At 41.7% G+C, this 111,972-nt stretch overlaps 4 protein-coding genes across 7 annotated transcripts; 3 read left to right on the top strand and 1 right to left on the bottom strand.

Moving 5' to 3' along the window:
• Positions 1-7,165: 7,165 nt before the first annotated feature.
• Positions 7,166-21,548, bottom strand: AKIRIN1 (akirin 1). 2 transcript variants are annotated; one of them, XM_012779895.3, is made up of 5 exons: positions 21,192-21,548; positions 14,342-14,482; positions 10,563-10,697; positions 8,341-8,412; positions 7,166-7,403 (listed from the first exon to the last, which is right to left on the bottom strand). In XM_012779895.3, exons 1-5 carry the CDS (start codon positions 21,412-21,414, stop codon positions 7,393-7,395), a joined length of 582 nt encoding a protein of 193 aa, XP_012635349.1. In that variant the 5' UTR covers positions 21,415-21,548; the 3' UTR covers positions 7,166-7,392. The 2 variants fall into 2 exon arrangements, 1 of the variants encoding a protein (XP_012635349.1); XR_012914347.1 differs by lacking the exons at positions 7,166-7,403; positions 8,341-8,412 and adding an exon at positions 13,862-14,021 and having other exon boundaries at positions 10,610-10,697.
• Positions 21,549-52,930: 31,382 nt separating this feature from the next.
• On the top strand, positions 52,931-95,918 carry RHBDL2 (rhomboid like 2). 3 transcript variants are annotated; one of them, XM_075996846.1, is made up of 9 exons: positions 52,941-53,068; positions 63,915-64,004; positions 68,976-69,242; positions 72,568-72,716; positions 77,040-77,152; positions 86,464-86,564; positions 90,385-90,445; positions 94,842-94,903; positions 95,682-95,918. In XM_075996846.1, the coding sequence occupies exons 3-9, from the start codon at positions 68,997-68,999 to the stop codon at positions 95,859-95,861; spliced, it is 912 nt and encodes a 303-aa protein (XP_075852961.1). In that variant the 5' UTR covers positions 52,941-53,068; positions 63,915-64,004; positions 68,976-68,996; the 3' UTR covers positions 95,862-95,918. The 3 variants fall into 3 exon arrangements, with proteins under 3 accessions (XP_075852959.1, XP_075852961.1, XP_075852964.1); XM_075996844.1 differs by lacking the exon at positions 63,915-64,004 and having other exon boundaries at positions 52,931-53,068; XM_075996849.1 differs by lacking the exons at positions 52,941-53,068; positions 63,915-64,004 and adding an exon at positions 61,894-61,964.
• A 5,421-nt stretch (positions 95,919-101,339) lies between these two features.
• On the top strand, positions 101,340-102,884 carry GJA9 (gap junction protein alpha 9). The gene has a single exon (XM_012779897.3). The coding sequence runs from the start codon at positions 101,340-101,342 to the stop codon at positions 102,882-102,884; it is 1,545 nt and encodes a 514-aa protein (XP_012635351.1).
• Positions 102,885-104,085: 1,201 nt separating this feature from the next.
• MYCBP (MYC binding protein) lies at positions 104,086-111,002 on the top strand. The gene is made up of 5 exons (XM_012779900.3): positions 104,086-104,201; positions 104,396-104,468; positions 108,129-108,177; positions 108,425-108,554; positions 109,777-111,002. The coding sequence occupies exons 1-5, from the start codon at positions 104,118-104,120 to the stop codon at positions 109,819-109,821; spliced, it is 381 nt and encodes a 126-aa protein (XP_012635354.1). The 5' UTR covers positions 104,086-104,117; the 3' UTR covers positions 109,822-111,002.
• Positions 111,003-111,972: the final 970 nt, after the last annotated feature.

Here is a 111,972-nt window from a genome sequence, read left to right as displayed (position 1 = left end):
TCCTCCTGGCAGGCAACTTTGCCCTTGAATATTCCTCTGGCCCCGAGGGGGTCCATTCAGTCAGCCAGTAGGGGTTGAGGATTTTAGTTCACACAGCTGATTGGTGAGAGACTTGACCGAGGCCACACGAGAGAAAGAACATTAGCTGCTCCCTACCCCCAGTAGTGGTTAAGCACATGGACTGTGAACCCAAACCACGTGGGTTAAATGTGGGCTCCCCCACTTCTGTGTGACCCTGGGGAAGTTTCTTAACTTCCCTGTGCCTTAGTTTCCTCATTTTTTTTTGAGACAGACTCACACTTTGTTGCCTGGGCTAGAATGCCTGACGTCAGCCTAGCTCACAGCAACCTCAAAACTCCTGGGCTCAAAGGATCCTTTTGCCTCAGCCCCCTGAGTAGCTGGGACTATAGACATACGCCACTATGTCCGGCTTATTTTTTCTATCTATTTTTAGTTGGCCAATTAATTTGTTTCTATGTTTAGTAGAGATGGGGAGGGGTCTCACTCTTGCTGAGGCTGGTCTAGAATTCCTGACCTTGAGCGATCCGCCCGCCTTGGCCTCCCAGAATATTAGGATTACAGGCGTGAGCCACCATGCCCGGGCACCAGTTTCCTCATTTATTAAGAGAAGATAGGCCTGGCACGGTGGCTCACGCCAGGTCAGGAGTTCAAAACCAGCCTGAGCAAGAGTGAGCCCCTCCCCCCTTTACTATAAATAGAAATTAGTTGGCCAACTAATATATATAGAAAAAATCAACTGGGCATGGTGGCGCATGCCTGTAGTCCCAGCTACTTGGGAGAGTGAGGCAGGAGGATTGATTGAGCCCAGGAGTTTGAGGTTGCTGTGAGTTAGGCTGATGCCAAGGCACTCACTCTAGCCTGGGCAACAAAGCAAGACTGTCTCAAAAAAAAGAGAAGATAATAGTACCTATGGTGTAGGGTTGATAAAGGGATTAAATGACATATATATAAAGCACTGAAGGCAGGGGCTGGCACATGGAAAGCACTCCAAGGCAGTCGCAGTTCTTTGATGTCTCAGCTTATAAAGTTTGAGGATCCACTGCCTTCATGCCCGGCACCTGTTCCAGAACCTCCAGTGACTCCCTTTGACTACATCAAAGCCTCAGAAGTGCCCTGTGGAGGAGGGGAGTAGAAGGGGGGGGCGAGCAACAGGGTGTATGTAATAAGATTCACTGGGGATGTGGGAAGAAAATACTAGAATATTTACATCTTTTTGTCTAATCCTTTAAAATTTCTCTGTTGTGTAATTTTTTCTTAAATGAATAACATTGCAGTTATACACATAAATAACTTATAAATAAATACTTGTTTGGGCTGAACATTTTTTTTTAAGTGATGTACTATCAAAAAATGTTTAGAGTCTGGCACTGTGGCTCACTCCTGCAATCCTAGCACTTTGGGAGGATGAGGCGGAAGGATTGCTGGAGCCCAGGAGTTTGAGGTTGCAGTGAACTATGATTATGCCATTGCACTCTAACCTGGGTGACAAAGTGAAAATAATGTTTATAAGTCGGGCCCTTCTCGCTTTTCCAGCCTCATTGCCCAAAATCCCCTGCCTAATGGCTGGCTGTTCCAATATATTCCAGGAAAAGTCTTGCAGTCTGGTCTCTTTGCCCTTTGATTCATTTCCCCAGAAATGACACTACCTTTACCCCCATTTTGCATGCCCAATTTCTGCTGTGCCTCAGGACTTTTGCATACGGTTTCACCCCAAATAGATTAACTGTCTCAAAGCCGAGGACCACACACTCTAGAGAAAACTGCTAAGGTCTCACAACTTAATGGTTTTATTCAAGCATTCCAATTTTCCCCTGCCCCGACCCCAGCAGATATATACTCCACCTGAAATCAGAGTTTCAATTCAATTAGAATTTCCTGAACACCTGTCTGCCTTGGCCTCCTAATGTATGCCCAGCAGAATACTGGAGGATTATGAAATTGGCAAGTCATGACCCTTGCCCACAAAACACCAGTGGCAAGGTATCATCACCCTTTCCAAACCTGCAGGCCAGGAGCAGTGGCTCACACCTGTAATCCTAGCACTCTGGGAGGCCGAGGCAGGAGGATCCCTTGAGGTCAGGAGTTTGAGACCGATCCCTCCTCACCCCCTTTCTTATTTGTGGGTAGTATCATCTTCCAAGCGGCTTAGGAAACTGGAGTAGTATATCACCTTTGCTCCTTCTTTCATCTAATATTTAATTATGGTCCAAATTCTGTCAAATATTCTGATTTATCCCTTCCTGTCTGCCAGGTCCTCAAGTCAATATCTTGCATGACTGGTCATCCTAAAACACAGATTTCATTGTATCACTTAGAGATACTATGCAGGATTAGTACAAAGATGGGCAACTCAAATGCCTCCAGAGCCAAACACAGCCTACTATCAGGAAATGACAACAAAATACTATGATAAATGGGGACTGATATTTGCCCTCAGTTTGAGGGATGGAAGGAGTGGTAGGAAACATGACAAGCTGGAGAGCATATGTTCGGTCTAAAGGCAGCAGCTCAGCCCCATCTTACGAGAGAAACGGGGGCCCAAATTGTCAAATCTTCAGATTTTTCAAGGAAGAGAAATCTGTTATCGTTTAAATGTGAAACCTCCCACTTTAAAATGTGGGGCAACTGATTTTTAAAAATTGCTGGCCAAACAAAACCCAGATAGGAAATTGCCTTTGGGCTTCCAGATCCCAAAACTTAGATTTGGGTAAAATGGAGGCAGGCAAAGGAATTTACTTTTGTCTCTGATGGCTTTTTTGCATCCAGTCTTGTTCCTTTCTCATTCACTCTTGTATTGTTGCCAGTTTTCTATACTCAAATCTGATCATTCAAAAAACACTTCCATGGCCCTTGTTGGGCTCTTGACATGAAGACACAATGAGAATGTTGTGGCAAGTGACCTGTTATAGAAAGATGAACAAAACACAAGCCATCCATTCTGCCTGGGCTGTGTTTGAGGTATCAATGTTTCAAGAAAAGGTAAAATTTTGGGGGTTTGGCATTGAAGACCCCTCATCCATTTCTAAATCCTCAGATTCCCCTGCTTACCACTCCCACTCAAACTTGTGTTCTCAGCCATCCAGAATTGCTCTCAGGCTTCCAAGCTTTGTAAGGAACAGTTTCTTCTGATTACAGTGATCCCACCCACTGGCTGCCAACCTCCCACTGTCTCCCAGGCAAATGCCTAATCCGTCCAGATCCAGTTTATTGTGTGTAAAAGAAAATAAAAATCTTAGGATCACCCCTCCAACTCCTTATTCAAAAGGGAAGGAAACGACTCAGGCAACTATGAAGGATTGGCCCTACAGATCATTCATAAAGGAATTCCTTGTTGGCCTCTCATAAGCAAGGACATGCAAATTCTAACTTTAGGTCTGTTGGCTAAGTCTCGTTCCTAAAACTAGTCTGTTTTAGATTCCACACTAATAATGAATTGTAGGTTTATCTTCTTAGGTGCAGAAGAGAGGTAAGACAGGATCAAACATTCTTCCACCTACCCAACGACATCTATATAACTGATGCTCTCTTCACTTTTTTATTCTAACATTCACCCTATGTCAAATATAGATTTTCCTGGCAACACAAGAATGTAACCATTTTGTCTCACTACCCACCCACCCGCTGCTTTTTTCCCCCCATATGGTCTATCCTCCTCTACTGAAGCTCCCAAATTCCCCCTAAGAAAAACAGCTACAGATTTGTCTGTGGTTTGTTTTTTCCAGGCCATGTCCTCAACTTTGGCTTCATAAACCTGTTGATTATTTGCCTCACCTCACTTATTTTAGGTTGTCACACATCGTTTTCTGTTGAGGAATTTCTAGGCCTTTCTTTAAGTCCTGCCAGCCCTGTAAGTCTATTATAGAACTTGTTAAATATTGATATGCCACCCCCCTCCACTGGAGCATGCACACAGCCATGTCAGCTTGGGTGTGCTAGGATGTCGGCAGTATGTCTTCCTCTATGGCAAAGACTGGAAAATGACAACTACCAAAATGTCCATGCTAGAACTGAGCTTGTGCGTTGCTATGGTGCCCACAGGAAGCTGACTAGATTTGGATGCTCCTTAGCCACCAGGGACCTAAACTTCTACTGAGCCCTTCCCACTCTCCCCTCCTTTACCTTTTCTTTGCCTTGCTCTGCGTATCCTTTGCTTTGTGGGAGTTATGTTCTTATAACAAAATCAAGGGGCTTTATGTGTAGAGAGGCAAGCCTCAGCTGTCACCTATTTCCAAGCCTCCATATCCTGGTGAAACATAACTAGGCATTCACTGCCAGGGTCAGAGCGATCTGTCTTCCCCAACCTAGCCTTGCTCCTATTTTCAAAGCATGACAGAGCAAGGATCCAACTCCTAATCAAAGGCCCTCTGTACCACCCCTTGAGCAAGCCTCAGCTGCTGCATGAGCACAGGGTGTCTGGACAGTCACTAGTGGGGCTATCTAAAGTCCCCCTGGGTCTCCATTCACAGGATTTCTGTCCTCAACTCACAGGGTGTTCTCATGTTTACACACCTCTTAGTCATAACTTGAGAAAAGTTCTAACGTTACCCTTCTGTAGATAGACCATCTATAAAATTTAGCACATTGGGACTTTATTTAGGTCTGTATCCTGGTACCAGTATCACACAGATTTGAATAAACTGGGTAGCATATCTGGGAAAGACACTTTGGAAATTCTCCCTACCACCTATCCAGTAATTCGGCTGTAGGACAGACACAACAGAGCACAGAAGCAAAGTAATCTGAAAGATAAATGGGTCCCAACGCCTGGAATACAATGGAAACAAAAGTAGATGAAGTGATATTAAGAATGTGCAATTTGGAGGTGGGAGAGATAGCAAATTGAAGAGGTGAAACAATCAGGAAGCACTGAATTGGAGAGGAATTGTGCCAGGCTCATGGCAGTAGGGGTAACCTGATGTTCGTAAACATTCCATCCCTAGAACTCCCCTTATTTTGATTTACAGAGCTGTTTAACTTTAATTAGGCTTCTCAAATGGTATAACTACATGAAGTAAACACACAGAGTAGGGCCAAATAGCCAGTGTACTGTACCTAACATACAGTTTCATTATAAATTAATGTAATACACTAAAGTCTGATTTTATAGACCAATGTAGCTTTATTAGTGAGTCAGCATTCCTGAACACATTAGGGTAAACTTGGCAAACAGTAGGTGCTCAATAAACATTTACTGAATGAATACTGCCTTGAAGAAGGAAGCAGAAAGACAGTTGTCATTTGAGTAGGCATTTGTCAAGTGAAAAGGGCATTAATTCCAGGCAGAAGTGCAACAGGAGCACCATGAAAAATGATGGGATGAGTCAGTGCTAGGGACAGAGTCTTGAGAGGAAAATTTTTCAATAGCGCTTGCAAGAGCTAATGCCTTGAGTAGGTAGATTTAAGAGTATCAATATCACCCTACACCTCCCCCCCCCATGAAAGGAATTAGCAGCAGTTACAGACTTGGGGCTGACACTTGACAATATGCGAATCACACGGTAAAAAGACTTCAGTGAGGTAGTATTCCCCAATACTGGCCCAGCCCCAAGACTTCTGGTGGCCCCCCCAGTTGCCCTCGCCTTGTTTTGGTATAACTATCCCACAGCAGGGCCTCTCCCATTATAGCCACTGCTGTGCTCCTCTTCCAGGAACAAGTGACTACCCTAGAAAAAGAAGAGATGAAACAAATTGCCCTTCAAATATGAAATAAAATCATTCTTTAAAAAAAATCACTGCTGAACTTTTTAAAAAAAATCTATAAATCTTCAATGTATTGGGGAAATGGTTATAGTAGTCTCACATAAGTTATATGAATAAACATTATCACAGTATTAAGAAGGCAAGGTAAACAAATAGCTTAAGTATTTTATTTGTTTGCAACTAAGCTTGTTAACACTATATAATGAAAATGTACAAAGAATAATGTTGCAGTTTTTGGTTAGATTTAAGTCAAAGACATTCATTAATAAGGAATCTTCGAATGTGAATATTCCAGAAATTTCTCTAAGCCATCTGATCAGAACAACTGTCTCTGAATATTACCTTACTTTGGAAGGTACTGGTGTACATTTGAATTACACTCAGAATTTTTCAAAATAAGCCCTAATTAAAAAAACTATTCTATATTCAAACTAAAACAATATTAATAGAACTTTCCTTTCCAGAAACAATAATAAGGGAAACAAGGCATTTTGTAAAATGTGGTCCTGAACAAGTCACAGTAAAAAATAAATGTATACTTAACTTCCACCTCCTCAAAACAGAGGCTACTTTCTGTTCTTCAGCCTTGGAAAAAAGGTGAAGAGCAGCCCATAAGCAACTTTGGGCAGGGGGTTGCCAAAACAAAGCTCAAGCAGTTGAACATGGACACATCAAAAGAATTTGGGGGAACCTGACCGAAGGATCCAAATTCTATTTTTAATAACTGATACAAAGGCGAAATGGCTCCTCCCAAGTAGTAACGCTACCTGGGCCTGGCCTAGCCTCAGGCCCATGCTCACCTAAGTTATGCTCCCGAGCAAACCCTGATTGCTCCTGCTGCAGGGGAGACTTTCTCCCTTTAGAAGTTCAGTGTCCAGGGAGCTGATTGTGTAAATGAGGTGAGCACTGACTCCATGTGGGTATTTTAAGGCTTGGAGTCAAAGTATTTTTCTAACACAGCTAGGCAGAGTCCATGTGTCAATGGCCTGTCTCCAGTTTGTTCTAACTTCTCGCTGCACATTTGTAGATCTAGGACCGCAGACCTTCGCTATATCATCATAATCACATCTAATGTCCATCCTAACTTATGATTCATATTCTGTGCCTGGAAACAGTCCCTGTATTTAACAATAATACCTACACATAAAACAATCCACTGTTACAACTTATATGGTCACAAAACATTAATGATCTTCTTTCTGTAGACCAAGCAAATGTTTTAAACCATAATTGTCGTGCATCAAATTCACAGCCAGAATCCCCAAGACCAAAAAAAAAATTTGCACAATACAAATAATAACTTAAAATACACATACACACATATACACACACTCTCACACACACTTCTTACAGAACTGTGCTTGGGGAAACTCCATTTGTTGAGTGCCACTAAAGGCATATTTTGCTAAACTGCTGCTCCAGGTATTTTTGTTTGGAAAATCTATCACAGTAGGGCACAGCTGTTTATTGGATGAGCAGAAAAGAAAGATATGCTTGTGGCAACCAGAAAGTTTTAAGGTCTTTCAAGTTGTATAAAATGGACCTGCAGAAACAGTTAAGTGTTCTCAGGATGAAAAGTTGGAGCTGAAATGTGATATCAAACCAGTTGCAAAAAGTGTACAGCAGCCATCTCTTGAGGTCAAACCTGGTACCCAGTTATGCAACAAAGCTTCAGGACACATCTATAAATTAGGAATAAAAAAACAAGCTTCAGAATACAAAAAATGTAGTGTCATGCTTTTTAAAATAACAGTAAATGTGATAAACAGCATGAGCTGCCACTTAAAAAGAATTAAACCTCAAGAATTTAAGAAACCTGACTCAAATTCAGCTGTTTACAAATCATGTCTTGCGTTAACTGGTAGTTGCAAGATGTTTAGAATAAGAATTCCTGACCATGCACTTGATAAATTAGTTTAAGCAATCAATTTTCATATATAACAACTGGGGCCAGGTGTGGTGGCTCACACCTGAAATCCTAGCACTCTTCGAGGCCAAGGTGGGAGGGAGAATCGCTTTAGCTCAAGAGTTCAAGATCAGCCTGAGCAATGGTGAGACCCGGTCTTTGCTAAAAATAGAAAAATTAGCCAGGCTTTGAGGCATGTGCCTGTAGTCCCAGCTACTTGGGAGGCTAAGGCAGGAGGATCGCTTGAGCCCAGGAATTTGAGGTTGCTGTGAGCTAGGCTGACGCCATGGCACTCACTCTAGCCTGGGCAACAAAGCGAGACTCTGTCTCAAAAAAAGAAGAAAAAAACAATTGGAACTATCATTCTGGAGAAAATATAGGTAACAAACAAATTGGTGCTAGAGTTAGACCACCTAAGTTCAACCCTGCCTGAACTACTAGGATATGAGCTTGAACAAATTATACAACCTCTTTAAATGCTATTCTTGTCTGTAAAATGGAGATAATAATAGTCCCTGCCTCAAAGGATGACAACGAGGATTACAGAAGCTTTGGTGAGGATTTAAAGGGTTTGGCACAGTGCTGGGCACTTAAGTATTCTTAGCTATTATTTTACTTCACTGGAGCTTTTTGCTCTCAAGAGACAAGATATTCAGTGTCAAAATCTTGTTCTTAAACTTGGAAAATTCAAAGAAAAACTAGACAATACTTACAGCTTGTTGGCCTTGTCCCATACCGTCGCATAATCTGATCATGTGTGAATTTCACAAAAGATTCATATTGTTCTGTGAAGAGAAAGACAGTATATATTTATCCCCAGAAGCTTCCCCAACTTTTTTAAGAATCAACTGTCAGGATCACATCTAGCTTCCCAGTTTGAATTCTTCACCCTCTTAGCCCTCTTTGTATAAATCACTCTGAGGTCTGACCCTTCCTCTTAGATCCCAGAGCCAGGTATCTGGCTTCTAGATTTGGACACCAATTATCTATAATAATGTTTTCATAATTCCCCCCCCCACATAACTCCACCCCCTACTAACCACCTCCCAAAACAGAGAGATATGCTCACTACTATAGGCCAGCAAATTTCAGAAAATCTCCTATGGGACTTGAAGCTTTTTCCTTCCTATAAATTTTAACATATACATTGAGTGAAAAACATGAGTGGAAGCGGTGTGGAATGTCAGGAAAGCTAAGAGAAAATTTTATGCCATGTAATTGCAGACAGTTCTACAGAAGCATCACCTTCTGAAGGGAAACTCAGTAGAAGGCAGCTTCACATCTGTGAACAAAGAAGTGACTTAGAGCCAGCTGATCTGAACAATATTGAAGTAGAAGAGGGAATGATATACTAGAAGTTCTTATTTTTATTTTTTTAAGAAACAGGGTCTTGGCCGGGCGCGGTGGCTCACGCCTGTAATCCTAGCACTTTGGGAGGCCGAGGCGGGCGGATTGCTCAAGGTCAGGAGTTCGAAACCAGCCTGAGCGAGACCCCGTCTCTACCAAAAATAGAAAGAAATTAATTGACCAACTAAAAATATATATACAAAAAATTAGCCGGGCATGGTGGCGCATGCCTGTAGTCCCAGCTACTCGGGAGGCTGAGGCGGAAGGATCACTGAGCCCCGGAGATTGAGGTTGCTGTGAGCCAGACGCTACGGCACTCACTCTAGCCTGGGCAACAAAGTGAGACTCTGTCTCAAAAAAAAAAAAAAAAAAAAAGAAACAGGGTCTCACTCTGTTGCCAGGGTGTCTCAGGTGATCCTCCTGCTTCAGCCTCCCAAAATACTAGGATTAAAGGATTAATGGCCTACAGCTGCTTCTTATAATACATGTTATAGCATATTAAAGGCTCAAAGAAGTTCTACTAAAAGGAACCCACTTAACTTGGCTTAACCCATCAGTTGCCAATATAAAGCAGATCAATTAACATTCTGCAGAACCATGTTCTGTGGGTCACCAGACTGGGAAACAATATTGTTACAGGAAGAAGTAGTGCTTCTTCACTTCTCCCTGGTAAGTACACAGCAGCATTGCATGAAAGCTGCCCATAAATTTCTTAATTACACTGTCACCCTAAGCAACAGATCTTGAACTGTATCCCATCAGTGATAGGGTATAGTTAAGGACTTTGATCAGAAGAGGAATATGATGAGATCTGTGCTTAATATATAGCATTGTGTGTTTAATGTGGAACATCATCCACTTTCACTCAACAGGTACTACTTTCTATTCCTGATTCAGATCCCTTCCTTTCACAGAAGGCTCTATTTGTTGCCATCACTGATCATTACCTTTGTTATCTAGCCTGAGCTAGCCTTGCTTTACCCTATTATATCTCTCAAATAACAGGATGTCCAATACCCCTCTCATCTACAAAGTGACTCCCAATAGGAAGTCTGAATATACTGACAACACTACACCCAAACACTAGTTGAAAGGTTAGTACCATATCCCAACCAATAGTTTACCTGCCAGCTAGCCTAAATGGCCTACTCAGTGCCTTTATTCATATGGAAAATCCTTGTAAGAGCTTGTTTAATCTCCTCTCAAAAATACAAATGGAAAGTCTTTCCATATAAGGTATAAATGACAAATTCACAATCAACAAACAGTAACCTCAATACTCACAATTCAAAAAACCCTCTTATGAGATACTTCTTATAGAAGAACAAAAGCTTATGCTAAAAATAACAACACCCACATGTGGTGAACTCTTAAGGATTTTTCCCTTCAAGTGTGAAGGAATGTGTACTGTATGCTGTGGAGTGGCATCTGGAACAGAATTTCAAATTAAAGCCTGGACATTGAATGTAAAATAAAATAAAATAAACCCTCTTATATGAAAGCCCTAGTCTATTTTTCAAATTTAACTGGGGTTAATTCTTACTGAACCCTATTTAACAACAATGGCATAGTCACTGCCTCAGTCTACCTGCTAGTTTGGTATTGAGGATTTGCTCATACTCCTCCCGAATCTTATCTTCATAGTCTTTTAAGAGACGCTCACATATTATTCCAACTTGTCGGAGGGTAAAGGTGGGCTGGTCCTTCTTCATCCAGGAGGTACCTGGGCAAAAGATAAATCTAGTTTACACAATATAACCTAGCAATAGTTCTAAGATTTAGAATTAACAGCTTCATATAAACAGCTCTCACGATACATAAAAACTGTTTAGAAAAACTTCAATTTTCATTACTTTATGTGTAATATTTTTGCAAAATACTTTCAGTTTCTGCCACTTGTTTTACAAAGCCAAAGGTAAATTGAGAAGTAGGAACAACATGTATTTAGTTGTGTTAGCTGATCTATAGACAAAAACAGCTCTGATGCCGTAACAATCTGAGCCCATAGTCAATGATCATAAGTGACAAGAACAAAGAGTTTAAAGCTGATATAAAACCTCTAGTATGGATTAGAGAAAGTAGATTCATAGCATGAGAATTACCAAGATCTTTGGAGGTAACCTAGACCTATGTTTAAACAAGAAGGTGCATAATAATTATCTGTAACATTAACAACAACAAAAAAGGATACATGTCCTGATTTAATTCCTGGTCAGGGCTTGGGTGTCTTTTATTTTAAACCCTACAGGCGATTCTGATAAAAATGGGAAGTTTAAGGCTCAGGAGAAAAACTGTTAGCAAAGTCATTAATCTTTAAGGTCATCAAATCAAGTTCTTAATAAGTTCAAACATTCACAAAGAATTTGTTTTCTCTTTCTTTTTTTTTTGGCAGAGTCTTCTTACTCTGTTGCCTGGGCTAGAGTGCAGTGGTGCCATAGCTCACTGCAACCTCAAACTCCTGGGGCTCAAGTGATCTTCATACCTCAGTCCCCCAAGTAGCTGGGACTACAGGGGTGTACCACTATGACCAGCAAAAAATTTTTAAAAAGTTTTGTACTAGCACTCTGGGAAGCCGAGGCAGGTGGATCACTCAAGGTCAGAAGTTCAAAACCAGCCTAAGCAAGAGCAAAACCCCGCCTCTACTAAAAATAGAAAGAAATTAATTGGCCAACTAAACATATTTAGAAAAAATTAGCCGGGCATAGTGGCGCATGCCTGTAATCCCAGCTACTTGGGAGGCTGAGGCAGGAGGATTGCTTGAGCCCAGGAGTTTGAGGTGCTGTGAGCTAGGCTGATGCCACAACACTCTAGCCCGTAATCCTAGCATTCTGGGAGGCAAGAGGCGAGCAGATCATTTGAGCTCAGGAGTTTGAGACCAGCCTGAGCAAAAGCAAGACCCCATCTCTACTAAAAATAGAAAGAAATTAGCTGGACACCTAAAAAAAAATTTTATATATATATATATATTAACCGGGCATGGTGGCACATACCTGTAATCCCAGCTATTCAGGAGGCTGAGGCAGGAAGATTGATTGCCTAAGCCCAGGAGTTTGAGGTTGATGTGAGCTAGGCTGATGCCACAGCACTTTAGCTTGGGCAACAGAGTGAGACTCTGTTTCAAAAAAACAAAAAAATTTTTGTAGTGATAGTCTTGCTGTGTTGCTCAGGCTGGTCTTGAACACCTGGACTCAAGCAATCCTCTTGCCTTGGCCTCCCAAAGTGCTAGGATGATAGGCATGAGCCACTGTACCCAGACAAGAATCTCTTTTTGAAGCATGAATGGAGACAATTAGGTACTACACAGCTCATCCTAGATCCCTTCTGAATTCAGGTTGAGAAGAGTGAAATGTTCCTAAAATAGTAAAGTTAGAAACCAAAATATCCATTGGAATGCTAGAAAACATAGAAACCTAACATTATAAGAACCAGAACGTTTGTGGTAGACACTATGGATTCCTTTGCCTAAACACTTATTGTAACTTCCTTCTAGTTTCTCCTCAGTCTTTTTCCCAGTAGAGGCTCTGAAATTCAAACAACATTTTTCAGACTCCTTGGTAGCTAAAATTTCTGATGTGGTTAGGTTCTGCCAATCAGATTCACTCACAAAAGCTTTGAATTCAGTACTAAGATAAGTGGAGGGATAAGCTTGCACTAGGCATCTATTCTGGCGGTGAGGCTAAAACAGAAGCAGCCTGACTCTAGAGCTGGCAACTGGAAAAAGAGATTCCATGGGTGGCCTTCTGATCATGATTAAAAAAAAAAAAAGCAGCCCCGGTGGTAGGTAGCCCAGTTCTGAGGCGTTCCTGAAAGCTTAGACTACAATCTTTTTCTTCAGCCTTCTTAGTTAGCTTGTAAGCTATTGAACAACTTGAAACAAATATTTTTTTTGCTTAAACTAATTAGAGTGTATCTTTTCCCCTACAAATAAAACCTGACCCAACCATCTAGCCAGTCATACCCATAACATATTCTTTTTTTTTTTTTTTTTTTTTTTTTTTTCTTTTTTTTTTTTTTTTGAGACAGAGTCTCGCTTTGTTGTCCAGGCTAGAGTGAGTGCCGTGGCGTCAGCCTAGCTCACAGCAACCTCAAACTCCTGGGCTCCAGTGATCCTTCTGCCTCAGCCTCCCGAGTAGCTGGGACTACAGGCATGCGCCACTATGCCCGGCTAATTTTTTATATATATATATCAGTTGGCCAATTAATTTCTTTCTATTTATAGTAGAGACGGGGTCTCGCTCTTGCTCAGGCTGGTTTTGAACTCCTGACCTTGAGCAATCCGCCCGCCTCGGCCTCCCAAGAGCTAGGATTACAGGCGTGAGCCACAGCGCCCGGCCCCATAACATATTCTATTACTTCAAAACTATATTACTAAAATCTCAAGATTGCTAGTTGTAACCACTGAAAGATCTATCATTTATGTATGTACAAGAGCAATCAGAAATGGTGTTGTTCCAGAGCTACAAGCTTTGGATTATAGGGAAACAATTTTTTTTTTTAAAAACATATTGATGTTAAATTAACATAAAATAGAATTAACCATTTTAAAGCAAACAATGGTATTTAGTGCCAAAACATTCCCATCACTACAGAAAGTATAACTCCTCACCTATTAAGCCCTTATCTTCCCATTCTCCCCTCCCCCTAGCTCCTGGCAAACACCAATTTACATTCTGTAAAGAGACAATTTTTAAATCAAGGTAACTTTTAATAACCCTTAGAACTGTTAAAAAATAAAGTACGTTGTGAGGAAACATTCTCCCCTACTGTTAAAGGAGACAGAGTTCACCATCACTGGAGATGTTCTAACACTGGGCTGTTGAACCCCAACAGCAAGCAATATGGCAGGCAAGATTGGTTTCCTACATGACCATGAAGATTCTCTCCAACCTTGAGATTCTACTTTTGAGCACATCCTCTCTGACCTCCTGGCAATGATGTTACAGAGCAGCACTGTCCAACAGAATGTTCTGCAATGATGGAAGTGTCCTATAGATCCAATAAAACAGCCATATGTGGCTACTGAGCACTTGAAATGCGACTGCTGCATCTGAGAAAATGAATTTTTACATTTTATTTAATTTTAATTAATTTTAAATTGAACAGCCACACATGGCTAATGGCCACAGTATTACACATTGCAGTTATAGATGAGGATGCTCTTGTATTGGTTAGATGGAAGCACAATCAAATCAATCTAAGGTCTTTTCCAGTTTTATGACTTTATGGTTTTAAAAGTATTTATAAGTAGTAATATAATGTATCCACTTTACCAATTGTGTTACATTAGAGAAGATCAATTCTGGATTGGGAAACCATCATAAATACGATTTACAAACTCTTAAATGGATTTTACACAAGCAGGCTTACCTGGAGAACTAGGTGCTGTGAGTGCTGAGGAGTGAGGTTGACTTTCCGAAGCACAAGCTTCACTCTGATTAAGAACAACTTCTAAATGTCTCCACCTCTGATAACGACTATATTCTTGTTTTATGTTCTGAAAAATTTGCTCTAATGAAAAAGAAATAAACTTGAGCTTTCACTTTATTGTGTCATTTCTTCAAACTCTTAACAAGTGGGAAGAGACAAGGTCTTTTGATTAGACTTTAGATAGTCCCTTTAGCATGTAGGCCTCAATCTCTTCCTTCCCCCCATATAAACATTCCCCCTCTAGCCCCAGAGACAGTGTACTCTTATCGCCACTATTTCAACAATGCACAGAATAGTGGGGCTATTTTGGCATAAGTCATCCAGAGTTTCCTTCATTCCTGTGGCAATGAAGACTAGATCTGCCCTTTGATGGGTGATTAGCACAATTTACAGTAAAAGAAACCTCCCATTACCTAATAGCGTACTATTTTTGACCTCCTTTAAGTTTTATAATTTCTCAAACTAGGGTATTAAAAGGAAGTCTCTTACCACCCAAGGCCTTCTAATAACAAAGCTCTTGTCCCATACAGTACTCTTAAGATCTTTGGAAAAGAGGACAGCAGAAACCATTATGTTCACAGCCTGGACACTAACCAACCAGGGGAAGAGCTGAGGTTTACTGCTTGGGACTGATGGTCAGGGCTTAGAAAAGAATTCTGATCCTTCAAGAGGCAATATTTGGTGGACTTCAGATTACTATTCTGAGTCAAGGTAATCACAAACCAAATTTGCTAACTCTATTAAAGGGAGTCCAGGAAACACAAATTACTAACCACTTTGAAGTACACTCCTAAAGACAATAAAAGAATTTGAAAGGATGTGGTTTTCAAGTTCTTCATTTTTGTAGTATTATACTGTATTCATTCTCTAGGTAATAAAGTCTCCTAAGAAAAAAAAGAATTCCAGAAAATTGTATCCACCCCAACTCTTATTATTCTAGTGTATACTCTCAATATTTTTTTAATGGTGGGAGGTGTTAATAATCCCACTTTGCTTCTTCCTAGCTGTGTGTCTATAACCTTGGGAAGTCATTTAGGACCTTTAGTCTAGTTCTTCAATATAAATTTCAAATGCCTATCTGATAAGGTAGTGAAAATCAAAATTAGAGATAATAATAACACCATAACAAGTGATGATCCAGTCCAGGAACGGATAGGAACTCTAAATGGCTCCATACATAGTTAAATTCCATAACTGTCAGCCTAAAACTGGAAAAATGTAGGATTAGCAATGCACAATGGTTGCCTTTAAGAGTGCTATGAAGTTCATATTTGAGATCTCTCAATTTATGAAGTTTTTTTCATTTCATTTTTATAATGCATTATTCCTCAACTGCATACTTGCCAAATTCAAGACAGGGATGTAAGAAACTGCAAAGACTTGAAACAAGAAAGGAAAAGTATGAGGACAATACCCATGGGAACAGAAGGTCTTTGATAAACCTCTAACTGCCTCCTGTATGGTAAAGTGAACAAATGGAAAGGTACAACTTTGAGGCTGGTAGAAAGACTAGCAAGCTCAAGTAGATACGATTTTCTTCCAAAGAAGGCCACATAAAACAGGAAAGTTTTAAAAAAGAAAAATGTAAATCTTTTTAACAGTGGACAATAATTTTAATCCTTGTCTCCCACTATTATTTGAAGTTGTGTTTCTAGATTATATCAGGCTAGGCCAGCCCTTAAAACTCTTACAGTGGCTGGGCATGGTGGCTCATGCCTATAATCCTAGCACTCTGGGAGGCCGAGGTGAGCGGATCGCTCAAGGAGTTCCAAACTCAGTGGGAACTTGGTCAGGAGTTCGAAACCAGCCTGAGTAAGAGTGAGACCCCGTCTTTACTAAAAATAGAAAGAAATTAATTGGCCAACTAAAAATATTTAAAAACAAAAACAAAAAACAACCCTCTACAGTGGTTCCAAGCTGCTGCAGACCAAAATCCAACCTCTTGAACATGGCATTCAATGCCTTCCAAGACTCGACCCCTATTTATTTTCCCAGTTCCATATCCTACAACAATGCAGTTAACATTAAATTATTCTTTCCTTATTTTGTGGGTTTTCTGGCCTTTGTTCTAGTAATTTCCCTGTGCTTCAAATGAGGCTGGCCCCCAAACATTACTCAAGACTCAGCTAATATGCTATCTCAATGCAGAAGTTATTCCCCAACTCTCATGTCATGATCAATTAATTGCTTTGCATCTAGACTTACTCTATGTCTACAAACATCTCCTTGAGGTCAGCAACTCCCATTCATGCCTGTCGTCCACCCAGCACTCAATAAAAATTTAAGCAATGAAAGACTTAATTTTATAGGACCCTTCCACAAAAAGTGCTAAACAGGTCAAATATCCCTAATCCAAAACGTTTGAGACAGAATTGTTTCACATTTTGGAATATTTGCATCATCCTTACCAGTTGAGCATCCCTAACCTGAAATCTGAAATGACCCAATGAGTATTTCCTTTGAGTGTCATGTTGGCAGCATTTTGGAGCATTTTGGATTTCAGATTCTTGGATTAGAAATGCTCAACCTGTGTTACACATATCTTTTTATAGAGTGAGGTAAAAACAATTTCTTGACCACTTCTGAGAGTTTACAACCCTTGAGATAACAACTGTGATGTTAGAAAATGAAGTCACTGATTTTTAAACTCTATTTTCCATTAGTTGGTTTATTCTATTTGTATAGCATCATTCCCGCTCCCATTCTTCCTTTTTTTTTTTTTTTTTTTGAGACAGAGTCTCACTTTGTTGTCCAGGCTAGAGTGAGTGCCGTGGCGTCAGCCTGGCTCACAGCAACCTCAATCTCCGGGGCTCAGCGATCCTACTGCCTCAGCATCCCGAGTAGCTGGGACTACAGGCATGCGCCACCACGCCTGGCTAATTTTTTGTACATGTATTTTTAGTTGGTCAATTAATTTATTTCTATTTTTTTTTTGGTAGAGACGGGGTCTCGGCTCAGGCTGGTTTCGAACTCCTGACCTTGAGCAATCCGCCCGCCTCGGCCTTCCAAAGTGCTAGGATTACAGGCGTGAGCCACCACGCCCGGCCCATTCTTCCTTTTTAATCAAAAAGATATCCTTCACTTAAGCCAAAGCACCAAATAATGATTAATATTTGTATTTCTATCATAATAGAACCATATTCCAATAAGCATTAAGAAACATAACTGATGTGTTCACAATGTCAGGTTAAAAAAAAAGAAACATAACTGATCTTTACAAATGAATATTTTAGATAAAACATTTTAACACAAATAACCAGGAAACTAGTTTGCATGATCTTTGCAAAAATTAGATTTTTTTTTTTTTTTGAGACAGAGTCTCGCTTTGTTGCCTAGGCTAGAATGAGTGCCGTGGCGTCAGCCTAGCTCACAGCAACCTCAAACTCCCGGGCTCAAGCAATCCTTCTGCCTCAGCCTCCCAAGTGGCTGGGACTACAGGCATGTGCCACCATGCCCGGCTAATTTTTTCTATATATATTATTTGGCCAATTAATTTCTTTCTATTTATACTAGAGACGGGGTCTCGCTCTTGCTCAGGCTGGTTTCGAACTCCTGACCTCGAGCAATCCGCCCGCCTCGGCCTCCCAGAGAACTAGGATTACAGGCGTGAGCCACCGCGCCCGGCCCAAAAATTATATTTTAAGATTTAAAAAAACAGTGCCCTGGCTGGGTGAAGTAGGTCATGCCTATAATCCTAGCACTCTGGGAGGCTGAGGCAGGAGGATCGTTTGAGCTCAGGAGTTCGAGACCAGCCTGAGCAAGAGCGAGACCCTATCTCTACTAAAATAGAAAGAAATTAACTGGCCAACTAAAATATATAGAAAAAATTGGCCGGGCATGGTGGCACATGCCTGTGGTCCCAGCTACTCGGGAGGCTGAGGCAGCAGGATTGCTTGAGCCCAGAGAGTTTGAAGTGGCTGTGAGCTAGGCTGACGCCATAGCACTCACTCTAGCCTGGGCAACAAAGCAAGACTCTGTTTATAAATAAATAAATAAATAAAATAGGCTGGGCACGGTGGCTCACGCCTGTAATCCTAGCACTCTGGGAGGCCGAGGTGGGCGGATTGCTCAAGGTCAGGAGATTGAGACCAGCCTGAGCAAGAGTGAGTCCCTGTCTCTACTATAAATAGAAAGAAATTAATTGGCCAACTAATATATATAGAAAAAATTAGCCGGGCATGGTGGTGCATGCCTGTAGTCCCAGCTATTTGGGAGGCTGAGGCAGCAGGATTGCCTGAGCCCAGGAGTTTGAGGTTGCTGTGAGCTAGGCTGATGCCACGGCACTCACTCTAGCCTGGGCAACAAAGCAAGACTCTGTCTCAAAAATAAATAAATAAATAAAATAAAATACAATAAAATAAAATAAATAAAATATATAGAAAAAAATTAGCCAGGCATGGTGACACATGCCTATAGTCTCAGCTACTCAGGAAGCTGAGGCAGAAGGATCGCTTGAGCCCAGGAGTTTGAGGTTGCTGTGAGCTAGGCTGGTGCCACAGCACTCTAGCCAAGGCAACAGAGTAAGACTGTCTCAAAAAAAAAAAAAAAAAAAAAAAAAAAAAAAAAAACAGTGCCCCATTATAGCACTCTGCCATATTCAGACAAATACATTCAATGATCATCACCAGGGGAGGTGGCTCACACCTGTAATCCTAGCACTCTGGGAGGCCGAGTGGGGAGGATTGCTCAAGGTCAGGAGACCCTGTCTCTACTATAAATAGAAAGAAATTAATTGGCCAACTAATAGATATAGAAAAAATCAGCTGGGCATGGTGGCACATGCCTGTAGTCCCAGCTATTTGGGAGGCTGAGGCAGTTGGATCGCTTGAGCCCAGGAGTTTGAGGTTGCTGTGAGCTAGGCTGACGCCAGGGAACTCAGTCTAGCCTAGGCAACAAAGCGAGACTGTCTCAAAAAAAAGGAGTTGGGAGACCAGCCTGAGCAAGAGCAAGAGCCCATCTCTACCAAAAACAGAAAAAATGAGCCAGACCTGGTGGCATGTGCCTGTAGTCTCAGCTACTTGGGAAGCTGAGACAGGAGGATTGCTTGAGCCCAGGAGTTTCAGATTGCTGTGAGCTAGGCTGACAATCACAGCACCCTAGTCCCCAGTGACAAAGTGAGATAGAGAAAAAAAAAAAGAAAAAAAATCCCACAATCAATAATTATTAAAATGTGAACTATAACAGAATTAATGTAGACGGCAGTATTGAAGAAAACATTTACATAAAACCCATCACTTTGTATTTTCCAAAATACTTTTTGCAGTTATCTCGATGGATCCTCAACAAAAGATAGGACAAGTGTAACGTTCACTTCATAGGAGTGAGACCCCAAAAGATTATGTGACTATCTCTGGGAATCTTCAGGAGTCCTGGAAGAAAAAAATATCACTGCAAGTAGAGACATCTATGCCTTCCCCACCTCCACTTTTGAGGGCTCTTTAAAAAGAACTTTTGAAAATATTATCTCATTCTGTACATAAGGTTATACAACATTAGGTGGCCAGGGAATTTAAAGTAGAACAGAGTTCTTTAACAGCAGGTTAGTCAGGTATGGATGAGAAACTTGAAGAAATGACTCCATTGGGCTTAGCAAATAGGGGAAAATATGATACAGGCACAGAAGGGTGGGTCTGGAGGAAAGAAGAGAGGTACAGTTTGAAGAAAATATATAAAAAACTGACTAGGTGAGATATCTTTGAATGCCAGGATAAAGTGGAGAGGAACACCAGTAAGGATATAAACTCTGGGAGGGCTCAGAGAGCGGCAGGAATCTTGCTGTGAGGATGAGGGCCTGAAATCTGCCTGTGGATATGCAAAGTAAGGAGGAAATGAAACCTAATGGCAACTGGTAAGTGAAAAGGGGTGAGGAAAGAATGATTATAAAGTAATTTCAAGGTTTTTCTTAAGCTTGAGCAATAGAAAAACACCCAAAGAAATGACTGGCCAAAGTCCATTTCTGAGCCCCCCTCATTTCTGGGAGCCCTTAAAAACTGCTGAATATTAATGCTGATGCACTTTCTCCTCTACTCCTGAACTATGATTTGGTATCTTTACTGTAAGACCAGCCCTTCCTTTTCCTTGGCCAAAGTGGAATGCCTTATTGAAGGAGAATCCCTGTATTACGGTGGGTTGACTTCTTGCTTTCAGAACCTCGGTACGGTGAAGGATTCTCAAATTCTAGCTAACGACCTACCGATTTCAAGCCATATATGGTACAAGACAATAGCCATACAATAAAAGAACACGGCCAGTCCCTCTGAAATGGTCAGGTTGAAATCGGATTCCCTGATTCTTCCGGCAGCCACCGGTCCCTGAAGACTTCTGGAAATAGGTCTTCTTACAGGCTACAGTACAGTGCAGAACAACACACACTCACGCCCCTTCCCATTAACCCGCCCCCACTCCCATCCTCAAGGCCGGGTTCGTGAGTAGAATCCAATTTTCCATGGCCCACTGGATCTGCAGAGCGGCTCAGTGCAGGCCCGGGCAGCGGAGGCAGGAGGGGCTTCAGGGACGGGGAGGGCCCTGAACGGCCAGGGGTATTCCCACATTCCTCTTGGTGCCCACCCCTCCGGAATCTCCAGTTCCAGGAAAACCGAAAACCGACAGTGGCTCCACTACCTCTCCCGGATATCTCCCATCCCCAGAAGCAACCAGGCTCTGCGGCACCCCAGTTCTCTTTTCTCAAGGCAAAGATGGGGTCGTGGGTGAATTGGCCTGGCATTCATAACCCCCCCCCCCAATATGCCTGGGCCTGGCTTCCTGCCAAGCCCGCAACAGCATAGGTTACCCGGAGTTGGAAGGCGCCGCTCGCTGCCGGGCGGGGCGGGCTGCTGCAGAGTCGGCTGTAGGGTCTGTGTCTGAAGCGGCGGTGGTGGCGGCTCGGCGTCCGGGGGCCTGAGGCCCGGAGTGGGGCCGGGGAGAGGGGCACAGCGCCGCCGCTTCGGCGAACCGGGGCTCAGCAGCGCCGCCTCGAACTCCATGGGCCGCTTCAGCGTCGCCCCGCACGCCATGCCGCTGAAGGGCCAAAGACCAGGAGCAGACGAGGCGGTAACTGCGGCCCAACCTCCGGCTCCTCAGCGGGGTTCACAAGCCAAGCCGGCTCCAATGGCGCCTCTAGCACCCGGCAGCGGCACTGGCCCCGCCTTCTGTGGCGTCACGGGCGTGCGCCACCGCCCGGCAGAGGGGGGGAAACCGGAAGAGGGCCGCTCTGGGAGTTTGGTCAGCCATGGCCGGGCCCGCGGTGCCCCCTGCTGAGGAAATGGAACGGTCTGGGCGGAGAGCGTGGTCACCAAGCAACATCGGGAAGGTCCCCACCCCCGCCTCCGCCCCTCCCAGGTTCCCATCCCCCCGCGCTCCTACCGTCGCGCCTGGGTGGCCTCTTAGGTTTTCGCACCTGCGCGGCACGGAAGGAGGGAGGGGCGAACTTGGAGGGGACTGTTGAGGGGCCACCGGGGGTTGGTAACTCTCGGTCCCATAACCTGTTAGGCCTCTCTTGTCCCCATGATAAAGAGAGGACGATTCTTAAAGGTCATCAAGGGCATTCCGCTGAGTCCACGGAAGTCTTGCACTTAAAAATAACCAAATTATCTGAGGATGAGCTTTAGGAAGTCCAAGAACCTCATGAAATTATGTGCAAAGTTGTGGTGTGGTGGTGGGGTGTTTTGTGGTATTTTTGCAATAACTTTCCCATACCTTAATCAGCTCATCAAAAAGGTCTGTTACTTAAAAAAGTTAAAAACAAACAGAAAACACCCACTGGCTTAAACCATCTGAGAATGGTGTCAGCGTTAAGAACTTCAGCTGATAGCCAATTTGCCAGTTTCCACATCTGACTTGGCAGCTCAGGTTCTTCCTCAGGTCTATCTGAATTCTTTACAGCAGTAACAGCTGTAGAGAGCTTTTGATACTCTGGAACTATAAATAGATAACAGGAGGGTTCTGCTTTCAGAAACTGTGTGTCCCTGTGTTTTACTGGGGAGCAGTTCCATTGCTTTCAGCAGATCATTAAAGGGATCTGTGATCCAATAAAATGTTCTCTAACTATTCATATATATTAATAATGACCATGCCTTCTGAGATCTGTCTTCAACATATCTCTGGGATTTTTCAGAGCAGTCCAAATTTCAGATAATCTTTTCTAATAGCTCATTGCCAGAGCAATGTGCCCCAATATTTGAGTTCGAGAATATGGGGTTACCATCTCAATTCCCATTCTTTTCTGTTCCCAGTCTCTTCTCTGTTGCTTTTCTCTGGGTCCTCTTCAGTTTCTCCAAATTCTTTAAAGAGCATAACATAGGTCATGTATTTTTGCATTTATCTTTGTAAAATAGCAGAAATAATTCTAAAAGGACTGAGCATACCAAATATTAATTTTATTTTATTCCATCTCTTGTCCATAAGAATATAAAGGAGGTTTACAATAGATTAGAAAATAAGAAATGAAATATTAGGGCCAGAGAAAAAGATCACAGTTATCCTGGGGTTAAACATGACTGTAACCGAATACAAAATTTAGTTCTGAACTTCCTAGATGCCAGGGCAAAAATGAAAACACAGTGCATGTTGAATAGATTTTGTCATCTGAAGGGAATGAGTTCATTCCATAGGAGACAGACCATAGGAAATTTTTTTCCTGTATCACTAAATTCTAAAGGTAGTTTCTCATGTGACTTTATTGGGAAACAGTGAATGATGTAATAAACCAATCATGAGGATTTGAACAACAAATGCAAAAGCAAAATTCATATGGATATTTCTTGTTATGGCTGACAAAAGCTAAGGACATAAAAAGCAACCTAGTGATGGTTATTTTATAAGGGTCTAATGTGGTCCAAGTAAATTGCTTTCTTATGATATAAACATATATAAACAGATCCAAAGTTAGAGCTTAGATTTGAAAAATATGTCCTTTGACATAAATAGCACTTCTTTGAGCTAGGGTTTTGCTAAGTGCTTTGACTGTCATTCTCTTCTCTGTGATCCTTTAAAACATTGAGTGTGAGGCCAAGTGTGGTGGCTCATGTCTGTAATCCTAGCACTCTGAGAGGCCTACGTGGCAGGATCGCTCAACGTCAGGAGTTCAAAACCAGCCTGAGCAAGAGCGAGACCCTATCTCTACTAAAATAGAAAGAAATTAATTGGCCAACTAAAATATATAGAAAAAATTAGCTGGGCATAGTGGCTCATGTCTGTAGTCCCAGCTACTCGGGAGGCTGAGGGAGGAGGATCTCCTGAGCCCAGGAGTTTGAGGTTGTTGTGAGCTAGGCAGACACCACGGCACTTTAGCCTGGGCAACAGAGTGAAACTCTGTCTCAAAAAAAAAAAAAAAACCCCAAAAACTTTGAGTGTGCCTCGTTTTCAAAAAGGAAGTTATAATTTGTTTATATATCTGACTATGCTTCAAAATTGTAAATTCCTTGAGAATAATAACCAGGCCTCATTCATCTGTTTCCCCATTCCCAGCACAGTGTTTGAATACAGTAGGGGTAGGCACAGAATAAATGCTGGTCAAATGAATAATGGCAATTATTTCAAGGTGGTTCACTCTGTCTCAGAAAACTTATAGTCCACATTGCTGAATGAGAGTAGATTCAGGTGATTCAGAAACAAACAGGCAGATGGTATATCATATTATATGTTACAGATGACAGTGGCCCAGTCAGAGAGCTGTCCTTAAAGGAGGCAGATGGGCTTCTCTGAAAGGGCCATTAAGTCTGGTTTCTCCTTATGAGGTAACCACAGTCCTGGTCTGCTTTGCTTTGCATATCTAGACCCTTGACCAGTCATACACATGTATACACATGATACACATGATACACATGTGTATACATAATACACACACATTATTAGGTATTATATTATCATATGATATGATGGTATGTAAAAAAGACTAGGCCAGACATGGTGGGTCACTCCTATAATCCCAGGAGGTTGAAGTGGGAGGATCTCTTGAGGCCAGGAGTTCGAAACCAGCCTGGACAACATAGCAAGATCTGGTATCTACAAAAATTTAAATATTAGCCAGGTGTAGTGGCACACATCTGTAGTCCTAGCTACTCAGGAGGCTGAAGCAGGAGGACTGCTTGAACCCAGAAGTCGGTGGTTGCAGTGAGCTATGATTGTGCCACTGCACTCCAGCTTGGACAACAGAGTGAGAGCCTGTCTTAAAAAAAGAAAAGAGGCCTGCTTCCTGGCCTCCTAAGGCTTCCTGTCTGTTAGAAATGACAAATGTTAATCAAATAATCACAACAATAAATATATAACTGCAACAAGTACTTTGAGAGGCAAGGCCAGGATGTGATGAGAGTTTACAACTAGGAGTCTCTTTTTAGGCACATTTCTCAGAATGTAGCAACTGGGAGTCTTAACCTGTCTGGGAGAGCAATGAAGGCTTCCCTGAAGAAGTGACATTTGAGCTAAGAGCTGATGAATCAGCAGGAGTTAACCAAGCAAAGAGAGTGTGGGAACAGCAGAGGGGACAGCATACACGAAGGCCTGTGGTAAGAGATCATAGTGTGTTTGAGGAATCGAAAGAAGTCTCAAGTGGCTGTAGTACAGATCATGAATATGGAGAGTTGGGGAGAAAAAATTGGCAAGGAAGACAGAAGGAGGAGTTTAAATGTGATCAGGTCTACCATTGGAAAGATTCCTGGCTGTGGTATGGAGAACAGTTTGGAGGAGAGCAGGAATGAATGAAGATCAATGAAGAGGTTGTTCTCTCAGTCTGGATGTATGCCTTATAGTATTAGTTTTACTAATAAAGTATTACAAGGAACCTCCTACCTCCCAGCACACACATTTTCTGTCATGTCTCCACTGGGGGCGGGTGTGTTTTTAGGTTAGTTTACCTTATGAAAGCTCAGCAAGAAGTCTGAAGCTCTATTTACTGGTACCAGCAACTGTCTGACCCAGAGGTATAGTTGGGCTAAAAGGTGGTGTTGGGAATAAAAGGAAAGCAGAATACCATCCTCCAAAATCTTCCAGGATTGTTTGCCCAAAGTTTCCGGAGGAGTTGTCTGTATTGAATATCTCCCTTTATGTACTTCCCACCCACTACCTATTAACCCTCACCCATCTGACCTGTACCTCTCCCATTCCACTAAAACATGTAAAGTCACCACTAACTCCAACAGCTCCAAGCTATAGAGCAAAGTAGACAGATATAAGCAAAATTTAGGAGATGAGGCCGGGCGCGGTGGCTCACGCCTGTAATCCTAGCACTCTGGGAGGCCGAGGCGGGCGGATTGCTCGAGGTCAGGAGTTCGAAACCAGCCTGAGCAAGAGCAAGACCCCGTCTCTACTATAAATAGAAAGAAATTAATTGGCCAACTAATATATATATATAAAAAAATTAGCCGGGCATGGTGGCGCATGCCTGTAGTCCCAGCTATTCGGGAGGCTGAGGCAGAAGGATTGCTTGAGCCCAGGAGTTTGAGGTTGCTGTGAGCTAGGCTGACGCCACGGCACTCACTCTAGCCTGTGCAACAAAGTGAGACTGTCTCAAAAAAAAAAAAAAAAATTTAGGAGATGAAATCAGCAGATCTTGGTGAGAATTAGGAGATGAAGGACTAGGCTTTTGGCTTTCTCAGCATCATATTCTGAGAAAGTTTTGGGTTTTTTTAGAGACAGGGTCTGGCTCTGTTGCCTGTGATGGAATGCAGTGGTGCCATCATAGTTCCTGTAACCTTGAACTCCTGAGTTCCTCCTACTTCAGTATCTGGAATAGCTAGGACTACAGGTGTACACTAATTTTCAAAACATTTTTTATAGAGATGGGATCTCACTATGTTACTCAGGCTGGTCTTGAACTCCTCATATCAAGTGATCTCCTGCTTCAGCCTTCCAAACTGCTGGGACTACAGGTGTTAGCCACTGTGCCAAGCCTTTGAGAAAGTTTTCATTGGCAAAGGACCAGACTAGGGAGGAAGGTGACTTTGGTTTTGCACTTGTTGAGTTAGAGGTTTCTTTAAAGCATCTCTTGGGATTCTCAAGTGGGGTTTTGTGTATATAAATACATGATCCGGAATTTGAGAGGTCTGAATTGGAGGAAAAAAACTGGCTGAGAAATTAGTAGAGAATTGGTAATTGAAGTTGCAGGAGTAGCTGGGATTGTCTAAAGTAGGAATTCTTAGCTTTTTCTTGTGTGCCATAAACACTTTCTCTGAATGTTTTGAAGTGCAAGAAATAAAATACATATGATTACAGAGGAACACATTACGATTAAATATAGGTTTATATATTCATATTACATATTTTATGTTTACATAACTTTATATATTTATTAATATATAATATGTTTCCCCATAGTCTATTAATATCCATTGGATTTATATTGGATATTGACAGACTATGGAAGTATTAAAATATATGCACACACACATAAACACACCCATTGGATGTTGATAGACTACCTAGAAATATGTAAGATAAAGGCTAAAAAAATAATTATCAAAATGGAAGAAAGATACTGCAAAAGAAATTCCAATAGTAGCCTGAAACAAAAAGCACCAAATTGTCTGCACATAACCTAAAAATTAGGGTGGCAGTGGAGAGAGAAAGTATAAAACCTATCCAAATGTTTCATGTGAGTGGAAGGTGTGAAGAGGCTGGAGGAGAATGGAAACATAAAAATATTCTAGGTCAGGTGCAGTGGCTCATGCCTGTAATCCTAGCACTTTGGGAGGCTGAGGCAGGAAGATTGCTTGAGGCCAGGAGTTCAAGACTAGCCTGAGCAATGTAGTGAGACCCTGTCTTTATAAGAAAGAAAGAAAGGAAGGAAGAAAGATCTTATTGGGGGAAGGGAAGGAGGAAGTAAGAGAACACAGCATCTCTATAGGATAAATAGTTGTTTTTTGTTTTGTTTTTTGAGACAGGGTCTCACTCTGTTGTGCTCAGGCCAGAGTGCAGTGGCATCATCCTGGCTCACTGCAGCCTCCAACTCCTGGGCTCAAGTGATCCTCCTGCCTCAGCCTCCCAAGTAGCTGGGACTACTGGTATGTACTACCACACCTGGCTAATTTTTAAAAATTTTTTGGAGAGACCAGATCTCACTATTGTCCAGGCTGTATTTTTTTTTTAAATATATACAACAGAAAAATATGTATGCAGCAATAAGCATAGGGAGAGAAAAGATGTCATAAACATAAAGTGGAAAAATATAGAACTCAAAAATTAACAAGATAAAAGGGAACAGATGGTAATTTGATCAAACCAGCAAAAGCAAGGAAAATGAAAAAAGCAGCATCAGCAAAGTAAAATAGTCAACATAGAATAAGTTGGCAGAACTAAAGTGTTATCAATTGCCACTAAATGTAAATAAACAGAATTATCCCACTGAAAGATAGGGACTGTCAGACTGAGTTAAAAGCAAACCCAACTATGTACTCTCTATAAGAAACATATTTAAAATACAATTATAAAGAAAAATTGAAAATAAAGGGGTGGGCAAGAAATGCCTTACAAATGCATCTCCTTACAAATAAAGGAGAAGTAGCAGAGGCAACATAAATCTCAGGAGGAATCTACAATGAAAGCACTAAATGGGATAAATGATGTAATAAAAAAGGCATAATTTAAGAAGTTTTAATAATCATAAGCTAAACAACCTGGCAGCTAATATATAAAGCAAAAACTATTACAAATGCAAGGAGAACTTGATAGAAATACAATCATATTGTGATTAAACAGATTTGGTACTAAAGGAAACTGAAGAATTGAATAAGTGAATTTGATTTAATAGTCATTTATGGTGGCTCATACCTGTAATCCTAGCACTCTGGGAGGCCGAGGCAGAAGGATCCTTTGAGCACAGGAGTTCAAGACCAGCCTGAGCAAGAGTAAGACCCCATCTCTACTAAAAATAGAATAAAATTAGCTAGACAACTAAAAAAAATTATTATTATATTATAAGGAGTAATATAATACTACCTCCAATTTTCTGGTAACACATTTGAAGTCAACAGAAGTGGTAATTACCAATTAAATTATAAATTATCAAAATTTATTTTAAAAAGGAAAACTAAAATAGAGCAATCATCACAAAAGAGATTTGAAAAGTGATTAAAGATCAGCTATTTAATAAAAAGAAGAGAACCTGAAGGCTTTCCAAGTTCAATTTAACCTTTAAAGAACACACAGTTTAGGCTGGGTGCGGTGCCTCACGCCTGTAATCCTAGCTCTCTGGGAGGCTGAGGCGGGTGGATTGCTCAAGGTTAGGAATTCAAAACCAGCCGGAGCGAGACCCCATCTCTACTATAAATAGAAAGAAATTAATTGGCCAACTAATATATATACAAAAAATAGCTGGGCATGGTGGCAATGCCTGTAGTCCCAGCTACTCGGGAGGCTGAGGCAGAAGGATTGCTTGAGCCCAGGAGTTTGAGGTTGCTGTGAGCTAGGCTGATGATGCCATGGCACTCACTCTAGCCTGAGCAACAAAGCGAGACTCTGTCTCAAAAAAAAACCAAAAAACCAAACTCTGACAAGGATAGTACCAAAAAAGAACTATAATCCAACTTTTCTCATGAATAGAGACAAAAATTGCAAATAAAATATTAGCAAATGGAATCCAACACACAAGAGTAACACACTGTGACCAAACTGGCTTATTCCAAATGAATGAGGATGGCTAGATTATCAGGAAGCATATCAATATAATTCATAAATTCCATGAGTTAAGTAAAGCCTTAGGATTAAATCAGTAGATGATGAAAAAGCTTTAATAAAATTCAATAGCTATTCTTAATAAGAATGTGCAGTATGCTTTAATTATACGCCAAAAATGAGCTTGCCCTATGATTTAGGAGCATAGGAAAATTCAAGTCCTCTAATATACTTGAGAACCATGTTCATGAGAAAAAATAATAAAAAGAAAAAAAATTTTTTCATGTAAAGAAATGAAGAAAAAGAAATGATCATACTTACACTTGAAAAGGACTATCTATAATCAACAGAGAGTAGTATGGCAAAACTCAAAAACTATTTCAATTAAATCCAGACAGGATGACCACAATCACCATCATTATTTAATATTGCCTTGGAGTTATTACCATATAATTAAAACAAGGTAAGATATTGGTATAAATATTGGTAAAAAAGAGATCTAATTTTACTGCTAACAACAATAACAAGCTACCAGAATTAATAAGAAAACAGGAGGCCGGGTGAGGTGGCTCACGCCTGTAATCCTAGCTCTCTGGGAGGCTGAGGCAGGCGGATTGCTCAAGGTCAGGAATTCAAAACCAGCCGGAGCGAGACCCCATCTGAGCGAGATCCCATCTCTACTATAAATAGAAAGAAATTAATTGGCCAACTAATATATATGGAAAAAAAAATTAGTCGGACATGGTGGCGCATGCCTGTAGTCCCAGCTACTCAGGAGGCTGAGGCAGCAGGATTGCTTGAGCCCAGGAGTTTGAGGTTGCTGTGAGCTAGACGGACGCCACAGCACTATAGCCCAGGCAACAGAGTGAGACTCTGTCTCAAAAAAAAAAAAAAAAAAAAAAAAGTAAAGTAAACTTGGTAAGGCAAGTAGATACAAGGTAAATGTAAAAAAAAAATCAATAACTTGGCCAGGTGTGGTGGCTCACACCTGTATTCCTAGCACTTTGGGAGGCTGATGTGGGAGAATTGCTTGAGGTCAGGAGTTCTAGACCAGCCTGAGCAAGAGCAAGACCACCCCCACCCCACTATCTCTACAAAAAATAGAAAAATTAGCTGGGCATGGTGGCATGCACCTGTAGTCCCTGCTACTCAAGAGGCTGAGGTAGGAGGATCCCTTGAGCCCAGGAGTTTGAAGTTGCAGTGAGCTACCAGTGTGACAGAGCGAGATCCTTTCTCCAAAAAAGAAGAAGAAAAAAAAAACCTAATAACTTTTTTCTATAGCTACCAGCAAACACCTAAAAATGAAAATGGAAAAAAAAAAATTCACTCTTGGTAACATTATAAAATACATAAGGCCGGGCGCTGTGGCTCACGCCTGTAATCCTAGCTCTTGGGAGGCCGAGGCGGGCGGATGGCTCCAGGTCAGGAGTTCAAAACCAGCCTGAGCAAGAGCAAGACCCCGTCTCTACTATAAATAGAAAGAAATTAATTGGCCAACTGATATATATATATATATATAAAAAATTAGCCAGGCATGGTGGCGCATGCCTGTAGTCCCAGCTACTCGGGAGGCTGAGGCAGAAGGATCACTCGAGCCCAGGAGTTTGAGGTTGCTGTGAGCTAGGCTGACGCCACGGCACTCACTCTAGCCTGGACAACAAAGCGAGACTCTGTCTCAAAAAAAATAAAATAAAATAAAATAAAATAAAATAAAATAAAATAAAATAAAATACATAGGAATAAGTTGAGTAAAGTCTCAGGGCATACGTGAAGCATATAAAAATCTTATTGAACAACATAAAGTTAGAGCTAGACAAATAGAAATTTACTTGTTTGGGGTAAGAAAACTCATTGTAAAAACAAAAAATGTGTTTAAAAAATATTTAAAATTTAATGCAATTTCAATTAGAATTCTAGTGGGCAGTTTTTAAAGAAATCATTAAAGTGAGCTTAAATCCATATGGAAGAATTTCGCCTACAATAAACCAAAGTAGGTATGAAAATGAAGTACAACGAAGGGAAACTATTTGACTAGATATAAAAACATTCCTAAAACTACTATAATCAAGTTAATATAACATTGGCATAGGCCAGGCGTGGTGGCTCACACCTGTAATCCTAGCACTCTGGGAGGCCGAGGCGGGCGGATGGCTCCAGGTCAGGAGTTCAAAACCAGCCTGAGCAAGAGCGAGACCCTGTCTCTACCATAAATAGAAAGAAATTAATTGGCCAACTAATATATATAGAAAAAAATTAGCCAGGCATGGTGGTGCATGCCTGTAGTCCCAGCTATTCGGGAGGCTGAGGCAGCAGGATTGCTTGAGCCCAGGAGTTTGAGGTTGCTGTGAGCTAGGCTGACGCCACAGCACTCACTCTAGCCTGGGCAACAAAGCGAGACTCTGTCTGAAAAAAAAAAAAAAAAAAAGAGGTTTGTTTTTTAAAATGTCAATATAGCAGTAGAAGCAGCTTCTGTCCACCAAGTTCCCAGATGCCATTGAGAAAATCATTGAGGAAAAAGGATATCTGCTCTAATAGATTTTGAATACAGATGAAAGTGTCTTATTCTGGAAAAAAATGCCAGAAAGGACATTTATTAGTAAGGAAGATAAGCAAGCGCCAGGATTTAAGGTAGGAAGGGATAGGCTAAGATCTACTGTTTTGTGCAAATGCAGCAAACTCCTCCTCAGTCTACTTTATGTGACGATGAGAAGGATGAAAACCTTCATGATGATCCACTTCCACTTTATTTACTGTAAATATATTATTCCTTCTCTTCCTTATGATTTTCTTAATACCATTTTCTTTTCTCTGGCTTACTTCATTGTAAGAATACAGTATATAATATATATAACATCCAAAATATATGTTAAGCAATTGTTTATGTTATCAGTAAAGCTTTTCAGTCAATAGTAGGCCTTTTTTTTTTTTTTTTTTGAGATGAGGTCTTGCTATATTACCCAGGCTTGCCTCGAATTCCTGGCCTCAGGCAATCTTTCTGCCTCAGCCTCCAGGGTAGCTGAGACTACAGGTACACACCATCATGCCTGGCTCTGTAGGCTATTGGTAGTTAAGTTTTGGGGAGTCAAAAGTTATAAATGAATTTTCAACTACATGGGGGGGTCTATGCTCCTAACCCTCATATTGTTAAAGAGTCAAATGTATTTAACTAAATAAAACCTTTTAAGTCAGTTTATAAATAAGCAACATATTTAAGGTAAAGATGCAGTAGAGAGTACAGGGAGTTAATATTTGTCACAGAAGGAATTCCTACAAATTGACATGGGGACTAAATGCAAATTAAAGTAACAATGAGACATCTCTGGCCAGGCGAGGTGGCTCACGCCTGTTATCCTAGCAATTTGGGAGGCCGAGGCAGGAGGATTGCTTGAGCTCAGGAGTTAGAGACCAGCCTGAGAAGATGGTATAAATAGAAAGCATAAATAGAAAGTATAAATAGAAAGAAATTAGCCAAACAACTAAAAAAATAGAAAAAATTAGTTGGGTGTGGTGGCGTGTGCCTGTAGTCCCAGCTACTCGGGAGGCCAAGGCAGGAGGATTGCTCAAGGTCAGGAGTTCAAAACCAACCTCAGCAAGAGTGAGGGCCCCCCCATCTCTATTAAAAATAGAAAGAAATTAATTGGCCAACTAAAAATATATAGAAAAATTAGCCAGGCATGGTGGCACATGCCTATAGTCCAGCTACTCAGGAGGCTGAGGCAGAAGGATTGCTTGAGCCCAGGAGTTTGAGGTTGCTGTGAGCTAGGCTGACGCCACGGCACTCACTCTAGCCTGGGCAACAGAGTGAGACTCTGTCTCAAAAAAAAAAAAAAAAAAAAAGACATCTCTTTTACTTATCAGACTATGAAAGTTTAAAAATTCAAATAACATTTGTTGTTGATGGGATTGCTGACAAAGAGAACTTATCATATATTGCTATAAATTGTTACAGCCTTTTGGGAAAGCATTCCAGCAACAGCTATTAAAAATAAAAATATGCCAGGTGCAGTGGCTCACACCTATAATCCTAGCACTTTGGGAGGCTGAGGAGGGAAGATTGCTTGAGGTCAGGAGTTCAATACCAGTCTGGACAACACAGGAAGACCCCATCTTTACAAAAAATTTAAAAATTAGTCAGGCACAGTACATGCCTGTAGTCTCAGCTACTCAAGGGATTGAAGCAGGAAGATCACTTGAACCCAGAAGTTTGAGGTTTCAGTGAGCTAAGATCACGTGACTGCATTCCAGCCTGGATGATAGAGCAAGACTCTGTCTCTAAATAAATAAATGAATAAATAAATATTAAATAAAATAAAAATATATCCTTGCATCTACAAATCCTACTTTAGGGTAGGCATCCTATAAAAGAAAGGCTCCGGAATACATTTAGAAGCATGTTTATTTGTTTTTTTTTTTTTTGAGACAGAGTCTTGCTTTGTTGCCCAGGCTAGAGTGAGTGCTGTGGTGTCAGCCTAGCTCACAGCAACCTCAAACTCCTGGGCTCAAGCAATCCTTCTGCCTCAGCCTCCTGAGTAGCTGGGACTATAGGCATGTGCCACCATGCACGGCTAATTTTCTCTATATATATTAGTTGGTCAATTAATTTCTTTCTATTTGTAGTAGAGACGGGGTCTCACTCTTGCTCATGCTGGTTTCGAACTCCTGACCTCAAGCAATCCGCCCGCCTTGGCCTCCCAAAGTGCTAGGATTATAGGCCTAAGCCACCCCGCCCGGCCTAGAAGCATGTTTATTGTGGCATGGTTTGCAGTGGCTAAACAGTGAGACTAAAGAGAATGTTCATCATTCAAGTAGTGATTGAGTGAATTAGGGTATATTTAATGCAGCTATTAAAAAGAATGAATTGGAGTTATGCAAATTTACGTGGTAGGATTTTAAAGAGGAAACTGAGGTATGGGGAATTTATGTAATTCATCCAAGATCACACAGTATTAAGGAGTAGGGCCAGGATTCAAAAAGTCTGAGTCCAGAGTCCACGAACTTGGCCACTATACTGTTACTTTTGAAGAGGAGTGAGTAGAAAGTTGGTAGAGGATGACAAATAAAGGGGAGGGAAAGAGAGGTATAGTTAAATTCCATGAATGCCAAAGGAGCATGGAGCAAAGGGGGAATAATGATGTAATAGCACCTGCTCCCCCATCCCCTGCCCCTTCTTTATAAATCACAATTGTACTTACTAAGGACAATTGTACTTAACGGGACAAGACTGCAGAGGCCTCCCTTCCCTTTCTAGCTCTCAACCTGGTATGGAAATGGTGGCTTCTCTTAGGCCACCAGAGGTCACTCCGTCTTCCTTTGACACAGGTTACAGAATCTGGGGATTGGCCACAGGTACTGCAGTGCCTTGGATCTTCCTGCCACCACTCCCTAAACTGCTCCTGAGCCTCCTCTCTGCTGGTGTGGCTCTGACTGTCACTGCAGCTGGTGTAGCTACTACTACTCCCAGAGAGGGTAGACAACGGAAGCCTCTCTTCTGGCTGCCAACTAGCAGGGTGATATGGTTAAAACAGACGTGGGGATCAGGACGATAAAGGTTCACATCTCAGCTCTGTTATGGACTACTTTGTGTAAGCCTAGGCTGGTCACAGCATTTCTGAGCCTCAGTTTCTTCATCTGTCAAAGAAGTGTGCATCACAAGTTAGTTGTCACAATTAACTGAGATAAAGTATCTCACATGCTTATCACAGCTCTTATTATTAGTAAAGCCAGAGTGGTTCTGCCAATGCTAAGGCTTATATTCAGTTTTCCTTTACTTTTCAGCTGACAGTTTTTCTTTGCAGTATTTGCTATGGGACTCCAACAGAGAAAAAAGTTGGGCAAAGAGCCAAATGTTTTATGTGTATATCCTCTAAAACAATTTTGAAAAAATTTTGTATCCCCTTGCATATTTTTAAGTTGACATTTACATTTTTTCATCCTAAGATTAAATATTGCAAAGAATAGGAGTTCTAGTATATTGCAGACATCAACATTTTAAAATAAATATTATGTAGCTCTTTTGTATTCATTGAGTGGGCTCTAAATACCATGAGGTGGCCCAGAATGAGAGTCCTGACAAACAAGGGCACGATATCCGACAGTGGTTGATCCACTTACACATATCCTTTTTGAGGTATTTGACTATGAGTGAAACAGAAGTAGACACAGAGGGAGAAAAGGCAGGAAGCAGAGGTAGGTGCATCTGGGAGAAAGAAAAGATCTAGAGGGATTTAGAAGAAGAACAGAGAGAAGCCATCAGTAGATGCTGCAGGAAGAAGTAGGGGCAAGGACAGGGACGAGCTGTGTCAGAGCAAGGGAGGAGTGGCTTTGGCAGGAACCTGTGGCTGGGGGTGAGGAATGATGATAGCAGTTGCTATTCAGAGCTGTTGCTGTACCCTGTACCCTGTAACCCTGCTGTACCCAAGGAAAAAGCATTTAGTTCCGCAAAACATCTCTTCAGGCAGAGATGGTTGTTAGGTTTCTTTTCTACCAATCTTTGCAAACATGAAGCCCATTTCCTGAGGTAAGTTGGGGATGCCTTTGTTTCCTTTAGCCTGAAAGAGCTTATAATGGGGAAATCAGCACCAGGAGTGGGGTCGCCGGGAACAGACCTTCCGAAGTTGTCAGGAAGTGAATGTGGCCGCCACAGCAAGATGGTGAGCAGTGAGAATCTTTTTTCCATTTTTTACAGGGTAGCGTGGCCATTAGGAGCACAGGCTCTGAAGCCAGATAGCCTGGATGTGAATCTTGGCTTTATTGCAGGACTTTGGGAAAGTTTATTCACCTCTTTAGGGCTCAGTTTCATCTATAAATTGGACGTATTCATTTCTTATGGCTGCTGTAATGTAACAAACTTGGTGGCTTGAAACAATGCAAATTTATTTGTTCACAGTTCCCGGGGCCGGATGTCTGACATCAGTTTCACTGGGACAAAATCAAGAGGTTGGCAGGGCTATGCTCCATTTGAAGGCTCTAGGGTAGAATCTGTTCCTTGTTTTTTCCAGCTTTTGGTGGCTGCCAGCATTCCTTAGCTTGTGGCTGCATGATCCCAGTCTCTGCTTTCGTTGTCACAGTGCCTTTTCCTATTCTGTCTGTGTTAAATCTCCTTCTGCCTCCCTTTTATAAGGGTACATGTGATTGTATTTAGGGCCCACCTGGATAATCCGGGATGAACTGCCCATCTCAAGACCCTTAACTTACTTACATCTTTTGCCACATAAGGTAAGATTCTGACACCAACTTGTGGGCTGCAATAAAATTCTGGCACTAACTACATAAAGTTAGCACAGGACCCGCAAATTATAGGGCATGGTTTGCAACATGTAAGACTGCCCTACATCAGACACCAGTCACATTTCAGGCATCCTAGACCATCCACATTTCTAAACAACTGGCTACAAATTTGGGGGTTCCCATACCTCCTCAGGTTTGATAATTCACTAGAATAACTCACAGAACTCAAGAAAGTGATGTACTTACAATTACAGTTTTATTATAAAGGACACAAGTCAGGACTAGTCAAATGAGGAGACATACAGTGTGAGATCTGGGAGGGTTACAAATGCAGAGCTTCAAGAAGTGCCCTCTCTCTGTGGAATCGGGGCATATCAACCTCACGCCACCTCAATGCATTCACCAATCAGGATGTTACACCAGGCTTTAGTGTTCAGAGATCGTATTGGAGCATCATTATGTAAACATGATTGATTGAAGCATTGGCCATTGGTTGGCTATCAGTCATTGGTTGAACTCAATGTCCTTTTCCCCCTTACGTCTCCAGAGGTCAGGCTGATTTCACATGGGTGTGGTTTTGATTTGCATTTCTCTAGTAACCAGTGATAAATGATGTTGAGCGTCTTTTCATGTGCCTATTGGCCATTTGTATATCTTCTCTGAACAAGTATCTATTCAAATCCTTTGCCCAATTTTTAATTGATATATATGTCTTTTATTACTGAGTTATTGTTCTTTACATACTCTGAACAAGTCCCTTATGATTTTGTAAATATTTTCTCCCATTTTGTGGGTTGTCTTTTTGCTTTCTTGGTGGTATCATTTACAGCACAAAATTTTTACTTTTGTAAAATGTATCTATTTTTTTCATAAAAATGATGTTTTTTAGTTTTCTAACATCTTTTTTTTCTTTTGTCACTTGTGCTTTTGATCTTGAATCTAAAAAAAAAAAACATTCTTAACCCAAGTTCATGAAAATATACTCCTATGTTTTTTTCTAGGAGTTTTATAGTTTTAATTCTTACATTTAAGTCAGTGATCCATTTTGAGTTAATTTTTATGTATGGCGTGAGGTAGTGGTCCAACGTCTTCTTTTGCGTGTGGATAGCCAGTTGTCCCTGCACCACTGGTTAAAATTAATTACATTTTGAATCAGATATACAATAGTCCCACAGTGTTGGATACAGGCAGAAGGGCTTTCTGCCACATTTCACAATGGTTCTAAATTTTAAATTTTTCTTTGAATTGGGAAATCTAAACCAGAAATTTTCATTTCTTGCTGTAGGTGACATAAGGTAACCAATTAACTCAATCTTTCTTACATTTTTCAATGCCATGAAATTGTTCTATCAAGTCCTCAAATTCTCTCGTTCAGGGCCCCATCATCCAGAAGTCAAACAAGTATGGTTAATTAACTGCTACGAACATCAGGCCACTAGAATTCCAACAGAATGCCAATCAAGGTTGTTGGTTACAATAGAAATCAAAAGTAGATAACTTAGGCAGAAGAGGATTTATCAGAAGGAAATTATATAGCTCATGGAAAGGAAGGAAAAACAGGAGAAGCAGCAGTGGAAAATGAACAGAAAGCCATTTGTCTGGCCAAAAGAAGCTAGACAGCCCTGATCACACCTCACCATGAGAAAAGTATGACCACAACACCCCGACTGAACACTAGTTGCTGTCAGACTCTTGACGTCAGACACTCCAGTGTTCCAGGCATGAGCATCTTATTAGCCAAGCCTTGGTTATTAGCCATGGCCTAGATGACAGGGGACAGGGAAGGGGAATGTTTGTCTCCTTCTAACTTCTGTAATACTAACTGGGCTTCTGCATCCCACTGAGATCCACAAAAATAGAACTTCTCTCAAAATAAGAAGGATGTTCAGACATGAGATGGCCAAAACACAAGGCACATTATAGAAACGAATAATAAAAGCAATAGCTAACATTTATTGAAGGCTATCTACATACAAATTTTACATGTGCTAACTCACATAATGCTCACAACAGCCATATGAGGTATGTCCCATTATTATCCTAAGTGTTAGGTTAGATAATGGCAGCGGAAGATAATCTACTTTCTAATCCCTGAAACTTGTGAATATTACCTTTTATGGCTAAAGGGGGAATATTACCTGTTGAATAATAAAGAATTCAACTAGCTTTAGCCCCTAGTATGTGAATTATGTGTCAACAAGCTGTTAGAAAAATTTATGTATTTATTTATTTTTCTTTTGCAGCAGAGTCTAACTCTATCGTCCCAGCTAGAGTGCAGTGGCATCATCTTAGCTCACAGCAACCTTAAACTCCTGGGCTCAAAGGATTCTCCTGCTTTAGCTACACCTGGACAGAACAATTTATTAATACTTAAGACCCTAATCTTCCTTATGAGAATAAATAAATAATTTAAAAAAAAAAGAAAATTTTGGCTGGGTGTGGTGGCTCATGCCTGTTATCCCAGCACTCTGGGAGGCCGAGGTGGAAGGATTGATTGAGGCCAGGAGTTTGAGACCAGTCTCAAACTGGAGGAAGAGCAAGACCCCGTCTCTACAAAAAAATAGACAAAATTGTAGCTAAGTATGGTGGCTGGCACCCGTAGTCCTAGCTACTCTGGAGGCTGAGGCAGGAGGATCTCTTGAGCCCAGGACTTTGAGTTCGCAGTGAGCTATAATGACACTGCCACTGCACTCCAGCCCAAGTGACACAGAGAGACCCTGTCTCAAAACAAAAGAAAGAAAGAAAGAAAGAAAAAACCAAAAATTTATTAGTACACAGTGGAATTGCTACAAAGGATAAATCTGACTTCACTGTGAAGATAGATCCGTAGCCACCAGTAACTCTGAACTCACTCAGTAATCACAATTTTTTAATCAGAAAGGAAAGAAGCAGCTTTCTCTCAACTCAGCTTTGAAAAGTCTCAGGGCAAATGCTGATTAATCACCCATGATCGTGATCGTAGCACTCTGGGAGGCCGAGGCAGGAGGATCCTTTGAGCTCAGGAGTTCAAGACCAGCCTGAGCAAGAGCGAGACCCCATCTCCACTAAAAATAGAGATAAATTAATTGGCCAACTAAAAATATATAGAAAAAATTAGCCAGACATGGTGGTGCATGCCTGTAGTCCCAGCTACTCTGGAAGCTGAGGTAGAAGGATTGCTTGAGCCCAGGAGTTTGAGGTTGCTGTGAGCTAGGCTCATGCCATGGCACTCTAGCTCGGGTAACAGAGTGAAACTCTGTCTGAAAAAAAAAGCCTGCCTTGGCTTATACTCTCATTCCTGTGGTCCAGGGAGGTCACAGGTCTGTGAACAGAAAAGAGGGAGGAGTTTGGGAGGACAGAAACAAAGGATCCAACTGCATTAGGGAATACATGCAGAGTAAATTGCAGAAATTGCCTAGAGAATTTTGGCAGAATCCAAGAGGGAATATAGGAGCTTGTATTTCAAGAGTCCACTACCAAGAAGCAGCAATTTTCAGATCAGGCATGTTTATTTGCTTTGAGTAGTCTCAGTAGAGACACAAGATTTAAGGGATTAATTAGGGCTGTGGCTTTAGCTTTAATAGCTTACAGGGATACAAGACAAATTCAAACCCAACACTCTGGCCAACAAATAACTTGGAATGATGTAGAGGAAGAAATTCAAAGCCGTAAAAACTATATATGCATATATACTCATGGTGATAGATGGATAATAGAGGAATATGCAAACTATTTACAGTAGATACTTTTCAGAAATGGACTTGAGGGACGCTTTCATTTTTTACTTTCTATGTGTTTGTGCTGTTTAAATATTTGGTGATATTTTGCAGCTAAAGAAAATAAATATTTTCTAAAAACAAAGATTCTGTGAAAAAGAAATGGATTTCTCATTGCCGTAGGACTGTCCTGGTGTTAAGTTCTCTAGGACTCTTCTCTATCGCTGGTTATTGAAAGTAGATTGGGGCTGGGTGCAGTGGATTACTCCTATAAACCCAGCACTTTGGGAGGTGGGAGGATTGCTTGAGCCCAGGAGTTTGAGGTTGCTGTGAACTAGGCTGATGCCATGGCATTCTAGCCCGGGAAACAGAGCAAGACTCTGTTTCAAAACAAAAAACAAAAAACTCTGCAGGATGTCATTCACGTGATAGTCTATTATGTAAATGGTGCCTCCTGTACTTGTGAACTAAACAACCTGTGCAGCCCCATGTAGCAGTCAGTTCCTTCCAGTGGGTGAGTGAATTCCTTGATTAGAGGATCTGGTCATCCTCGGTCATGACCAGTAGGAGATAGATTCTCCTTGTTCAGGGTCCCTTACAGCTACTCCTTGAGAGGAGGATTGGAGAGAATTTCTCTTTGGGGAACTGTCCTACCATAGCATCATTCCTTCTGCTGGGAAGGCATTAATATTTGCAACTCAGAAGATTGCCCGAGGATTTGCACAGTCAATAGCCCTTGTGTTTTTCTTCCTGGCAGCACAATTCCCTTAAGCCTTAGTTGGCTGCTTTCCAACTTCATTTTCAGGAATTCTGTTATCAACGATTGTTCTGGTTAGCTGTTGCTGCATAATGAATGCTTCTAAAACTCAGTGACTTAAAATAACCACTACAGCTATTTCCTATCTCTCACAGTTCTGTGAGTTAACTGCTTAGCCGGGCAGTTCTCCTGTTCATGGCATTGGCTGGGGCTTCAGGAATCCCAGGCTGGGATGGGCTGAAACATCCAAAGACTCACTTACCTCACTGGCAGTTGGTGCTGGCAGTTGGCTGGGAGCTCAGCTGGGGCTGTTGACCAGAGTGCCTGAGTGATCCCTCCCATGTCTTTTCCACGTGGCATGGTCTTCTCTCAGCAGGACAGCTGGGTTCCAAGAGGAAGCGTTCCAAGAGCACAAAAGCAGACACTGCAGCTCTCATAAAGTCCAGCATCAAAAGTTACACAACATCAATCCCCTCACATTCTTGTAGTCAAAGCAAGTGACAGGGCCAGCCCAGATTCAAGGGGAGGGGAAATACATTCATCTCTCAGAGGGAAGAGTTGCAAAGAAGTTGTACCGTGTTTCCCTAAAAATAAGACAGGGTCTTATATTTATTTTTCCTCAAGAAGACACCCTAGGGCTTATTTTCAAGGGATGTGTTATTTTCTTTAAGTATGGTACAGCAATCTACATTTATTCAAATATAGTTAAGTCGTCTTTTTCTGGAACATCATCATAACTCTCCTAACCCTGAATTCCATCCTGAATTTCTTGCGACTCTATTTCCTTTAAAAGCATTGGCCCCAATCTCTCATGTTGAGCAATAGAGCTCTCATTGGGCAGATGGGAAGGGCTGCTCATCTTCTTTACCTCTCCGCAACGAAATGCATGGGTTGTGCAGATACGCTGCGTAGCCACGCCCATCACTAGGTCTTATTTTCAGGTCTTATATTGTGCAAATGCTTAGAAATCCTACTAGGGCTTATTTTATGGGTAGGTCTTATTTTCGGGGAAACACGGTGGCCATCTTTAATCCATCATAGCAACCAATGCTTCTTATGCAAAACATGATCTGGAAATCCTAACCAACACTTTGCTAAGGAGAGGCAGGATCTGGTACCAGATTACCTGACTTCAAAGCGAAGCTCTACCACCCACCAGCTAGAATTACTTAATTTCTCTATCCTCAAGATTAATGAATTAATATATATGTAAAGCACTTGGTAGAGTGTCAAGTATGCTATATGGATAATTGCTGTTGTTAAGGAGGAAACTATATGAACTTTAGTTAGAATAAGCATCAGATAAATAGGTCTATGGTCTGGAGAAAGAAGTTGTGCCTCTTTTTGAAGGTGAGATAGATTAAATTCCATGTCCATTCAGACAAAAATCTATCAAATTAAAGTAAATAGATGGGTGAGGACACATCAGTGAGAAGAGTCTGAATGTTCTGCAGCCGAATGGTCCTTAGTTCTTTACTTAAAATGTTTAAACAAAAGAAAAAATATTAGCAGGTCTCTTCCTGAGAGAATATAGAATTAAAAATCATTGCAATTGAATTTGACCTACACTAACTTTTTAAATTTTTATTTTTATTTATTTATTTATTTTGAGACAGAGTCTCATTCTGTGGCCTGGGCTAGAGTGCCATGGCATCAGCCTCGCTCACAGTAACCTTAAACTCCTGGGCTCAAGCGATCCTCCTGCCTCAGCCTCCTGAGTAGCTAGGACTACAAGCGTGTGCCACCACATCCAGCTAATTTCTTTATATTTTTAGTAGAGTTGTGTTCTCACTCTTGCTAAGGTTGGTCTTGAACTTCTGATCTCAAGCCACTCTCCTGCCTCGGCCTCCCAGAGTGCCAGGATTACAGGTGTGAGCCACCAAGACCGGCCTAGGCCTACACTCAGTTTTTTAAAACACACAAGCCCAGAGCCTCCGGGAAGGATAGATTAATTAGGCTTAGTTTATTTGAGAACATTAAGATGCTGATAAGTTTTAAGTTCCTGGATAGCTTCTTCTGTGTTCTCATTTGCATGTAACTTGCATGCAGGGACTCTAGCAGAGTTCTTTTTCATCTTATTTGGTTTGGTTTTTGCTTCTGCAACCACAAGCTTGAAAGACACAGTTCATATTTGCCCAAATGTAGAATACACAGAACCTGGCTGGGCGAAGTGGCTCGCGCCTGTAATCCTAGCACTTTGGGAGGCCAAGGTGGGAGAATCACTTGAGGTCAGGAATTCGAGACCAACCTGAGCAAGAGCAAGACCTCGTCTCTACAAAAAATAGAAAAATTATCTGTGCATGGTAGTGGGCACCTGTAGTCCCAGCTACTCAGGAGGCTGAGGCAGGAGGATCACTTGAGCCCAAAAGTTTGTGGTTGCAGGGAGCTATGATGATGTCATTGTACTCTAGCTCAGATGACAGAGTGAGATCTTATCTCAAAAAAAAATCACTAGAGAAATTCAGGAACATTTAAACTACCAGAAAACCAACATCAGGGTAAACTGAGGAATTATTATAAGCAGTGGGGGTGCTGCCTGACTGAGATCACAATATTGAAGCTTCTTATGCCACAAGATACAAAGAGAACTAAAGTTTGAACTTAGGACTGCTGACCTGTGTACATTTTCCATAACTTTGTGTGTGTGTGCATGTGTGTGATAAAATATACATAACATGAAATTTATCATTTTAACAATTTTTTTTTTTTGAGGCAGAGTCTCACTTTGTTGCCCAGGCTAGAGTGAGTGTTGTGGTGTCAGCCTAGCTCACAGCAACCTCAAATTCCTGGGCTCAAGCAATTCTTCTGCCTCAGCCTCCTGAGTGGCTGGGACTACCGGCATGCGCCACCATGCCTGGCTAATTTTTCCTATATGTATTAGTTGGCCAATTAATTTCTTTCTATTTATAGTAGAGATGGGGTCTTGCTCTTGCTCAGGCTGGTTTCGAACTCCTGACCTTGAGCAATCCATCCGCCTTGGCCTCCCAGAGTGAATTTTAACAATTTTTAAGTGTACAATTCGGTGGACTCTGCTTTTAAAGTCTTTGTTTTTGGTATTTTATTTTATTTTATTATTATTATTATTTTTTGAGACAGAGTCTCACTTTGTTGCCCAGGCTAGAGTGAGTGCTGTGGTATCAGCCTAGCTCACAGCAACCTCAAACTCCTGGGCTCAAGCGATCCTTCTGCCTCAGCCTCCCAAGTAGCTGGGACTATAGGCATGCGCCACCATGCCCGGCTAATTTTTTTCTATATATATTAGTTGGCCAATTAATTTATTTCTATTTGTAGTAGAGACGGGGTTTTGCTCTTGCTCAGGCTGGTTTCGAACTCCTGAACTCGAGCAATCCTCCTGCCTCGGCCTCCCAGAGTGCTAGGATTACAGGCGTGAGCCACCGCGCCCGGCTGTTTTTGGTATTTTAAAGTTTCACTGTTATGATTTTATTTTTACTTATCCTACTTTTCTTCATTCGGATTCCTGATTATTGATGTCATTTATCAGTTCTGAAATTTTTTTTTTTTTTTTTTTTTTTTGAGACAGAGTCTTACTTTGTTGCCCAGGCTAGAGTGAGTGCCGTGGCATCAGCCTAGCTCACAGCAACCTCAAACTCCTGGGCTCAAGCAATCCTGCTGCCTCAGCCTCCTGATTAGCTGGGACTACAGGCATGTGTCACCATGCTCGGCTAATTTTTTCTGTATATATTAGTTGGCCAATTAATTTCTTTCTATTTATAGTAGAGGTGGGGTCTCGCCCTTGCTCAGGCTGTTTCGAACTCCTGACATTGAGCGATCCACCCCCTTGGCCTCCCAGAGTGCTAGGATTACAGGCGTGAGCCACTGCGCCTGGCCTGGTTCTCAAATATTATTTTTATAATTATCTCTTTAAATATCTCTTAAATATTGTGTCTCTCCTATTCTTTCCTTTTTTTTTTTTGGGACAGTGTCTCCCTCTGTCACCCGGGCTAGAGGGCAGTGGCTTCATCATACCTTACTGCAGCCAACTAGTGAAACTTTTAAATGCCAACTAGTGAAACTTTCAAAACCAAGCCTATATGTTTTAAACAAATAAACATTTTTTAGAGCAGTTTTAGGTTTACAGAAAAATTGGGAGAAAAGTGATCCTCCTTGCCTCAGCCTCCCAAGTAGCCTGGATCCAAGTGTGCACCACCACACCAGGCTAATCCCTGTTCTTTCTGTTATCTCCTTCTGGAACTCTGATTAGATGTACATTGCACTTACTATCTCTTCTGTGTCTTGTTTGTTTGTTCATTTTTGAGATGGGGTTTTATTAGGTTGCCTAGGCAGGAGTACAGTGGCTATTCACAGGCGTGAGCATAGCACTCTACAGCCTTGAATTCCTAGACTTAGTCATCCTCCCGCCTCAGGCCTCTGCCTCCTCCTCCCCCAGTAGCTGGGACTACAGGTGTGAACCACCACACTTAGCTTCTGTGTCTTTTAGATCTCTGTTTCGCGTTTTCCATCTCTTTCTTTCTGTTTTTTTTAAATTTTTATTTTCTTCTTATTTTGTGTCTGTCTAGGTATCTATGACTTTCTGACATCTCTTTCTTTCTGTGTTATACTCTATGTAACTTCTTCATACCATGCTTCTAACACTAATTTTTTTCTCTCACTTTTAATCTGTGATTTAACCCATCAAATGGGTTTTTAATGCCAATTATTATTTTTATCAATTTTGTTTGATGCTTTGTGAAATCTGCTTGACTAACTTTGATAGCTTTTTCTTGGTTGTGTTTTTCATTTCCTCTGATTTATTTCAACATACTAAACATATTTAAATTATATTCAACATATGACAATAACAGTATCTCTGACCTTTATAAGTGTGGTTCAATGGTTGGTAGTTTCTGCTTTAGGGGTTTATTTCCTTGTGTGGTGAGATATTTTACTTTTTAATTTTTTAATTGAAATGTCATAGCTCTTATATATGAGATACTTTTTTTTCTTATTATGAGCCATGCTACTTGAAACTTTGTAGGAAATCATTGAGGTCTGGGTTTAGTGGCATCCTTCCAGAGTGTTTAGGCTGCTTCTGCCGGGTGCCTAGAGGCACTACCAATCCAGAAACACTTTGACTTTTCATCTTGGAGTGTTTTGAACTACACAGACAATGTGATTATGTCTCTACCTAAATACATGTGAGTGGTAGTATGGAGTAGAAAATTCTCAGCAGAGTCCACTTTTTGTTTGTTTTTTTGCTCTACTCTGAACCAAGGCTGAGACACATCCCTATTTCTATTTTGAGACACATTAGTATGTCCCCTTAGTATTTTGTTTTTGCTTTTTAGTTTACCCACTGAAGGTATTAGTTAGGGGTATGGGGCTGAGGAGGCTCAGGTTTGTGCTCCAATTCTACTTCCTGCTTTGTTAAGGCCTAGAATTTACCTTTGTCCCTGCTCACAGTCAGGGCCCTGACATCACAGGCTTGAGACCACTAGGCATCCTAATATGCCCCCAGAGAAAATCTGACTCTCACAATTGCTTAGTTTTCTCTGGGGATGATTTACATTCCAGCCAAGGTCAGTCATGCATTAAAAATATTTTCTTCTCTGGGAGGCCTAGGTGGGAGGATTGCTCAGGATTAGGAGTTCGAAGCCAGCCTGAGCAAGAGCGAGACCCCTTCTCTACTAAAAATAGAAAGAAATTAATTGGCCAACTAAAAACATAAAGAAAAATAATTAGCCAGGCATGGTGGCGCGTGCCTGTAGTCCCAGCTACTCAGGAGGCTGAGGAAGGAGGATCACTTGAGCCCAGGAGTTTGAGGTTGCTATGAGCTAGGCTGACGCCATGGCACTCCAGCCCAGGCAACAGAGTGAGATTCTGACTCAAAAAAAAAAAAAGATTTTCTTGGTGGGGGGTGGGGATGAAGAGAGGTTGATTTCTGGGTGCAAACATACAGTTAGATAGAAGATACACATTCTAATGTTTGATAGCACGGTAGGATGGCTATAGTTAGCAACAATAAATTGTATATTTCAAAGTAGCCAGAAGAACAACAGACACAAACGAGAACTGTCTAAAAAAAAAAAAGAAATGTAATTATTTTTATTATTAAAAAAAATTTTTTTTAAAATTAAAAAAAAAAAACAAAGTAGCCAGAAGAGAGGATTTGCAATGTTTCTAACACATAGAAATGACAAATACTCAAGGTGATGGATAACTCAAATACACTGACTTGATCACTACACATTCTATCCCTGTAACAAATACTCACACATACTCCATAAATATATAAAATATTATGTATCCATAAAAGGTAAATCTAAGCAAAAAAAATTTTTTTTCTTTATATTTTATCTAGTTTTGTTGTTGTTGTTGTTTTGTTTATAAGTTCTACTGTACTGGGTTTTCTTTTTCTTTTTTTCTTTTCCAGGGGAATTCTGTGTACTGTATTGGGTTTTCTGTGAACTGTTAGTATATCATATTTAATAAACAGAATACATTTTTAAAAACTCATAATTTCTTTAAATTAGATATCTATATAATGCTAAAATCCAGAAGGAAAGCTAATTTATTGGAATACGTGCATTTGCACATCACTTAACACATGTAGGAGGGAACCCAGCCTTTGAGAAACAAGCTCCAGGGACTCTGGGCTAAGGCAGTGACTTCCTGCAGCCTAGGAGTTTATATTGCTTCCCATTGAGTGTCCTGACTCCCTGGAGCCTTGGAGCTCTCCCAAGGTCACTTTTCGCATTTCCAGTGACTCACCTATAGTTTCGCTATCCACTGTGGATAAGGATTCAAACAGGGACGTTGGTGGCTAGAAGCCAGAGAGACGTGCCCTAACACCTGCTGGTGCCCGGGCGAGACTTCACTCTGCTGAAGGTGGGAACCTTGGAATTACAACCATTTTATGCTCCCCAGTTGGAAAATTCAACAAACATTTATTGTTTTATACTTTGTGTCAGATTTTATGTGCAATTGCATGAATACAAAGATGAAACAGAGAAGTATGCTGTTCTTGAGGAACTCACAATCTCAGGGCCTGTCCTTCACCAGGGAAAGAGAAAGGCACAGACACTGATAACTTATATACATTGTGGTAGGTGTTGTGATGGTGGCAAACTCAGAGTGCCATGAAGATTAGCTGACTTTGCATCTCCACACAAAGAACTCTCTGTCACTCCCAGATTTACTACTTTTAGTTTCAGCTACAAGAAAAGACAGAGTAGGGTCTATCTGCAGAGGTTGCAAATTTTTAGGGAGGGGAAACTAATTGGCCCGGCCTGGGTCAATGTCCTCCTTCTTGGTCCAATCACTGAGCAACGCTGGTCGCAGAATACACATATGGCAGCTGAAGCCCTGAGGAATGGTGTGGGTAAGGGCAGTTTTCACAGAAAGGGAGTTGTGGGGACCTGGCACTTGTATTTCTATAGCTCCCAAATCTGAATCAATCTTACCACCCTCCTTCTCTGTTCTTTTCCTGAGCAGCTAGAGCTACTGGAGGAAAAAAACAAAAACAAAAACAAAAAGCTGCACAACCATATGCAGAAATTTTTTTTTGAAACAGAGTCTTGCTCTGTTGCTCCAGCTAGAGTGCTGTGGCATCAGCCTAACTCACAGCAACCTCCAATTCCTGGGCTCAAGCAATCTTCCTGCCTCAGCCTCCCAAGTAGCTGGGATTACAAGCACATGCCACCACACCCGGCTAATTTTTTCTATTTTCAGTAGAGATGGGGTCTCACTCTTGCTCTGGCTAGTCTTGAACTCCTGACTTCAAGGGATCCTCCCACCTCAGCCTTTGCAGAAATTTCAAATGAAGATTTCCAATGGGCCCTCTGAGCCTTGTGATGTTGGTTGGATGGACAGGGCTGGTGCTTGGTGGGGCAGCATTGCAAATGAGAAGACTGTTCACTGGCTCCAAAGAAAAATGATCTTGGTGAATTCACCCACATTCAGGGTCAAGCTCTGAATTTTGCAAACTTAGAAATGTGAGCTTGTCAGTGTCTCAGAACTGATTCACATTCATGAGGTTCACAAGAATCCGATGTACAAATTCTTTTTTTTTTTTCTTAAGACAGAGTCTCACTCTGTTGCCCCGGCTAGTGATGTACAAGTTATAAATGAGAATTTATTAATTTATAAATATTTAAGGGCATATCAGCCTCCTCTGGATCTGCTTTGCAAATATCTTTTTTTTTTTTTTTTTTCAGACAAGGTCGTGCTCTGTTGTCCAGGCTAGAGTGCAGTGGCATCATCATAGCACACAGCAACCTCAAACTCCTGGGCCCCAGCCATCCAATGCTGGCCACAAACACCTTTTAGAGCCAAATTTGATGCCAAACCCTGTTCTGGGTGCTGGGGATACAGAGATAAATAAGACAGGCTTTGCCCTCTAAGAGCTCCCTAAGTTGTGCGTGCATTAGGTGTGGGCAGACACCCTGTCTCCCTGAGATCACACAGCTTAGGAAGCTGAATCACAATTAGGAAGCAGCTTGTTGAGCATGAAATCATGACAAGGAAGGTCAGCTGGAGGGGTGGACTAGTGAGTGGTACCTCTGACAGCCGGGGATAACTGGACACTAGAGATGACCTGGCACTGCCGCCTTCCCCTGTACAGTTCTGTGACCCAGCACCACTGGTGTTTGCGTCCTGACGCTCTCTGCACTTGCCTGCCGCTGACAGCTCTTTTGAGTGGTACCTTCTTTCTGTAGACATTTTCCATCTTATGTGAAAGCCATTGCCAGTGCGGCAGCTGAACCGCTGTTGGTGGCATTCACGTTGCACTGATCTTACTAACATATCACTCTGGACAGGACCTGATTTCCCTAGTCTCTCTCTCCTTGAGGGCCCCTCATTCTTGCCTCCTTGTTGGTCTGTGCCATCCTGATTAGCTTCTTGGCATCCCTCCGTGAGCCTCTAGCTTGCTTTGTCACTTTTCTTTCCTCTCACCGGTTCCCCCCCCAGCAGTTGACAGTTTTCTTAAATCTTTCACCCAAATTCTCTCCTCTAACTCCTAGCAGGTAACCTTGACACCTACCTTAGCTAGAAAATGGGGGTGGGGTGCAGCTCCCTACACCAGAGGGAGGTATGAGCTCCCTATAAAAAGCCTCCCCTGCCTGTCTCTGGTGTCTCAGGGTGTCCCCCGGCCTCCCCCTTCAACCAGACACTCTGTCCCCAGCAGTAGTCATCTGAGTCCTGCCTCCCTGCCCTATCTCTGTGGGCACAGTGTGCCTGGCTCTCAGTTCTGGCCTTTCTTTTCCCTTTCCCTTGCTCCTTACTCTCTGCCCTCATTGGTGTTCAAGGAAACCAAAAATATTTCACCCTAAAATATACTTCTTTGACATATTTTGAGATGGCTATTCAGATGGCGAGCAGACAGGAATAGCCCTGGAAAGCTGCCTTTTGTGGAGGAGATTTACATCTGCAGAGAAAAATTTACACTGGGGAAATAAACAGCCAGGCTCCCTTGGAGGCCACTCTCCTGTCCAGTCTAGGAAGGATTAACTCCAGCCCAGGCTCCCTCGGTTCTTCCTGAGGGCAGCTCAGGGGATTTCCTGAGATGTTTTCATCTGCATGACCAGACAGCCTTAGCTGGGCATGCTTTCCTCCCTGGGCTGCCCCATACCCTGTCTCACCACCTCCCCCAGAGTCCAGAGAAACTTAGTTCCAGTCCTTAGTTCTTTGGAATCATTCATTTCCCTTGAAAATCATTAACTCCTACAATCTCCGTCTCCCCTCTCCCCAGTGAAGAAGATATTTCAGGATCAACCATCTGCCCTCCTTTGAGTTCCTATTTTCCGTGACTCCGGTGCACGTGTACACATGTAATAAACCTGTTATGCTTTCCTCTTGTTAACCTGCCTTTTGTTGTAGGGGTGTCAGCTGTGACCCTTTAGAACAGGGACAGGAAGGGCTCACTCCCTAGAGTGCTGTCTTAGATCCTCCTTTTTTCTTTCTCTAATTTCTCTCCCTAGGTGACCTCATCCACTCCCTCAGCTTCAGTGGCCATTGTGACTCTTAAATCTCTTTTTTCCGGCTGTCTGTGCCTTGAGGCACTGACCCCTGTGGACTGCACTGACTTTGCCCTCTGGCTACTGGAGGGGGTAGAAAGTGCTGGGGTGTTTGTCCTCCAGCTCCCTTTCTGCTCCAACTACAGCTCTGTCAGCTCTGAGAGCTCTCACCGTTGTCAGTGAATAGTGCTTCTTCTCCTTGCCCCTTCAGACTGTGAACCAAAATAAAATCTTAAGATCTCCCACCCCCCCAGCTGACTCAATGGACCCCCTCTTGGCCAAGGGGACCCCAGCAATGCCCGAAAGCTGAGGTGCTGGCCATGAGAAGGTAGATCAGACATGCCTCCCGGGGTGTGTCTCTGATTACCAGACTTCCTTACCTTAACTCAGAATGTTCCAAGCCTTTAGACAAAGCTTCATTTCTTTAACCAATCACAAATCAAATAATCCTTAGACCCACCTATCACCTGTAGGGCCATGCTTTGAGATGTCCTGCCTTTTGGGCCAAACCAACGGCTTCCTTTACCCTCCTCAGATCTTTATAAATAGTCCCGTCATGAAATTTTCTTCCAGTCAAGTTGAATATGCTGGTACATCACTCACATCTCTCCCTGGAGCAGCGCTCCTGAACATCTCCACAACTGCCCCAGACTCAACAAGTCCAGAACAGAATTCATTTTCCCCCAAGTTGCTTTTCCTCCTGATTTCCCCCATCCTGCTTGTGCCCACCACGATCAAGCTAGCTACTCAGCTTGGAAACCTCAGGTTCATTGTAGACTCCTCCTTTACTCATTAAGTCTTATCAGTGCTACCCACTTAAACATCTCTCTCTCTTTTTTTTTTTTTGAAACAGAGTCTCACTTTGTTGCCCAGGTTAGAGTGAGTGCCGTGGCATCAGCGTAGCTCACAGCAACCTCAAACTCTTGGGCTCAAGCAATCCTGCTGCCTCAGCCCCCCGAGTAGCTGGGACTACAGGCACGCGCCACCATGCCCGGCTAATTTTTTCTATATATATTAGTTGGCCAATTAATTTCTTTCTACTTATAGTAGAGACGGGGTCTCGCTCTTGCTCAGGCTGGTTTTGAACTACTGACCTCGAGCAATCCACCCTCCTGGGTCTCTCAGAGTGCTAGGATTACAGGCGTGAGCCACCACGCCCGGCTTTTAAACATCTCTTGAATGTGTCCCTTCCTCTCTGCTCCTGCACACCGGCCAGTGCCCTGGGAAAGCCATTACAGACTGCCTGCCTCCAGCGGTAGCCTGGCTGGGCTTCTTGCCTCTAATCTTGCTCCCTTCAACCCTTTTGTACATTGCAGCCCTCAGCGATCTATTTTAAATGCAACCTGAGACTTTGTGTCCCTTGTTTAAAACCTTTCTGTGACTCTCCAATCCCAAACCTGAACCCACAGGATAAAGTTCAAGTCCTTTAGCAAAATACACAAGGCCTTTCCTGATCTGACACTCCTCACTTACAAGTCTGCACTTTTAGTGGTTCTTGCCAGAGCCTGTTCCTTTGCGGCCTCTTCCGTCAGCTTGTGCTCCCTCCCCCTTTACAGTTTTGGAGAACTCCTGTTCATCTTGTAAAAGTCCTTCTCGTATGTCATTTCCTCTGGAGCTTTTCCAGAACCCTCCCACACAGGGAGAGTCTTCCCTGGCTCCTGCTGCCCCCAATCTTGGGCAATCATCTACTGCAGTCCTTCATTATTTGCGGTCCTAGGAGAGTGGGAGGGCAGGGACCATGTTAATCCACCTCTTCATTCTCAGGGCCTAGCACAAGGCTACTTATTGCACTGAATGAATAATCAGAACTGGCGAACCTATTTCACCAGGGGCCAAGGTATAACGAGTTTGATGGACAGAGCCCACAGGGCTTGTGACTAAGCCTGAGGGTCATCGAGTCACCCCACCCTGGTGCCAAGTACCAGGCCTGGCTCCCCACCAGAGGACAACCAAATTCAGAGTGATAGACACCACCCTGGTGAGGCCTACCCCCAGAGAGCTGAGAGTGGAAGGCAGGGGACCCAGACATGGAGCAGGAGGGGAGGACTTGGAGGAGGAATGGAGTTCAGTGCCCTGGAGAAAGAGAAGAGAGGTTGTCACAGGCTCCCTGGCTCAGACCCAAGCAGTGGAGGAGGAGGACTCATTCATCCAGGGCCAGCCCAAGAGCAAGGCTGCCAAGCAGGCTGGCCCGGCCAGGCCCGGCCTCCGGCTGGGAGGGAATTTCCTCAGGCTTCCTCCCCCAGGGGTGGGCGTGTTGGGAACCTGTCGGGACAATTGTAGATTGGGGAGGAGCGCCTGGCAGGGCGGGAGCTTCACAGCAGCAGGCAGCCCCTTGGCCCAGGACGCCTGGAACACGGGGACCAGCCCGTGCTGCCTGGGACGCCCCTGCCTTGGCCTCCCGAGTTAAGAGGTAAGATGTGGGTGCTGGGCGTGGGTGGGAGGGTGCTGGGGTCAGCAGGGAGCGCCTGGTAACAGATGCTGGAGGTCTTGGGATGGAGGCAGGGATCATGGGGTGCTCCTTCGGAACTTCCTGGAGTGTCTGTGTGGATCCTGCAACTTTCATTTTAAAAGTTGATGGCATGTTGGGGCAGGAGTCAGGCGCTGTCTCCCACAGCTTCCTGCCCTGTTCAATCACTGGCTTTCTTTCCCTCCATCACATTCTCCCCGGCACCCCCCCCCCAAACGCTCCCCCGCCAATATTTTCTACCTCCAGCTCAGTCAGTTCCTAGCCCTCCTGCTTTGCCCACCTGGGCACTGGAGGAGACAGTTTCTGCTGCCTCCCGAAAGGCAGCTCCCCTGGGGTTATTGCTTCCTCCTTCCTGGTGTGACTATCAGAGGGATGGTCACTCATTCATCCAGTTGTGATTATTCATTTATTTAAGTATGTGCCTGGATTCTCTGGGTGGCAGGCAGGTCTGCACAATTTCTGCCCCTCTTGGGAATAAGAAAACTGAAATTTATTCCATAAGCATTTAATATCATATACAAGCTGGTGGGCAGCATGGCATAGCGGAAAATTATTTTGGAGTCACAGAGAAGCTTGGATTCATATCCCATGTCTCCTGTTTACTTCCTGAGCCTCAGTTCCCTCATCTGTAAAATGGGGTCTCACTATGTTGCCCAAGCTGGCTGTTTGCAGGCGTACTACAGTGTCAAACTCCTGATCCTCCTGCTTTGGCCTCCTGAGGGACTACAGGTGCCTACAGGTGTGTGCTGTCTCACCTGGCTTAAAATGACAGGAAACAATGCAAGCAAGTCAAGCACCAAGCTGGGCTCCAGGCTCACAGTGGGACCTCACTAAACACCTGTGCTCTCCCCTTCCTCTTTACTCCCCTTCTTGCCAAGCCTGTCCCTAGCTGGCACTTCCTTCACTTTAGGCTTGTAAAGATATATAAGGCAATCCCTAGCTTTGAAAGCCCTTAAGCAGACTTGTAAACATAGAACTGAGCAGTGAAGGAGACATGATGACCAGAGAGGGAGGCCAGGGAAGAGCGGGGACAGGGCTGAATAGGAAAGGCCCAGCTGCTGGTGTGAGGTTAAAAACCCTGGACCAGGGCTGGGTCCAGACGCCTGCTATGTTTCTCAATTTGGACACTCAACACTGAGCAAGTGGTGAGAACTACCAGTTTCTAAAACCATGGCCTCAGGTTAAGGGTTTTTAAATGCATTATCTCATTTAATCAAAAATCCTGTTCATATTACTATTGTCATCCCTATTTTTACAGATGAGGAAATGATGATACAAACAGGTTAAGGGATTTGTGTAAGGTAACATGGCTAATAAGTAATGGACCCAGATTCAAATCTAGCATACTACTTCTCTGATTTCTTCATTCATTCATCTTTTCATTCAATCCAAGGCTCTGTTTGTCCCATGAGAGGGAAAGGTTTCAAGAAGGCAGGGATGATGGCTGTTAGTTCATAGTTGTATAACCAGCACCTTGTACATCCCTGTACAACACCTGGTACAGCACCTGGTACAAAAATGTTTGATGAATCCTTCGTGAGTAAATGAATCTGACAAATATTTTTTTTTTTTTTTTTTTTTTTTGAGACAGAGCCTCGCTTTGTTGCCCAGGCTAGAGTGAGTGCCGTGGCGTCAGCCTAGCTCACAGCAACCTCAAACTCCTGGGCTCAAGCGATCCTTCTGCCTCAGCCTCCCGAGTAGCTGGGACTACAGGCATGCGCCACCATGCCCGGCTGATTTTTTATATATATATCAGTTGGCCAATTAATTTCTTTCTATTTATAGTAGAGACGGGGTCTCGCTCTTGCTCAGGCTGGTTTTGAACTCCTGACCTTGAGCAATCCGCCCGCCTCGGCCTCCCAAGAGCTAGGATTACAGGCGTGAGCCACAGCGCCCGGCCGAATCTGACAAATATTAATTGATGTATTCCATTGACTGGTAATAGGGATTCAAAGATGAATAAAACAGAAGTCCTGGCCTGGGGATGCTCATAGCCTTGTAGGGGAGATAGTTATAATACGAAGAAGACAATGATTCCCTAGACATAAGCAGAGGTTGCTGATGGGACCAAGAGAGGCATTTAATTCCACCACATCTGCTTTGCTCTCTCCACTGTATTCTCAGTGCCCAGCACGATGCCAGGCACCAGGTGGATTCTTGATAAGGCTTTGCAGAGGAGACATAAAGGACAGAGTCTTAAAGGGGGTGTTAGACTTCCCTGGGACGACGATTTGGGAGGAAAGGAGTTTTAGCGGAGGGAGGAGCTCATGAAAAGCTGGGGAGTGGGAGCTGGAACTGAAGGCATGCCTAGAGTATAGGGTGTACTTGGGGGAATGGAAAGAAAGGAGTGTGGATAAATAGGCAGGGCTCAGGTCATGAGGCCCTTGCATGCCTTGTGCCTTGTTAAGGAACCTAGACTTTATACCAAGGGTATCCGCTGAAGACATTTAGCAATGGGAGAGATCCCACCTGATTTCAGAAGTGTGGCCGATGCACAGGAGTCTAGGGGAACGACACCAAGGTTTTCAGGCCTGATGAGGTCTCCACCCAGCTGAAGAAATGAGCCTTCCTTTTTAGGACTTCTTGATGGATTGATTGTTCGTGAAGGGCCTCTTGAGTTGTCCTGTGTCCTGATCACTGGGACTTTGCCCTTAGCTGTACACTGGGTGGCAACTAGTTGTCCTGCCTAATAAAAGTTTTGAAATGTTGAGTGAATGGGAGAGTGCACGGAGGGGTGGGCACGGCAGCATGAGCCGCATTAAGAAAGGTTCTGAAATTTACGAATGTTTTACATTTGTGTAATTTGGAACAAATTTAAGCATATGCTGCTTGCTAACTTGCAATCTCTTGTGATTTATTATGTCGGAGAGATAGAGATGGAGTGCCAGGAATTATACCTAGCTCCGGACATGCCCATCAAGGGTGTGTCCAATCCACCAGTGGGCCTAGAACTGGGGTGCATGGGCATGGACAGCATTAAAGGAATCAGTTTCCAGATCCTCAGCTTCTGCAGGTACTCCCTCTTGCCTAAATTGTTTCCCTTTTTCACACCTCTGTCCATCCTGAATCTTTCTAGGGTGTGTTGTCCAAAAGGACAACTGGAGAATGCTCTGATCTTAAGAGAGAGCAGGCAAAGAGAGATTGAGTAAGATAAACAGAAGGGAGCTGTGACTCAATACAGATTCATAATATTTATTTTATTTAAAAATACTTGTTTAGGACCCAGTGTGGTGGCTCATGCCTGTAATTCCAGCATGTTAGGAGGCCGAAGTGGGAGGGTCACTTGAGGCCAAGAGTTTGAGACCAGCCTGGGCAACACATTGAGATTCTGTCACTACAAAAACTAAAAAAAAAAATTGGCCAGCTGTGGTGGTGAGCTCCTGTAATCCTAGCTACTTGGGAGGCCGAGGTGGGAGGATTGCTTGAGCCCTGGAGTTCTAGGTTACAGTCAGCAACGATTATGCCACTGCATTACGGTTTGCGCGACAGAGTGAAATTTGTCTCTAAAAAAATTTTTTTAAATACTTGTTTAATGCTAATTATGTGCCAGATAGTGTTGTAAGGGTTTTATAGATCATAAATTAATGTAATACTCATACTGAATTTATAAAGTAATACCATCTTCCTTTTACAGAAGAGGTTCCCAAAGCACCAAGAGGTTTAATAAGTTGCCCAAGGTCCCAGAGGCATGAAGTGGTGAAATCTGAATTTGAACTCAAGCACCTTTGAATTCCTCTAGAACTCGTGCTCTTAGCCATTATGCTACTCTACATTAAACTTAGGTGCTTTAGCTCTTTATCTAAGTATTGTAAAATTAGAATTGAGACATGAGCCAGTTGTCATGGGGATGCAAAGTAACACATGTATAGAACTTTTAAAAGATGAAGCTGGATTTTCTCACAGACAGAAAATCAGTCTGATTTGGCTGATTGGTTTGACAGTGAGGACTGGCTTTGCTAACAGGATTATATGGTAGACATTTTCCATAAACTGAACAAGCTAAATCTGTAGCTCCAAGGTTTGGGTGGAAATATATATAAAGCATATCTCTATCAAAGACTATGCCAGAAAATTTGGTCTTGGAACCGATTTTAACTTGTAAAAATAGTTTTAGTTATTAACTTAAAAATGTGTGAGAGGGGACGTAGCTTCTTCAAAATTCTTTTAGGGGTTCAATAAAAAAAAATGTGAAGACTTCTGGTATATGGTACACGCAAACATCACCAGCCATGTGCTTACTGGGGATGAGATTCCTGATTAGGTGAGGTGAAGTGACTGGTCCATAGGCAAGCAGGGGCAGAATTGGAGCAAGAGCCAGGGCTTTCTGACTCCTGTAATGCCAGAGCTCTTTTCATTATTTCATACTTCCTCCTTGCTTCCTTCCTTCCTTCTTCGTTCATTTGATGGTTCATTCAGCAAACACTTACTGGGCCCCTATTCTCTGCTAGGCACTATGGTGGACGCTGGGGTGCAGATGGAACATAAACTAAACATTTCCTACTTTTCTGGAGCTTATAGTCTAGTAGGAAGAGACAGAGAATATGTAAACTAGATATTTTTAGATAGTGATAAGTGCTGGGAGCAAATAAGCAAGGAAGTGTGATAGAGTATCCGGGCGTGGAAGAAGGCGTGGGCAGGGAAGACTTCCCAGGGTGGTGCTGTGGGTGACGAAGGAGCCAGTCTTGTGTGTGTGTATGTGTTAGAGTTGGGGCTGGGAAGACCAGGTAGAAGGAACAAGTGCAAAGACCTGGAGGCAGGACAGAGTTTGGTGTGTTCCAGGAATAGAAAGAAGTCCTTGTGGCTGTAGCAGGGAGATGTTGGGGGTGAGTGGTAGAAGCTGAATTCCATAAAGAAGGCAGGAGCTAGTTCATGCAGGATCTTATCAGCTATGATAAGGATCTTGTATTTATCTAAAAGACTGTCGGAAACCGTTGTAGGATTGTAAAAAGAGAGTTGATACATTCTGACTTGCAGTTTTGTTTTGTTTTGTTTTGGAGGGAGAGGCAGGAGTAAAAACAGAGGTGGAGGCTGATGTAGGAGGCTATTTCGGGTGAGACATTTGCAATCTATGGAAGGATACAAAGGTGAACACTATTAATGGAAAGTCAGAATGGTATGAGATGTCATTCTGTCTTCTGGTTCTGATGAGGTGTGTTGGTAGCTATTGCTGTATAACAAATCCCTCCAAAATTTAGTGACTTAAAACCACCACCATCTTATTTTGTCATGATTCTGTGGGTCAGGAATTTGGGAAGGGCTCAGCTGAGCAGTTCTCCTGCTCCAAGTAGTATCAGCTGGGGTCATTTACTTGGCTATATTCAGCTGGTGGATGAGGTAGGCTGGAAGGCCAAGAAAGTTTCATTCACAGGTCTGGCCCCTTGGTGCTCTTCTACATGGCTTCTCTGTCCATGTGGGTAGCCTGGACTTCCTCATAGCATGGTGGCCTCCAGATAGTCAACCTTCTTATACAAAGTCAGGCTTCAAAGAGGGAGCATTCCCAAAGGAGCAAAAGGGAGGGCTGCATATCTCTACAGTCTGGCCTTGGCAAGTACTCAGCACTACTTCTGCCACGTCATGTAGGTCAAAACCAGTCACAGGGCTGGCCTAGATTTAAGGAGAGGGGAAACAAACCCTATCTCTCAGTGGAAGGAATGGCAAATTATATGTTCCATCTTTAGTCTACCACACCAGCCTTCTGGAAACTGAATAGCCATAACCACCCTGATGGTGCTGACCCACTTTTAAATCTAAATCACAGTATACTATGTTGGGACAATTTATAGGTCTTTATTCCCCACTGAATAGGGAGGGTCTGGAACAGGAGGTGGTTTCTTCTCCTTCTTCTTCTTTTTTTTTTTCTGTGTGTTCCCAGAGCCTAACACATACAAGGCATTCAGGGAATGCTTACCCATGAATGCACAGATCACATAAGCATTCATTGGTTATCAAAACATGGTGTGCATAAGAATCCCCTGGGAGCTGTTAAAAATTCATGTGAATTCCTGGGCAAAACCTGAGCCCAGATTCTTTGCATTCAAATCTCTATGGCAGAAAGTTTTAGTCGTGGCTGCATTATTACAAGATATCAGTGCCAGGCCCAAGCCCCAGAGACCCTGATTCCATGGATCTGGGATGAGCTTGGATGATTCTGATGTATGGCTGGGGTTAAGAACCACTGCCTTAGGATTAGAACCAGCCTTCATTGTCTAACATATCACATGATTGTGATATAGGTGGTCCATGATAGGGTGACCAACTATCCTTGATTTGCCCTGATTTTAGCACTGAAAGTCCTATATCCCAAGAAACTCCTAGTCCTGTGCAAGCTAGAACAGTTGGTCATTATCAATGGATCACTATTGAAAAAATATTCTAGATGAGGCAGTGAAAGACTTTTTGGAAAAATACCTACAAGTATTGAATGAAAGCAATGATTTTGTCTCTTTACTTAGGGGACTGAGCCAATCTTCCTTGAATTGAGGAGGAGGCGGCTCAGGGTCGTGTTTTCCTTCAGCTCTGTGCTCTGGTGTGCTGGGTCTGTTAACTTACCTCAGCCCTGTGTTTGTCTTTGGGAATTCTTTCAGACTGCATCCCTTAGGGCACAGGACACAGCTCCAAAAGCTCAATCACAATCAACAAGGATGAGGTGTTGAGAATAGTACAAGATCCAGGATGTGCCAGGTGCGGTGGCTGATGCCTATGATCCCAGTGCTTTGGGAGGCTGAGGTAGGAGGATCACTTGAGCCCAGGAGTTTGAGACCAGCCTGGGCAACATAGCAAGAGCTCATCTCTACAAAAACTAAGAAAAATTAGCAGGGTATGGTGGTATGTGCCTGTAGTCCCAGCTACTAGGAAGGATGAGGCAGGAGGATCACTTGAACCCAGGAGTTTTAGAGGCTGCAGTGAGGTATGATCAGGCCACTGCACTCTAGCCTTTTTTTTTTTTTTTTTTTTTTGAGACAGAGTCTCACTTTGTTGTCCAGGCTAGAGTGAGTGCCGTGGCGTCAGCCTAGCTCACAGCAACCTCAAACTCCTGGGCTCAAGCAATCCTGCTGCCTCAGCCTCCCGAGTAGCTGGGACTACAGGCATGCGCCACCATGCCCGGCTAATTTTTTTTTTTTTTTTGAGACAGAGTCTCACTTTGTTGCCCAGGCTAGAGTGAGTGCCGTGGCGTCAGCCTGGCTCACAGCAACCTCAAACTCCTGGGTTCAAGCGATCCTGCTGCCTCAGCCTCCCGAGTAGCTGGGACTACAGGCATGCGCCACTATGCCCGGCTAATTTTTTTTTTCTATATATATTAGTTGGCCAATTAATTTTCTTTCTATTTATAGGAGAGACGGGGTCTCACTCTTGCTCAGGCTGGTTTCGAACTCCTGACCATGAGCAATCCGCCCACTTCGGCCTCCCAGAGTGCTAGGATTACAGGCGTGAGCCACCACGCCCGGCCTAATTTTTTGTATATATATTTTTGGTTGGTCAATTAATTTCTTTCTATTTATAATAGAGACGGGGTCTCGCTCTTGCTCAGGCTAGTTTCGAACTCCTGACCTTGAGCAATCCTCCCGCCTCAGCCTCCCAGAGTGCTAGGATTACAGGGGTGAGCCACCGTGTCCGGCCTTGCACTCTAGCTTGAGTGACAGAGTGAAACTCTGTCTCACCAAAGGGGGAAAAAAAATGGAAAACAGAAAGAGACCTAGGATGTAATTTCTTTGTCTTCTACCCCAGTGCACATTATCATTACTATTATTACTATTATACAAGGGTACATAAATATATGTCATATGTTAAATAGCTCTGTGGGCAGGTCATGTGGCATGGTGGAGAGCCCAGGTTCTAGTCTCAGATTACTGGGTTTTACCCTGGCTCTGCGGTCACTAGGTATGTGATCATGGATGCCCTTTTTGCCTCAGTTGTTCCTCTGTAAAATGGGAACAATAATGATGTCTTCTTCACAGGGCAGATAGAAGGATCCACCAAGATCAAATAAGTGAGAGTGGTTCTATAGAATGGAAAGGGGAGGTATGGTGATTGTCTTTGGATGGGAAGGTCCCAAAGAAACTCTCCTGCTGAGAGGCCCCCTACCCTGAACCACAGCCCATCGGTGAGGTTCCAAGGAAGAAGCTTTTACTTCAGAGCGGGCCATGGCGAGACCACAGGAGACACAGTGTCCCTACCTTAGTTGTCCTCGATATTGAGGGCAAATGTGCTTTGCTTCAGAGAAAAGGAAAACTTTTGGGGATGAGGGTCTGTGAAGGCATTTTTTGTTTTTAAATCTTTGCCTTTTTATTCCAAGTGTATCCGCAGAGATGTAGCAAAAAGAAAACAACCACAACCACAAACCCATAATATTGAAAAGCCAGTTCTTAATTTCTGTAGCTAAAAAAGCATCCTTTCAGGCTATAACCACAAAGAGGTTGCTGCAGGCCTCTGGACCGGGCATAATGACGGTCTGCAGCGAGATGAAGGAGGCTGTTAATCTCTGTGGCCCAGCAGCCCAATCCGGCCTCTCCAATTACCCAGGTTGCCTAGCAACACCACCAAAAGCCTCCCCACCAGGCCAGCTGTGGGCAATTGGCCCCACCCAGCACAGCCTGCTGCCCAGCCTCCCCGGCTCCTCCGCCACATCAAGGCTGGACTTGGCCCTGCAGGGGCCCGCCTGGTACCGATGAATGGGTGGGGCCAGCTGTTTAAAAAAAACATTCAGATATTCAGAACTTACTTGTCTGGATGCAGCTAGGAAAGCAGCGCAACCTAATGACGAAAAGTTTCTACCAAAGAGGAGTTGTCCCAAGGGTGTTGGCCTTGTCAGTGCCCTCCTGGGTGAGGTGAAGAAGGGAAGGTGAGCCTGACTCAGTCCTCCGGGTTCTCAGGAGGCAAGTCCTTTCCTATCCCGGACACTTGTCTCCATCTGGACTCCCTTCGGGAGAGATGGAGACGGTGGGAATTCCCAGCCCCGTCCTTCCTTCCCCAGGGGTAATGACCTGCCAATTCTTCTATGGCTTCCTTTTGGGAATTCCCAGGGTCTAGTCTGGGTCTCTCTGGGCAGCTGGAGGAAGAAGAGGGAGATAAGGGGGGAAAAAAGGATGGGATGAAAATAACCAAAGAGAAGACAAGCATTTCCATAACACTTGGTGCTTAGAAATCGCAGGGGCAGCAGAACACGCAGGGGCTTTGGAGTCAGCGCCTTGGTCTCTTCTCCCAGCCCTCACTTTGCGGGCCACGGGAACTTGAGCAAGTTATTCTGGGAGCCTGAGTGTCTTTGTTCATAAAATAGGAATGTTATTGGCCTACCTTGCAAAGTTGTGAAAATTAATGAAGAGAATGTGCACGAAGGGTTCAAGCATGGAGTACACATAGTAAGTGTGGTGTGCTTATTATGGTAGCCCTTATGATTTCTTTTGATTCTTAGAACAATTCTGTAAGATACTTAGGGTAGGAGTGAGTTATATTTTACAGCTGAGAAAACTGAGGCCCAATGAAACCAAATGTGGATGCTAGGAGCAAACTCAGGTCTTTACAGTGCCAAACACAAGGAATGGTGCTCCTCATGGGCAGGTGACAAGCCCTTTTTGGTAGCCATTACAACATGGTGGCTCCATAGGTCTCTGACAACTCACTGATGGTGGAATGACAACAGATCGGTACAGATGTGCAGAGGAAAAAGTTGGTAGGAGGTGCTTTTCAACATGAAGTGATATGAAGACTTAGTCAACGTGGTGTGGTTAGAATCCTTCCCTCCTTCCCTTTTCCTCTCTTCCTCCCTCCCTCCCTCCCTTCCTTCCTTCTTTCCAGTATTTTTTAAAATAACTTTTTATTTTGGAAGAATTTTAGATTTATAGAAAAGTTGCAAAGGTAGTGCAGAGGGTTTCCATAAACCCTTTATGCAGATACAAGTATTTTTTTGAACAGTTACTATGTGCTGGGAACGGTTCTGGGCGCAAAGAATATAGCAGTCTCTGCCCTCCATGGGAGGATCACAGAGCTCGTGAACTGGAGCGAGCCTTGGAGATCCCTAGATTGTGGTTCTCAAAGGTGCTGCTGCCTCTGCTTCTTCTGGTCTACTTGTCAGAGATTTACTAACCCTGCTCAATTAGTATCTTTGGGAATAGGGCCTGGAAATCTATCTCAATACAAATGTTGACAAACAGATGCCTCAGGGGGTTCTAAGGCATAGCCAGTTAGGACAATTCCTGGTGTGGCCAAGATGCTCACTGTGCAGGTGAGAGAACTGTGGCTCAGGGGCAGGAGGGAACTTGCCCCTGGTCACACAGCCAGGAAGTGGCAGTCTAGACCAGAGGACAGACCTGGTTCTGTGCTCTTTCACTGTGTCTCCCAAATGCACCATGAGAAGTGAGTTTGACTCACAACAGGAAGAGTTTGGAGAGAGTTTAGAAGAGTTTCTTGGCAATTTAGGTCTATCAAGTCAGGTTCCTGGTCACAAGGTATGGAAAATGATTCTGGCTTATTAAATCAGGAAGTGAATTTTATTGCAACCATATTGGATAGGTTACAGAGTTACTGGGAGGTTGCCCAAACCAGGTGTGGGAAATAAGCAGAAACGGGGAGACTGGGCACCTAGAACTACACCAAAATCCCATCGCAGGGCCCGGTGCATGAGGGCAGCCCCATCACTGCCGCTGCGTGCTCAGTGCTGTGGCCTTTGTCACAGACACAGCTGGTGTCAGACGCTGGATGCCACACTGACCCCAATGGCGAGGCTGTGTGGACATCAGATACTGCTGCCAACACTGCAACCACTGTAAATAATTTTTTTTTTCTCCATCCCCAGCTGTGGCCTCAAAAATCCTAAGCAAATGTAGCTGATTGGCCAAGCACAGGTCACATCCCTGGAGCCCTAGTGTCCTAGGGACCCGGAAATGTGAGTTTTGGGCATTTTTAGCATCTGTAGTTGGAAGTGTTCCCTGCTGCCCACCAACAGCAGACAAGGAATTCCCTAAGAAAACTGACAAATGATCACAACATAAATGTTAAAAGAATACCCCAGAAGTCATTGACATTTGCAGATTCAACACTTACCATTTTGATATTTTATTAGCTACCCTCAAAGGCCCACTGTGAATGAATGAGAGTTGAATGATTGGCTTTGCCAGGGCTACTGGTCCACCTGTGCATCTCACATGACTTTATTATCCTCTGCGAGTTCTAGCCTTTATGTCATTTGTCAGCAGTGATTACAACCTTTGTTTCTTATTTGAGGAATAGAAAAGACTCATAAAATAAATCACTTGACAGTGCCAGTGACAGAAATGAAAAGAAAATGAAGAGGCCTGAGAAAGTGACTTTTTTGTGTGTGTGCCATAAGTAGAAGTTTTTGATAAATTGGCACCGAATGTCAAGTTCAGTGGTGTCTGGGATCTCTGATATCAATAGATCCATGATGTCTTTCACATGGATACAGGAAAAGAGCTCTGGGAAGTTGTTTTAGCGAGAGTCAGCCAGGTCAGAGGCTGCTGTTCGAGAGTGAGATTAAATGTTACTAAAAGATGAGTAGAGACACAACTAACCAAATTTTCTTTCCTTCTTTGGGACCTTAGGTGCAAACTGTTGATTATGGTTAATACTTCTCAAATAACTAATTTTATAAGTAACTTCACTTCTGCATTTATAGAATCATTTAAGGATTGAAGTGGAATCACTTAAAATTTTCTGGCTATAGTTTACAACATAATTTTGGGAGACACTACAGAATATAGTGGATTATGGCATCTGAAAGGTCTTTAGAAAAATCCCTTGCCAATGTCAAAGGTCTCCTATGTAAATCTCTTTTTCTACAGATTTTTTTTTTTAAAGGTAGTCAACTGTTCTGGCTAAATGGCCACAGTCCTGCTCTTGCCAATCTTTGGCCAACACACTGGCTCCGTGATTCATAACACAAGCAGTGCTTCTTCCAGGCAAGGCCAGGAAGTAGGGAAGTTCTTTGTATGTTTTCTCTTCTTAAGAAAACTTGCCAAACATGAAGGGAAGGGTTTTGGTTATTGCTGTGCAGGAGGAACTTCTCTATTTTTAGCCAGCATTCTAATAATCTCCCCCAGTTGTTCCCTACCTGTAGGATAAGAACATTGCAGGGCAGTGCCACTCAGTTTTGATCTGTGTATGTTGTGGCCTTTCAACAGAGCTGGCAGCAACTTGCTGCAGATAAGAGGTAGGCTTGCTTAGTGAGTAAGAAAGCAGTCAGTGCAGTAAATACCCACTCCATGAGTGTAACCAAGAGTGACCAAGTAAATAATCGAATAGCTGTGGATGCCTTTATACCTCAATGAGACTAGACTGTGTTGTAATCATTGCCATTTGTTTTGAGACTCTTGCTCTATTTAATTGGCCCTCAAAAAATTCTAATGAAAAAAAAATTCTAATGTGTGCTTCCAGACATTGTGTCCCAACACTGACCTACAGAGCCCATAGAGTTTATATACAGGCCATGCCCAAGCAAGCACAAAATTAATGACAATGTAACCTTAGCTTAGACTTGCTTTGTGAAGCCCTAGGGAGTGAATCCTTGGACCCAGAAGCAGAAGTGCTGGTGAGCAGATTTCAGCACGGCATAAAGAAGAACTGCTTAAGAATTAGAACTGTCAGAAAATGCAACAACCCCATTGAAGTACACTTTAGGCTGTTTATAATTTTTCACTGCTATAAATAGTTCTGCATGAACATCTTTGTAATAAAGCTTTGTGTACTTGCTCAAATACATTTTTAGGATAGATTTCTAGAAGCAGGATGGTTCTGTTGAGGGGTGCATGCTTTTTATATTTTATAGATGCTGCCCAATTGCCTTCCAGAAGGCTGCATCAGTTTACACCTCAAACATTGCCCTCATTTCCACACAGCTGCATAAGTATGGGATGTTATCAGTCTTTTTCACTGTTGCTAATCTGATCAGTAATATCCAAGGTGGTAAACTGTGCTCAGAAATTCGGGAGTGGGGCGGAAGATGAACAGGAGTGGGAGAGATGGGGTGGCAGTGTCAGAGACTGGAAGGAGGTCTGTGGGCAGCACAGCACCAGGGGCTGGAGATGAGTCAGAGCCAGGCCTCTGTCCTCAGGAGTCAGGGCAAACAGACAGGTATGAAAGTTGGAGTGTGGCTGGGCGCAGTGGCTCACGCCTGTAATCCTAGCACTCTGGGAGGCCGAGGCAGGGGGATTGCTCGAGGTCAGGAGTTCAAAACCAGCTCTGAGCAAGAGCGAGAACCCGTTTCTACTATAAATAGAAAGAAATTAATTGACCAAGTAATATATATGGAAAAAATTAGCCGGGCATGGTGACGCATGCCTGTAGTCCCAGCTACTCGGGAGGCTGAGGCAGGAGGATTGCTTGAGCCCAGGAGTTTGAGGTTGCTGTGAGCTAGGCTGACGCCACGACACTCACTCTAGCCTGGGCAACAAAGCGAGACTCTGTCTCATAAAAAAATAAAGAAAAAAAAGAAAGAAAGTCGGAGTGTGATAGTGAAGGACTGAGAAGAGAGGGAAGAACAAAATGCTGCAAATCGATACCAATGTGCTCATGTGTTAGAGCCTAGAGTAGCTAGAGCTATGTGTCTACTTTATTGCATAAGCCGAGACAGAATGCAGACACACAGCCTTCAGAAGGAAAGGAGAGTATTTTGTGGACCATTTTGGTCTTTTTTTTGGTGTGGCAGTTTTAACTTACTAATTTTTAAAATCAGTACTTTTTTTTTTTTTTTTTTTTGAGACAGAGTCTTGCTCTGTTGCCTGGGCTAGAGTACAGTGGCATCGTCATAGCTCACCGCAGCCTCCAACTCCTGGGCTCAAGTGATCCTCCTTCTTCAGTCCCCCAAGTAGCTGAGACTACAGGGGTGCACCACTATGACTGGCTAAATTTAAAAAAAAATTTTTCTAGAGACAGGGTCTTGCTGTGTTGCCCAGGCTGGTCTTTAACTCCTGGGCTCAAGAGATCCTCTGGCCTTGGCTTCCTAAAGTGCTAGGATTACCTGGTTTATACATTGTTAATTGTCCCTAATTGAACTTATTTTTTAAATGCTTTAATATTTGCCGTTAATAGCTGCTGATCTTAAATCCACACTCTAGTTTTATCAATTTTGAAAAGTGGCAAAAACTAGAAAAATATCAGTATTCAAGGACAATTAATAGCTATGTCTATGGACTTAATTTCTGACCCTGGGGGTTGGCTGAGTGGGGGTGGAAGATGCAGGGGAGGGGAGAAGCTTTTATTTTCAGAATAGTTTCTGGGGAAAAGAAAAGAAAAATAAGAGAAGTCTTTTATTCAACTTATTGAACATAACCTATTATAATGTGAAAACTTGCCTAATGCATTTCATTTGAAACTAAATTGAATTTGATCTGATTCCTAGTAACTTGCAGTGTGAAAGTAGGCCCAGACTCAGCTCCGTCCCTTCCATCTACCCATCCATCCAGCTATACACCCACCCGTCTTTCCATCATAGCCAAGAACAATAATTACGGAGTATTTACTATATGCCACATACTGTTCTAAATGCTTTACATTCATTATCGCAAATTATCTTCCCAAGCATGCTATGAGGTAAGTGGAATCATTATCCCTACGTTAAAATGGAATCTGAGGGTTTCTCAATGAGTTAAACATAGAGTTACTATATATCCCAGCAATTCCACTCATAGGTATATGCCCCAAAGAACTGAAAACAGATATTCAAACAAAAACTTGTACAGGGATGTTCATTGAAGCACATTCACAATGGCCATAAGGTAGAACCAACCCAAATGTCCATCAACAGATGAATGGATAAACAAAATGTAGAATATCTATGCAACCCAGTATTACTGAGCCATGAAAAGGAAGGAAATTGTCACCCTTGTTATAACATGGATGAACCTTGAAAACACTGCATGAAACATGCCAGGCACAAAAGGCCACATGTTGTATGACACACACATATATATATATTGTATGATTCCATTTCTATGAAATATCCAGAACAGGTAAATCCACAGAGACAGAAACCAGACTGGTGGTTGCCAGGGGATGGGGTGAAGGGGAATGGGGATTTTTTTTTTTTTTTTTTTAGATGGAGTCTCACTTTGTTGCCCAGGCTAGAGTGAGTGCTGTGGCATCAGCCTAGCTCACAGCAACCTTAACCTCCTGGGCTCAAGCGATCCTTCTACCTCAGCCTCCCGAGTAGCTGGGACGACAGGCATGTGCCACCATGCCTGGCTAATGTGTTTTTTTTTGTATATATATTTTTAGTTGGTCAATTAATTTCTTTCTATTTTTAGTAGAGACAGAGTCTCACTCAGGCTGGTTTCGAACTCCTGACCTCGAGCAATCCGCCCGCCTCAGCCTCCTAGAGTGCTAGGATTACAGGCGTGAGCCACCATGCCTGGCAGGGAATGGGGATTAACTGCTTAATGGGTATAGGGTTTTGTTTGTGGTGACAAAAAACCTTTTGGAACTAGATAGTGGTGTTGGTTGCACAACATTGTAAATGTACTCAATGCCACTAAATTGTACACTTTAAATGGTTTAAATGGTAAATTTTATGTGTATTTGACCACAATTTAGGAAATACATAATTTGAGGCTTGGAAAACTTAAGTGACTTACCTGAGGTTGCCTTACAGCTGCTATGTGGTAGAGCTATGTTCTTATCCCAGTCATCTGGCCCCACGGCTCATGCTTTTTAAAAGAGTTACAGTGAAAACTTTATTTGGGGCCGTTTAGGAGGTTTAGACCATTTTGATCATCTTCAGCTGCATTCCATTAACACACAGGAAAGAGCTTGGAAACCAACAGTTGTGCCAGACATCGCAGGGAAGAGCCATGGCCTGGAGACCATAGAGTCACCTGTTCCCTGGCATTCCTGTCCCTCTCAGGTGGAGGGAGGACCCAGGACAATGGCTGCTGCTCATGATTTGGAGATGGAGGGTGTGAATCTGAATATGGGGAGAGAGATGAAAGAAGAGCTGGAGGAAGAGGAGAAAACGAGAGAGGACGGGGGAGGTAGAGGCCCTGCCAAGAATAAAAAGGTCCACAGGATTGTCTCAAAATGGATGCTTCCTGAAAAGAGCCGAGTAACATACTTGGAAAGAGCTAACTGCTTCCCCCCGCCGGTGTTCATCATCTCCATCAGCCTGGCCGAGGTGAGTATGGGTGGTGGTGACACTGGTGTGTGTAGCACCGGGGGGTTGCAAATAAACAGGGGGGTAGAGCCAGGTCTAGAGAAGAGACTGGGAGCATGTAAGAAGACAGCTCGGTAGGGTCGGGGCGGCCACACCAACTACCACCTCAGCCCTCTCCAGCGCTGCCTTCACAGGCCTTTCTCGTGCCCCTGGTCACTCTCAACGAGGGGATGAGTTTCATTTGTCAGACAAATCCCCTGCCCAGCACTGGCTGCAATTTCAGTGGCTTCCTTTCATTTTAGCTGCTGGGGTCTTTAGAAGCCAAATAATCTTGAGGTTGCAAATGGGCTTTTTCTCAGGAAACAACTTAGATTGGTTCGTAAGGTCTGTTTGGGGCCATATGTTGAGAAAAGTTAAAGGCTGCCTCAGAATTTCAGTATGAAAAAAGGGGATCCACTAACGATGCCTGCTTTGAGCAGCATGTGTGTGTTCTCAGACTTTTATCTCCTCAGCTCTCCCGAAAAGAATGCAGGGCTCTGAGAGGTGGGGTCACTTGCCCAAGGTCACATCTTGGTGACTGGGCCAGGCCTAGGCTTTGCCTGACCTTCATGACACCCAGCCTTTTCTCTCACACCCGGTATCTCACAAAGCGACTGGCCGTATCTCACAAAACGACTGGCCGAGCATGGCTGCCTGTGCGGTGTGACTCCGGGACACTGGGAAGTCCCTAATGTAACCCTCTTAATTCCCACTGATGCCTCAGCTTCCTTATCAGGGACTGAGTTAGTCAGGGTTCTCCAGAAAAACAGAACAATAGGGTGTTTGTGTGTGTGTGGGGGGGGAAGAGATATATATAGAGAGAGATAGAAAGAGAGAGATAGAGAGAGACAGAGAGAGATTGGGATTTATTTTGAGGAACTGGTTCAAACAATCATGGAGGCTTGGCAAGTTCAAGATCTGTAGGGCAGAGGCTGGAGGCCCAGGGCAGAGTTGCAGTTTGAGCCTGAAAGTGTTCTGCTGGCAGAATTCCCTTTTCCTTTTTTTCCTTCTTTTTTGGCTATGTCTGTGGAACAGAATTCCCTTTTCCTAATGGAGGACAGTCTTTTTTCTAGTCAGGCCTCCAACTGATTAGATGAGGCTCACCCATATTATGGAGGAAATCTTCTTTACTCAAGTCTGCTGATTTAAATATCAATCTCATGTAAAAAACGCCCTCACAGAAACATCTGGAATAATGTTTGAGCAAGTATCTGGGTACCACAGCCTAGCTAAGTCGACATATAACATTAACCGTCGTGAGGAATGAGCCTCTTATGGCTCAGGTAAGAGGTGTGAGCCTCCCAGGAGACACTTTTGTCAAGGCTATTTTGGGAGAAGAAACATAGTTCTAAGTTTTCTCAAGGGATTTTGTTGTGGGACTGTCTGCAACTGAGAAGTCATCAGGATCTTTCTTCTTCTCCCTCATATCCTTCCAGCCTGTGGCTTGTCTGGTGTGCTTGTGTTCCAGTCAACAGTGTGTGTGGCAGTGGTGGGGGTGCGTTGGAGAAGAACAGGATAAGGTCCCCTGGTACAAACCACAACTGCCCAGACACTGTGTACTATGGAGAGGACAGTTTTTCATAGAAAGGGTCATGGCGCAGGTGCTGAGATATGTGCCTCTCACAGAAAGACCAATTTATTTATTACATTTTTCTTTCTTTTTTTATTGAGACAGAGTCACACTCTGTTGCCCTGGCTAGAGTGAGTGCTGTGGCATCAGCCTAGCTCACAGCAACCTCAAACTCCTGGGCTCAAGTAATCCTTCTGCCTCAGCCTCCCAAGTAGCTGGGGCTACAGGCATGTGCCACCACACCTGGCTAATTTTTTCTATATATTTTTAGTTGGCCAATTAATTTCTTTCTATTTTTAGTAGAGACGGGGTCTCGCTCTTGCTCAGGCTGGTTTTGAACTCCTGACCTCGAGCAATCTGCCCGCCTCGGCCTCCCAGAGTGCTAGGATTACAGGCGTGAGCCACCGTGCCTGGCTTAGCCCATTTTTCTTAAGTAAACTTTTTATTTTGGAATAATTTTAGCATCGTAGAAAAGTTGTAAAGATAATATAGCGAATTCCTGTACACCGCTCACCCAATTTCTCCCATTGTTTGTATTGTACATTTCCACAGTTGGCATATTAGTACTAAGTAAACTCCAGACTTTATCTGGAGTTTACCAGTTTCTCCATTCATGTCCTCTGCTGCCCTCCACTGCAGGGTATTACACTGCACTTAGCTGTCAAGTTGCCCAGGCTCCTCTGATCTGTGACAGTTTCTCAGGCTTCCTTTTCCATGACTCTGATAGTCTTGAGGAGGACTGGCCAGGTATCCCTTAGACTGTCCGCCTGGTCTGGGTTTGTCTGATGCTTTTCTCATGACCAGACTGGAGTTATGGGTTTGGAGGAAAAATAGCACAGAGGTGCAGTGCCCTTCCCATCACGCTATTTCAGGGAGTAGAGGACATCGCATGACATCACTGGGGCATTCCCCTTCATCACTTGGTCAAGGCAGTGTTTGCCAGGTCTGTCCACTGTCAAGTTGCTACTTTTCCCTTTTCCTATGCACTTTTTGTTTTTGGAGACAGAGTCTCGCTCTGTTGCCCGGGCTAGAGTGCTGAGGCGTCAGCCTAGCTCACAGCAACCTCAAACTCCTGGGCTCAAGCGATCCTTCTGCCTCAGCCTCCCGAGTAGCTGGGACTACAGGCATGTGCCACCATGCCCAGCTAATTGTTTTCTATATATTTTTAGTTCTGCTAATTTCTTTCAATTTTTAGTAGAGATGGGGGGGGGTCTCACTCTTGCTCAGGCTGGTCTCGAACTCCTGACCTTAAATGATCTTCCTGCCTCGGCCTTCCAGAGTGCTAGGATTACAGGTGTGAACAACCACGCCTGGCCTCCTACACACTCTTTAGAAGCAGCACTGACTTCCTTTCATACTAAGTTGTAAATGAAAGATCATACAGTGGGGGTGGGCAGGCGAGGGCAGCGGGTGTTTAAGAGGGTGGTAGAGAAAGAACACGGTGTCAGAGAGTAGGGTGCCTAAGAGCAGGGGAGAGGCTTCAGAGAGAGTCTTCTTTACACTGGGGCCAGCACTGCTCTTCACCACTGGGCGAAGTAGGACATGACCACAGTGGGGGACAGGACCACAGCAGGGATGGCAGAGAAATTTCATTCTTGTCATCTTCTTAGCCCATGCTATGGTGGGAGCCACTTGAGAGTGTGAGCATTTGGAATGAAGTTACTGCCCTGGGGGGTTTAATGGGGCCACTCTCTGGAGAAGGCGAGGCTAACACTTACATGTGCCCCTCTGTGTCAGCTGGCCGTGTTTATTTACTATGCGGTGTGGAAGCCTCAGAAGCAGTGGATCACCTTGGACACGGGCATCTTGGAGAGTCCCTTCATCTACTGTCCCGAGAAGCGGGAGGAAGTCTGGAGGTTCATCTCGTACATGCTGGTACATGCTGGGTAAGGAATGACAGTCAAGTCGCTGATGTCAGAGGTGATTATAAGTCATTGTAACCTCTAACTTGGTCAGTGCTTTATTATTCATCAGGCACTTTCATGCCCATAATCATGTTTGAGACTCGCAGCAACTCTACGAGGCTGGTATTACTCCTGCTGTTTTATGTCTGAGGCTTAGAGGATGTGGTCACTTGCCCCAAGTCACACAGCAAAGTTGCAGAGCTAGGACCTCAATCCATTAGTGCAAACTCTAAGGCCAGTGCACTTTATATTGCATTATAACTGCCTAATGTTGGTATTTATATAGAAATATTAATGAGAAGAGACCAAATCATCGCCAAAACAAAAGTATGTTTCACTAATTACCTGATGTTGTTAAATGTTCCCTTTAGGGTATGAAATGGTGGAGCTGAATCACCAGTTCCCTTCCCCTCCACCACACACTTAAAACAAATTAATTCATGGACATATTGATGAGTAGGTAATACTGTTATCCATCTGGAACAATACTGCCAATAGCAGATGCAGTGCCTGCGTTTTAATTGTGCTTATAGTTTTTAAAATGCTGATAATAGCCTGCCTGCCTGCCTTCCTTCCTTCCTTCCTTCCTTCCTTCCTTCCTTCCTTCCTTCCTTCCTGCCTTCCTGCCTTCCTGCCTTCCTGCCTTCCTGCCTTCCTGCCTTCCTGCCTTCCTGCCTGCCTGCCTTCCTGCCTGCCTGCCTGCCTGCCTGCCTGCCTGCCTGCCTGCCTGCCTGCCTGCCTGCCTGACAGGGTCTTGCTCTGTTGCCCAGGCTGGTGTACAGTGGCGTCGTCATATCTCACTGTAACCTCCAGCTCCTGGGCTCAAGCGACCCTCCTGCCTCAGCCTTCTGGGTATCTGGGAACACAGGTCCCCTTCTCCCTCAGACTTCTGAGTATCTGGGACTATGCGCCACCTTGCCTGGCTAATTTTTCTGTTTTGCTTTTTTTTTGTAGAGATGGGGTCTCGCTCTTGCTCAGGCTGGTCTCAAACTCCTGACCTCAAGCGATCCTCCCACCTTGGCCTCCCAGAGTGCTAAGATTACAGGTGTGAGCTACTGCCCCCAGCCTAAAATGCTGATGGCCTTTCATAACTTCACTTAGCATCTGTGATCCATCATGCCTACTGCAGGTAGTGAGAAGCTTACTGCTGGCACCACCTCTCTGGTGGACTCCTGTGCTTTCAGGTGAGGCCAATCTTGTCTGCATAATGTACTCAGCTGTAGACTTGAAAGGATGACTCTTTTGGCCAATGGCTAAACAGCATCCACAGCAGGACACATGGCTCAGAGGCTTGACAAGTCAGGGACAAAATCACCAAGTAATTGTTCAGTTTCTATAGAAACTTCCACACTTTGGTTTTCCACTTATGTTCTGAGCAAACATGGCTCCTGCATACAAAGACTTTAAAATTATAAGGAGGAATAGTCAGTTAAACAGTAATGTAAGGCAATATAGTATTATAGTATACATTAGTTACTTAACCTCTTTGTGCCTCAGTTTCCTCATCTATAAAATGGAGTAATAAAACCCATCTCGTAAAGTTGTTGTGATTAAATTAGACTATGATTTTTCACGGTGCCTGACACATAGTAAGGCACTGAAAAAGAATTTGCTAGGCTGTGTATGACATGTTACCTCTGGGGTATTATGTAAGTTAGAAATGCTCTTGGATGCAAGAAACAAAAACATCTAACAAGGGTTTAAATGAATGGAGGTTATTTATTTTCCCATATAGCAATCCCAGAAGTAGGTGGTTGGTGCATTAGTTTAATGAATCCAGAGCTCTTGGTCCTGTGCTGGCACCTCTGCTGTTCCCATGGCCTTTCTCTCATGGCTGCAAGGTGGCTGCTGTAACTCCGCATTCAAAGCAAAAAGAAGGGGAAGGGTTGTCCTGGGTACTGGTACATCCATCCCTTTGTCAAGACAGAAGCTCTTTTATAAGACTCCTAACAGTGTTTGTTCTTACTTGCATCTCATTGGCCAGAACCTTGTGCCATGGCTACCCCTGGCTCAGAGAGGTCAGGAAAGCCAACATTAGCCCTTCCAGCCTCACTAGAGGATGGAGACAAGGGATAAGAGAAACAGGTGCTGGAGAAGCTACAGTGATATAGACAGAAGGAGGGAAAGAGCAGAGTGTGGATAGAGTCATGGACGACATAGATTCAAGTTGGACCTTGAAGGGTGGATAAAATTTAGATGCAAACAATTAGTATTTCTATTTTCGGTATATGACAGGATGTCATTTTTGTGCCACTTCTAGTCTTGCTCTTGCACAGCAGGAAGGATGTGTGGGGTGATTCTTTGGGTTTTTGTAGTACTGGTCACCTAGTCCTCAAAGTGTTCTCAGAGAACAGAACGGCTTTCTTGGTCCTTCTCATTTAAATTCAGGAGCAGGTATTTTTTCTTCTTTTCTTTTTTTTTTTGAGACAGAGTCTCGCTTTGTTGCCCAGGCTAGAGTGAGTGCCGTGGCGTCGGCCTAGCTCACAGCAACCTCAATCTCCTGGGCTCAGGCAATCCTCCTGCCTCAGCCTCCCGAGTAGCTGGGACTACAGGCATGCGCTACCATGCCCGGCTAATTTTTCTCTCTATATATATTAGTTGGTGAATTAAATTCTTTCTAGTTATAGTAGAGATGGGGTCTTGCTCTTTTGCTCAGGCTGGTTTCGAACTCCTGACCTTGAGCAATCCGCCCGCCTCAGCCTCCCAGAGTGCTAGGATTACAGGCGTGAGCCAAGGAGCAGGTATTTCTAATACCCTTTATGTCTGAGGTCTCAAAAAAACTAGTGTAACTGTCCTTACTAGACTACTCTGTGCTGAATTACATATTACCTCTTATATGTCTTTGAAGCTGGCTTGGACAGCGATAGTCATGGATGGGTGTGCACATGACCTTAAAGGCAAGGAATCTGTTCTGCAGGCTATGCCCAGAGACCTCTTCCAGGATCTGCTGGATATTTGTTAAGTCAATGATAATGCAAAAACACAGTCCCTAAAACTAATACGAAAGCTGCGGCATTGTGGAAGATCCAAAACCTATTTTGTTTTTGAACTTTCTGGTTTAAAAAACTGAAATCTTCTTTTTTAAAAAAATAAAGCATTATGCTACATAGCAATTAAATTATGGATTACTCTAATGTGGGAATTTTTCAAATTATGTTCAAAGATTCTCCAGAGATGCTTGTGGAGTTTGACAAGCAAGATAATATGAATTTCATTTAAAATTTAAAATTTAAGGCTAGGTGTGGCGGCTCACGCCTGTAATCCTAGCACTCTGGAAGGCCAAGGTGGGAGGATCGCTTGAGCTCAGGAGTTAAAGACCAGCCTGAGCAAGAGGGAAACCCCATCTCTACTGTTCTGCACACTATGTCCAGAGGACCTCTTCCAGGATCTGCTGGATATTTGTTAAATAAATGATAATGCAAAAACATAATCCCTAAGACTGATACGAAAGCTGCGGCACTGTACAGTGCCAGGTACAGTGGCGTGCACCTGTAGTCCCAGCTACTCGGGAGGCTGAGGCAGGAGGATTGCTTGAGCCCAGGAGTTTGAGGTTGCTGCGAGCTAGGCTGATGCCATGGCACTCTAGCCCGGGTGACAGAGCAAGACTCCATCTCAAAAGAAAAAAGAAATTTTAAAGTTAAAAACTGTAATTAAAAACACTTTTACTCAAATATGTTATATGCCAAATTGTAGTTCATGGGAGATACCAACTTTAGTTGGTGTTACTAGGTACACTTTTTAACATAGAACTGGGAATTAAGTTTCTCTTGTTATCTCTGTTTTATTAAAGAACATCCTGAGTTTTGCATGGCAGGATGTTGAGAAACCTATTGAAATTTAAATTCAATATCAGTGAATTAGAATTTTTTCAAAATTGTGCAATGGAAACAAAATCAGATGCTGAAGCTGACATAAGATGGTAATTTTCCTCCAAACTCCCTAATTTCAAGTTGATGTTCCTTAAACCTGCCTCATTGATCTGTTTGATGTTATAAGCAATTGTTATATTCTTTGTAGAATAAAATAAGTTAAATAAATTTATACTTTTATTTCATTTTTTTTCATGAGTCAAGGAGTAAAATTTATACTTCTAAATTGCCCTTTTATCTGTTTTAAATATTGAAGCCTCAGGCAAGATTTTATTTAAAAAAAGAAAAAAGAGTTCCTTGCTACAAGACTTTGGAAAAGGGAATTCTAGTTAAGCAAGTCCTTAACTAGAAACAACACATCGGAACTTGTTAGTCGACCAAGGAAATAACTGCTTGGTTTAGTCATAATGTTTGACAACTGTGTTTGTCTCTGCAGAGTTCAGCACATCGTGGGGAATCTTGCTATGCAGCTCGTTTTGGGTATTCCCTTGGAAATGGTCCACAAAGGCCTCCGAGTGGGGCTGGTGTATCTGGCAGGAGTGATTGCAGGTTAGTGTTCCAAAGGCAACACAGAATCAATACTTCTGGGCTCTTAGAATAAAAAGTAAAGGTAACAAACATTTATAATGGGCTTCAAGTCGAGATTTATTGCAATCTCTTTTTTTTTCAGAGACAGGGTCTCACTCTGTCACCCAGGCTGGATGGAGTGCAGTGGTGTCATCACAGCTCACTTGAACTCCTGGGCTCAAGTGAACTTCCTGCCTTAGCTTCTCTGGTAGCTAGGACTACAGGTGCACACCACCGTACCTGGCTAATTTTTGGGAACAGATCTTTTATTTTTTTGAGACAGAGTCTCACTTTGTTGCCCAGGCTAGAGTGAGTGCCATGGCATCAGCCTAGCTCACAGCAACCTCAATCTCCTGGGCTCAAGCGATCCTACTGCCTCAGCCTCCCGAGTAGCTGGGACTACAGGCATGCGCCACCATGCCTGGCTAATTTTTTGTATATATATTTTTAGTTGATCAATTAATTTATTTCTATTTTTAGTAGAGACAGGGTCTCGCTCAGGCTGGTTTCAAACTCCTGACCTTGAGTAATCCGCCCGTCTCAGCCTCCCAGAGTGCTAGGATTACAGACGTGAGCCACCACGCCCAGCCGGGATGCCTGGCTAATTTTTTAAAAAAGTATTTTGTAGAGATGAGGTCTTGCTACATTGGCCAGGCTGGTCTTGAACTTGTGACCTCAAGTGATCATCCTGCCTCGGCCTCCCAAAGTGCTGGGAATATAGGCATGAGCCACCATTCCTGGCCTTTTGCACTCCTACTATGTGCTTGGGAACACGCTAAGCATTAGACATAATTTAATTAGAGATAACATAAGCACATGAAGACAAGACATTATGCCTATTCTCAGGTATGTTACACTCAGACAGGATTTTGCACAGAAACTGTAAGTAGTTCAATGTACAGATACATATATTGGGTAAAGGACTAAAGCTAGATCATGAAAGCCCTTATGTGTGAGACTAATAATTTTGAGAAGTAGCATGATCAGATTTGCATGTAAGGAAGACAACTTTAAATGAATGTAGAGAATAAAGAGGCTCAAAGACTGAGTGGGGATTAGCATCATATGGCAATGATCTCTAAAACTGGGTGTGCCTAAAATGATCCATTATGATGTGGGAAGAAAACATTAGAACTCCCATCCATCTGTTTGTTCATTTATTGGAAAATTTTTTTTTTTTTTTTTGAGACAGAGTCTCGCTTGTTGCCCAGGCTATAGTGAGTGCCATGGCGTCAGCCTAGCTCACATCAACCTCAAACTCCTGGGCTCAAGTAATCCTTCTGCCTCAGCCTCCCGAGTAGCTGGGACTACAGGCATGTGCCACCATGCCCGGCTAATTTATATATATATATATTAGTTGGCCAATTAATTTCTTTCTATTTATAGTAGAGACGGGGTCTCGCTCTTGTTCAGGCTGGTTTCGAACTCCTGACCTCGAGCAATCCGCCCGCCTCGGCCTCCCAGAGTGCTAGGATTACAGGCGTGAGCCACCGTGCCCGGCATATTGGAAATTTTTTTTTTTAAATTAAACTTTTTGGCCGGGAGAGATGGCTCACACCTGTAATCCCAGCACTTTGGGAGGCAGGAGGATTGTTTGAGGCCAGGAGTTTGAGACCAGCCTGGGCAATAGCAAGATCCCGTCTCTACAAAAAATAAAAAATTAGCTGGGCGTGGGGGCATGTGTTTGTAGTCTCAGCTACACGGGAGGCTGAGGCAAGAGGATTGCTTGAACCCAGGAGTTTGAGGTTGCAGTGATCTATGGTGATGCTGCTGCACTCTAGCCCAGGCAATAGAGTGAGACCGTGTCTCAGAAAAAATTTAAACTTTTTGTTTTGAGATAATTGTAGATTTACATGCAGTTATTAGAAATAATGGCTATACATTCCATGTGCTTTTTAACCAGTTTCCCCTAGTGGGTAACATCTTGCAAAACTTTAGTACAGTAGTACAACTAGGATATCCACATTGATACAGTCAAGGTACAAAAACATTTTCAACACTACAAGGATCTCTCATGTTGCCTTGTTATAGCTATAACCTCTTCTCTCCCACTCTCCCACTCTCCTTTACTCCTGGCAACAACTAATCTGCTCTCCATTTCTATAATGTTGCCATTTCAAGAATATTATATCAGTGGAATAATCTAGTATACAGCCTTGTGAGATTGATTTTCTTCACTCAGTATGTTTCTAGAGATTCATCGAGGTTGTTGCATGTATCAATAGTTCATTTCTTTTTATTGCTGAGTAGTATTCCATAAAATGGATGTACCATTGCTTGTTTAATCATTCACTCATTGAAGGACATCTTCAGTTATTTCCAGTTTTGGCTATTAGGAATAATGCTGCTATAAACATTTGTGTATATATTTTTATGAACATAAGTATAGGGTTTTGTGAACACAAGTTTTCATTTCTCTAGGATCAATGCCCAAGGGCCCAGTTGCAGGGTCATAGGATAGTGGCATATTTCATTTTTAAAGAAAATTTCAGAATGTTTTCTAGAATGTCTGTTTCATTTTACATGCCTCCTAGCAATGTATAAGATTCAGATTCAGGCCGGGCGTGGTGGCTCACGCCTGTAATCCTAGCTCTCTGGGAGGCCAAGGCGGGCGGATTGCTCGAGGTCAGGAGTTCGAAACCAGCCTGAGCAAGAGCCAGACCCCATCTCTACTATAAATAGAAAGAAATTAATTGGCCAACTAATATATACAAAAAATTAGCTGGGCATGGTGGCGAATGCCTGTAGTCCAAGCTACTTGGGAGGCTGAGGCAGGAGGATTGCTTGAGCCAGGAGTTTGAGGTTACTGTGAGCTAGGCTGATGCCACGGCACTCACTCTAGCCTGGGCAACAAAGCGAGACTCTGTCTCAAAAAAAAAAAAGATTCAGATTCAGTTTCTCCACATCTTTACCAGCATTTGGTGTTGTCACTATTTTTTATTCTACCTGTGCTCATTAGTGGGTAGTGATATCTCATCCTGGTCTTGTTATAATTTTCATTTCCCATGGCTAATGATGTTGAGCATCTTTTTTTGGGGGGGGGCATGGAGGGACATTCTGAGATGCAATGTTGATATCTTTTTATGTGTTTATTTGCCATTTATCTTCTTTAGTGAAATGTCTGTTCATGTTTTTTGCTCATTTTCTAACTGGATGGTTTTTTTTTTTTTTTGCTATTGATTTTTGAGAGCTATTTATATGTTTTAGACACTATCCTTTAATTGAATATGTAGTTTATAAATATTTTCACCTAGTCTATATAGCTTGTCTTTTCATCCTCTTAACAGGGACTTTCACAGAGCACAAAATTTCAGTTTTGATGAAGTCCTTTTATCAATTTTTTTCTTTTATGAATTATGCTCTTGGGGTTATGTCTAAAAACAAGTCCTGACGATTTTCTCCTATATTATGTTCTAAAAGTTAAGGCTTTGTGCTTTACATTTAAATATATGATGCATTTTAAGTAAGTTAATTTTTGTGTAACGTATAAAATTCAGATTGAGGTTCTGTTTGCTTGTTTGGCCTATGAATATTAAGTTATGCCAGAACAACTTTTTGAAAAGACTGTTCTTCCTTCATTGAACTGCTTTTACACCTTTGTCAAAAATCATTTGCTTGTAGCTTTGTGTGGGGTATTTGGGGTTCTTTTTACTCCATTGATCCTTCTATCATACTGCATAGTCTCGGTTACTGTAGCTACATAGTAATTCTTGAAATCAGTTAGAGTGATTCTCACACTTTATGTTTCATTTTCAAAATTGTTTTAGCTTCTCTAATTCCTTTGCCTTTCCATACATAAATTTTATAATAATCCTGCTTGTATCTATAGAAATTCTTGCTGGGATTTTGACAGGAGTTGCTTTAAGCCTTTTCATCATTTGGGGAGAACTGACATCTTTACTATGTTGAATCTTTCAATCCATGAATACAGTATGTCTTTTATTTAGATCTCCTAAATGGGACTGTGTTTTAAATTTTAGTGTCCATGTGTTCATTGCTGGTATATAGAAACACAATTGGCCGGGCATGGTGGCTCATGCCTGTAATCTCAGCACTCTGGGAGGCCAACTCGGGAGGATAGCTCAAGGTCAGGAGTTCGAAACCAGACTGAGCAAGAGTGAGACCCCATCTCTACTAAAAATTGAAAGAAATTAATTGGCAAACTAAAAATATAAATAGAAAAAATTAGCTGGGCACTGTGGCGCATGCCTGTAGTCCTAGCTACTTGGGAGGGTGAGGCAGAAGGATTGCTTGAGCCCAGGAGTTTGAGGTTGCTGTGAGCTAGGCTGACGCCAGGGCACTCTATCCCAGGCAACAGAGTGAGACTCTGTCTTAAAAAAAAAAAAAAAAAAGAAACACAATTTTTTTTTGTTTTCTTTTAGACATGGGATCTTACTATGTTGCCCAGGCCACACTCAAACTCCTGGGCTCAAGTGATCCTCCTGCCTCAGCCTCTTAAGTAGCTGGGATCATAGGTATGCACCACCAGACTGGTTGATTTTTATACGATGATCTTATATCTTGCAACTTTGCTGAACTCACTTATTAGGGTCCTAAGGTTGTTTTTTTTTTGTTTGTTTGTTTTTTTGGGGGGGGTTGTTTATTTTGTCTTAGATTCCTTGGTATTTACCATGTCATCAGCAAACCATCACATCAACTACAAATAGAGACAGTTTTATTTCTTCTTTTCCAATCTGCATTTTGTTTCCTTTTCTTGCCTTCTTGTGCTGGCTAGCACATCCACACTATGTTGAATAAGACTGGGCAGAACAGATATCCTTGCCTTGTTCCTGATCTTAGACAGAAAGCAATTAGTTTTTCACCACTATGTATAATGTTAGCTGCAGGTTTTTTATAGCTGCTTTTAATCAATTCATTTATATCTAAAAAATGAGCAAGAAATCAATCAGAACTAATGTATAATACACAGATTGACATAGGGCCCTCTTTGGTCTTTATGTGTCACTTAAATATGTGCAGTTTCCTGGGGGTGGGGTGGGAGTTCCACAACACACAGGAACTGAAAGCCCTCATTGGCTTGTTCCCTCTTGTGCTGTGGGATTCATTGCAGTGTGCGTGCCTGGTTAAATAAACAAGGTAATCTTTACAAGAAAGAAAGGACATCCTGAGTAAGGGAGTTATCACAAAAATCTTTTGTACCTCCCAGAGATTTGCTGATTTTTTTATGACAAATTACTTAGAAGAGTTGTTGACTTAAATTATAATAGTTTATGCATTTTTCTGTTACAAAACAAGGGTGTCGAATTTGCTGTCTTTTTTCTGTGATAACAGAAGGTTTTTGGTGGTATGTTACCTAACAGATGTTGTTCAGAAAAGCAAACACAAAATATGTCCCTTTGAGAACATGATAGCATTTTTCTCTCAAGGAGTAAGAAAATAACTGCTTTTCCAAAAATACTCATGCTATGGAAAGGGCATTTTCAAAACTGGTAATTGGAAATTGTTCCATCGTTATGTGATTTTGCTCCTGAAAATGATGCAATATCTCTTTTAAATTCACACTTAAAAAGCTGGGAAGGCAGGTGCAGTGGCTTATGCCTATAAACCTAGCACTTTGGGAGGCCAAGGTGGGAGGATGGCTTGAGGCCAGGAGTTCAAGATTAGCCTGAGGATGAGCCAGACCCTCTCTCTACAAAAAATAGAAAAAATTAGCTGGACGTGGTGGCATGTACCTGTAGTCCCAGCTACTTAGGAGATTGAGGCAGGAGGATCATTTGAACCTAGGAGTTGTAGGTTGCAGTGAGCTATAATGACACCACTGCACTCTAGCCCAGGTGACAGAGCAAGACACTGTCTCAAAAAAAAAAAAAAAAAGCTGGGAAACAATTTCCTAATGTGTTTAAAAATTTCTCAGTGAAGCATTTTAGTGGGGTTTAAATTTGACTGTAGTACTTTCTGATTAGTTTGCAAGAACAAATGAATGACATTGACAGAGGTGGGAATCAATAGCCAAAATACAACAAAAATTTTTTTTGCATAATTGGAGTAAGCACAACAATGCAATTCTTCCATTTTAAACCACACATCATTTAAAAATTTTATAGTTTGGCTATGATAGCCATTAAGAGCAAATTTTGTATAGAAAATAACTGAATTTAGGATGAAATCTTTGCATTTCTGTGTCATATTTAACTATGATTTTCAAAAATAACAAAGCTTATTTATTAATGCCACTACTCATTGAAAAGTTTTTTTATACCATTAATGAAATAAAAATAATTTTTTTGTTGAGACAAGGTCTTGCTCAATTGCCCAGGGTGGAGTGCAGTGGTGGGATTGTAGCTCATAGCAACCTTGAAATTTTGGGCCAGGCTTGGTGGCTCATGCCTGTAATTCTAGCACTCTGGGAGGCTGAGGTGGGTGGATTGTTTGAGCTCAGGAGTTCAAGACCAGCCTGAGCAAGACCTCATCTCTACTAAAAATAGAAAGAAATTAATTGGCAAACTAAAAATATGTATAAAAAATTAGCTGGGCATGGTGGCGCATGCCTGTAGTCCCAGCTACTCGGGAGGCTGAGGCAGGAGGATTGCTTGAGCCCAGGAGTTTGAGGTTGCTGTGAGCTAGGCTGATGCCACAGCACTCTAGCCCAGGCAACAGAGTGAGACTCTGTCTCAAAAAAAAAAGGTTGTAAAGACCGGGTCTCACTGTGTTGCCCAGGCTGGTCTCAAACTCCTGACCTCAAGTGATCCTCCTGCCTCAGCCTCCCAAAGTGCTGGGATTTTTTTTAATAAAAAGCCCATAGACTTCATCTCCAAAGTTCTTATCACTAGAACATTCATAAAACATTTTTTGTTGTATGGGTCTGCAGGCCATCAATTCTTTCAGCCTTTCTGTATCTGAAAAAAAATTTTTTTATTTTATCTTCATATTTAAAAGACATTTTTACTATGTGTAGAAATAAGCTTGATAATATTTCTCTTTCAATACTTTAAAGATATCACTCCAGTGTTTTTGCACTTGTATTGCTTTCAATGAGAAATCTGATATCATCCTTAGTGTGAAACATGTCTTTTTACTCTGGCTACTTTTAAGATTTTCACTGGTCTTGAACAATTTGATTTTGTTGTACCTTTGTATACATTTCTTTGTGTTTCTTGTGCTTAGGGTTTGTTGAACTTCTTGGATCTGTGGGTTTATAGTTTTCATTAAACTTTGGAAAACATTCAATCATTTCTTCAAATATTTTTTCTTTTTTTTTGAGACAGAGTCTCACTTTATTGCCCAGGCTAGAGTAAGTGCCATGGCGTCAGCCCAGCTCACAGCAACCTCAAGCTCCTGGGCTCAAGGGGTCCTACTTCCTCAGTCTCCCGAGTAGCTGGGACTACAGGCATGCGCCACCATGCCCGGCTAATTTTTTCTATATATATTAGTTGGCCAATTAATTTCTTTCTATTTATAGTAGAGACGGGGTCTTGCTCTTGCTCAGGCTGGTTTCGAACTCCTGACCTCGAGCAATCCGCCCGCCTCGGCCTCCCAGAGTGCTAGGATTACAGGCGTGAGCAACTGCGCCCGGCCTAAATATTTTTTCTGTACCTGAATTCTCTCTTCGTTGGAGACAGCTCATCTAATTTATTTCCTGTCTCTCAGGGTTCACTCTTCTTTGTGGTCTGATGTCCAGTATCTTGAAGACCATTATTTCATATATTTTGTCCAGTGCTTTTGGCTTTTCCAAATAGGAAGGTAAATCCCATTCTTGTTATTCCATCATGGCCAGAAATAGACATTTGTATCTGTATTTTAAAAATAAATTTCTCATGTGATTATGATACAACCACTCCAGCCCTAGTGTCTAGGTTAGCATTTGAGAATCATTGTTCCCGGAGTACTTCTCACTGATCTACAGTCATCTATATACCTCTCTTTCCATGTCTTTGCTTTTTCAGTTCCCCAAGTCCTAAATACCTTCTTCTCCTTTGTTTTCCTTATTCAAATGTTAAACATTCTTCTAAGTTTATTTTTATTTTTGTTTTTTTCTCGCTCTCCCATTCTTCCAAATTTAATCAAAATGCTATCTCCTACTTAGAGTAGCAGGGGTTCCACGCTTCTGCTGAGAAAGTCCTTCCTTCCTCAGTGCTAGTACAGCCAACTTACATTTTAGTCGTAGTAGTGGTACAAATTCTCTATTTTAATAGTTGTTCGCTCCACTATTCATAAGATTCCCAAGAACAGACTCTTTGTCCTTTCTTGCACAAAGTAGGTATTTTATTGTATTGTACCCTAAGGAATGAAGGAGGGCCTTGCGAGATCATATAATAGAACTATGCAGTACAGAGAGAACATCTTAGCATCTGTATAAAGTGGTCTGTAGTCTTGTTTTGGTCCAGGAAATCTAGGATTGGGTTAGCAAATAGGATTCATGTTGCTTGGGGAATCTGACTGAATGGTATGTTGAGAAGGATTATGAGGCCACCTCATGGCTTACTGAGAAAGATAGCCATTAGATACGCCAGGCGCCGTGGCTCACGCCTGTAATCCTAGCACTCTGGGAGGCTGAGGCAGGAGGATCGTTTGAGCTCAGTGGTTGGAGAGCAGCCTGAGCAAAAGTGAGACCCCATCTCTACTTCAAATAGAAAGAAATTAGCTGGACAACTGAAAATATATAGAAAAAATTAGCCAGGCATGATGGTGCATGGCTGTAGTCCCAGCTACTTGGGAGGTTGAGGCAGGATTGCATGAGGCCAGGAGTTTGAGGTTACTGTGAGCTAGGCTGATGCCACGGCACTCTAGCCCAGGCAACAGAGTAAGATTCCGTCTCAAAAAAAAAGGAGAAAGATAGCCATTAGATAATGAAATGTTGAAATGTCTCAGGTATTTTCATCATTTTGACTAAACATGGAGGATATTTTAAAACAACAGCTAACAAGTATATACTACATGTTAGACAGCATTCTAAGCATGATACATCCATCAGTTTATTTACTTCCCCTGGTAATCCATTTTGGTAAATTCTATTAATAGCTCTATTTTGTAGTAGGGAAACTGAGGCACAGAGAGGTTAAATAACTTCCTCAAGTCACACAGCTGATAATTAGGGCTCCAGAGTCTGTGCTCCTGTTATTGTTAAACTGCTTTCTAATGAACATTTAATGTTTCAGAAAAATTGTAGTAGCTTATGTAGCTGTACTTCTACAGCATGAAAGAGGGATAAAATGAATTTGGTGTTTGTTAATATGATAATGGGTCAAATTTCCCAAGCTTTTATCTTAGATTAGAAAAGTTTATCTTGCACATTCTTACAGTCATATCTGATTCCTTGTGTTTTATTTCTTTAGGATCCCTTGCCAGCTCCATATTTGACCCACTCAAATCTCTTGTGGGTGCTTCAGGAGGCGTCTATGCTTTGATGGGAGGCTATTTCATGAATGTTCTAGTGGTAAGAACTTTGGAAATGAAGTCTATAGGCTTTTTATTAAAAAAAAAAGACAGGCCGGGCGCTGTGGCTCACGCCTGTAATCCTAGCTCTTGGGAGGCCGAGGCGGGCGGATTGCTCAAGGTCAGGAGTTCAAAACCAGCCTGAGCAAGAGCGAGACCCCGTCTCTACTATAAATAGAAAGAAATTAATTGGCCAACTGATATATATATAAAAAATTAGCCGGGCATGGTGGCGCATGCCTGTAGTCCCAGCTACTCGGGAGGCTGAGGCAGAAGGATCACTCAAGCCCAGGAGTTTGAGGTTGCTGTGAGCTAGGCTGACGCCACGGCACTCACTCTAGCCTGGACAACAAAGCGAGACTCTGTCTCAAAAAAAAAAAAAAAAAAAAAAAAAAAAAAAAAATAAAAAAAAAAGACAACAAACAAACACTGTTATTTGGTTCAGGGAACTGTCATTTATCAATATTTATTGAAAGCCAGACATGGTGGTGCGTGCCTATTGTCTTGTGTGGGGCCAGGAGTTCAAGGCTGCAATATGATTGTGCCTGTGAATGGCCACTGCACTCCAGCTTGGGCAACATAGCAAGATGTGGTCTCTTAAAAAAACAAAAATTTACTGAGCATTCATGTTTCTCAGAATTGTATGCCCACCAGAATTTTCCTTTCATATTTTATCTTTTTTTTTTCTGATCTCAAAAGTAATGGGTATTAAATAAAATTTAGAATAAACCAGAAAGTCAAGGTCCCCTATTAATATAGTATTTATTAAAAGTTTGGTGGGGGCAGGGGTTTGAAGAGAGGTTGTTGATGGTTTTATATATATCCTTTCAGCCCTTTTTCTATGTGTATTCAAAATCCTACCAATGTCAACATTACAAAATGGAATCACCCTTATATTGTTCTGCATTTTAGCAAAGAGTATCCTGACCGTCTGTCTATGTCAGTACAGAGATCCCCCTCAGTCTTTGCAGGTGCTCCATAGAATCCTCTACATATTAATAGCTGCATCATGATTTATATAATGAATCTCTCATTGAAAAGATTTGGGTTGATTGCAGCTTTTCATAGTTATAAATAATGCTGTAAGAACTGCTTTTATTTTTTAAGTTTATTATTATTATTTTTTGAGACAGAGTTTCGCTTTGTTGCCCAGGCTAGAGTGAGTGCCGTGGTGTCAGCTTAGCTCACAGCAACCTCAAACTCCTGGGCTCAAGGAGTTTGCCTTGATCTGATTCAGCCTCCCGAGTAGTGCCACCATGCCCGGCTAATTTTTTCTATATATATGTTAGTTGGCCAATTAATTTCTTTCTATTTATAGTAGAGACAGGGTCTCGCTCTTGCTCAGGCTGGTTTCGAACTCCTCCTGACCTCTAGCAATCCGCTCACCTCGGCCTTCCAGAGTGCTAGGATTACAGGAGTGAGCCACCGCGCCCGGACATGAACTGTTCTTTTAAATTTATTTTTTTTCATTTGTATGATTTTTTTTTTTTTTTGGCAGGATAAATTTCTAGAAGTTGATTTACTGGGTCAAGTCTTTAAACTGGCTCAGTATGATGGCTCATGCCTATAATCTCAGCACTTTGGAAGGCCAAAGCAGGAGAACTGCTTAAGGCCAGGAGTTTGAGATCAGCCTGGGAAACATAGTGAGACCCTGTCTCTACAAAATATAAACAAAACTAGCTGAGCATGGTGTAGTCCTAGCTACAGGGAGGCTGAGCCACAAAAATTGCTTGAGCCCAGGAGTTGGAAGTTGCAGTGAGCTTTGACCATGCCACTGTACTCCAGCCTGGGTGACAGAGTAAAATCCTGTCTAAAAAAAAATGGCTTTAAAGGTTTACATGTATATGCCAAATTGCCCTCCACAGGTGGCATTTCATTTAATACTCCCATGATAGCATGTGAGAATGGCAAACACTTTTTAAAACAGGCTAAAATCCTGTTTGGTTCTTAACCCTTTAAACTTTTGGGCATACTTTTAAAAATACTATAGTAAGAAAAATGTCAAGCAATTATAAAACTGCTTCAAACTTAGAAATCCCTTAGAAAAATGGTTTTTAAACTTTTTATTATAACCCATGAATGAATATAAACTCCATTTAAGGGATTGCTGCCAAAAATTAAACAAAATAAAAAAAATCAGTGTGTTTCTGTACCACATATAATAAGGGTAAGTACTGTTGATTTATGTGTGCACTGGGTTGTTATGCAAATAATTTCTTACTATAGATCATGGTCACAAGAATTTGAAAATAAATGATTTAGAATAAATATGTCTATTTCAGCATCTTTACTCCTTGAGAAGAGAGTTAATAATTTGAAAGGGAAGGGAGAAGTAACTCAATAAATTAAAGTAGAAATGTCTGACTCAGCAGTTCTCTAGTGGGACACAGGTATATACTGTAAGCTAGACTGAAAATTTTAAACGATAAAATCAAACAATGGTTTTTTTTTTTTTTTTTTGAGACAAAGTCTCACTCTGTTGCCCCGACCAGAGTGCCGTGGCTATCAGCCTAGCTCACAGCAACCTCAAACTCCTGTGCTCAAACAATCCTTCTGCCTTAGCCTCCCGCGTAGCTGAGACTACAGGCATGTGCCACCATGCCCTGCTAAGTTTTTCTATATATTTTTAGTTGGCCAATTAATTTATTTGTATTTTTAGTAGAGATGGGGTCTCGCTCTTGCTCAGGCTGGTTTTGAACTCCTGACCTTAAGCAATCCGCCGGCCTTGGCCTCCCAGAGTGCTAGGGATTACAGGTGTGAGCCACCTCACCCAGCCCAAACAATGGTTTTTGACCAACATTTTCAATACTTTTGAAATTATCTCAAAAAATTTAGGTAATACTTAAATTTTAGTTAAGTCTTTGCTAACTACTATGGTGAAAGAGGATGAAGAGGTATCAAATGAATATTAAACAAAAAAACTTGAAAATATTTCGTTTTGTGTTTTTTTTGAGGCAGAGTCTCTAGCTCTGTTGCCCAGGCTAGAGTGCCGTGGTGTCAGCATAGCTCACAGCAACTTCAAACTCCTGGGCTCAAGCGATTCTCCTGCCTCAGCCTCCTGAGTAGCTGGGACTACAGCGTGTGACTAATTTTTTCTATTTTTAGCAGAGACAGAGTCTCACTCTTGCTCAGGCTGGTCTCTCCTGAGCTCAAATGATCCTCCTGCCTTGGCCTCCCAGAGTGCTAGGATTACAGGTGTGAGCATTTATTTATTTTTCTTTTAGAGACAGGGTCTCGCTCTGTTGCCCAGGCTGAAGTGCTGTTGTCCAGGCATGACCATAGCTCACTGCAACCTCCAACTCTTGTGCTCAAGTGGTTCTCCTGCCTCACCCTCCCAAACAGCTAAGACTACAGATGCGAGCCACCACTCTGGCTAATTCTAAATTTTTTGTAGAGACAGGGTCTCGGTATGTTGCCCAGGCTGGTCTCAAACTCTTGGTCTTAAGCCATCCTCCCACCCTGGCCTCCCGGAGTGCTGGAATTACAGGCAGGAGCCACCCAGCTGGGATTTCATCTATTTATTTATTGACATATTAAGTGTTGATTTTATATTTCTTGTATTTAGATTATCATCACCTAATAAATTGTTGTCTAGTTTATACCATGAAATTAAACATCATGTTTCATTTTGTTCTCCAAAGTATACTAGCATTGTACTTTCCAAATACATTTGGAAGACTGGCTGTTACACCCATGCTTTGGTTTGCAAATACTGTAAACTCAAATGTTATTTTAAATGAAAGGCAGCTGAAGAGGGAGTAGTAGTGGGGTTTCGCTTACCAATAGATAGCTTTTATGATTATTATTTATCTCTTTACAAGAATTTTCGAGAAATGATTCCTGCCTTTGGAATTTTCAGACTACTGATCATCATCTTTATAAGTAAGTGTGTTGTGGGAACCCTTTATAATGTTGAAGTCAAAATAAAACATGGAGATGAATCTATAAGTTAAATGTTTTATTTGGAATCATTGAATTGAAATTTTGGGCATACACACAGACCTGGGTGGTCTTTGGTAATTCCAAAGAAGGAAGAAAAGGCTGGGAGTTTTATTAGAAAGAGATATGTTATGTATTATTTTGAAAGAAAGACTATTGGCACTTGAGCAGCTTTTGAGAGCCAGCACGCTGTGATTGGTGGGTGATGGTGGTAGGAAGAAATAGTCTTAAAGTTGTGGCAGGTCATTTCAGCTGCTTTTAGGTATAACTGGTCTTAAGGTTATAGCAGGTAGTTTCAGCAGTTGGGCTTGCAGAGAATTCAATTATTGGAGCTTTGCTATGTACCTTGAATTCTTTTGCCCCCTGGCCCCTCAACTCTGATTTATTTGGGTTCGATAAGAATGATCCATTTCACATAATCAACTTTCATAATACTTTCAATTTTATTGGTTCAGCCTTCAGAAGGCCTTTTAACATTTCCCAGACACTAAGACAGAAGATGATAAGATGATTGCTAGCCTAGAGTTGGAAAGAACTGTCAGCTTTCTGGCCTTAAGCAGAAAGGGGTAAATGGAGGAATTTTCACAGAACTTTAGGGGTAGTTCTTAGATGTGGCTACATGATGTTTTTGTTTTTTGTGTCTTTCTGAAGTTGGGGAAGCCAAGGGAATAGAGCTCTAGGCACTCCCTCTACTTCAGCCACAATATCTTCACTTATGTTTTTTGTATACTGGACTTTCTCTTTCATATATTGGAGTCTGTATCTCTCCCCCCCCATATATATATTTTTTCCCCTGCAAAGGGAAAGCTTGGAAACCACTGATATGATCTATCTTCTTCCTCAATTTCTAAATTTTCGGATAAAGAAGACAAAACTGATCTAGTATACAAACATGGAGTGGTGGTTGAGGACTGAAGATGAGAGAGTGGAGGGTCTAGGAATTGAGAGGCTCAAAAACTAGGAGGGTGACTAATCTCTGAGAATTCTAGCACTTCAAGCTGAAGGAGTTTAGAAAGGATGAGGAGAGGGCAGTGGAAGTTTAGTTGAGTCTGAATGTAAGCGGGGACTCTGGATAACTGCAGGCCCTATCAAGGTAGAAGAAAATAAGAAGAGAGGTGGGACAGTCACTTGTGTTTATGGACTTGCTCCAGTTGAAGCTGTACTCTCATGAGGGCTGAGGGGAGAAAGACAGATCCTGGGGTCAGACTTGAAAGCTGAGGCAGAGTTTACATGTGATAAAGCCTAAGATTCTGGCTGTTCAGATAGGAAGAAAAATGATTTTGCTAATTGGTATCAAGAGCTCAATTATCCACATTTTGGGAACAGAGGTAACTACCTCTGTGAAAAGAGACTAAATTTAGTTTATGAACCATTTATTTGTACAAATACCAATATTTCATCCTGATATAAAATAATTCACTTGTTCATAGCTTATACCATACTGTAGATAATTTTTTTTTTCTCCACAAGAAATCCAAAAGGTAAGGGAAAATTGTCAGCAGAGGAGGGAAAGCAAGTATCTGGGAGACAGGAGAGTCACTGTAGGAGCAGGGCTGCCTCCTGATTTAAGAGTCACAACCAGGACCAAGGGACGAGTCATTTGACAAGAAAATATGACACAAGTTACCTGGCTCTTCAGGCAATCAGCTTCTTTTAGGTAATTATGGGTGACTTTCATAAAATAAACCTTATGCCCACAATGGGGAAATGATTTTAATATACTTCTTTAATACTCTTCAGTGTTGGAGTGAAAACCCTTTCCTCATGCCCAGGGAATCTCAAAAGATAGTCTGTGTAATATTATGTCATTCTTGAGGTAAGTAATAAAATCAGTGAATGATGTGCTTTTATTATATCCTACAAACATCTCACTGAGGAGGCAGGACATGCTATCATTAACCTTCTTCAATTCTTGGCACATGTCATTTCTATAAGTTCTTTGGCCTGGTTTACCTCCTATTGAAAATGAGAAGAGTTATGACTCATATCAGATTAATAAAATACAAATACATTTTTATTTGAAACACATTTCCTTAGAAATATGTATACAGGTTTAGTTTTGTTTTAAATGGCAAATATTCTTCTTAATTTTGAAGGACAATTGGCCTTAAGGATCTTCCTTCATCAAGCATTACTTGAGGCATGTGTTTTCTAACTAAGCAACTGAGCTTTCCTTTGGGAAAAGTTAAAGAAAGCTCACATCTTCATCCTTTACAAAATGTTTATAATGGCAATTCTCTTAAGATGAATGTCAAATTTTTAATAAGCACAATGGTTTGGTTTATTGGAATAAGGGCTTTTCAGGTGGGGAAGATATGTTGAGTTTAGAGGCTGCAGCAGCCCAGAAGCAAACTCCCCTGGAGTTTCTGGGAAGCAGAAAGAGGAAAGAGCCAGGAGAGATGTAGGAAGGGGGCAAGATAAACCAGATATTGACATGCTAATAGTTACAAAGACTTTTTTGAGGGGAGGCCTCCTATTGTTGGAAGACCAGATCAAAGTAACAGTTTCCAGGTACGTCTGCCCTGTTCCCTGTCAGTGGTTTTCTCCTACTTTCATAGTCCTATTTGTATATTATTTACACTGGATCAGGAAACACAACGAATTGAAAATATCATACAGCCTCATTTATCCAGCACTTTGTGTGATAGTCATTTACAATGAAATTAATATTGAGTACTTCCTCGACCTCAATTTCTGTCCAGTGACCTCAACATCAATACAGTATTGAAAGGGGAACTAGCCAGGACACGTGATCCTGATGCTATTTTCCCAAAGGCAAGGACTAGGCCTTTTAATCTCCTAGGACACAGTAGCTCACTAAGTAGAGCACAGGGAATTGGGGGATGGGTGTGGAATGTGCTGTCTGCAAGAGAGTTACTAAGCACCCTACATACTGTAGGGCAGAGTTCTTCTAGGCCAAGAAACCGGAAGCTCCTTTTGCAGCACAGATCTGACTTATTTAAAGAATGTCTAAGTTCTGGCTCTCATGGTTCCATTGGAGAATGTCCTTTCATGGCTCACCCTCAGTACTCCTGATGGTAATGAGGCAATTAGCATGGTGGATAAGAGTGAAGCCTCAGTGTCTTGGTTTCTTTTTTTGAGACAGAGTGTCACTCTGTTGCCCTGGATAGAGTGCCATGGCACCAGCCTAGCTTACAGCAACCTCAAACTCATGACCTCTAAGAATCCTTCTGCCTCGGCCTCCCAGAATGCTAGGATTACAGGCGTGAGCCACCATGCACCCAGCCCTTGGTTTCTTTTACGTATAAAATACCACCATCATTCCTCACTTGGATTGCTGCAATATTATTCTGCTAGCTGGTTTCCCTGTTCCTGCTCTTGCTCTCTTATGGTCTATTTCCTATATATTAATAGCATCCAAAATGATTTTTTTAAAACATACATCAGGTCATGTCACTCCTGCGCTCAAAAGCTTTCAAAGGCTTCCTATCATTCAGAGTCCTTACAATGGCCCATAAGGTCCCTACATAATCTGTCCCCTGCTACTTAACCAGATCTCATCACCCACCACTTTATCCCTAACTCTAGCCCAGAGTGATCTGGAGGTTTTGTTAAAACACAGAATGCTGAGCCCTACCCTCAAGGTTTCTGGTTCAATAGATCTAGGGTGAGTCTGAGAATTTTCATTTCCAGTAAGTTCCCAGATGCTGCTGAGGCTGCTTGCCTTGGAGAGAACCACACTTCGAAAACCACAGGTCCAGCCAGATCAACTGTCAACTGCCTTGGAGTTCCTCAGACACACCAGGCACATTCTTCCTTAAGGGACTTGTACTTGCTCTTCCCTCTGCCTGGACGACTCTTATTTCAAATATCAGGATGGCTTGCTACCTTATTTCTGTCCAATGTCATATTCTCAGAAAGAGCCTTCCTGACCCTCCTATTAAAAAATCACATCCTATACCTAGCATTTCCAGTTGTTTTTCCTCTTTGTATTTTCGACATAGCACTTAGCACCATTTGACAATAAAACTGTGTTTTACTTGTTTGTCTACCTCCCACCCACTAGACTGTTAGCTCCATGAGGTAGTGCTGTCTCATCTGCCCACAGCTCTAATCTAACACCTAGAATAGTGCCCGGCACATAGAAGATGGTCAATAAATATGTGGATGAATAAATTTGTAAGATGGGATAGTATCTACTTCATAGGGTTGCCATGAGGATTAATGAGTTAATACATGTAGACCTATTAGAACAGCATCGGGCACAGGGTAAGTCTCAATAAATGTTAGCTATTATTATTATTATTATGGGAACCAAAAACATTTGATGGACTGTTGTAGATGGACTGGGGCTTCATCAGGGTGTTTTTCCTTCTAGTTGTGTCAGACATGGGATTTGCTCTCTACAGAAGATTCTTTGTCCCTGCAAATGGGTCTCCGGTGAGTTCAGTTTCTTCCTTTTTTAATTTACCCATTAAAAAGGGTCATCAAATAAGGACTACCACTCTGTGATTTAGGGCAGTCAGATTTCCATTTGGAAGTTAAGAAAATTCCTAAGGAAATCAGACTTTTGGATTGTCCTTCTCACTTAACTCTTTCATATCCTTTACCAATGTGCTCAACTCCACTGCATATGCCATCTTGCTAGCTATTCCAAAACAGGAGAAACCCTATTTACAGAGAATAAAAAGTGGATTGGAAACACAGCAATGAAAACTTGGGTCCATATACATTTGTGATAAAAAGTGACAAAGATTTCCAGTTTTGTTGGGATTAGTCTTTGAATTTGAATTTGGTAGTTTCTGTTTCACTATTTGTGTGTATGTTATTACTTGCGTTTTAATTCTGACATCTCACTTATGTGGGATCAGATTATGTTTCTATAGGAATCCTTCAGGGTGACTCAACCCCTATTCTCTCGGTTTGCATTATATAGAACCATCTTAAATGCACTGATTAAGAAGAATGAGAAACAATGGCCCTGGTCTTGTGTACTCAGAGAATGGGTGAAAATGACGTAGCTTTGCATGTTTTAGAGCATCTCCTCTCTTTGCACATTGAGTTTTGTGTCTCTTTAGCCTAAGCCCCTGGTTCTCCAGATTTTTAAGGACTCTTGTTTGTCTGTGATGGTATTTGTGTTTGAGTAAGAGAAATGCAACTGAAATATGCAATTAGCATTTTCTTCAGTTATTTCCATTTTCTCCCCTTTTCTCCAAAGGTGTCTTTTGCAGCTCATATTGCCGGTGGATTTGCTGGAATGTCCATAGGGTACACCGTGTTTAGCTGCTTTGATAAAGCACTGCTGAAAGACCCAAGGTTTTGGATAGCAATTGCTGCTTATTTGGCTTGTGTCTTATTTGCTGTGTTTTTCAACATTTTCTTATCGCCAGCAAACTGACCTGCCCCTAATATGAGTCAATTAAAAAGAGCCATGTGGAGGAAAAAAATGGAAAAACCTCCATGAAGAAACAGAAGTCTTGGCAAAGTCTAACAATTTTATAAAGAGGAAAAAACAACACTCAACTGATCAGTTGCAAAGACTGCTTACCTTAGGATTTAAGGAAGGAACTTCTGAATGTAAAGAGAGGGAAGAGGAAGAGAGAAATGAGAAGGGTAGTAAAAACCAGAGATTAGCTTCTTCCTAGGCATGGTAAGCATGAATGTATTCCATAAAAAAGACTTGCTCTCCTTGGAGGATATATTTTGAAGATTGCTTGATAAAACCTTTGAATATTGTACTATGGTGATAATAAAAACTTTTCATACCTGTGTCGGACTCTTGATAATCACTTTAAAATAGATGACTGTTTGAGTACGTAGATCACTACTGTTCGAGGTGTTTTATATGCTTTATTACTAATCTTTTCAGTAACCTAGAAGGGTAGATATTACTCTATATCTTGGAGTTGAGGATATGGAAACTCTTTTTAAAAATCAAGTGTCTGAGGGGGGACAGAATTTAAACATAGGTAATGACTTAAAAACCCATATTTTCCCCTGCTGATCTAACAATACTGTGTTCCCAAAATTCTGAAAGTTAGAGTATCTAGAAGTATAGGAATAGACAGCTATGTGGGTACACCATGAATGGTAGAAATTTCTTACAGAATAAGACTGAGAATTTTCTGGACTGTTAGTTTAAGATTCTAATAGTATGTCTAAGATCCTGAGGAACCTGAGACTGGCTTTCTGGTGTACACTATGTACCTGGACTCTAGATTCTCATCTGTGATCAGATTCTCATCCTTCATGTGGCTAGTGGCTCTCCTAGGAGTGGATAGGATTTATTTATAAAAGGTAAAATGTCTTATCTGAAAACAGAGAAGCCTATGTCCTTTCCCTGTATAGAATCCAGGTTACTGTTCATTTTGTTTTCTAAATCATAGGTTTTAGGTCACCTGAACTAAGGAAATAGAATTTTTCTCCTTTTCATCAACATATGTTATTTATTAAACATCCATCTAAATGTGTTAATGTATTCTGAAAGGGGTACATATGCTTAATTATATAATGAGAAAAGGTAGTATTTTAGTATTTAGCTTACTAATAATTTAGTATTTTGAGAAAAACTGATCTGGATTTGTTAAAAAAATTTAAATTTAAGTACAAGCATGAGAATATGAGTAAATAAAGATTTAAGTAAATAAAGATTCAAACAAGAACTTAAAAGATAAAAGCTTCTTTTGCCTTCTCACTCCAAACCTGCTCTTTTTCCCTAGCGATGACAACTGTCAGCAGTCACAACAGTATGGTGTGTATCCTTGCACGCTTTTTTTCTATATAGGAAGAGCAGAAAGGGAAATGGATTTTAGTTGAGGTTGACTCATTCATTGCATTGAACTGCACCAAATCTGTCCTACGTCCACAAAGGGATGACCTCAGAGAACAAGTTGAAGGTGTCCATGGTAAAACTCCTTGTAAGCATGATTTGCTTCTCAGATTTATCTAAAGTAAGCAAAGTTTGTGTTACTTTATTTTAGCTAATTAGATATACTTACAAAACATAGATTTTAGTAAGAGATACACGTATTGTTTTATAACTCGATTTACAATAGGACTCAGAGATCTTTCTGTGTTAGTTCACAGAGATCTTTATTCTCTGAATTGCTGAAGATGTACTATAGTTAATCATTCCTCTACTGGACATTTAAATTGTTGCTGATTTTGTACAATTACCAACAGTGCTATGTGAACATGCTAGCATATACAGTGTGTCTTTGAGTGTGTTTTGTGAATATTTCAAGCACCCAGAAGCAGAAATGTTATGTTGATTTTGTTAGATTTAAACTGCCTTTTAAATAGCTGTATTCATTTACCTACTGTATATGAGAATAACAGTTTCCCTCTACTTTGCCAAAAGAAGGTATTATAAATCTTGAAAAGTTTTCATTTTGATAGTTAAAAAATAATACATTTAAATTTGTATTTCTCTGACTACTGAGGTTGAGCATTTTTCAAGTTTATATTAATAATTTATATATTACACACATATAATTCATATAATACATAGCATACAAACATGAATGTGTTTGTATGTATATATCCACACACATATATAAAATTTTTCCCTGTTGAAATGTCTGCACTTAATCTGAAAAGTAGCTATTAGTTGGCAAAGAGGCCCAGGGAAGAAACACTCATCTATCATGGCCATCGCACCAGGCCACTTATTCTGAAGATCCCTTCAATGACCTAAAAGTACAGTGTAATTGTTAATAACAGAAAACTAGCAATAGGAGAAATAGGATTTATTTAACTATGAAACTAGATGTGACCACTGATTATTTAAGGCTGATGACTAAGAAGTTATTAGCTAGTAAGAAAGACTTTTTGGTACTAGAAATGTAGCTCACTTTACCAAAAACAATGACACTTTATTGGGTTCCCCCAATGGCAAAAATTACAATAAGAAAAGCGCGCAAATATCCCCTAGTATTTTAAATTTGACATCTCTGAATTATAGAAGAATCATTTACTCAGCTTAATTTGGGGCTCCTAACTTTAGTCTTCTAGACTGCATTGTGTTATTAGGAATATTAGAAACATTCCTTATCTTTGTCCCATAAAGCAGCTACTAGGTACATGTAGCTCTTTAAATTTTTATTAAAGTTAAATAAAATTAAAAATTCAATTGCTCTGATACACAAACCCTATTGCAAGTGTTCGATAGCTACATGTAGCTAGTGGCTACCTTATTGGACAGCACAGATAGAGAATATTTCCATTGTTGCAGAAAGTTCTATTGGACAGCACAGTTTTAGAAGCAAGGATGAGCAGAAAGGGGAATGGATTTCAGTTAATGGCTGACTCACTTACTGCATCAAGCGGCACTGCATTTGCTCTACACCTGCAAAGGGACAAACACAGAGAATAAGATGAAGATGGCCACGGTATAACTTCTAAGCATGATTTGCTCAGATTTACCCAAACTAAGAAAGGTTTGTGTTAATCTGTTTTAGCTAATTAAGAGTTGTTTGAAATGTTTTTATCTTTTGCTTTTGAATTCTATGGTACTGTATCTTTGTATACAAATTTTCATGTCCTTTGCTATAAAAGCGTTAATTTGTAGCTAAATAATACTGCTCCTAGGAAATATTATGTTCTTGTTCTTTAAGGAAAAAATTCATTTTCTTTTTGTGATTATAAAAGCAAAATGTTCATGGTAAAAAAAGGTAAAAACATATAATCATAAAAAATTAAGTCATTTGTAATCCTATCATCCTGAGATAACAGTTAATATTTTGATGACTATCCCTCTAGACTTTTCAGTATGCATCTCTACATATAACTAAATTTACAATGGGCCATACTATTCTATTTTATAACCTGAATTTCACTGAAACAATATGTCAAAGATCTTTTTATATTAGTATATATTTGTCATTTCTACTGGTAGCATAGTATCACACTGTGGATGTATCATTATTTATTTAACCAGTCTTTTCTTGTACTGATAATTATTTTAGATGTTTTTAACTTATGACTATTATAAACAATAACATGACAAACATACTTACATTTGAAAGTGTTCTGAATTGTTGGGTCAGAGCATACTATTATTAACATAATAGTCAGTAGAGATTTTCTCTATCTCAGGAATACAACTAAATTTTAGAAGGCTGATGCTTTTGCAAGTCTTATTAGTAATATCAAGCTTTAAGAAAGTAACCAAAGACTCTAAAACTGGTTATTTAAAAAGCCAAAACTATCACTGTTTGACATCCCTAAATTTAAATAATTAAGATTTTAAGAGAAACATCATCTCAATGTTTCTTGTAAATTTCAAGTTTGCTCAAAGAGGAAAAATAAGTTTTGTAAAACACTTAAGAGCTGACTCTAGAGCCACATTGATTGGATTTGAATACCAGCTCCAGCTGCGTGACCTTGGGTAAATTAATGTGCCTCAGTTTCCTCTGTAAAATGGGGGAAACAACATACCTCATAGGATTTTTGTGATGAACGCATCTTGTATTAATAATATCTTAGTATTTTGTTTGATTGTGCAACATTTCCCTTCATATAGAGGATAGAACATGCATTTATATTTTAAATGAAATAGAACAAAAACAATCATTTTTTAAATCTTTCCTCTGGGGTCTATTTCATCTGAGATATCCTAGGATGTCAGTCTTATTATTGAACCTACTGGCAGATAATCCAAGTAGCTAAATTATAACTTGCCCCATTGTTTCCTTCAAAAAAGCAAGCTACATGTCTTAAATAGATCCAATATTATTACAATGAAAATTTCTATACTACTGTATTATAACACCATGTCAGTGATCAATTTATTTCTAGTAATATCTAATATCATAAAACAGCTGAGAATTTTTGGAGTTCATTTAAACATGATATTTACAAAATTTTTCATGGCAAAGTATAATAAGAATTTTATAAATATTCATAAATATTACTGAAATGAATTTCTTCTTTTCTTTTTCTGAAATGAATTTCTGAAAATGCTCACCAAGTGCCAGAAAGAAACCAGAATTCATTTAAATTTGGATTAAAAAACTAATCTAAATTCCTATAACAGAGCCAGATCTATTTCCTCTGGTTTCATTAAATGCTATATCTTACTGAATTATCAAATGAAGCACATTTTCCTTTGTGTATAAATGAGATTTAAAAATCATTGACTTTGGTTAAAGCTTTTATATAAAATAATCTTAGTAAATAAAGTTTGTAAGATCAAGTCAGTTGTTTCAGAAACTTCTACAAAAGTTCCCCGTTAAAAAAAAATAACAACAAACTTCAGCTTAGTAACGACTCCTCTCTGATAGGGAACCCTCCAATTATATTCTTTTTTTTTTGAGACAACAGTCTCACTCTGTCACCTGGGCTAGAGTGCCATGGCATCAGCCTAGCTCACAGCAACCTCAAACTCCTGGGCTCAAGCCTCATCCTTCTGCCTCAGCCTCCCAAGTTGCTGGGACTACAGGCACGTGCTACCACGCCTGGTTAATTTTTCTATTTTTAGTAGACTGCTCTTGTTTAGGCTGGTCTCGAACTACAATCTTCCTATCTCAACTTGCCAGAGTGCTAAGATTACTGCCATGAGCCACGGCGCCCAACCCAATTATATTAATAGAGAACACATACGCTCCTCCTCCTCCGGGCATCACTTTCTCCCCACTGCATTATGATGTCTAAACATCAGTGATTTTAAGTTCTTGACATCTATAATACATTCTTGGTAACAGATTATCGCTGTTATCTAGAGAAAAAATAAAGCAGCTAGCACATGGAAAGAGTGATGCTTTGTTCATATTTTGGCTATAGGTTTGCTTTAAGAAACAGCATTCCCTTCAGAATGGAAGAATTTATCTGCCTCCTATTTGATGGGGTTCAGAGCTAAGATGCTGACTAAATAAACATGGGGGACTGGAATCTCCTTGGAGATACTCTGGAGGAAGTTCACATCCACTCTACCATGATTGGAAAGATCTGGCTCACCATCCTGTTCATATTTCGGATGCTTGTTCTGGGTGTAGCAGCTGAAGATGTCTGGAATGATGAGCAGTCTGGCTTCATCTGCAATACTGAACAACCAGGCTGCAGAAATGTATGCTATGACCAGGCCTTTCCCATCTCCCTCATTAGATACTGGGTTCTCCAGGTGATATTTGTGTCTTCACCATCCCTGGTCTACATGGGCCATGCTTTGTACCGACTGAGAGTTCTAGAGGAAGAGAGGCAGAGGATGAAAGCTCAACTAAGAGGAGAACTGGAAGGGGTAGAGTTTGAAATGCCTGGAGATCGCAGGAGATTGGAGCAAGAGCTTTGTCAGCTAGAGAAAAGGAAACTAAATAAAGCACCACTCAGAGGAACCTTGCTTTGCACTTATGTGATACACATTTTCATTCGCTCTGTGGTTGAAGTTGGGTTCATGATTGGACAGTACCTTTTATATGGATTTCACTTAGAGCCTCTATTTAAATGCCATGGCCACCCATGTCCAAATATAATCGATTGTTTTGTCTCAAGACCAACTGAAAAGACAATATTTCTATTATTTATGCAATCTATAGCCACTATTTCACTTTTTTTAAACATTCTAGAAATTTTCCACCTAGGTTTTAAAAAGATTAAAAGAGGGCTTTGGGGACAATATAAATTGAAGGATGAACATAATGAATTCTATGCAAACAAGTCAAAACAAAATCTAGCCAAATATCAGAACACATCTGCAAATTCACTGAAGCGACTCCCTTGTGCACCTGATTATAATCTTTTCGTGGAAAAGCAAACACACACAGCAGTGTATCCTAGTTTCAATTCATCTTCTGCATTTCAGGCTAATCCTGACAATCACAGTGTAAATGATGAGAAATGCATTTTAGATGATCAGGAAACTGTACTTTCTAATGAGATTTGCACATTTAGTACTTCCTGTAGTCATCTTCAACACATTGGCTCAAATAGTAACAAAGATACTCATAAAATATTTGGAAAAGAAGTTAATGGTACCCAGTTAAGGGAAAAAAGAGAAACTGATGGCAAAGACAGCAAAAAGAACTCCAGATGTCACTGTTCTATACCAGGTGTTGCTACAGATCTGGACAACCACATGGGGCAGTTGCCCCAAACAGCTTTCTCACGGTCAGCTAACTGCACTTGGAAACCAAAGTGGATTAGGGCTACATGGGATCCCTCCACAGAAGAGGAAAACCGGGGGTCACCTTCTAAGGGTAACCTTGAGGGCCAGTTCAGAGAGGGCACAATCAGAACCCTTCCCTCTTCACAAGGAGACTCCCACTCACTTGACATTCTGAACACTCCTGATTCTTCGGGAGAGTTGTCTTTTGAGCCTGAGCTTGTCAGAACCTGCAATAATCCTACTGTTTGTTCTTCAAATCATATAGTGTCTCTGATGAACAATCTCACTGGTAGGCGGGTTCCCACAGATCTTCGGATCTGAACAGCTGATGGCTTTTAGACATTCTGTATATTATATTATCAAACAAATAGCCTAGTAGTGTTGGAACACAGACAAAATGGATAAGGGCAGCTCTAAAGGCCAGCTGTTGACAGACAACTGCACTATCATTTCAGAAAGGGAAAAACAGCTCTAATTCTGGATTGTGAAGAATAGCTCTAAGTTCAAAGACATAGAGTTTATGGCTCCCTTCGGAATGTGTGAAACTGATTTTGAGAAAATCATATGTTCAGAATCTAGGCTAAATGGTTTGACCAGGTTTTCTCTCTGAAGGGACCACAGCCTTAGGAAATTGTTCTTGATCTTCATAATTCCTCTTTTTAGTTACTACTAATCCTTTATCTTTGGACACAGGGTTAATTTTGTTTGCCCCTGGAACTTAGTAACTTTAGTTTCCTTCTAGACTGCAACCTGATATGTCTTGAGTATAATCATGTTTTTACCTAGTAAATAAAATATTAAAAAAATCCGTGGCTTTCCTTCACCAGTTTATAGCATTGTCATTCACTGCCAGATTGGAGTCTTGGTTCTACTACTCACTGGTCATCTAATCTCGCCACTTTACTAATAGTACCTATCCTACAGGGATGCTGTGAGGATAAAAACGAAAAATACCTATGTTGACTACAGTGCCTGGAACATATTAAGTGCTCAAAAGTGCTAGCTACTGGCGAGCACTTTACTCCTCACCCTTCAGAGGCCTACATCCAATCAGCCACAAATCAAGAAAACTCCAAAAAAAAAAAATGCTGGAGCCGAAACATGCGATTCTTAACACTCTCCCAAGCCACTGGAGAGCCCTGCACACTTTTTTCGGAATGAGAGCCAAGAAGCCCAGCACTTATGGGTCACCACAGCTTCCGAGATCCCAATTGAGAAACATGAGCCCACTATCATCGTCCAGCGATCCTCCCTCCCGCAGTAGTCCTAGTGCTCCGGGGCTCCGCCTCCGGACGCCGTGCCCACCTCTGTCTCCACCTGGGCACTTGTCCGGAGTTTCCCAAACCTTGCCTTTCGCTAAGCAACAGAACCTCCGCGCGCACCGGAAGAGGAAGAGGTGCTCCTCCCACAGCGGAGGGGCGGGCGCACGCAGTCTCCCTCGGCTCAGCCCACAACGGGGGATTCAGAGCGTCCTGGTCGCTATGAAAACAGGCCACACCCCGGCGAGGCTGGCCCGTGGCTCGCAAGTGCGCAGGCGTGCGGCCCCTTCCGCGCATGAGCACTGCTGCTCTGAGCCCGCCAGTCACCGACTCCGGCGCCAGCTACGCCGCTGCCGCTGTCACTATGGCCCATTACAAAGTGAGGGGGGCGCGGCGTGGCTGGGGGCGTGCGGGCGGTACCCAGCCGCTGGGCGGCTCCGGGTGGGAGTTGGGGCGCGCGCGCAGGTTTGGGGGGGCCCGAGGTAGCCAGGCGGAGGCGGGGTTGCCGGACTCCCAGTCTTCTTCCTGCTCCGGCCCCCCGGCTTTGGCCACTGACCCACGGTATCTCCTCAGGCCGCCGACTCGAAGCGTGAGCAGTTCCGGAGGTACTTGGAGAAGTCGGGGGTGCTGGACACGCTGACCAAGGGTGAGCATGGACTAGGAAGGGTTCCTGGTGCCCTCGTCGTGCTCCTCGGCGCTGCGCCCCCGACGGCGTAGGAAAAGAGGGGGAAACAGGTGGGACCTGTCCGGGGTCCAGCCAGGTGGGCCGCGGGGTTAGGCGGGGACCGGCGCACGCCGGCTGCGGGACGCCGCCCGGGTGGGGTAGCCGAGCTCACGCTACCACTCACCGCGCTGGGAGTGAAACTCCTGCAGCTGTTGCAAAGTCTCTCCAACTTCCGTTGCTTTGCCTTGAGCAGCCGCAGTGGACGTGTTTGCTAAAGACCCTGAAATCCCAATTCCTCCTGCCTTACGGTTTTCGCCGTATCAATTCCTACTTTGTGTAGATTTCATAATTTAAATAGAAGTAGTTTAAAGAGCTTGAGGGCACATCAAAATGGTTATATTGTTTTCACTTTTTAAAACAGTAGTTTACTGTTACACTGTACCACCTCCTTCATGGCTTTAAGATCTAAGTAGATGAGTAAAGTGTGTGAAACAGGAGGATTCCAAGAGGTAGGGTACAGTTTACTTCATTACCTTAGCAGTAATCTGAATGCCTGCTCTGTGTCACTCAACTCACTGGCTGGGATATTCAAAGGTGTAGAATGGAATTGATGGCCGGGACGAGGACATGGATCATATGACAATAGGAAGTGTGTGGGGAATAATTTGATGACTCTCTTTGGACAAAAGCAAAGATGAGGGGAAAGTTCGGGGAGAATAACAACTCTGGGGTCTAAGCAGAAAGCAGGCTTTTAATTTCCATGCATGGACCAGTAATTGAATTGCTATGTACTCTGGGCTGAGATACTAGTTTTCCATGTCTTTGCAAACAAATTTAATCAAGTAGTAAGGGACTACTCTGAAAGCAATGGGCTGTGTTGTCACTGGAAGTATCACAGATGCTTGGAATGTCATCCCCTCTAAAAACTCCACAAGTTCCTTTCTTTCACTTAGCCATTTTATTCAGCTCTCTGTTCTAGACACTGAGGATACAGCAGTGGGGGAAAAGGTCTCTGCTCTCATGAGCTTATAGTCTAGTTGGGGGAGACTTAACAAATACATAGTGTCAGCTAGTGGTAAGTATTGTGAATAAAAACAGCACGGTTAGGGGATATGGTGTGTAGGGGGAAGGCCTTTCTTTAAGCAACTTTTGGGCAGGGACCTGAATGAAATAGTTTATGATGTCAAGAGTTCCCAGGAAGTATAAGGAGGCCAGCATGGCTGGATGGAGTGAGTGAAAGACAGAATGGTAAAAGGCAGAAAAGTGGCAATTGTAGGAGGTAACTGACTACAGAAAGATGTACAGCCTTGTGGCCATATAAGGATTTTCCTTCATAAAATATTGGAAACTTCTGGAGGCTTCTTTTCCTTTGCTCACATAAACTGGAATCTAATCCCTCCATCTCCTTAGATTTCTAAATAACATCAGACAATTTAACACAGTATCTACTAATAAGATTTATTTTTTTTCTTTTTTTATTTTTATTTCTTTTAATTGTTGTTACTTTATTTTTTTGTGTATTCATCCCATTTTTTAGTGTATACTGATAAGATTTAAAATTTGATTTTCAGCTTCAAACATAGGTACTTTACACAAATTTATATTTTTTATCCAGCTTATTTCCAAGAGGATTTGAAACTGTAACATTAAAACACTGTAAGAGGATGCTTAAAGATGATATATCATTTGGAAGAAGCAGTGTTTTAACTATTTTGAGCACTATAACAATCTCTAAAAATCCTGGATGCTAAGGCAAAAAGGGGAACATGATTGGATATAGAGTTCTTGTCTGACTAAAAGGAAGTGTATTTCATCTATAGAAAAGCAAAGGAAATTTAGCATTTACATTATGTTCTGCAATTATCAACCTTGTAAGTACCACTGACAGAAATTTAGAAAGTAAAAGAACTGGGATGGGGGAAGAGGACAAAAGGGTAAGAGTATTAATATATATGTCTTATAAAATTAGGATTCAGTAGAGATCAGTGGAAATTAATGGAAGAAGAAATGGAGATTTGAGCATAAAAGTTAAAGAAAAAGGTAATAAAGACAGGGATTAAAGTTCTGTATCATATTGAAAGGAGAGAGTGGAGGAGAGAGTAGTGGTATATAGATACCAGTTTCTCAAAAAATAGTGCTGTAAGTGTATTTAGAGAGATGAAGAGTAACTATCAGAACTCAATGTAAATTGTTAAAAGTAGCTGCCCATTTGATTTTTCATACTGTCTATATAATTTTGATAAGCTATTAAAATTCTAAAAGAACAAAAGGGAAGCATATAAATTGGTTTACAATGGGAACTTTACTTGGGTCTAGATATGCACCGTTTTTTGTGTGTGGTTACATTTGTTTTTTTGCTTGTATCAGATTTTTCAAAGAGTTCCATGCACAAAAAGGTTAACCACTGGTTTAGAGATATTTTTGTATGAGTTCTAGGAGGGATTTGTTCAAGAGAAGATGAGCAAGGTGGTTCTCATAACAGCTACTGTGTATGAAAACCACTAAAGTATATATTTTAATGTTGATTCGAACATGATTACTGCTAGTTTTTGGTTAGTGGTTATTTAGCATGTTGTGTATGAAACTTCATTCTTGAAGAACATTTTGAATTCAAAGCCACTTCCAGTAATTATAGTCCTGTTGATTCTCTCTTAAATTTTTCTCAGATTTTCTTCCCATTCCTCTATCTCTCTAGTGCAGGTTGCTGTCTTTTTTAACTGGATTACCACATCAGCCTCTTACCTTTTTTATCCTTGTCTCATTCCTGTCAGTCTTCCACACAGCTGTAAGAGTCACTCCCCTCCTTAAAACTGTTTAATTACATACTTGTTTTTAGGATCAAAGTCCAACCAAACTTGCGTGACCCTCCATCATCTGGCTCTGATTACCCTTCCCACTTCCTTTCCTGCCACCTTACTCACAACTCCATCTAGACATACTTGAATTTTCAGTTCCTCAATATGTTGTTTTCTTGCTCCAGGTCCTTCCCATTTTATCTGAAACATTCATTGCCTATGTCCCAGGTCTCTCCCTTACTTTAGGAAGCCATCCCTGATCTTCTAGGTTGAGTTAGGTGTTCTTCCAATGTGTTCCCATAGCCCATTATCCAGTGTTGCTGCTTGATACCCTTTGTCTGGTTCGTTGCTTATCTTTTTTTTCTTTTTTTGAGACAGAGTCCGCTTTGTTGCCCAGGCTAGAGTGAGTGCCGTGGCGTCAGCCTAGCTCACAGCAACCTCAAACTCCTGGGCTCAAGCAATTCTACTGCCTCAGCCTCCCAAGTAGCTGGGACTACAGGCATGCACCACCAGGCCCGGCTAATTTTTTCTATGTATTTTTAGTTGGCCAATTAATTTCTTTCTATTTTTGGTAGAGACGGGGTCTCGCTCTTGCTCACGCTGGTTTTGAACTCCTGACCTTAAGCTATCTGCCTGCCTTGGCCTCTCAGAGTGCTAGGACCTTGAACTTGACCGTAAATTCATTGAGAGGAGGGACCCTGTCGGTCTTGTTCATCATTGTACGGACAGCCTTAACAATGTGCTTGGTATATAGTTGGCACCTAATATTTACTAGGTTATAGAATATAATTTCAGCCATTGATATTTTAGACTTTAATTGTTGCTTTCTCTGCTTTTTGATTTGCAGTGTTGGTAGCCTTATATGAAGAACCAGAGAAACCTAATAGTGCTTTGGAGTATCCTTTTCATTTCTGAAGTCAGAAAAAGGCCTTATTTTTGAAACTCTTATTTTTTTTCAGATACATAATAACCTTTAAATTGCTTTTTCTTACTGAGAAAGGTACTTTGAGTTTTTGGATGGTGATTTCTGGGTAAACACTGGTGGTAGGGTGGGTGACTCTGGACAGGGATATTGATGCCACTCTGGGCTATTTCCATAGTTTCATTCAGCTCTAAGAAGTAAATTCTTAACAATGATAATAGTTTTTTAAAGCATCACTTAGGAGCTGCTACCCCAGAAAATCCAGAAATAGAGCTGCTTCGTCTAGAATTGGCAGAAATGAAAGAAAAATATGAAGCTATTGTAGAAGAAAATAAAAAACTGAAAACAAAGGTAAATTTTTAAAAAAGAATTCATATTAAAAAAATTTTACTTTTAATAATTACATTATCAAAACCTCACTAAGGTGGACAGGAAGGGAGGGAAGAGGGTGAATACCAATCTGAATTAATTGCAAGACCAAACTTATGCTCTGTCTAGAAAACCACAACACATACTGTAACTAGGACAAGCAAAGTGTATGGTCAAGAAGAAGTTCTTGGGAACCTGCATCAACAAAACCAGCAACAATATTGGTTGCTGCTTATAAGTAAATGGATAGTTCTGAGATTCTTAAGCAGTTGATTTAAGTAGGTCAATGTAGAGCCACTGCTTCACGAATGGCACTTCTTAGAGTTGTGCAGTTCACAATCTACAAGGTCTTAGGTGGTGGCCCTGGATTAACAAATTTACCTCTGTAAATTGCACTTAATTTTATCTAGTGCTGAAGTTTTTTTTCCCTCTTCAAACTCCCGAGAATTTTCATGAGCTTTAAATTAGTGAACTCTAAGTTTTTGAGATCACATAATGCATTTTACATTACTCTTAAGTATTTCTCATATCGTCTCAACAACTTTGTGAGATAAATGAAACAAATACACATGCCATTTTATAGGTGAGGAAACGAAAGCACAGTGAGATCTAATAAGCTTCTCAAATCCAACAGCTAACTCGAAGAACCCTTCTTAGCCTAGTGTTCTTGCAAGGAACCACCACTTAGCATAAAAGAAAATGCAGTATCTTAAAGTATCCAAGATTCCACAATGTGACAATGCTAGTTAACTCTTTGGCACATTTTAGGTCAAAGATTTTAGTTATTCTTTATTGATGGCTAGATTAATACATGTTACATAACTCTTTGTCTACTTTTTAGGGGGAATTTCAGTAAACTTTTGGAGGAGAGGAACAGTTTCTTATTATAAGCCACAGCATCTTTGGGAAGATATAGATTATTGCATATCAAGTATTTTGACAGTACAGTCAAGAATTGGAATGAAATTTTAGTTTCCCAGTATTTTTAAAGGTTTATATGAAAAAAGTTAATAGGTTTGATTGTATTAAATCTTAAATTATTAAATGGTCTAAAATGGATAGTTATAGAGACTGATGCCAATATAAACTTACTGATTCAGTAACTAAATTGAACATAATGGTTAACACATTTTGTTTTGTTACTAAGTATTTTCACCCAATTTAGAATAAAATTCACCTAAACTCCTCTGTCTTTGCCCCATAGCTTGCTCAGTATGAACCACCTCAGGAGGAGAAGCGTGCTGAATAGGATTCTTCTCAGTTGAAAAGACACTGAAAAATGGTTTTGTATGACTTGAATAGTTTGTATAGTATACAATCTTTTCTGAAAAGATGCTATAGAACTCTTTTAATATGTTAAATTTCACCTATCACACTCTAATTGTTATAAACACATATACTTAGAATCACCAATAAAAACTCAATATAACTTTCTTTGGGTCTTAAAGCAGGAGAATCCAAAGTAAATCCTGAAGAAAACACAGCCATCTAATTCATTACCTTAAAAGACATTCTGGTTAATAGTCTGATTAGGAATGATGGTACTGGTCATATTTTCAGCCAAGGAAGTTTACCATGGAGCTCTTCCTTGGTGGAGTTCAGGATATGAACACAGGTACAGTCATTCTTTAAAATGAAGATGACACTGTTGTTTGTATTCCCTGTAGACAGCTGGAGAGATCTGTGTGACATAAGATGCTTTTGCACCGGTTCCCATAAATCCTCTGCTTTTGTTTATAAAATGCAGAACAAGTAACTCTTCTTTGCCACCACTTTGCCTTAGACAACTGTGTGTGTGCCAGTTTAGACTGTGACACCACATTTTCCTTCTATGCAATCATGCCCTGATAATCTTGCCTTGCTTTGCTCTGTGCTTAGTGAGTCCTAATTGCACACTGGCCTTTCTGTGCTGATTTTCTATTTGCTTAATAACAGCAGTACCCTGATTGTAATTTACATAAACACTAAAATACTGTTCCCCTGCCTTACTTAGTTGCTTAGTTGAGCATAGAATTGAGGCAATATAAAATTCTGGGTTCATGCACAAGCTGGGATGAGAAGGGGAATGAGCCATATATTGTGGAAAATTATAGATTGTGGGTATAATTATAATATATAGTGCTTTTTCCCCTCAAAGTATATTTTCTAGTCTTGAATTCATTTTATCTTCATTATCCCTGTGAAGTAGGTAGGGCAAGTATGAAGGGATGTTGGGTGCTGAATTTTTAGGCCAAAGACTGATGATAATACAGATTATTCAGTAACTGTACAGCCTTGGGCATATCAGTTAACTGCTCTGAGATTCACCTTCCTCATCTGTTAAATGAGAAGAATATCTGTGCTGCCTACCTCACAGGGTTGTTGTGAGGGTCAAAGGAGAATGTATGTGAAAGATTTGTAACTGGTAAAGCACTATATTCTTGTTTGTTAGTCCTTTTTCCTTTCTCTGAGAAGACCTATAGTCAGATGTTTTGGTTTACTGATTTCCTACTTTCCTCACTGACATTTTAAAGAAGTATTCCTATTTCATGTATTTCTATCCCTATTGTTAGAAAACCTATCTTTATTTTTTGGTCAAAAAATACATAGAAAACAAAATGGTCCAATGAAAACTGGCTTAACTAGCAAAAGCCTTGGCATCTGCTGGAGACTGTGACCAAGCCAATTATAAGGGCATTTTAGTCATGTTAGCATGAATGTGGTAGTGGTCTGTGCTGCTTCTAGTCACAAGTTTGTTTTTGGTGGGGTTGGAGGCAGATATTATTGGAAGAACATTCATTTGAGTAGATTTCTCTTTTACCAATTTGAGTGCTTCCTACCCAGACACAATGGGCTAAGTGCTGGGTGTGATAAAGATGAATGATTTGAACTTGGGACATGTATATAAACAATTACAATGTGGGTTACGATGTGCTAAGAACCATAATAATAATAAAACAGGGCCCCATGTGGGTTTTGGAAGAGAGGGAGACTTGGCTTAAGTAGCTGGTATGACAAGTCCCTCTGTGGATATAGACAAGTAGAAATGTTTTTCTGGCAGCCAATTCTAAATTGCTTTTTTCTCATGGGACTAATATTAATATTTATGTCAGTAAGTCAGATGACTGTCTCTTGTATCATCATTTTGGACAGAATGGCAACATGTGAATTGGATAATCACACTTTTGGGAGAAACTGATCTGCTTAAACTGCTGTACCAGTTAGTGCTATTTAATTAAGGGTCAGGTTGGCTTTTGGAGGTCCCCTTCAACATTTCTATCAAGGACATGGGTGAAGACTGTATATAAGAAGATGCTTGCCATGGCAACAGAGTGAGACTCTGTTTCAAAAAAAAAAAAAAAAAAAAAGATGCTCAATGGAACTGAAAATGGAGCCCATCAGTTAAGTTCCTGCTATGCTT

Source organism: Microcebus murinus, chromosome 2 (genome assembly GCF_040939455.1).
Source record: "Microcebus murinus isolate Inina chromosome 2, M.murinus_Inina_mat1.0, whole genome shotgun sequence".
NCBI classification, from domain to species: domain Eukaryota; kingdom Metazoa; phylum Chordata; class Mammalia; order Primates; family Cheirogaleidae; genus Microcebus; species Microcebus murinus.
The sequence above is the reverse complement of the archived record's forward strand: the minus strand, read 5'-3'. Positions and strand labels throughout refer to the sequence as shown.

Bases quoted from the DNA above. Each gene is read 5' to 3' on its own strand.
- AKIRIN1 (XM_012779895.3), bottom strand. From the start codon at position 21,414: ATGGCGTGCGGGGCGACGCTGAAGCGGCCCATGGAGTTCGAGGCGGCG. The intron at 14,483-21,191 runs GTAACCTATGCT...CTTTTTCATTAG, and splicing joins GCGGCGCCTTCCAACTCCGG to AGCAAATTTTTCAGAACATA. The intron at 8,413-10,562 runs GTAGACTGAGGC...TTCTCTTCACAG, and splicing joins CCTCAATACCAAACTAGCAG to AACAATATGAATCTTTTGTG.
- RHBDL2 (XM_075996844.1), top strand. From the start codon at position 68,997: ATGGCTGCTGCTCATGATTTGGAGATGGAGGGTGTGAATCTGAATATG. The intron at 86,565-90,384 runs GTAAGAACTTTG...TCTCTTTACAAG, and splicing joins ATTTCATGAATGTTCTAGTG to AATTTTCGAGAAATGATTCC. The intron at 90,446-94,841 runs GTAAGTGTGTTG...TTTTCCTTCTAG, and splicing joins ACTGATCATCATCTTTATAA to TTGTGTCAGACATGGGATTT.
- GJA9 (XM_012779897.3), top strand. From the start codon at position 101,340: ATGGGGGACTGGAATCTCCTTGGAGATACTCTGGAGGAAGTTCACATC.
- MYCBP (XM_012779900.3), top strand. From the start codon at position 104,118: ATGAGCACTGCTGCTCTGAGCCCGCCAGTCACCGACTCCGGCGCCAGC. The intron at 108,178-108,424 runs GTATCCTTTTCA...CAATGATAATAG, and splicing joins AAACCTAATAGTGCTTTGGA to TTTTTTAAAGCATCACTTAG. The intron at 108,555-109,776 runs GTAAATTTTTAA...TTTGCCCCATAG, and splicing joins ATAAAAAACTGAAAACAAAG to CTTGCTCAGTATGAACCACC.